General features: G+C 43.0%; 1 protein-coding gene across 3 annotated transcripts; it reads right to left on the bottom strand.

The window, feature by feature from the left end:
- Positions 1 to 3397: 3397 nt before the first annotated feature.
- CTCF (CCCTC-binding factor) lies at positions 3398 to 74770 on the bottom strand. Of its 3 annotated transcripts, none has more exons than XM_075837464.1 (11): positions 74608 to 74770; positions 45924 to 46697; positions 44369 to 44539; positions 42604 to 42737; positions 41956 to 42076; positions 35909 to 36058; positions 28799 to 28959; positions 15299 to 15481; positions 12143 to 12290; positions 7332 to 7508; positions 3398 to 4888 (listed from the first exon to the last, which is right to left on the bottom strand). In XM_075837464.1, the coding sequence occupies exons 2-11, from the start codon at positions 46690 to 46692 to the stop codon at positions 4695 to 4697; spliced, it is 2208 nt and encodes a 735-aa protein (XP_075693579.1). In that variant the 5' UTR covers positions 46693 to 46697; positions 74608 to 74770; the 3' UTR covers positions 3398 to 4694. The 3 variants fall into 3 exon arrangements, with proteins under 3 accessions (XP_075693579.1, XP_075693580.1, XP_075693581.1); XM_075837465.1 differs by lacking the exon at positions 74608 to 74770 and adding an exon at positions 56316 to 56526; XM_075837466.1 differs by lacking the exon at positions 15299 to 15481.
- Between the last annotated feature and the right edge of the window lie 69409 nt (positions 74771 to 144179).

Consider the following 144179-nt stretch of genomic DNA (forward strand, 5'->3'; position numbering starts at 1 on the left):
TCCGTAAATGCAAAAAATAGATCACGTGCTATTTTTTTGCAGCTCGTGTCTACAGCCCCGACCCACACCTGTAAATATACGATGGAAATTAGTCCGTATTTTATCCGCAATTACAGGTCCGTAATTGCAGATAAAAACTAGTCATGTGGATGGGGCCTAAGAGGCGTGTCCCAATACTTTTGTCCATATAGCGCAAACAATAAGCGCACGCCCCCTGGGATGACGTTACATCCCATGTGACCGTCGATACAGCCGGTGATTTTCTGCAGCGGTCACATCCCGGTAGGTCGGACTGCAGGAAAGGAGGACAGCGTTCTGGGTAAATGTCTTTTACCGCCCCCGTAGTTGTGACTTTTGCAGTGTTTACGCCACAAAAATCTCAACACTTGGCGGGTTTTGCATCCCCCTTTGAATTCAATAGGGAAACCCTGCAACAGAAAATAAACAAAAATGCAGCATAAATGGACATGCTGCGGAATTAAATTCCACACCGCAGGTCAATTTAACATTTACACCGTTATTTTCCCTGCAGTGCGGGCATGAGGTTTTCTAATTCTCATCCATTTTGCTGCTACTGTAAACGCTGTGGAATTTCCACACAGAATTCTATTCCTTAGAGAAGCTAGGCCATGACACGACTACAGGAAAGAGAGTACAAGTGTGGAACGCACCAAGACCTTTCACAGCGATGTTACACCTTGGCCCACTTAATGAAATTGCAGTAAACTAGGGTGGAAGAGCAGACCTTGGGAACGGAGGTTGTTTAGCAGCAGGAGGAGACCTGGAGCTTCTGTGAGTAAGAGATCGGAGTACCACGGCCAGTCTGGAGCCACCAGGATGGGTGAAATACACTTCACCTTGACCCATTTCAGTGCTCTGGGCAGTAGCAGATGGGGAGAGAAGATACATAAGAGAATGCTCCCCAATGCGTGATCAAGACAGACGTCCAGAACCCAGAGATCCCACTGCTGGCATCGGAGCTGGAGTTTGTTGTTGGAGCCAGACACAAAAAAGGTTGACGTCTCAAGTGCCCCATCTCTGACAGATCTGGAGGACAACCACCGGATCAAGAGACCATTCCCCCGGATCCAGTCTCTTTTGAATAAGTAAGTATGCAGCCCAGTTGTCCACAACCGACATGTGGACTGCTGACAGATCTGGCACAGAACACTTCACATAGTGTAGTATCCAAGAGGAATCCCACTGCTTTGTTCCTGGTTCCAGACAAAAAAAAAAAAAAGTTCAGCTAAAAGATTCTCAAAAAATACAATAGTAAAACGAAAAGAAAAAAAAAAAAAAAGTCATATAAAAAGTTTACCAAACTATGAAAACACACTTTAACAAAAAAGTACATTAAAAATGGAAAAGCTGTATAAAAAAAAAAAAAAAAAAAAAAAAAAAAAGAAGGTTTGCCTGGTTTGTGGGCACCCTCGGGGGGTTGAGAACTAGGCTTTCGATCAGGCTGACCTTGAACCTGAGGAGAAAAAAAAAGAAAAGACACAGAAGGCCTGAGAAGAAGGTCCTGTTTCCTACGGCACTAGGTTAAACCGAATTAGCTGTATACGGCAGCGCACAGCCTGCCTGGCTAGAGCACACACTTTCCTACCTAGTGTCAGCCTCCTAGTGGAAAGGACCTATACCCATGATGCGGTGTACACCAATGATAGAGAAATTATTTTAGTATGGAAGTGTTTGTGAAACCATACAAACAGAAAGGCAAACTCATGGATTTTCATGAGTACGTCATTACATAACCAAAAAGTATATTAGAAAATTGCTCAACTATATGTATATTTATTTACGTAAAACAGGAAAACTTGCGACTTTTTGATCACGTTGTATTCAATTTCTTTGGGGAGCTAAGTGACAAAAAAAAAAAAGAAATTTGGTCGTTTTAAATATTTTATTTTTTGCGACGCCCTTCACCGAGTGGGTTAAACAACGTTATGATGTAATAGTTCAGAATTTTACGGACGCAGCCATACCAGTTATATTAACATTTGTTTGTTTTTTTGTTTTTTTTTAACATTACCCTTTTACTTTATGGGAAAAGGGGTTTTTTTGGTTTTAACTTTTCATATTTTTTTTTGTAACATTGAAATACATTTTTATTTTTTAGGGGACTTGAACCAGCAGCGATCGCATACATGATACACTGCAATACTAACGTATTGCTGTATATCGTGTTTCTAACAGTCTCCTATAGGCGTACAAAGATAGCAGACCTAGAGGCCCTCATTAGGGCCCTAGACTGCCATAACGACCATCGGCACTCCGCAATCGCATCATGGGGGGAGGGGGCGCTGGTATGTCGGAGGGGTCCGCCCCCTTATTCTAACGCTTTAGATGCCATGGTTGTGATTGACTGCAGCATTGAAGGGGTTACACGGGCAGAATCAAAGTGATCTTTGATTCTGCCTGTTGCAGCGAGGTGTCGGCTGTATTCGCCCGCTAAGTACAGAGTGAGCTCAGCTCATGAACCTGCTCAATACTTCCCCTTAAAATGTGATGACATTGAGACACTTGTAGTATTGCGTTTTAGATCTGTGCGCCATTCAAATTAGAGTACAGTATGGCAAACACGTCGCCTCCAGGCCTTAATGTCCTGGGGTTATTACACAGTCGCAGCCATGACAATAGGATGCTGCGTGCCTCTCTGCCAACCATGCTGGGAAGTGTTGTAATTCGCATACTGTGTGTGCTTTTGAATGTCGTCCTGCTTAAGCACAATCTTCTAGATGCTCTCCATCAAAGAAATCTGCCTTTTGAAGGTGTCATTCACCAGACAATCTGACACAATAAGGCTGAAATCACACAAGCGGTTTGTGCCAAAAGAAAAAAAAGACTGATACTTCTCTCTATCGTATACACTTTGTTTTAAAAAAAAAATAAAAAAATACAAATTCTAAAAAAAATTATATAAACTGCATGTGTGATTCCAGCCCAAGAAAAGCTAGCTGCGGTAAAAGTGAGAAATCAAACCAAGCACAAGTCACCTATTAAAATCACCGGTCGCTACAGCGACTATTCGCCAGTGGCTCCGCCTGTCTTAGTCTACTTGTCCTGCAGTGATTGCTGCAAAACCACTGGCTTCAATGGTGATGTGACATTCTTGCTAGCATCACCGGATACCAGCGGTCACATGAAAGAGCAGCACATAAATCACCGCAGGAAAAGTATAGAAAAGACTGGCGGGGACCACCGAAGCGGCATAGGATTTAATAGGGAAGTTACGTTTCGTTTCTTATTTATTCACATTACCTGCAGCTAGTTTGTTTTCTTATCCTCTGACAACCCCTTTAAGCAACTTTCATATAAATACTTTGAGGTAATTCTGCAAGCCACAGAAAAAAAGAAAATAGAAGAGGTAAAGTAATAAAGAAACTATCACGCAAAATAATCCTACATTATTTATTAGCTGTACAGTAGTACATTTGCATTTGAAAAATCCTACTTTTTTGCCCATCACAATATTTTAACGATGAATCAATGTTGGCCTCTTAAAATAATGAAAATATCACAGGACAGGTTATAAAATAAATCAAGAAAATCCACGAACAAAAACATTCAGACTTTTCAAAATCTAAACGGATAGCTAATGAAAAGTACCCACTTGGAAAATTAAATTACAGGCAAAAGGAAATGACGTTTCTCTTAACATGATGTATGGTTTATTTTATTGTACATGAATCCTACGTGAAGGTAAAGTATATAAAGAGAATAGTCTAAAAAAAAATTGGTGTCAAAATGTATATCATACATCATTAAAGTTATGGGCAAGAACAATAGAATACAGGTGGTGGAGGGGGTTGGGAGGGGAGAAAAAAAACAAACCGTTTGAGGGTATTGGTTCCGATTTGCAAATTTCATCATCCAAGAACGTCTAAGTATATTTAATCTTCCCATGTCAGCAATTAAAATTAATCTGACTATATCGGTCCATGGTTATTCAAACTTCTTGATAGAAAAAGATTAAATGTAAAAAAGTTATTTACAGAGTCAAGTGTTACACAACAAAGCCAGAGTCTGGAAAAAAACAAAAAAAAAAAAAAAAAAATCTAAATAAACATTTAAGCATGCTATATATATTTACACATACACACTAAATTATGGACGTCCATGTTCTACAGACAGCTGTACTTCTGGGAACAATGGGTTTTAAGCCATAATTTTTAAACAATAAAAATGTAGGCCTTACCAGAATTCAATGTTCCCCAATGCAAACATACAATTTATGCAAAAGTAACAGCTAACCTTTTAGCCATTTGCATTTGACATTTATCTTTTTACATATACCTATTACCATTTAAAAATTGATAGGATTGGCTAAAAGAACAAGCTATGCATTTTTTAAATTGGGGGGAGATGCCTCAATGCCAATACATAAAACCAAGCAACTGTGAAAAGTAGTCACTCTTCCTTTAGTGAAATCTCTAAAATGCCACCGACACTACATACCACTTCTAGGAGTCCATGATTTCATGTTTGCAGATATTGAAAATTGCATCCTTAGTCAGCCAATGTGCATTACCCTTTCCCCTTACAGGTTTTGTAAAAGTCCTTAAAATTCACTGAAAGCAAAAAATGAACAAAAAATAAAAAAAAAATAGTAAAACATTTTTCATAAAATAGAAGTGAGCCATTTAAACACAGCCCGTGCCAGTTCAATCAGAAGGCAATAAATCTTTCAGTCATCACCGGTCCATCATGCTCAAGATCATCTCAGGAGTGAGATCTCCATTCGGAGCTTCAACTGCAGGAGCAGTTGGTGGAGCATCTACTACTACTTCTGCTTCTATATCCATATCCATTTCTTTCTTCACTTGTACTATGATGTTTTCAATTGCTCCTGTACTTTGATCCTCCACTTGGATAACAGCAGCAGAAGCTGTAAAGACAATATATTACCAGTCATCAACAGGTTCTAAAGCCCAGCAAAACAAAAAGGCCCCGTGAAATCTAATCTTTGACGGCGCTCACATTCAGCGTCGTGGACGGGAGGTGGCGCGCTTGCCGTCAGTAAAGGTGTATAGTCTTAATAAAAGTATCAACTGGGGAGTGTAAAATGTGTCAGCATTAACCACTATGATGGCTTCTCCATCTTCATGTGCTACACTTCGGGAAAATCTTCACTAGGAAATCATTCTTAAAAATTTCCAATCAATTTCAGACCATTGGAACAGACTCCTGGCAGTCAGAAATTACATTATGACAGAGCGTATCATAAAGTCGACAATATTCTCTTACTTTTCGGGGGGTTTTGACTACCTCCTGTACCTTGACTATTATATTCATAGCAAGTGGGAAAAAACAAAACATACAACTTTGTACGGGTAGACTCGCATGCAGTTTTGACCGCAACATAGTCTATGGTTAACCCCTTAGTGACCAGCCTATTTTAGGCCTGAGGGTATGTTCACATGCAAAGCCAAAAACGGCTGAAAATTAGAGCGGTTTTCAGAGAATACGGCCTCTGATTTTCAGCTGTTTTTGAAGCTGAAAACACTTGGGGCATTTTTTTTCTAGACATTTTGGGAGCGGTTTTTCCACTGAATGAAAAAGAGCTCAAGTAGAGACATGCTCCTGTTTACGGGGCCATTTTGTTCCGCGCCTTTTTTTTTTAAAAAAAAAAACGAAAAAAAAAAAAAACAGCAGCGTAAAAACACTGTCTGAAACGCAGCTTTAACCATCGAGTTCAATGGCCAGAGGTTTGCAGGCTACCATTTTTCTCAGGTGTATTTCTGGGAGTTTACGCCCCGAAATACGCCTGAAAACAGTGTGTGAACATACTCTTAATGACCAAGCTCTTTTTTTATGTTTTTCCATCATATTCAAAGCGCTATAACTACTTTATTTTTGCGACAGCTGTATAAATGATTTTCCATTTTTCAAGCGGGACAAGTATTTTGTAATAGCACCATTTTGGGGTACATATAATTGATTAACGTTGATTAACTTTTTTTGGGGTAAGGGGGTCAGGGAAAAGAACCAGCAATTTCGGCACTTTTTTGCGTCCTAAATTTACGCAGTTTACCGTGTAGTATTAACACAATATTTTTCCGCCGATGCAGCTGTAGGAGGGCTTTTTTTTTTCCATTTTGGGGGGCGACTTGTAGCTCTTACTGGTACCATTTTGTAGTACATGCGACTGATCACTTATCGTATTTTATTTTTAAGGGCAGGATGCACAGAAAAACAGCAATTCTTGCATTGGTTTTTATTTTATACGGTGTTCGCAGAGTGGGTTAAATAATAGAATAGCTTTATAGTTGGGGTCATTACGGACCGGGCGATACCAAATATGTGTAACTTTTTTATTCCATAAAAGTATCTCTTAAGGGGAAAAACTGGGTTTTTCCATTTATTTTTATTTATTATGAACTTTTAAACTTTTTTTTTTTTAAACTTTATTAGTCCCACTAACTTTACTATGCGATCATCTGATCCCTTTTTATAATACACTGCAATACTTCTGTGGGGTGAGAGGGAGCCCCCTTCCTCCAAAACCACTCAGATGCTGCTCTTGCCATTGAGCACCGCATCTGCGGGGTTAAACGAGCAGGATCGATACTGATTTAGATCTTGCCCGTTCGAGCAGGTCTGCTCCCAGCACTCAGCTACTTCCGGTAGCGGAGGGCAGGGAGATTTAACTGCTCCTAGCGGAGTTTATTTATTCCGATGCAGCACTCTAAAAAGGCAATTGCATCGGAATAAAGCCAGTTAGTGGCCGCCGTAAAAACCACTATGAGCGGTCACTAAAAAGTTAAGGGCAGCATTGTGTATTTTATATAAACAATATCTAAGCCGAATGTTAGATCTGCTATTCAGGAGCCTGGAAGAGTAGAAAGGATCCTTGTGAAGCAACATTTTTTTTTTTTTTGAAAGGGATGGAAATGTTGGCACTATTTTTACTCAAAGGTTTAAACCCCCCCCCCTCCCCCCCAAAAAAAACCCGAGATATAACCACAGTTGCCCTATTATATAAAGCGAATGAGTGCATACAAACAAAACCCCCATTCCAGGTGTAATTTCAGCCTGGGAAATACACTGATTCAATGTTCAGGTCCATCATTTATTGGTAGCTTTGCATTCTAGTCATTGGAGGCGAAGCCCTGCCCAGTTCCACAAAACTTTAGGTTTCAGCAGATCGGTTATGCTCGTGCACACTGCTGAAGCCAGCTAGTCCCTAGACGAAGATGGAGGAGGCTGGGACGAAAGGTCTCCACTGCGTAGTGTCTGCAGCTCACTAAAAGTCTTGCAGGGGACATTTTATGAGCCAGCAACGACACTAATTTAACACATTTGCTCAAAATAAAACTGTATAAACTTACTTTGTTTTGGCTGATTGTTTTTTCCTGGTGGTCTTCCTCTGCGTTTCTTAGCAGGAGGGGCTAGTGGAGTTAGTGGCTCTTCTGGTTCATGCTCATGTTCCGCTTCTATCTCAACTGGAAGATCATCCTCCTCTTCCTCATCATCTTCGTCATCCAAATCTGGTTCTGCATTATCCTCTATAAATTGAATAATCAAAATAATCTTCAGCACCAAGTTGTCTATAAGTGAAAATTACTGTTTTAGCACTTTTTACCCCTCCTTGACATCTGCTGTGCATGTACATGTCGGCTGAGCCCGTTTCACACTCGGTTTGTCAGCTGTATATTCCTGGACGTTTAACCACTTACATGCCATTGACTGCGGCATTTAAGCAGTTAGGGTAACAGCCCCCTACCCTTTGTCTATCAGCCACAGAGCTTAACAGGAGAATGAACAAAAGCACAATCCATTCCATCTCACAAAAAAAAAGTTAGCATCCTAGGGCAAGGTTAGGACACAAAGTAGGAAATGTCTGGGCTCCGCCAAAGCAGGCCATAATCTTCCCATATACACTGGTTAAAGAGGCTCTGTCACCAGATCGGCGCTGCAATGTAGATTACAGTAACGTTTTTATTTTTAAAAAAACGAGCATTTTTGGCCAAGTTATGACCATTTTTGTAGTTATGCAAATGAGGCTTGCAAAAGTCCAAGTGGGTGTGTTTAAAAGTAAAAGTACAACTGGGCGTGTATTATGTGCGTACATCGGGGCGTTTTTACTTCTTTTACTAGCTGGGCGTTCTGAAGAGAAGTATCATCCACTTCTCTTCAGAACGCCCAGCTTCTGCCAGATCACGCTGTGACGTCACTCACAGGTCCTGCATCGTGTCAGACGAGCGAGGACACATCGGCACCAGAGGCTACATTTGATTCTGCAGCAGCATCAGCGTTTGCAGGTAAGTAGCTACATCGACTTACCTGCTAACGCCGATGCTGATGCAGAGTCAACTGTAGCCTCTGGTGCCGATGTGTCCTCGCTCGTCTGACACGATGCAGGACCTGTGAGTGACGACACAGCGTGATCTGGCAGAAGCTGGGCGTTCTGAAGAGAAGTGGATGATACTTCTCTTCAGAACGCCCAGCTAGTAAAAGTAGTTTAAACGCCCCGATGTACGCACATAATACACGCCCATTTGGACTTTTGCAAGCCTCATTTGCATAACTACAAAAATGGTCATAACTTGGCCAAAAATGCTAGTTTTTTAAAAATAAAAACGTTACTGTAATCTACATTGCAGCGCCTATCTGCTGCAATAGCAGATAGGGGTTGCAAAATCTGGTGACAGAGCCTCTTTAAATTAGTTTGTACAGTGTAGGAAAAGACCAAAAACACACAAAAAACATGTCCATGGTCCTGGGAGAAAAGCCCAACCAAAAAAAACCAGAAGAAACAGGAAGAGGGTGGGATCTGGTAAAAATTTTGTGACGGTGAGAACCAAAGCCCCGGTAGTAGCCTAGCAGACCTGAGTGACTAAAGCTTGATGCCCTAGGAGGTACGAACAGCTCTCGTAGAAAGGGCAGTAACCTGGAGAGGAACTTTATCCTTGGACCGATAGGCTTCCGAAATCACAAATCGAATCCATTGAGCAATGGTGGCCTTAGACGATGCCAAACCCTTGCGTGGCCCTTTAAGAACTAAAAGAAAATCAAAGCACGAAAACATTTGTCGCAGCCAATTTGATGCGGAATGTTCTTATGTCAAGACAGTGCAGAGCCTGCTCCCTCATAAGACGGAGGGACACAAAAAGGAAAAGTAGTACCATATCTTGATGTGGAAAGAAAATACCACTTTTGGAAGAAAAGACAATGTGGCAGACCACCACTGCCACTCACACCACTTTTCCACAAAATGGACGGAGCCATTCACGGCCGACAGATTTACTATAGGTTTATGTTAGAATCTACACCGACTCAGATCTAGTGCACGGACGATTAGAGATGCGCCAAATTTATTAAACGGTGTACGCCTCTTAACCAGACGCATCTTAGGGCCAGATATGGACCGTAAAAACAAGTGCCGATCAACAAGAGTACTCGATCAGCACTAGTTTGCTCCCATAATGTTTGGTTGTGTATGGAGACTAGTGATGACCATGATCACTAGTCCTTTGCAGCACATCTCCCAGTGCTGATGGAATTGTAGACAACGATAATATTTAATACCGCATAAAGCAGGGGTCTCAAGCACGTGGCCCTTGAGGCGGTCATCTGCGGCCCGGGGGACACAGAGCCGCTAGTATTGGCTCTGCTCCGGGACTCTGGAATTCCCCGACATCGCTGTCCATATATGGACAGTGTTGTCAGGGTTTTCCCCAGAGTGGAGTCCCAGGCAAAGCGCTAGTACAGGCTCTGCTCTGGGACTCTGTGGAATGTACAGCGATGTCTAGGGCTTCCCCAGAGCTGGACAGTGATGTCAGGAGCACAGCTGGAGTCCCAGGCAGAGCCCTAGAAGCTGCTCTACTCCGGGACTGCAGCTCTGGGCAAGCCCCTGACATCACTGTCCAGCATCCACAGAGGACACTGCGGCAGCATCCACAGAGGACACTGCGGCAGCATCTTAAGAGGGGCTGCCCAATCTTGACATTGTGTCTCCCAAACGTTGCTAACTGAGCCGCCGGACTGCATTTAGCGACACAAACTGGAAAACTGGATTGTTGAAATACGGCCCGTCAACTTCTAATTTTTTCTATATGTGGCCCACTTACCCGGCGGAGTTTGAGACCCCTGGCATAAAGGATACAATCAGCAATGAACGTTCATCGGCTGATCGTTGCCCTGTTTACACAGGTCAATGATCTGGAACGAGCGTTCTTACGAATGCTCGTTTTCCCGATAATTGGCCCGTGTAAAAGGGCCTTTAGTCCTGCGATCTGTATATTAAGATTGGAATAAAAAAAAACAAAAAAAAAAAAACCGCTGGTCTAATTAGAAATAGAAACAGGATGGGACCGAACAAAAACTTGACCTTGGTTGCAGGAAGGACAGGATTCTAGGTTTACATTATACCATGGGATGGAAACTGCACTGTTCACAAAACAAGAAATAAGCCTTCCACGTACGGTGGTACACCTGGGCTGATTGAGGTTTCCTGGCCAGGTTCACAGCGCTTCAATGGTAATCAGCACGGTAGTTTACACGGCACTAATCTTTAAGCTTGCTGAAACTAAATCAAAAGTGCGGACAAAAAAAATAAAGCCAGCCTAAAGCGACCTATCTTGGCACAGAATCCGTGCCACAAATACCTATAAAAACAATTGAGAAAAAAAAAACAAAAAAAAACAGGACGACAAATAGCATCCAAAACATCTTGCCTTTTAAAATCTGCATCTAAACTCAGCAAGGATAACTGCTGTTAAGCAGGTTTAGGCTTGAAGGATGGGCGTCTGGAGTCACTGGTGTGGCTATTCCTCTTGTCTAACCTAGATGAGGAGAATGACCTCTGGGAGGAAGCTAGGAAAGACTCGAAAACCTTTGGCAACGTTAAGGAGGCTGTGGATGCCGCAGACGATTCTGTAGCAATAGGGAACTTTTGCCGCCAGTAGTTTTAAAACTATTTTATCCAGACATTTTACAAAAAGTTTGCCTCCAACATGAGGAGGGCCAACCAAGGCTTTTTTGGAAGTCTCATTGGCTGCCCAACATTTCAGCCAAATAAAGCGACGGACAACTACCAAGTTAGCCAATGCAAGGGCATTGACAGGTGTTGACTCAAGTCAGGCCTCAAACAAGAGTTTTGAAGCATTTATAATCAGGGAAGAGAGATCAGCTATATCGTCCTCCGGCGCCCTGTCCAGGATACCGCAGTGCTGTTATTTCACCCAAACCGAGCAGGCCTTGCTAAAAAGAGGTAAAAACTAGATGCTAGGCAGAACCTGCTGCATAAGGGCAGACTTTGCCTGTGAATCTATTTTTTGTCAATGGGATCACTAAGGGATGCCGCATCAGACAGTGGAATGGTGGTGCTTTTGGACAGTCAGTGGGATACAGTTTCAAAGTTGTTTCTCCCTCTGTGGATCAAAGTCCTACTGAATAGAAAACAGTTTTCATAAACTTTGCAAACAGCCAGTTGCCAGTCAGGATGTTTCCATTCCTTTGATAGCAGTAATTCAAATGCTCTATGGTTCGGGAAACCTAGCCTTTGGCACAGTTGATGGCGTAAAGGGGCCATGCTTTGCATTAAAGGTGTCCCTGACCGCACGTATCAACACCTGAACGGCAGCGGTGAACTAAGTCCTGTTCTGGAGAATCATTTTCAGGGAAAATAGGAAGAGCGGTGTTTATTCCTGAAAGGGAAGCACACTGTAGCCTAGTAACAAGGATTCATACATATCCTCCGGAGTAATGAAAAATGAACAAAGGCTGTGGCGGTAAGGCAATAAAGTGTAACTGTTTCCAAAACCCCCTGATATGTCAGAAGCTGTGATCAGTGGGCGGCTGGGTGCAGAGACCCTCCGATTGCTTGAATGAAGAGGCAGAAGACCAGAACTGAGCGCTGTGCTGGCTCTTAAGGTTTTTTTTAATATCTCCTGGGAGAGTCAAGAAAGGAATAAACGGTCTGTGTGAGACAATACACTGCTTATCAACGGCTATCCATGTCACAGGGCCCAAAAAAAAGCTGATCTGTCTCAGAACCCAGACCTGCACGGTTCCAAACGTGTCACTGGGACAAGTGTTTTGCGAAATGACAGCAATCTTTTAAAATCATGCAATTACGATTCAATCAAGCCAGATATATATTTGAATGTTTTTTGCCCAAATTATATATAATTCATACCACTATCAGTCGACCCTTCCTTTTTGGAGCGCATCTTTCTCTTACGTCCACGTTTCCCTTTTTTATGCACTACTTCACCTTCCCCTCCATTTTCTCCATCAGTACCATCAGGACCAGTGCAATTATCTGCATGTCTTGACATTGTATTCTGAAGAGACAGGTTTAATTATAGTTATTATTGCATCCATGTCATAGTACATTATATAAACAATGCAGCATTCAATTCATAGCGCAACAAAATAAACGTGAATAGACAATAGGAGAAAAAAAAAATCATAATTCTACAATCAAGGTATGAAGAAAAGATACAAGAGGTGAAGGAATACAAAAGGTTCAACCTTGTCACATGAAGGTAGATTTGGAGCAAGAGTTAAGGTATACTATGATGTAAGCCTTTCTAAAGGGATCATTGTTCAAAGGTTTGCTTGCAGAGTGGCAGATGGCATGAAGCAAGGAATGCTAAAGAGACAGCTCCTGGATTAGAGCGTGTGAGGTGATGGTCATGGGTATTAGTGGTGTTTGAACCTGGAGATTAGTGAGGAAAAAGACGAGATGGTGTTGGACAGCGCAACATTGGTAGTCAATGAGTACTCTGTAGTTACTGTAATGATCAAGTAGAGAGAAAGTACTATGCACACCAGAGGGGAAATTCTTTTCCAAATGAATGATTTATTTATAGCCAGTGACAGTCCACTAGGTCAGCCGCCATATGAAAGCGCCATCAAACATGATCAAGCATTGACACGGTGCCTGAAGAAGGTCATGGTATTGACTGAAACGTCGCACTGTCACTGGCTATAAATAAATCATTCATTTGGAAAAGAATTTCCCCTCTGGTGTGCATAGGACTTTCTCTCTATTGGATCGGGTTGGGCCCCTACGCATGCACCCACGCTTATACCTAGTGCTATCCGAACCATGCTACTGTAATGATCAAGTGATCCCCATGATTCTGGTATTAGGAGGCTGCTATGCAAAGTAAAAAGTAATACATTCCCCTAAATGGGAGCAGCGTATAATCTAAAAATTAGTATGTTTTTAAATTATTTAATATACATACAGATATTATGTATATTTTAGGGTTACATTAGACCTAGAAATTTTTATTTATTTTACACAACGCAGCATAATCATTGTGTACGCATCAGTATTTCACTTCATTATTTGTAAGGCCACATTCACAACTCCCAATGTACACGTTCGGCATCCATCACAGTATGTTTAACAGTGGCATCCGTCACCCACAGACAATTATGGCATCCATTGAACATAAACGTTATGATTGTTTTCAAGACGTCCATGTCAAACGGATGCCTACATAGTCTAAAAGGTGACTGATGGCAGAGTTAGGCACCTGTCACCCAAAGGCTATCATGGCATTCATTTTAAGATGACCTGTCACCTCTCCGGATATGTCGATCTTAGTAAATCCTGGAAAGTATTCATAGTACTCCTAGAAATGTATGAATAAAATTGACAACTGGGTGTTACCGTTTCTCTTGCCAAAAGGGTGTGCCCCTGCAGTCTCGTTGTCTGCATTGATTGGGCAGTTACACACACCCAACACAACCTAGTTAGCAATATAATCGTAGATTTTTAGCTGGATAGAGAAACGGCACAACATGGAGGTCTAAGCAAAGATGTTCCCGAATTGTTATTTCATGGGGAAAACAGTTATTTACTAAATAAGACATATATAGAAATGTGACAGGTCCTCTAACGTTTAAATCATAAAAAGTTATTGAAAAGCGGATGCCTGAAGTTTGTCACAGTGGCATCTGTCACTCATAGGCTCCCATGTTAAAAATTTATTTTGTGGGATTTCATACCGACAAAATAATAAAAAAAAAAAAAAAAAAAAGTAAGAAGGATACATGGCAAACGTAAGTCAACAGGACATTTTTGGCCTCCGTTGGGCTAATGGAGCCTTAGAACATTTAGCACATGCACCACCGGGAGCTTTCCTGGCATACATGCTAAACGTACATCACAAACGTGATGTGAACAGGGCCTAAGCCAAAACCTGAAGTGGAACCTTCACAGAAAAAGTATAATGGAAATATTTGTATCTCTTCCAGTTTTGTTCCCCTTCTGGCTCACGACTACTGATGCAAAATACTGTCTAAAATACTGCTGTCTGATAGTGGAATTAAAGGGTATGTACACCTTTGAAATGGTTGTTGGTTTTTTTAATAAAAATTTCTGTTTGGTGCAACTTTCTAAATACTTTTATTACATTTTTTTACTTTGAGATACAGCTGCTTTATATCATGTATACAGAGCAGCTGTATCTAGCTCTGAAACTTGTATCAGTCAGGTCAGCAGGACTGACTGGTTCAGCGACAGTGGGTCCTGTTACCGATCACATCTAACTTCAATGTGATCAATAATTGGTGGATCCTGCGTGTCAGACACGCAGGACTCGCTGACACTGTGCCCATCAGGGCCGCTGACATGACGGATTCATGTCTCCACTCAAGATACAGCCGCTTTGTATACAGAATACAATGCAACCATCTCAAAAAGTGTTTAGAAAGTCTCGAACAAGCTGAAATAAAATAAAATAAAAACAAATTATATATACTTAAATAAAAAACGCGTATGTAAGGCGTACATAGCCTTTAAAACTAGAAACTGGCTTTAAAAAAAAAAAAAAAGAAAAATAAATTTCAATTATAAATTGTGACTGGTCAAGGATACCCCGGACCTGAAATCAAATACACTTCTGCGTTTTAAACATAAAAAATAAAAAAAAAAAAGAGTTCTTGAACATCAGGCGTTGTCATTGAGTTTTTTGTGGCTTGTTATGCAACATTATGAACATGCCTTATTTCTTTCTGGCATTTCTGAAGTCCTATAGAGAAGCCTATGAGGAAAACGCTAGAGAACCCCCACCCCCATAAACTCCATACCTAAAACATGCTTTTTATTGAAAAAAAAAAAACACCACTGAGCCCACAAACAAAAAACGCTGTGTATGTATGCTCTGATTTTACTATAGACTTTAAAGTAACATCTGGCCGCAGCAATTTTAGGCCAAAAATTTTTTAAGAAATTGCTCAAATAAAGCCAAAAACAAGTCAAAATGCTGTGTGCAAATCTATCCTAAAAAGCCTTCTAGAAGTATTCATTAAGTAAAACGAACAAACACCTTACCCTTCGCGTAAAGGTTTTTCCACACTTTGAACACACAAATGCAGCAGGAACAAAGCTTGGATCATGGTATCTCTTGAAATGCATGTCCAGAAGCTGCTTCTGACGGAACGTTTTATCACAATGGCTGCATGCATATGGTTTCTCACCAGTATGGGTACGTTTATGCATTATCATGTGACGTTCCTAAATAAAACAAATAATGTAGAAAGATTCTTAAGACAGTCAGCTATGTAGATGGTAGTTTAAACACCCCTCCCCTTCCAGTCACATTTCAAAACAAAAGCTGTAGCCCTATTTGTTGACAGGACTCATTTTTACCTCTACATACCAGTCATTACATTTTGTGGGTACCAATTTAGGGCCTACATTTATAGTGGAGTATGAAAAGCTAATTTATAAAACTTTATAGTATGGTTTTTGTTTTGTTTTTTTTAAGTCACATGTATTTTGGCGTGTATTTTAGATTCTATAATTTTTTTTTTATTCCAAAAAGGGAAAACGTTTTAATGTTAAACACCACAAATGTGACCAAACAGGATTTTTTTAAATATTTTTTTTGAGTACTCACCGTAAAATCCTTTTCTCGACTAGATCATTGGGGGACACAGACCGTGGTACATGCGGTTGCCACTAGGAGGCTTGATACTTAGAAATAAAAAAAAAAGTGGCCCCTCCTACAGGATATAACCTGCCCACAGACATTGAGCTACTCAGTCTGTACGCAAGCAATAGGAGAAGCAAAAACAAGGTAAGTAAAAGGTATGTCAACACAATAGAGGAGAATCCATAAAACTGACAACCATGACAAAAAAACAACTTGAAAATACAATGGGTGGGAGCGGTGTCCCCCAATGAACTGGACAAGAAAAAGGATTTTACGGGGAGTAGTCAAATTCCTGTTTTCTCGATGGTTACATTGAGGGATGCAGACCGTGGGACGTCCTAGAGCAGTACCCAGGGGCGGGAACACAACACAGGACATTGTCACCTATTTCAGAGATGCCTGCAAGAATTTGCGACCCAAGAAAGATGTGCATCTGATAGAACTTGACAAAGGTGTGGCCACCTAGCACACCTGAAGGCACACAGCCCAAGAAGCCCTAACCACTCTGGTAGAGTGGGCTGTGATCCAAGAAGGGGGATCCTTACGCCAAACCTGATAAGCCTCGAACAACCAGTCTAATCCAGCGAGCGATAAAAGGCCTTTGAGGCCACCAATCCCTTCCTGGGAACCTCTGGGAGAATGAACAAGGAATCCGATCTCCGGAAAGAAGCAGTGACAGAAAGGCAAGTCCGCAAGGCGTGAACAACATCCATTTTGTGGAGGGAACAATACCTCGGATGACTGGGAGACTGACAAAAGGACGCCAAAACTATGTCCTCATTCAAGTGAAAATCCAAAACAACCTTTGGCAAGAAAGGAAGGCACCCTGCAGAGCACCGGCTTGTCCTGATGTGTCAGAAATGAACGGCAAGAAAGCCATCTCTTCAGAAACCCTCCAGATGGAAGTCACCGCAACCAGAATAAAAAAAAAAAAAAAACACTAAAGGGAGCAAGGGTTTGAAGGGAGCAGACTGCAAAACCTCCAAAACCAAATTGATATCCCAAGAAAGAAGCGGAGGACGATAACGGGGAACCGTGTGAGAAACCGCCTGCAGAAATGTCAGCCTTAGATGCCATAGGGTGACTGAACTAGGTGCCAACTCCTGACCCTTCAGGGAACTAAGGGCCAAACCTTGATTCACCTAAGAGGAGAACTCTGGATAGACAAAAACACAGGAGAAAGTTTGGAATCCTTACACCAACGAAAGTAAACCTTCCAGGTACGATGGTAAATACAGTCGTCGGCCTAATTCACACGAACGTGTCAGTTTTGTGCACGTAAAAAGACGCAGCGTTCTTCCTGCGTTGCAGTTTCATGTGGAATCCGGGTACAGGAGGGGTTTTAGGTTTTCCCTGATGCGCAAAAAAAAGGACAAGTATAGGACATGGTGAGTTTCACGCAGCGGACACACGCTGCATGAAAAACACTGAATGGCCCCTTATAATTGCATAGATTCGTGTGACGTCCGTTGTTTTAACGCGTGTAACATGGACGTGAAATACTCTCGTGTGAATAAGGCCTAAGGAAGGCTTCCTAGCCTTCAGCATAGTGAGAACACCGACAGACCGTGAACTCTCAGAACGGTGGCCTCAGCAACACCAATAAGTGCAGCGACATTGAAGGACATGAGATACTTAACGTTAAAGTTATCATCTTCATTATCGGCTACCGCCGGTGTTCGCATTACCCAAAATGTACCACGCGGGTAATATCCTAAATGTGTGAGAGCTTGGGAATGTCACATCAAGGTGACTTTAAATGACGTATTATTACAATCGGCCTCGGCGACACAAAATGGACCTGGTCTACGATTGTAACATGATTTCATGTGTACACATTTCGGTAGTCGCTTGTTGTGCGCCACTTGCATCAAGCGTAGATGCTCGTCACAAAAATCACTAGTCAGACCACACAAGGAATATTGTGAACAATTCTGGGCATCGGTGTATAAGAAGGACATGGCTGAACTAGAACGGGTGCAAAGAAGGGTGACCAAGGTAATTAAGGAAATGGGTGGATTGCAGTACCAAGAAAGGTTATCAAACTTGGGGCTATTCAGTTTAGAAATAAAGCCTGCTTAGGGACAGTCTAACAGCAATGTACAAATATATAATTGGACAGTACAGAGATCTTTAGAATGATCTCTTTACAACTAGGCCTGTAAGGCCCTGTTCCCACTGCGTGTATTTGTAGTTTTTCGGCGCATAAGGAAAGCGCATTGTTAGTGCATACGACGAGGTTGGTTTACGTAAGCTTATTTAAAAATATGTAGTGTAAAAAAGCAGCGTCAGGGCAATTCTTTGGCAACTAAAACTAGCCTAATTCACAGTCAATGAGAGCCCTAATTATACGCCAAGAACGTGCAGAAAGCACGCACAAAACGAGTCAAAAATACCTGCAGTTTAAAACGCTTTACAAAAACGCCAGTGTTTTTGACACGTTTACACATCCGGTTTTTTGGAGGGCAAATAACAACAACAACAACAACAACAAGAGGGCATCCTCCACATCTAAAAAGGAAAAAAAAAAAAAAAAAAGGCTTCACCATACTCACAGATGGGGATTCTTTACTGTGAGAGCAGTGAGGCTATGGAACTCTGCTACAGGATCTTGTAATGGTTTATTCTTTGAACATGCTTAAGAAGGGTCTTGATGCCTTTCCGGAAAAACATATCAAGTTGGAGTACTAGATTCTGAAGATGGGACATTTATCCAGGGATTTATTCTGATCGCCATATTTGGATTTGTGGAGAGAATTTTCCCCTAATGACGAATTGGCATACACCTCATGAGGGTTTTTGCCTTCCTCTGGATCAACATTTTAGGACTACAGGTTGGACTTGATGGACCGGTGTCTTTTTTTCAACTTGGCAACTATGATTCCACGCGGCGATCCAGAGGATCTTTGAAGGAAGTGGAGTCCCCTTTTGGTAAAGTACTAGCTTTGGCCAGACGGGAAACAGAGTGTCTACCGCCAAAGACTTAACTTACTTGGAAGAGATCTTTTCTTGAAAAGGATGGAAGACGTCCAGCCGGTTAGAGTGAGAGAACTTCTTGTCCAGGTGTAAGCACTCCTTGAAAACTAAACCTTTAAATTCAGAATGAGCTGGAAAAACCATCTGGGACCATTGAGGCTGAAGAAAGGAATAAGGCCTCATTCACACGACTGTGTTTGATCTGTGATATACTGACCGTATGTCGGCCATATTTCCCAGACAGAAAACAATTCAGGAAGCCCGAGTTCCTAGCAGTATAATTATTTATGATGCTAGGATTTCCTGGCTCTCCACGGAAATGATTACACTATGGGAAAGTAGGTTTTCAGTACGGGACAGTATTTCTAGAAAGGCAGGGAGTCCTAGCATCAAACAACTATGATGCTAGGAACTCAGTCCTCCTAAACAGTGTTCAGTCCAAGAAACGCGGCCAACATACGACCCGCATATCAGACCAAACACTGTCGTGTGCATGAGGCCTAAGTCAGGTGAAGGAGTAGAATCCATGACCTGTAAGGCGTCACAGACAGCCCTAATAAGCACCTCAACAGAAGTGGTGAAAGGGGAAGATCCCTTATCAACCAAATCCTAATCTGAAATCAGAAAGTTGCACCTCCGACAATACCGCTCTAGGTGGAAAGGAAGCACTGGACCCCATACCTCCGGTGGGGGAGGTGAGGAGACCTGGCCCGCTTTTGGGGTCTGCCACGTGAGGAAGACACGGACATAGTCCATTATGGGTATGACTATAATTTCAGACCATCCTCCCCTGGAGTCAGTGATGTTCGCTAGGTTACAAACCGTTCTGTAAAAGGGAATTAGCCCATTCTGCATCCAGACCCAACTACCAGGCGTGAGCAATACTGGGGTGGCAGGGGTGCAGGAGCTGCAGTCATTAGGCCAGAGTGCCAGTATGCATCACATAGGGAAGCAGGAAACTTGGTACTGCATTTGGAGCATGCATAATGATTTGTAATGGTTGTCTAGCAAAGGTTCTCCCTTCGGGTCAGACATTTCAGTAGACTGGGTCACATCACCACACCCTGCAAAAAAAACGGAGTAGAGAAACCAATAGAAGCAGTCACCTATTGCGTGCAGCAATAACTCCTCCCTCAGGAAGTAATGGCTGCCTTCATCTAGGTCTGCTATAACATTTGGACACACAAAGCTCAGGGACTGAGGCTAGGGCACCTGCAGGGGAAGGAGAAAAAGGCCAAGGGCCAATTCCACCCAGTTTCAGAGTGTCTAGAGCCTGTCCCGAGGCAAAGATGATGCAGCACTGGTCAGGAAGTACTGTGTACCCAGCAGCATCCGGCTGAAGGCAGGCGAGCGAGAAGCAGATAGGCCCCACCCATAAGTCATCGCGATTGGTCAGTCTTGTTCACGTGACCACCAGCAGCCAATTGGAGAAGGCCGATTCCCCCATGGGGAAATAGTAAAAAAAAAAAAAAAAGGGCGCTGAGAGATGGGGTGGCCCTACCACTCACCCAAACTAATACACCACCAGGAGAAACTGGTGCTGCCAGCACAAGACTCGCAAAAACCGGTGCTGCCCATAGTGGAGTAAAAACAAATAAGACTGATTCATAAGCAGAAGTGTCCACCTCCTATGACTGAATAGTTCAGTGTTTGTGGGCAGGGTATATTCTGTAGGAGGAGCCGCCTTTTAAATTTCTTAGTGTCAAGCCTCCTAGTGGCAACAGCAGATAACCACGGTCTGCGTCCCCAATGTAATGAATGAGAAATTGCAATTCTCTATACTTTTAGCTGCGCATGCACACCGTTCGCTTGGTCCACTTGGAACTGTGGTACCATTGGCTGCTATTTAAATAGTACTCTGGCGATCCAGCTGAAGTGGTCTTCAGTTGCACTGCTGATTTGCTTTCTATGCTCTACTGATCTTCGCAGTTTTGTTTACAGTCAGGGTGGCTTTTACATAGGCTAGACAATTTACTACTGCAGAAGCAGCAGGGAATTGTTAGAAACGTGGACCAAGCAGTGCCCATGCGCAGCCAGAAGTAACCAGAAAGAATTGTAATTTGTCACATCTGTACAGACATTACCAATAAAATTGCAACTAGCCAACATTGGGTGATATGATCTAATGCATTATGAGATACTTTACTGATATTTTCGAATAACCTGGTTGAAAACTTTAGACAAATTTGGTGCTCAGAAGTACATCCCTATATATCCTGCTTCCTATTTAGAAAATAAAGTTGCTGCTCATTGGGGGGAGTTGATAAACATTTCTATGCCAGTTTTTTGGCACACAAGAGGGTCTTTTTAATCCGCCTTTAGGACACTGAAAAGGGGGTGTGGCTTACCAATTGGTCAGGGCCAAAGCAGCCCAACAAATCATAAGTTTAGAGCAGAAATCTGGAAAACAGATATGACACTATGGGGCGTAACAAGGCCCCCACCTTGCCCCCAAGATCGCACTACCCCCCACTCCATCAGACAAAAGGAGGGGGGAGAAAAAAAAAAAACACATCTCCCCTTACCTGAGCATTTAGGACGCTAAGTGCTGCATCGCACATAAGGACCTGCCGCTGCTTGGCATCAGGACCTTGAATGAGCCGCCGCGCTGTGAGAGTAAAGGCATAACTTACACGAGCGTAATATACACGCGTGCGACGCGCATGCCTTTCACGCGTGTCGTGCGCACCTATATTAGGCTATGGGGCAGTGCGTGAATTTTGCGCAGCGCAAATGCGCTGCGTAAAACTCACGACATGTCCTTTCTTTGTGCGCTGTTCGCGCATCACGCACCCATTGAAGTCAATGGGTGCGTGAAAACCACGCAGGTCGCACGGAAGCACTTCCGTGCGAACTGCGTGGTTCGCACAACAGCTGTCAAACTGATTGTAAACAGAAAAGCACCATGTGCTTTTCTGTTTACAAACATCCAAACGGAGTGTCAAAATAATGGCGGCTGCGAGAAAATCTCGCAGCCGCGCATCATACCCTGATGACACCCGCAGCTGTTAAGTGCCTTTTGCGCAGGCAAAACGCCGCGTTTTTTGCGTGTGCAAAACGCACATGCTCGTGTAAATCAGGCCTAAGAGTACATGAAGGGGAGAAGCCAAGAGTAGCAGCGAGTATACTCTTATTTTATGACCAATTGGAGGGAGAGAATGAACGCCGCAAAGCTGCTGCTCCACAACTAGGGTGCACGGCCAGCTGAAAAATGCATTGGTCTCTTTTATTATGAACACTGGCAAAGATTTACTAATGCTCAACATTAACAGCACTAAGGCCCTGTTCAAAGTTTTTTTTTTGCAAGCACAAAAATCTGCCTCAAATTTCCTTCAGGCTGGGTTCACACGACCTATTTTCAAATGTAAACGAGGCGTATTATGCCTCGTTTTACGTCTGAAAATAGGGCTACAATATGTCGGCAAACATCTGCCCATTCATTTGAATGGGTTTGCCGATGTACTGTGCCGACGACCTGTCATTTACGCGTCGTTTGACAGCTGTCAAACGACGACGCGTAAAAATACAGCCTCTTCAAAAGAAGTGCAGGACACTTCTTTCAGACATAATTTGAGCCGTTCATTGAACTCAATGAAGCACAACTCAAAATTTACAGCTGTCAGAGAAGCCTCGCAAAATGCGAGGATGAGCATTTACGTCTGAAACGAGGCAGCTGTTTTCTCCTGAAAAGAGTGTCTTTTCAGACGTAAAAGCCTGCTACCGTGTGCACATACCCTCAGGAACTTGAGGCAGATTTTGACCTGCCTGCAAATTCTTGCTGTGATATTCGTGGCCATTGAGTGACGAACGCAGAAAACGCCATGAAAAATGCTTTCTCTGCTTCCCATTGATTTTAATGGGAGGTCAGAGACTGAAACAAAGCAATTAAGAGCATGCCGCTTTTTTTTTTTGTGGAAAAAAAAAGGCCTCTGTCTCCCATTGAAACCAATGGGAGGTGGTTTCAACCATTTTTTACGCTAATTCAGACACTGTTTCAACGTTAAAAAAAAACAGTGTGAACGGAGCTTAATAGTGGTTACATACGTCAAGCACCACAAGGGCCTTGCGGTTTGCTATATACACTATTTCAGTATTGTACATATTGCAAAAGTAATTTTTCCCGCATTAGAAATGAATCGTAACCGAGAACAGTACTCTTAAACCTTGACCCGGTAGGTCTAACAAATAGTTAAAATCCAATAGAGTGGGCGGTGGCAGCCTTAGAGGCCGCCAGGCCCTTTCGTATACCCGCCGGAACAACAAATAAGGAATCTCATCTGAGGAAGGAAGAAGTGAGTAAACCCGTAAAGCAGAATGGACAGAGCGGTTAGTTTCTTGGGACGGAGAAGGGCAGAAGGAAGAATGGGCGAAAAAGCAGAGGCGACCAGCTTGGGTGCAAAAAAAAAAAAAAAAATGGTACCAATAAAAAAAAAAATATAACAAAAAAAAAATAGCCCTCATACAGCTTTATCAGCAGAATAAAAAAACTATGGCTCTTAAAATATACAAAATTTGGTATTCGCAATCGTAACGACCCACTGAATAAAGTGATTATGTTATTTATACATGTTAAACTATGTAAACTTAAAAGCGCAAAAAAAAACAAAACACGAAATTACTGGGTTCTATCCACCCCCCAAAAAAAGTTGATCACTAAATTATATAGACCCCAAAATGGTGCTCTTAAAAAATACAACTTATACAGCTATGTCTAGTGGGAAAAAAACCAAAAAAAAAAAAACAACCCAGTTATAGCTCTTTGATGTGACTATGGAAAAACCGTAACAAATAGCTTGGTCATTAAAGCGGCTCTGTCACCACATTATAAGTGCCCCATCTCCTACATAATGTGATCGGCGCTGTAATGTAGGTAACAGCAGTTTTTGTTATTTAGAAAAACTATCTATTTTCACCAAGTTATGAGTGATTTAGGATTTTATGCTAATTACTTTCTTAATGCCCAACTGGGCGTGTTTTTACTTTTGACCAAGTGGGCGTTGTGGAGAGAAGCGTATGACGCTGACAAATCAGCGTCATACACTTCTCTCCATTCATTTACTCCGCACATAGTGATCTTGCGTTGTTCACTGTGCAGTCACACACACACACACACACATTACCGTTACTGAAGCGCCTTGACAGTAAATAGACATCGCCTCATACACTTCTCTCCACAACGCCCACTTGGTCAAAAGTAAAAACACGCCCAGTTGGGCATTAAGAAGCTAAAATCGCTCATAACTTGGTGAAAAGAGATTGTTTTTCTAAATAAAAAGCACTGCTGTCACCTACATTACAGCGCCAATCTCATTATGTAGGAGATAGGGCACTTATAATGTGGTGACAGAGCCTCTTTTAGGCAGGAGTTCAGTTTTTTTTAATTTATTTTTTAGGGAGTTTGACGCGGAAACCGCGCCAACAACGGCCGAAAATGCCTACCATTGATTTCAATGGGAGACAAATTAGTTTTTTTCCCGCGAGCGGAAAAACCGGCTCGTGGGAAAAAGGGACAAGCCCTACCTTCGGGCGTTTACACCTCTGACCTCCCATTGACATCAATGAGAGGCAGAGAAAGCGTATTTGGCGGAACTTTATGCCCGCGGCGCACAATGGCCGCGAAAATCGGCGTGCAGGCAAAGGAAAATCTGCCTCAAAATTCCAAATTGAATTTTTTTTTGTCTGCAAAAAACTCAGTGTGAACCCAGCCTAAGGCCTAAAATAGGCTGGTGACTAAAAGGTGTTAAAAAAGTGGTTGTTTTTATTTATTTATTTTTACTTGAGGATAAATGGGAAGTGGCTTTTTTGTACATGTAATATTTTTTGGTAGCTAAAAAATATTAGGCCCAGTTCTCAGTTTGACACTTTTTTTGACGCAAAAAAAGCCTTTGTTTCAATGGGAGGCGGACGCGTTTTTTCCCCGCGAGTGGTAGAAACCGCTCACGGGAAAAAGCGGCATGCCCTATCTTCAGGCGTTTACGCCTCTGACCTCCAATTGACATCAAAGGGAGGCAGAGAAAGCGTATTTGGCAGCGTTTTTGCCCGTGGCGCTCAATGGTCGCGAGCGAAAAACGCGGCAAACTATGCAGGCAGATCACAATCTGCCTTGAATTTTCTGCCTGCAAAAAACTGTGTGAACTCTGCCGTAGGCTATATTCACACAGTTTTTTTTTGCAGGCAGAAAATTCTGCCTCAAAATTCCTTCTGGAATTTTATCTGAACGGAACCGCGTTTGCAGCGTTTTTCGCCCGCGGCCATTGAGCGCCAGAGGCAAAAGACGCGGCGAAATACGCTTTCTATGCCTCCTATTGAGGTCAATGGGAGGTCACAGACGTAACCGCCCAAAGATAGGACACGCCGCTTTTTCCCGCGAGACGGTTTTTCCACTCGCTGGAAAAACACCTCCGCCTCCCATTGAAATCAATGGGAGGCATTTCCGGCCGTTTTTTGGCAAGTTTTGCGACATGGTTTCCGCATCAAAAAACTGTGAACTTGCCCTTACCATTATATATATTTTTTTTAATTAGTCCCCCCCAGCAATTGTTAGATTGCTGGTACATTAAATATCAATACTAAGGCATTACGGTACATTGTGAGTTTTACCAGCTTCTATTAAGCGTCGGGAGGGCGTTAGGCAGTCCATTGCCTCCAGCCAGGACGCGATGTCTATTCACACTCCCGACACTTCGGTAAAGTTTCTGTGGGACATACTCACGGCACAGCATGATCTCGCGAGATCACGCTGTGCTGTATGATTGAGTCCCACAGAAACTTTACCAAAGTGTCGGGAGTGTGAATAGACATAGCGTCCTGGTTGGAGTCAAGGTCTATTCACTCTCAAGACACTTCAGTAAAGTTAATGTGGGTGTATGTCACGAAATCACGCTGTGCTGTGAGTACAAATGGAAATGAATGGAGAGAAGTGTATGACGCTGATTGGACAGAGTCACACTCCTCTTTACAACGCTCACTTGGTCAAAAGTTCAAAAACGCCCAGTTGGGCATTAAGAAATGAATTAGCATAAATCTAAAATGGTTCATAACTTGCTAAAATATGATCGTTTTTCAAAATAAAAAAAACACTTCTCTACATTACAGCGCCAAACAGATTATGTAGGAGATAGGGCACTTATAATGTGGTGACAGAGCCTCTTTAAAGAGGTTTTTCCACAAGAGACATTTATGACACATCCACAGGATGTCATAAATGTCAGATCGATGCGGGTCCCACCTCTGGGACCCGCACCTATCTCCAAAACGGGCCCCCCTAAACCCCGTTCAGCTTTGAGGCTGAATGAGGTGTTTTCCGACCATGAAAAACGTTATATTGTTGTGAGTTACGTAACTCGCTTAGCTACGCTGTTTCCGTAACTCCTATAGTAGTGAATGGCAGTTACAGAAGCAGCGTAGCATGCGAGCTACGTGGTTTCCGTAACTACCATGAAGTATGAGACTTCACTACTATTGGAGTTACAGAAACAGCGTAGCTCAGCAAGTTACACTGTTTAAGTAACTCACGACCATATAACGTTTTTCATGGTCGGAAAACACCTCATTCAGCCGCAACACACATAGGCTGAATGGGGTTTAGGGGGCCCTGTTCTGGAGATAGGTGCGGGTCCCAGAGGTGGGAACCACATATATCTGACATTTATGACATATCCTGTGGACATCATAAATGTCTCTCGTGGGAATACCCCTTTAAGCCAGGATCACACATGCGATTTTCTGCAGTTTGTAGCCAAAGCCAGAAGTGAATCCAACAGGAAGGAGGTATAAAGAACTGATGTAGCGCCTGGTGTCCACTCTTCATTTTGGCTCAAGAAAAAGGAGCCAAAAACAGTGTGTTCTAGGCCTTAGAAAAAAAAAATGTGGTTTAAATTAGGTGCTTAAATAAAATGTATCAAAGTGTGAAAATCTTTCTTTATCGCTTTAGTTTTTGATTTTGTTTTTTTTTTGTTACGATTTCTGCTCATGATTATGGGGACGCAATCCTGCCTAAGCTACTTTTAACAGCATTTAGAAATATGCTTTACAGCAGCTACATGGACCATAGGAACCCATTGACTTCTATGGGAGTTTTCTAGGCATGCTCTGTGACTTATGCAAAGGTCACTGGACAGGAAGGGATAGGAAGGGAGCTGTGTCCATCTATGGTCAACGGTGGATCCTGAATTATTTTGATAGAGGTGTTACCTTTCATTGTTGTCCTGTCTAATGAGAGGATGGTGGAAAAGGGATCTCTACAGAACAGGAAGTTTCAGTCTATTGTGAAGCTCCATGGCCAGAGTAAAGATTTTAGAAGTATTTTGTAATATAGATAACAGAAAGTGTAAAAATTAGGTTTAACATAAAAACTTGATTTAAACAATAGGTCATTTCTGATTATACATTCTCTTCAAGGGGTAACACTGAGCCGCCTTTGTGCACTTTGCCCTCCCACAGTTTTACATTAGGTTAGTCTTAACCTGGAGTTTAAAAAGTTGCACTAAGTTTCTGGCTGCAATCTCCATAACCTTTGTTAATTTTCAGACTCCCTGGTATGCAGCTTGCAACCTGCTCTTAAAAGGCTATGTACACCGTTCAAACATTTTTGTGAATAAAAAATTATCAGTATGTTCCGTGTACCTTTCTAATTAAAAATGATTTTTACTTGGAGATACAGATGCTTTGTATTCTGTATATAGAGCAGCAGTATCTAGCGCTGAAACCAGCATCCGTCTGCTCAGCGGCACTGACTGGTTCCGGGTCAGCGGGTCCTGCGTGTCTGACACAAAGGATCAAGCTGTTACCCAACACATCCAGAATATTTTTTTTTAAATGTATGTTTTTAAAGTTGTACATACACGGCCCGACGTGGGCTGTAAAAACGAGCGCCGATCAACGAGGCAGCAAAAAGATCAGTAATGTATAGGGATTGCTGGTCCCCATACATTTATATAATGTTGACAGCACACCTCCCTGTTTACACAGGGTGGATTTGCTGCTGACAGCTATAATATTTCTTGCTGCATAAACGATACAATTAGCCAATGAACAAGCTGTCATGTGTCAGCACAGCTTCATTCCTTGGCAGCTTATAAAGCCCATGTGTGATGATCTCTCTCCTGTGACAGACATTGCTGCTGCCAGCGAGTGATCTCTCCCCTCTCACTACAGATTCTGCATGGTGTACTCTCCCCCTATCTATATTGTAATACACTAGAACCTGCGTGACTGCTCCCAGTAGAACCCGCCTCCCTCACAGATTCTGCAATGGGTGATCTCCCTTTCTAATACAATGTGCTCTGAGTGTACAACCTCCTTACCTTACTTATGATCTCACCTCAGTCTATTCCCTACGTTTAGCATGTATTTTGGGAAAGCACTCTTTTGAGATGAAGCAGAGTGCCCCTAAGAGTGTCTAATTTAAGATTTGTTTGTGGTTTTTTTTTTTATGTGTACGGCACCCGTTACAGGCATACGTTTAACATATAAAGTCATTGGAATTTTAATAGCTTTTCATGATGTATACATTAAATTAATACCATAAGGGTCTATAGGAGACAGATGCCTAATAGCGGCATCCGTCACCCATAGTCTATATTGGCATTAGTCTAACGGATAAGTCATGAACTCTCATGACCCCAGTTCATGACGTATCCATTTAACATAGTATACGGACAATGATTAGAGTATCCTTCACAAAATATGTTTGACGTATATGCCAGGTCAGGATACCGACCTATACATTAAACATAATGCAATGAACGTGATGTGAAGGAGGAATTATACAAAAAAAGGGAGGCTCCAAATAACGTCAGGCCTTAACCAACAGCAGCCAGGAGCAGTGCGCTATTGGATCTGTGTCAGAATCAGCAAAGATGTCCATAGCCTTTAAAAAAAAATGTTGTCACTCCATATCATCATCAAGGGAAAGTTACCTGTCTGCAGGCATATTCACACTGGTCACATTTGAATCTTTTTTCATTTTTGTGAGACTTCTGGTGCTGTATAAGGGCATAACGCTCATGGAAGACCGTATCACAATAACGGCACTTCTTGCCTTGCTCAATGAAGGAATGCTGTTTACGTAGATGAACACCTTAATCAAAAAGGAAAAGCCATTAAAAGATCTGAAACATGCCAACAGCTTAAGGCCAGGATCACATTTTTTAGGTGGTTTTATGGCTCCGTTTTTGGAGCCAAACACAGAAGTGCATCAGTCGTGCCTTAATTTTGATCTACTCCTGGATTTGGCTCAAAACTCCGCCAAAAATGGCGCCAAACTGTGTGTGATCCTGGCCTCACAAACACATTAAAAGAATGTCAGGACAGTGTTTTTTAAAGGTGTATAACATTTTGGACTTTTATGGCATACCCACAGGATATGGCATAAATGTCCGATAGATGCAGGTCCCACACCTCTCTAGAGCGTGGCCCTCTCACGCCCCAATTCTACATATTGCCGCTGTTGTCAATCAATGGCCCTGAGTTACGAGTTCCAAAACAGCGGAGTATGCGGAGCTATGCAGTTTCTTTAACTCCCATGGTATGTAGAATGAGGTTACAGAAACCGCACGTGGTTTCCTTACCTTACAAATTTCAGATTTGTGGATATGCCATACGTGTCAAAGATAGGAATACCCCTTTAAGTTGTTCAGGTAAGCAAGTGGTGGGGAAATATATACAGTGAGATTGGCAAAAGCATTAATGAAACTTACTCTAAGGCTGGGTTCACACGACCACATTAACGTCCGTAATGGACGGACGTATTTCGGCCGGAAGTCCCGGACCGAACTCAGTGCAGGGAGCCGGGCTCCTAGCATCATAGTTATGTACGATGCTAGGAGTCCCTGCCTCTCCGTGGAACTACTGTCCCGTACTGAAAACATGATTACAGTACGGGACAGTTGTTCTGCAGAGAGGCAGGGACTCCTAGCATCGTACATAACTATGATGCTAGGAGCCCGGCTCCCTGCACTGAGTTCGGTCCGGGACTTCCGGCCGAAATACGTCCGTCCATTACGGACGTTAATGTGGTCGTGTGAACCCAGCCTAACCTTTAAACCAAGATTTTTATACTGTATGCACAGGTGACAACCAAATCAATTTGAAAAACTCCCCAAAACGACGCATTAAGTGGTATCTTCTAGCTGGTGAATCATTCAAGCTTCCATCAGGCAATTGTTGCTCAAGTCTAGAAGCAAAAAAATTATTTTTTGAGTACTCTCCAAAAAAAATAAAAATAAAATAAAATGGATTGGATTGCATCTTGCATTGGGGTACACAGACCGTGGGTATAGGCTCCTGCCACTAGAAGGGGACACGGAGCACTAAAAAGGGTTAACTCCTCCTAGACAGGCTATACGCCCTCCTGCAGACAGTTTGTACAAAAGCAGTAGCCAGGAGAAGCCAACAGAAGGTAACTGTAAAACAAAAAAAAAAAAAAAAAAAAAAAAAAAAAAAAAACACCTCTTGATGGGACGGAAAGAGGAAATCGTTAAAAAAAACAAAACAGTAGATTCCCAAAAAACAGAAAAAAACAAAAACTGGGTGGGAGCAGAGTCCAACAAGCTCTCCGTAAAAGCCTTTTCTCATAGAGTACTCAAAGCTTTTTTCTTATTCGTATCATTAGGAGACACTGACTGTGGGACGTATTAAAGCAGTCCCCCAGGGAAGGCAACAAGAACATTGCACAACCAGCTGTCTAGTCCACGACTACCTGCAGAACCTAGTGACCGGGAAAAAGATCCAGGGATCCAAGTGTGTGCATCATAGAACAGAGTAAGTTGTGGAGAAATAGACAGGCAACAGCCGTACGCACCTGCCGAGAGAAGAGAGGTAAGCACTTTAGGGCGGCAACTAAAGCTTATCCACAAAAAACCCTGCTGGGAAGAAAAATGAAAAAAACGACAAGAAACCTGAGCAATAAAGAGAAAGGAGGATGGAAATATCCTTGGTCCTGTGAAAAATAGCAAAAAGGGGAAAAGTCATCTAGGCATTAGTAAGGTTGTGATGACTCGTCCCGAGAAACCACCAGATCTCAGGACTATGGTTTGACAAATTGTGGTGCCAAATGTAGTGATACGAAGAGCTACGAGACCGAACTAAGAGTGGGTAGTCTGAGAAGTAGATGTCAAGAAAAAAAAAAAAAAAAAAAGAAACTGTCTAAAAAGGATGAAATGTGAGAGACCACATTTGTTGATTGAAGACCTGTGCCACCAGGACAATCCACCTGAAAGTCCTGGGGAGAAGAGGCAGTAGAGGGAAAATATGCATTTAAGACATCTCGGACAAAAAAAATGGGGAGAAAAAAAAATAAATAAAAATAAGGTAGACAACCTGCCTGGGTCCAGACGTCTTCTGCTGAAGACTGCTGTCAAATAGACCACTACTGTAATTGGGCCCACAGATAGAGCTGGAACCTGGCTGTCAACGCACAATAGGAATTGTGGGGACTGCTGAGCTATAGGTCAACTTGATCATTCAAGAAGCGGCCATGTTAGGCTAGTCAGACAGAAAAGGACACACCTCTAGGAGGAAAGGCCATTGAGGAGGAGAAAAAGAAAAAAAGAAAAAAAAAAAAATAGCAGCCCTGGGGAATGGTTGGCGGTGAGAATCCACGAGTATAAGGATGATCCAGCGAGCCAAAATCTTCTGATGAAGCAAGCAAATTTGGCACACAGCATAGGGGAAAGGCTTTCACAGCGGAAGAACCCCTGGGAGACGATGTGGTAATAAGTCTGTAGAGCGTCTATAAAGATTAACCCCTTAATGACAAGGCCATTTTGCACGTTAATGACCAAGGATTATTTTTTGTTTTTCACGGTTGCATTCCAAGAGTCGTAATTTTTTTTTATTCCGTCGACATAGCCGTATAAGGGCTTGTTTTTTGCGGGACGAGTTGTATTTTGTAATTGTACCCTTTTTAGATGCTTATAATATATTGATTAACTTGCAACTTTATTTTAGGAGAGAATTGAAAATAAGCAGCTATTCCAGCATTAATTTTCACGTTATAAATTTACGCCATTTACTAGGCAGCGTAAATAACATGTTAACTTTATTCTATGGGTCGGCACGATTACGGGGATACCAAATATGTAAAGGTTTTATATGTTTTCCTACGTTTGCACAATAAAAAGCCTTTTAGAAAAAAAATTACTTGTTTTTCCCTCGCCGCATTCCAAGAGACGTAATTTTTTTATTTTTCCGTCAATGTGGCCGTATGTGGGCTTGATTTTTGCGGGCCAATGTGTAATTTTCATTAGTACTATTTTGGGGTACATAGGATTTATAGATTAACTTTTATTTTATTTTTTATGGGGGGGAATGGGAGAAAAGATAATTTTGCAGTTTTTTTTGGACGCCGTTCATCCGGCGGTTTAATGTGTTCATTTTATTGTTCAAGTCGTTACGATCGTGGGGATACCATATATGTGCATGTGTTATTTGTTTTGACCCTTACTAAATAAAACCACTTTTTGGGCAAAAAAAGTAGTTTTGTTTGATTTTGAATGTCATTTTATTTTTTTTCACAAACTTTATTTAACGGATTTACATTTATTTTTTTTAGTCCCACAAGGGGACTCCACTATGCGATCTGCTTATCGCATATATAATGCTTTGGTATACTTAGTATACCAAAGCATTATTGCCTGTCAGTGTAAAACAGGCATTTGCTGAAGGCAGACCTGGGGGTCTTTGTTAGGCCCCCGGCTGCCATGGTAACCCGACAGCGACCAGCGATTTCTTTGCGGGGGCGCCGATGGGGTGACAGAGGGAGCTCCCTCCCTCTGTCAAACACATTAGATGTCGCGGTCACTATCGACAGCGGCACTTAATGGGTTAAACTGCCAGAATCTTAGCGCGCTTCGATTCCGGCAGTTGCAGCAGAAGCCAGGCTGTGTATAACAACCGTGCTCCTGCCGCTGATCGCGTGGGCACAGTGGCAGTACCCGCGCCATCACAGGATGGATATATCCGTCCTCCTGCGCGTACTAGCAGCTGCAGAGGACAGATATATCCGTCCTTCGGCGTTAACAGGTTAAAGGGGTTGTCCAACAAAAAAACAAAACAAAATAAAAGAATCTTATTTTTTCCTGAAAATAAAACAAACTTTACAATGTACTTTTCCAAACCTGCACGGATTGCAGGTTGTCAGTCCCTGTTGCGTGGCCCCGGGAGTTGGGAGCGACCGTCCTTGTGATGACCTTTAAACCCCTTTAATTGCTGTACCGGTTTCAAACAGGAGTAAAAGGCCTAAAAAGCTTTCTCAGCAGCCATGAAGGGTCTACGTCAGAGCCATGCAGCTTAGATCCACAAAACCTGGAAAAAGAGAAAGCCCAGAACCTGAGCTTACCTGAGTGGAGGCTAACCATCATGTAGACTAGGGTCCTCTAAGTGTTGCATCAGGAGCCACACAATAAAATTTTGTCCAGTCTGGGACAAAGAAAAAAGGTAAGAGAAGACACCAGAGGGCATTTGGAAACCTATCAGCTGCACAGCTTGGAAGAGGAGGAAAAAAAAAAAAAAAAAAAAAAAAGGGAAGCATCTGCAGCAGCCTTTGCCTGTTCTCCAATGATACAGCCAAAAAAATAAAAATAAAATGTATGAACCAACTCCTATGCCACTTATGATGCTGCTGCTGCCTGCCACTCACGTCGAATATACTCATGCTGGCAAGCGATTAACCACTTCCTGACCAGCAGATTGACCCCCTACCCCTCTTTCTGACCAGGCAAACTTTCAAGTCTTAGCCATGTGACAATTTGAAGTGATTCTCCAGGACCTTTATATTGATGGCCTATCCTTAGGATCAATAGCAGCTTGGTGGGAATCAGACTCCAGGCATCCCCACAATCAGCTGTCTGTAGGGGCCACAACGACAATATAGTTTACCAGACAAAGCGATGTACAGTTCCGTAACAGCCGTACCTCGGATTGCAGCTCAGTTCCATTCACTTGAATTTTGGCTATTCACATTGCGTTTTGGCAATACGTTTAGTGTGTACATCTAGAGAGCGCCTGACGTACAGGCTAAACTTGTCCATAAGGTTCAGTCAGCCCAACTGAGGCCAAAAGTGTATTTTGGCTTCGGTCAAGCAGATATAATGAATTTAAAGGGATGGAATAGCATAATATAAGTCATTCATCACAGGCCTCTGTCAAAATATTCATTAGGAAGCTTCAGTGACGTAAGTGTCCATGTATGGACAGTTATCGCTGGGGCTGAACTCCCCATCGTTACGGCGGCCCTATCTTCTGCAACCACAGGACCGCTACTGCTGAAGTCCCTGGATGCCATCTGTCCAGGGAACCTACATCATGGGAGCTTCCCTAGGATAGCCCCAGTGACGTAACTCCAGCTTCTTTAAAGTTCTTGTGGTCACAGAGTATATTAGGCCGCTGTGTGAGGCTCTGACTGGGGACTCGAGCATCACAAAGCTCCTGTTGTCACGGTCCATATATGGATAGTGACGTCAGGGGCATTCCCAGGGCCGACGCTCTGGCCAGCATCTCCAGTAGTGAAAGCGGACATCACGGCCCATATATGCTGGGCATAGCACTTGAGGTAGCGATCTGTTCGAAGGATTCCGGCAACTTCTTCCACTGTATGCAACAACATTGCAGACTTCCATCGGAGGTATACGTCAATAGTCCTGATGTATACCTCAGACGGAAGGCATAAAACGCGATGTGATTAAGGCCTTATCTATAAAAACTGCAGACGTAATCAGCTGTGATCTGCAATAAAGATTGCATTTGTCACCCACATCACTGATGCACCTTTCCTTAAATTATGTGTGTATATATAATCTACATCAGAATGATTACCTTTGTTCATATAGTGGGGGGGGGGGGGGGGATTATATTTTTGGGAAGGAAAAACGTAATGTGTTGTGAATACACATACCGACCTCTCTCATCGACAGGCTGTGGGGAGAGTGAGACCTTCCTGTAAATATATGGGAAAGGGTCCATGGCCAATAGAAATGAAAGGGTCCGTACTTTGATCTGCAATTACAGTCCGTAATTGTGGATCAAAATTACGGCCGCGTGCATGGGGCCTTAAAGAGGCTCTGTCACGATATTATAAGTGGCCTATCTTGTACATAATGTGATCGGCGCTGTAATGTAGATTACAGCAGTGTTTTTTATTTAGAGAAACGATAATTTTTGACGGAGTTATGACCTATATTAGCTTTATGCTGAGTTTCTTAATGGACAACTGGGCGTGTTTTACTTTTTGACCAAGTGGGCGTCGGAGAGAAGTGTATGACGTGGACCAATCAGCGTCATACACTTCTCTCCATTCATTTACTCTGCAGATCGCGATATAGCTATATCACTATGTACACACACACGCACACGTTACTGCAGTGTCCTGACAGTGACTATACATTACCTCCAGCCAGGATGTGAGGTCTATTCAGAATCCTGACACTTCGCTAATGTTTGTGAGATTTACAGCAAGGCAAGTGTAAGCAAACACTGCTGTAATCTACATTACAGCACCGATCACATCATGTACAAGATAGGCCACTTATAATGTGGTGACAGAGCCTCTTTAAGTCTCAGGTTACCGAGTAAAAAAAAATACTCCATCACCTTTGCTTGTGGCACCAGGTCTGTGACCAACATTTGTCCCCTAATCTCAAAGTGAAAATTTATGCAAATATTTTGAAATAAACCTACCCATCCCCTCAATCTAATGTGCAGCAGTAGTTAGCCTGAATGTCTAGAATGAACCACAGGAATTACATAGCTTTGACAATACGACGGAAGGCTAAGCAATAAAATTAAGAAAAAAAGCCCAACATAAAATTGAAACCGCTATTTATCATGTAGCCAATAGGGCAAAAAAATAATTTAGGAGATAAAAATAAATAAAAATCGCACTGAAAAATAAAAAAGCCATTTCCTTCTATAATCATCTTCTGCACCCCATTACTGAAACTGATCATTGTCAGCGTTCAGCAGCCTCCAGCGTTATACATTATATATAAAAAAAACAAAACCAAAACACATTACCATGTACTTTAACTTACCCAAATCACTTTTTCTTGCAATAACTGTATCACAGTGCGGACAGTGAAATTTAGCAACATTTTCAGTATGCTTCTGTAATATGTGCATTTTCATTGTACCACTTTGGGTAAAACGTGCATGACAAATATAGCATTCATATGGCTTTTCACCTAGGAAACAAGGTATTCAAGATCAGAAAACCAGCAGAGAAAACCAAATCGCGAAACAAGAGCTACTGGTATAAAGCATACTTAGGAGAACCATCAACAACACACGTAAGAAGTGTAAAAAAGGTGGGACCGGGTAACTACCGTCCAGTAAGTTGGACGTTTGCAATACAGAAAATATTTGAAGGTATTCTATTCTTTTGGACTATTGTTTCCCGCAAAATCAGACATGCGCGCAATTGGGATTCTTATTGACTATTGGTACATTTGGCGCATCAAAGAATTGATCTAACGTTTCTTTTTGTTTTTTTTTTTTACACGACACGTTTTTGAAAACACTTTTGTAAAAAAAAAAAAAACACACGTTACATGTACTAACTGTGCGTTTTTCCATTGATTTGAATGTGAAGCTTAATGAAGCGTTTTTTTGACACGAAGGGCCAGTTCACATCAGCGTTGGCTTTCCGTTGAGGGGTTCAGTCGGAGGTTTCCGTCGTGGAACCCCGCAACGGAAAGTCAAACGTAAACCACGGCTTCCGTTTGCCTCACCATTGTTTTTAATGGTGCCTGAAACATTGCTAATGGTTTCCGTTTGTCACCGTTCTGGCAGGTTTCCGTTTTTTCTACGGAATCAATAGCGCAGTCGACAGCACTATGGATTCCGTAGAAAAAAAACAACAAATTTTTACAATGATCTTCAACCATGGTATGTCCCTAATCCATTACCCAATAGCTACCTAGTGCTGTCAGGTGTTTGTTTTCTCTCCCTTTAAACGTTAGTCTGTCAGAAGATTTTATGCTAACAAAGTCATAAATGGTAGACTCAAAATGTGTAAAATCCAGCAGTGGCGTACCACAAGTATCTGTGTTTAGCGTAATTCTTTTTACTCTTTAGAACATTGTGGATGGGATTGAAATAAACAAAAAAAAAAAAAGGGTTAGTTCTTGTGGACATAAAATTTAAGGATCTTAAATTGTAAAATATTGCCGAAAGCCCTAGATAGGCTGGCAAAATGGACTAAAACATGGCAGATTAATTTTGTGTGTTAATAAATGTCAAGTAATGCACCTAGGTCATTGTAATCATAACTGCTTTTTACATAGAATAGAACTAAAATTGAAATAAAACGAGAAGGACCTGGGTATTCTGGCTACAAGTAAGATAAGCAGCAGTACTCTATGTCAAGTAGCAGCTGCAAAAGCAAAGATTTTAGTTTGTATAAAAACCCATGACTCCAATGTAATATTAACCCACTATAAATCCCTTGTAAGACCACATCTCTAATAGGGCATTCAGTTTTGGGCTCCACATTGTAAAAAGGCTATAGGAGAGCTGGAGAGCGTCCAGAGGAGGGTGGACTAGATTAAATAGAATGGGAGGTCTGTCATAATTAGAGGCTAGGAAAAACAACAGGATTTTGTACTTACCAGTAGAATCCTTTTCTCATTGAATTCACGGAGGAGGGGGGGGGGGGGGTTGGGAAGAGACGTTGACAGTACCATGGGTATAGTCTGCTGACACTAGTAGGAGGCTGACAAGGTAAATATATGAAAAAAACAAAAACCGTGAAACTGCCCAGTGGTCTATACCCTCTGCTGAGCACTCAGCTCCTCAATTTGTACCAAGAGCAGAGAAGGTTTAACAATACAAGAAATAGGGAGGGGCCTGTGTCCCCCAGTAAATTCAACGAGAAAGGGATTTTACTGGTAAGTACAAAGATTCTACTTTCTCATAGCATTCACTGGGGGACAGTACCATGGGACAAGGGTTGAAACTATACCAGAATTTGGACTTCGATACCGATACTTCATGTAGTATTGTGATACTTTATACCAAAACGATACTTTGGCAACAGTAATAAAAAAAATAACTTTTCCCTTGAATGCTGCGGTCAGATTTTATCGCAGTGTTCAAGGTAATAGCGGCGGAGATCAGAGGTTTCTCTCATCTCCGGCATTAGTGTGGCTGCGGCTGTGTAATACAGCCATTGCCCCGCTCCTGACAAGAAGTGTGCGCGGTCAGCATGAGGTGATGCGGCCGGTTCTGCACCAATGAGCGCAGGCACTGAAGACAGAACATGGGGGTGTTTTGCAGTGCGACCGCCATGCTCTGTCTTCAGTGCCGCCACTCAGAGCTGGTCGCATAATCTCATGCTGAACGCGCGTGCACACTTGTCATGACTCAGGCGCAAGGCGATGGCTGTATTAGAAAGCCGCAGGCCGCGCTAAAATACATTCATGTGTTACAATGCTAAGTTGTGCGGCCGCACAGCTTCGTATACAAATACATGAAACAACATTATCTAACCGTTTGAGGGTGCACGGCATCGAAATAGTATCGAAGTTTCGATGCATCGTGCATCCCTACATGGGTCATCCTAAAGCAGTCCCTATGGGTGGGGAAAAAATTAATTATCGATGTTAGCCATGGCTGCTTGCAACACCATCTGACCCAAACTGGCATCGGCAAAGGCCAAATAAAATCCTTGAAGTAGTATGTAACGAGGACCAGGTAGCTGCTTCACAGACCTAAAGGACAGAAGTCTGATGCCCCACCGACCAGGAATAGGGTAGGCCCTTTTAACCACCAACTGTATCCAGTTAGAAGTGGTAGCATTTGAAGCCGGGCCACCCTTACGAGGGCCCTCTGGAACAACAAATAGGGAGTCAGACATCCGGAAGGTCTCCGTAACTGCAATGTAGACCCGAAGGGCTCTAACGACATCCAAGCAACGTAAGGAACATTCACGTGAATGAGAAGGGCTAGGACAAACCGAAGGAAGGACAATGTCCTCATTAAGATGGGAGGTTACCACCTTAGGAAGGAAGGATAGCACCGGACGTAGCACCAACTTGTCCCTATGAAAAATCGTAAACTAAGGGTTGCAGAACAAGGCTGCCAGCTCAGAAACTATGGATAGAGGTGATCGCTAAACAGAAAACTACATCAGATCCGAAGAGTTATCCCAAGATAGAATTGCCAGCTGTAGAGATCAGAAGTAAAATTGAGCAAATGGGACTGCCTTGAAAGGTTTAGACGATCATCCCCAAGATTTCATGCAGAAGCAGGTAGAGCAATCCTGCGGAGTACTGTCACTAAGTGTGGCGATTTTGTCCCTGGGTAAGAAAACCCTAGCTGCCTGTATCTCCAGGTCCATCCCTAGAAACTCCATTCTCCGAGGAGTGAGGGATAACTTGGTGCTGTCGATCAGCCATTCGAATCGGAGAAGACAATCCAGTCTAATGTTGAGGCTGTCCAAGTTGTCCTTTTTGAAAGGTGCCTTCACCAGAAGATCGTCCAAGTATGGGATAACCGCTATTCCCCCTGAATATTTGGAGCCATGGGCGTCGCCATGACCTTGAAGACTCCTGGAACCGTGGCCAGCCCGAAGGGATTGCCAGAAACTGGAAACACTCGGTACCTACTGCAAAGCGCAGGAAACGCGGATGTACTTGAGCAACGGGAACATGAAGATAAGCATCCTTGATGTCTATTGAGGACAGGAACTAGTCGACCTCCAAGGAAGCGACCACCGATCGCACAGACTCCATGCGAATCCTTCGAATCTTCACATATCAATTGAGACGTTTTATTCAAACCTTTTCGCAGTACATTTTGGACCTAAAACTGTTTGAACTGTTCTGGAGTTAGTACGGAGACAATTACTTAATGGAGGAGGCTTTGAATGGCTTGAGAAAAAGCTTGGGCATGGAGGGGCACGGAAGAGGAGTTAACAGGAAAAAGCACCCAAGAGGGCGAGAAGAAAATCATTTTGTAGCCTGTCAACACAACCTCCCGCACCCAGGCGTCTGATGTTATCGAGCCATGTCTCTTGGAAGGAGAGCAGCTGTCCTGTCCCCCCCCCCCCCCACCCAAAAGAGCAGATCGGGTGAGGCAAGTTTTCAGGCTATGGAAGGCCGCTGTGCTGAATCGGGTCTGTTGTGGGGCTGCCCGGAGTTTCTAGACCGGAAAGCAGGTCTCTGCGCTCAGAAAGGACAGGGGTCACACGAGTTCTGTCTCTGACGGGGCACAGAGTACCGAAATGTACGAAACCATCTTTGACGACGTTGTGGAAGAAAAGTGCTCCTTCCTCCTGTAGACCCAGAAATTAGTTGGACCAGGTTAGGTCCATAGAGGAGAACCTGGGCATAAGGAAGGTCGAAAAACTTCTTCCAAGAGGCACATCGATATCCCAGTTTCTATTGCAAAATCCCTGTGGACAGCTAGCTCATTAGCCATGGCCTTAGCCAACCTTTGGTCAGATTGGACGGAAACGTCAAAGATCTATTTTGACATCTGCAAAAGCTGTGCAGCGAGCAGGGAAATATTCACGAGAGTCCCCTGAATCAATTGCATCCTGTAGTCGAGTAGCCAGTTCAATAAAAAAAGCCAAGCTAACCCAATCTGCTGCAAATTGGGCCGCTAACTGCTGAGGAAGGTGTTGTAAGGAATCCACCATGGCCTGAGAGTGGCGGGCGAGATTATCTACTGCCTGGGTGAGGGAAGCCACCCATTGGGGGGGTAATATGCTCTAACTGTGGGTGCTGGGGAATCCTGTGGTGGTTTAGGCGGAGGGCATTTAACACAGACTGGGTCAGGCTGCCCGATGCAGTACAAAGCACGTTACAACGGTGTGGGGGGGTCTTAAGAGCTTTACCCCTTGAAGACATTATGAGCCTTTCACAAAAAACACTATAGCCAATGGCAATGCTACCAGACCCCCTATGTGCTGCGTCCTTCGTGAAAAAGGAAGGTTTCCAGTGCTTTATGACTTTTGTACACCGCTCAGTGTACTATGGCGTTCACTACTGGTGAAAGAGGGAAGTATCTGAACAGAATAACCCCTCCCCTGCAGCCCAAAAAATAACGCACGCCGTTTGGACAAAGCGGGCATGTGACCCAGGTCACGCCAGGAGACAAATCCGAACGCGAAAACGGTGCTGGAAAATGGCAGGGTGGCGAGGAGAGCGGTCGGGAGGTCAGCTTGCGGCCTAGCAGAGAACCAAAGCTGGGGCCTAAATTAATGGTGCCACCAGCAGAACACTGCGGCTTGTAGTAAAAAACAGAAGATAATACTGAAGTATGTCTGTCAGCACGTGTTAAAAAAAACAAAAAACATTAGCAAGAACAAAACACCTCAGAATAAAAAAAACATTATATACAATGCCGCAAAGCCCGCTGACAGTGTGAATGCTCCACAACAGCTCCCAATGGCGGGGAAAGGGGAGAAACGTACCCATCAGTCGTCTTCATGCGCAGCCTGTCACCACTTCAGAAAACACACACACACGTAGTGTGGCTGTCTGGCATCCTCAAATGCTGGGTGTCCAAGGCGGCGAACATCCACCAGAGAGGTGGGCATCCACCAAGGTAGGAAGAGCATCCACTGAAAAAGTGGAAACTCCTGCTGCCCAGTGCCCGGAGGGAAGTCACCACGTGGAACACATGAGGCACTGTCACCTGAAAACCCCCCAAAAAAACAACCATTTACCAGAATTTGCGTGCAAGACATGTATGCATCCTACGGACACACGTCTAAAACTGAGGAACTTGGAGCTCAGCAGAGTGTTTAGCCCACTGGGTGGAGCCACATTTTTTTTTTTTTTATATTTACCTAGTTTCAGCGGCATATACCCATGGTACATCGTCCCCCAGACTCTGGACCTGGACGGTCAGCTGCCGTTAAGACAGTGGGCTGTCGGAAGGGTTAAGATCTAAACCCTAGTTTTTTTGTAGGAAAGAATATAATAATATATATATATATTTATTAAAAAAAAGGGTAGTCAGGCACCTAAAGTGTACTGTTAAGTGCATAATAGGGGGGAGGGGGGGGGTCGGAGGCATACCCAAAAAAAAATAAAAAAATTAAAAAAAAATAAATAAATAAAAGAGCAGTTACCTGAATGGGTTCTCATATGTCTTTTCAGTTTGTATGTGTCTCTACTAGCATAGCTGCACAGACTGCATTGAAAAGGGCGCTCTCCGGTATGGGAACGGATATGTCTCTTCAACTTGCTTACCTAATCAAGAGAACAAAACATTTCCAATAGTCATTATAAAGACTTGTTCACACGGCAGTTTTAAGAAGTGTTTTAGATTTCTAGCCATACCCAGCAGTGGCTGCGATTAGCATAAAAGTATAAAGAAAACCTTCCAATTCTGTTTTAGCAGAATTAAAATTGGCTAAAAAAAATAAATAAATAAAAACAATTGCGCTGAACGAACAAATCCTTAGGACTTGTTTACACAGTGCAGTTTTGCTGCAGGTTTTGAATGCATTTTTGTAAGCCAAAACCAGAATTAGATCCAGACCTATAAGGCCTTCCTTTGCATATTTCATCTGTTTAGGTTCCGTTCCTGGTTTTGGCTTAAATGCATTCAAAAACTGCAGAAAATCTACACCATGAACAAGGACTTGGGTAGTTATCTACTACACACCTAAAAGCCAGTACCAGAAATTACTACTGCTGATTCAGCAAACTAAACAAAAAAAACAAAAAGAAAAAAAAGATACACCAACAACAAATCGCATGTTCCTACCACTTACCTCAACACTGGCATAATCACACATGGAACATTTAAAAGGTTTCTCATGAGTATGTTTGTAACGACGATGTCTGACTAATTCACCACTTGTCACAAAGGCCATGTCACAGTCTGGGCACTTATGAGGCCTAGTACCTAATAAAAGAGCAGATACACTACATGAAAAAGGACATCACTGAAAAGCAATATTAAAACAGGAAAGGTAAAAAAAAAATAGGAACGAGATACATATTTATTACAAACATAATCAAAGTGAAAGTATTTCCATCCAAAACTTAAAAATGAACATACAGTAAGAAAATAGAGCGGTGGCACGTTTGGTAAGAATTTGTTAGTTTTGTCTCAGCGTCCATTTTTTTTTTTTTTTTACCCAACAGGAAGTGCAGGCATATTGATTGCCACATGCAAACTTGCTCCTCAGAACAGTTGGTCATTTTTACGATTCAGGGGAGCTAAAAGGGGGTAATACAGGTTTTTAAAATGGATATTAGATCAGTGGGGGTGTGCCTCTTGGCACCGCCGCCGATCAGCGATTTAGAGGGTGAATGGGACAGTGATGCAATAACTTGCACAGCCACTACAAATGCAACGGTGCATGCAAAGCACGAAAAAGAAAACATGTAACCAATGAAGAGGCCACGCGCTCGTACAAGTATCGCGGCACCTTCAAACAGCTGGTCACCGGGGATGTCGAGAGTCGGACCCCCAACAATCTAATATGGATGCCTAGCGGTTAGAGATGACTGGGTGTTAAGGTGCCCATATACTTCCTATAGCTGTCAGCTGAACAGCTGTATCTCCCGACACCTCCATACAAATGCATGCTTGGCTAAGCGGGCTTGTGTTTACAATGGAGAGGGGAATGAAACACTTCCTAGAAGGTGCTCACGCCATTTTAGATGGAAGCCAAACCCACGGCATTTCACAGAAGCGGCTATTAGCCACACAAGTGTAGCATTACCCAGTAGCCGTTCACATAATGCATGGAGTGCTGGGTCTCCTAGAGTGGAAGCAGCTTGCCATTCTGGCTCAGAGGGGGCTCAAGCGACAGCCACCCCCTTATGGAATTCATAAGCCCTAATAGGGCATAGAGAAGAGGATTTCAATATTAGACTTAAATAGAAACCAAACTGGAAAGGAGAATGTAAATTCTGCAGCATCTACAATCGCTTTCTGAAATTATAGGGGTTATTCAGGAGTTTTAAACACTTTGCAGGAGGGCAGGGGAGGGTAAAAGCAGAAAAAGAGACTTGATCCAGCGCTGGGTTTAAAAGGAAGTAATATTCCAACTTTATTCCACATATATTAAAAAGTCCATATACAAAGGGGTGGATGCATCAGATAGCGGGCCTACGGGCTTCAGACAAATCGCTTGTCCTTACTCATGGCGTGTTGCATGAGAGGGTATAAAATAATCAACAGGCATTGAGCCTTGAAACCTCCCGCCACCCCCCTTCCTCGCTCAAGAAGCTTTGGCAGCGGTCACGTGCTACTGCAGTTTATCGCTGGCTGCAGCTTCTGGATCCGAAGAGGTGGCGAACAGGGTGTCCGCACTGGAGCAGACACCCTGTACCTCGTAATTATTTTTTTTATTCCCCTTCCATGAACCACACGGATAACCCCTTTAAGGATAGAATGTTCAAATTTGTCGTCATTTATGGAGACTTTGCAAAACACAAAACTACTTTTACCCAATTCCAGTATATTCTGCCAAAAAGTAACAAAACTGAAAAGAAATATAAAATATCCACATGATTAAATCTAACCTGTATGGGTATTGAGATGGTTCCTAAGCAAGGTGACCGTTCTAAACGCTCTACCACATAAGTGGCATTTGTGAGGTCGTTCGTCAGTATGACTTTTCATATGACGATCAAGGTTTGACCGTCTAGGACACGTATAACTACATAGTTCACACTGGAAAGTCTTCTTTACACCTGAAAAATAAAAAAGTGATTTTAGTCAAAATTTTACTGCTAAAACGACAAAGGTTAAAATTACACTGCCAGTCATTTATCTACATTAAATTATTAGCATCAGCAGCTGCCACTGGGGAATTAGGCGCTTACTGCTTTAAGCTATAGTTTTAATATTTAGATCTACAAAAGGTAAGCAGCAACCTCCCCGCCCCACAGGTTAGCCTGTTCACAGAAAATGTTATTTAACTCTGTCTCTTCTGGGGATTTAAGAATCTTTTAAAAAAAAAAAAAAAAAAAAAATGAAAAATTACACTAGACAGTAAGTTAATTTTTCCCCGTTAACTCAGACAACTTCAATAGCAAAATGTTTTCCCCACCTGCAAAACAGACATTAAACAAAGTGGAATGAAAGCTCCCGCCCCACCTTCCCCAGTGAGTACTGTAGTAAGACTTTTCACATTAGGTTTAAGGCATCGGTTTGCCAAAGAAGTCAGAAAATACTACTGAAACTGCATGCCATACAGGCACATGTGTTGCCCATAGAGTTCAATGAAGAACAGCTCAAATTACGTGGCAAAGAAGTGTCCTGCACATTCTTTGCCGAGGCAGTCCATTTACGCGTCGTCGTTTGACAGCTGTCAAACGACGACGCGTAAATTACAGGTTGTCTGCACAGTACGTCGGCAAACCCATTCAAATGAATGGGCAGATGTTTGCCGACGTATTGTAGCCCTATTTTCAGACGTAAAACGAGGCAGAATACGCCTCGTTTACGTCTGCAAATAGGTCGTGTGAACCCAGCCTGAGGGTATGTGCACACAATGTTTTCAGACGTTTTTCGGGCCGTAAACGTCCCGAAAAACGGCAGAGAAATCGGAAGCAGAACGCCTACAAACATCTGCTCATTGATTTCAAATGGGAAATACGGCGTTCTGTTCCGACGGGGCGTTTTTTACGCGGCCGTTGTTCAAAAACGGCACGAAAGAGACGCCCGCGAAAAAGAAGTGCATGTCACTTCTTGTGACATGCTTTTTGGAGCAGTTTTTCATCGACTATAGAAAAACAGCTCCAAAAACGGCCGTAAAACCGCGAGTGGCTTAAAAAACGTCTGAAAATCAGGAGCCATTTTCCTTTGAAAACAGTTCCGTATTTTCAGACGTTTTTTAGTAAGTGTGTGAACATGCCCCAAGTATGCCTGCACGGACTATAGCAATCTTTGTCAATCAGCAGTGGCTTCTGAATATAATCAGTGTGTTTGAAGCATATGTGATGTTGCGACTGCTATATGTTTTTTTTTACTAATAAAAATATTCCTTTACCTCTAAAATAGACATACATATTTTGGCCTGTAGTAGTGAAAAAAACAAAAAATACAGATGTAAAAAAAGTTACATTACAGCACCTTTCTTTTTAATTTTTGTTGGTTTGGGTGGCTTCATATTTCCAACTACTTTTTCTGCATTAACTTCAGAGAGCAATCCTTCCTGCTGTTCCTCTTCAAAATCATAAACTGAAACATCAACATCCTTCCCTTCTTCTGTGTAGCGCAGTTTACTTTTCTTGGTTTTCTTAATTTTTTTGATAGGCGGTGCATAATCTGGATCCTTCTGCCATGTTGATTCTTCTTGTGATTGAAGCTCTGCTTGTTCTAATGTTTCCACTTCACCATTTGCTCCAACCTTAACAACTTGGAAACCTTCCGGAAGGGGCAGTGTGTGACAAATCATAGGCTCGGACAGACCTCCTTTGGTAATCTCATTGTCGTAGGCTGCATGATGCGCACGCACAGAAGTAGCAGCAACAGGTACAGTTACCGGGACATGAACAAGCTGGAGTTCTCCTAAATTAATCGGCTGTTCCTCCATATTTACGACTTGCAAGGTTATAATCTGTGTATCATCCACTGTTGAATCACCTTCTTGGGGAATTACACCTTCCATGACTTCAGTTTTCATCTGTAATATTGTAGAATCAAGCTGCTCCATCATAACCATCTGAACATTGCTATTAACATCACTGGACACGTCACTCACATCTGTCTGACTCTGCACCATAACAATACTATCCTCATCCGCACCACCCTCTCTTCGTCGCTGGTAAGTCTTTGTTTCTTTTCTTTTCATGAAGGACTCCGAATCCTCAACAATGGCTTCTGCCATCTCTCCTTCCATTTTAACTAAAAAGAAACAAAAAGAAAATTAAGAATGCAGATAAAAAAATATTACAAAGGGAAAGTGCTTGTCCATTTTTTAAAATGTTCCCTCTTTAGGTTTCATTCACACTTACATAATTGGTCAGAAATTTGCATCATATTTCATGCAGAAAAATGAAATAAAAATTAGGCATGGGTGGGGGGGGGGGGGGGGGAAATGAGGCCTTAATTGTAGTTAAACACCATAAACCTCTGAAGCCTTTTTTTTATTAAATCTATGCATTTTTCGGTTAGAGTAAATTAGAAAATCGTAATCTACTTTTTTGCAAAGTAACTTCTATGTACGCACTACACATACAAGCTGCATAGCACTGCTGTAATCTGAATCTGTCAGTCTGCTGGACACTTGGCTCGGCTAACAACTCCTGTGTGCCTCTAACACACAGGATAACCATAATTCAAGAGCTTTGCTATGATTGGTAATAGGGTTATCCCGTGTGAATATAATAGTCAGAATGGGTCCAGCAGGTAAGGAGCTGTTCACATCTGTGTTGTGGTTTTCTGTTTTGCTGTCAGAGGAGTAGAACAAGGGAATACCAGAAGCAACTGTTCCGTTGCACAACGGATACCGCTGACTGAACCCATAGACTTCAATGGGTTCTGTCCCGGTGTCCGTGAGTTTACCAGAGACCATAGCACAGCATACTGCGCTATTGTTTCCTCTAATCCCTGCCGGATCTGCACACGTGAACAGCCCCTGGGGGAGGGGGGACACCGTCCACTTCCTTAATGACGGGGCGTCTCCGTGCCTTAACGCTACATGACCTACTATTAGGTCATGCTAACTAGAGCGTTCGCGCTCAGTGACCTAATAGTAGGTCATAGAGTATACACGGCGCCGTTCGCGCGGGGCGCGTTCATGAGCTGTGACAGCTGCCGTTTCAGACAGCAGACTGTCACAGCTCAATGTGCAGGGACCGATCGCGGAGGTCCCCCGTCGATTAACCCCTTAGAAGCCGCGTTCAATAGTGACCGCGGCTTCTTAAGGGTTAAGCCACAATCGACGGCCCGATCCATGATAGCGGGCCGCGATGGCTACTATGGCAACCAGAATCCTAACAATGGACTCTGGCTACGCCATCGACGGAAACCTAGCGGGTCCTGACGAAGTCAGGACCCACTATGCTTGCTGTCAGTGAGTAGCTGACAGCTCTAATATACTGCACTACGCATGTAGTGCAGTGTATTAGAATAGCGATCAGGGCCTCCTGCCCTTAAGTCCCCTAGTGGGACAAAGTAAAAAAGTTTAAAAAAAGTGGTGTAAAAATAAGAAAAAAAAAAGTTTTAAAAGTGATAAATGTAAAAATCCCCCTTTTTCCCTTATCAGTCCTTTATTATTAATAAACAAATAAAAGTATATATAATTGGTATCGCCGCGATCGTAACGGCCTGAACTACAAAATTATTTTGTTATTTAATCCGCGCGGTGAACGCCGTAAAAGAAAATAATAATAAACCGTACCAAAATCACAATTGATTGGTCACTTCACCTCCCAAAAAATGGAATAAAAAAAAGAGATCAAAAAGTCGCATGTACCGTATATATCGGCGTACAAGACGACTTTTTACACCCTTAAAAAAAATGTCAAAAGTGTGGGGTCGTCTTATATGCCGGATATTGTCTACATTAGGGATGCACGTTGCAGCCGCACAGCTCAGTATAGTAACACATGAATGTATGGGAGCGCGGCTGCGGCTGTGTAATTCAGCCACAGCCCCGCTCCTGAGTCATGATAAGTTCGCGGGGTCAGGATGATGCAATGCGGCCAGCGCTGCACTAATGAGCGGCGGCACTGGAGACAGAACATGGCGGGCGCGCTACAAAACACCCCCATGTTCTGTCTTCAGTGCCTGAACTGCCGCTCATTAGTGCAGCGCCGGCCGCATCACCTCATGCTGACCGCGTGCGCACTTCCTGTCAGGAGCGGGGCAATGGCTGTATTACACAGCCGCAGCCCCGCTCTAACGGCGGAGATCAGAGAAACCGCTCATCTCCGCCGTTATTCCCCTGAATGCTGCGATCACAGCTGACTGCAGCATTCAGGGGAAAGTGAGAAGGGGGGGGGATGCCCCTGGATCGCGTCACAGGGAATTCCTGTGACGCGATCGAGGGCCATACCATATATGGGCAGACAGCCCAGGGTCTATTGACGGACCCCAGGGCTGTCTTACCATATTTCATGTTGTTAGGACATACCCAAGTATGTCCTAACAACTGCCTGTGTATTATCCGTCCACAGGCTAATGTACTGGCACATATCTGATATATGTCAGTACATTAAAGTTTAAAAATAAAGTAAAAACAAAGTATTGTTAAATTTTTAAAAAAAATACACCTTCACCTTTTTTACAATAAACATTAAAATAAGTCTCAATACATAAAATACACACATTCAGTATTGGCGCGTACAACGTTTTTGCATCATTTATGATGTGTACGCTGTAAAAAAATGAAATAAACACGGCTTTCATTCACTTATTAACGTGAGGCGCGAGGTGCGATGAATTTACCCTCCATGTTCCTCACATTAATAGTAATTAACCCCATCATGTACCTCGCACATTAACCCAATATGACTGAGAAACATGATGGGATTAATTACTATTAATGTGAGGCTCGTTCAAAATTCATCACAAGTCGCGCCTCACATCAGAAAACGGAAGAATTTTTTTTTTATTACTGTTGGCAAAAGTATCGAAATCGCAATACTAAACGAAGTATCGGTATCGAAGTCCAAATTCTGGTATCGTGACATCCCTAGTCTACATATTGTCTACACACAAGTTGTGTGTTACCTTGTGAGCCTGCAGTCCGGTACACAGGCTCCCGGGATGCACGGAATCCGCCACGGATCTGAGGGAAGCCGGTATTAGCCGCCAGGGAACATCTCTGTAAGATCCTCTGTCCCGCCCTTTCCTCTCATTCCCTGCCTCTCAGATCTTGCGCGATGAAGCAGCCTATCTGCGCATGCGCGAGTTCAAAGAGACAGAGAGTCCTGGGTCCTGCCGCCGATGGCCATAGTGAAGCGCTCTTGCACGAAATGGTGAGTATATCTTAAATTCTATATTTTAAGGGTAAAAGTTGGGGGTCGTCTTATACGCCCAGTCGTCTTATACGCCGACATATACGGTACCTAAAAATGGTGCAGATCGAAACGACCATTCGTTACGCAAAAAAAAATAAGTCCTCGCACGGCTTTATTGATGGAAAATAAAAAAAGTTCTGGCTCTTAGAATAAGGCAACACAAAAAGTCAATGATTTTTTACAAAAAGTATTTTATCGTGCAAACACCATAAGACATAAAAAAAAAAAAACTATAAACATCTGGTATCGCCGTAATCGTATCACCCCGCAGAATATAGTGAATATGTCATATATAGCGCACGGTGAACGTGGTAATAAATAAATGAAAAACAATAGTAGAATTGCTGTGTTTTAGTCACCACGCCACTTAAAAATAGTATAAAAACTGATCAAAAAGTCGCATGCACCCCATGAAAACTACAATGAATTCCTCAAGGGGTCTAGTTTCCAAAATAGGGTCACTTTTGGGGGGTTTCCACTGTTTTGGCACCACAAGACCTCTTCAAACCGGACATGGTGCCTAATAAATTAAATTTCACCTCTACTTTGCTCTAAATTCCTGCGAAATACCTAAAGGGTTAATAAACTTTCTAAATGCTGTTGTGAATACTTTGAGGGGTCTAGTTTCTAAAATGGGGTTTTTTATGGGGTTTTCTAATATATGGGCCCCTCAAAGCCACTTCAGAACTGAGCTGGAACCTAAAAAATTCTTCGCTTCTTACATTATACTGATAATGAGCAGTGCCCACCCCGAGATGACCCCAGTTTTGACCGTTTGTATAACTGGAGACCCCTATTAGACCGTTTCAGTGCCCGGTTTTCCCAAGCATACACCCCCAAGAAGTGTATTTCTATTGATGAGTCCTTGGAACATTTTAAAGGGAGGCTTCAATTCCGCCAGTACCTGCCGAGTAAGAGGACAAGGTATGGCGTGAAGATGAGCTGTGCGAGAGTGCATCTGGGTATACCTACACATTTAGGATATATGAAGGGAAGGACAGCAGTATTCAGCCCCCAGAATGCCCCCCCCTTTACTGGGAGTTAATGCAAAAATTGTGTGTGATTTGGTGCTGCTGGACCAGGATCACCACCTCGACCTGGATAATTTTTATACCAGCGTCCTGCTCTTCAACTACCTCGCTTCCAGAAGTCCTGCGGCATGCGGCACTGCTAGAAGAAATGTGAGAGGCTTCCCTAAGACTCTGCTTGGGCAAACACTCAGAAGGGGTGCAACATATTGCGTGTAAAGTACAAGTACAAGAGGGATGTCACACCAGTACCCATGTACCAGTACAGAGACCCCCAAACCAGACTGCATCCTGGACTACAATAGGTACATGGGAGGGGTGGACTTGTCAGATCAAGTCCTGAAGCCCTACAGCGCCATGCGGTGTGGTATAAGAAGCTGGCCGTGCACATCATACAGATGGCTTTGTACAATATGTACATGCTAGGTCGATGTGCAGGCCAGACGGGAACTTTCCTGGAATTTCAAGAGGTGATCATCAAGAACCTAATCTTTAGGGGCCAGGAAGGGGGAGCACCCAGTACTTCTGGAAGCGGGGCCACATGCATCGTACCAGGGCAACACTTTCCAGGAGAAGTTCCCCAAACTGGCAAGAAGGGAAAAAGTCAAAAGAGGTGCAAAGTCTGCTATAAGAGGGCGATAAGGAAGGACACAATATATCAATGTGACACGTGTCCCGAAAAACCAGAGCTCTGTATGAAAGTGTTTTAAAATTTATCATACAGCCCTTGATTTTTAATCTACCCCAATTTTACTTACCGTGATGCACTCCGCACATCTTATCCCCCTCATCTTTCCCTTCTGAGCCCTGCTGCGTGCCCAGGCAGCTGATAACAGCCACATGGAGGGTATTGCCGTACCCATGAGAACCCACATTACAGTTTATGGGGTGTATGTCTCCGGTCAAAATGCTCACTACACCTCTAGATAAATGCCTTAAGGGGTGTAGTTTTTAAAAAACGGGGTCACTTCTTGGGGGTTTCAACTGTACTGGTACCTCAGGGGCTTCTGCATACATGACTTCGCACTAGAAAATCCCCAGTAGGCCAAATGGTGGTCCTTTCCTTCTCAGCACTCCCATGGGCCCAGACGACAGTTTATCACCACAAATGGGGTATTGCTGCACGCAGGACAAATTGGGCAACAAAATGGGGTATTTTATTTCTTGTCAAAATAAGAAATTTTTAGCTAAAACTACATCTTATTGGAAAAAAATTACATTTTTTTTAATTCACTGCCCAATTCAAAGAAATTCTGTGAAAAAACTGTGGGATCTAAATGGTCCCAACACCCATAAATTAATTCATTGAGGGGTGTAGTTTCCAAAATGCGGTCACTTCTGGTGGGTTTCCAATTGCTTTGATTCCTCTGGGGCTCTGCAAATGCGACATGGCACCCGAAAACCAATCCCGCAAATTCCGGACTCCGAAGAACACATAGCGCTCCTTTCCTTCTGATCCCTCCCATGGGCCCAAACAGCAGTATATCACCACAAATGAGGTATTGCCGCACTCAGGACAAATTGGGCAACAAAATGGGGTATTTTATTCCTTGTGAAAATAAGAAATTTTGAGCCAAAACTACATCTTATTGGAAACAATTAAAAAATGGTTTAATTCCCAGCCCAATTCAATCAAATTCTGTGAAAAAACTGTGGGGTCTAAATGGTCACAACAACGATAAATGAATTCCTTGAGGGGTGTAGTTTCCAAAATGGGGTCACTTCTGGTGGGTTTCCATCGCTTTGATACCTCTGGGGCTCTGCAAATGCGACATGGCACCCGAAAACCAATCCAGCAAAATCTGCACGCCACAGACTACAAAGCGCTCCTTCCCTTCTGAGGCCTCCCATGGGCCCAAACGGCAGTTTATCACCACAAATGGGATATTGCCGCACTCAGGACAAATTGGGCAACAAAATTTGGTATTTTGTTCCCTGTGAAAATAAGAAATTTTGATAAAAAAATGACATCTTTTTTGAAAATTTTTTATTTTTTTAATTTCACAGCCCAATTCAAATACGTGCTGTGAAAAAACGGAGGTCAAAATGGTAACAACAACCATAAATTAATTCCTTGAGGGGTGTAGTTTCCAAAATGGGGTAACTTCTGGAGGTTTCCTACTGTTTTGGTACCTCAACACCTCTCCAAACCTAGCATGGTGCCTATAATATATTCTAATAAAAAATAAAAATAAAAAAGTGGCCCCAAAATGCACTAGGTGCTTCTTTGCTTCTGAGGCTTGTGTTTTGGTCCACGAGCACAGTAGAGCCACATGTGGGACATTTCTAAAAACTGCAGAATCTGGACAATACATATTTAGTAGTATTTCTCTGGTAAAACCTTCTGTGTTACAGAAAATGTTTTTATAAAATTGAAATTCAGCAAGAAAAATGAAATTTGCAAATTTCACCTCCACTTTGCTTTAATTCCTGTGAAATGCCTAAAGGGTTAAAAAACGTTCTAAATGCTGTTTTGAATACTTTCAGGGGTCTAGTTTTTAAAATGGTGTTTTATGGGGGTTTCTAATACATAGGCCGCTCAAAGCCACTTCAGAACTGAACTGGTACCTTAAAAAAAAGGCTTTTGGAATTTTCTTAAAAATATGAGAAATTGCTGTTTATGTTCTAAGCCTTGTGACGTCCAAGAAAAATAAGAGAATGTTCAAAAAACGATGCCAATCTAAAGTAGACATATGGGAAATGTGAACTAGTAACTAATTTGGGTGGTATAACCGTCTGTTTTACAAGCAGATGCATTTAAATTCAGAAAAATTCTATTTTTTCTAAATTTTCTCAAAATTTTGCAATTTTTCACAAATAAACACTGAATATATCGACCAAATTTTACCACTAACATAAAGCCCAATGTGTCACGAGAAAACAATCTCAGAATCGCTTGGATAGGTTTAAGCATTCCCAAGTTATTACCACATAAAGTGAAATATGTCAGATTTGGAAAAGGCTGCGTCCTTAAGGGGTTAAAGGGATAATCCCATCTCGGACATTTATGACATATGTACATCTCTGAAACAGCCATGTCTAGAACGAGGCCCCATGACCCCTGTCCTCTGCTGCTAGGCATCGGTCACTTAGTTAGGAAATGCCTGGGGTTTTCAAGAAACAGCTGAAAATATTTTTTTTGTTACGCTGTTGCCATAACTTTTTAGTTTCAAAAAAGAAGAGTTGGCAGATCATAGATTCCTGCAAACTACAAATTCTCTAGGAAAAAAGAGCCACCTAGCAACAGCCAAGTGCCTCCTTAACTCCTTCCCGCAAAATCACGTAAAGTTAAGTGATGGAAATTGGTGTTTTAACGCATTTCCACGTAACTGTACGTGAAGGAGATAGAGCTAGCTCAGGAGCTGAGCCAGCGCCATCACCGCCGGGTGCCAGCTGTATGTTACAGCTGGCATCCTGAGTTATCGGCCAGGACTGGAACAAGCATCCGATCCAGCTGATTTACCCCTCACATGCTGTATTCAATAGAGTTCGCAGCATGTGAGGAGTTTTTAGCTACCGGCAACACAGCAACGTGATCGCTAGGTTGCCGGTGGCTGCAAAGGAGATTGGAGGGCTAATACTTACCTCTCGGTCTGCCAGCAACCAAAGCCTCCTATGCCCCGCTCGTTGGCGGGGCCTAAAAGGCTTCCGGTACCATTGGCAAGATGGCAGCGGCTCAGCTTCCGGCTCAGAAGCTGAGCCGGCGTCATCAGCAGTGGGTGTCCGCTGTATGTTACAGCGGACACACCAGTGTATCGGCAGGAACCGGAGCTAGCTCAGATTCCTGCCATTAACCCCTTCGAGGCAGCCATCCAATGCGATCGCTGCATCTTTGCGGTATGTAGCAAATTGGCAGCCTGCCATGCGATGGCAAGGCTAGCGACTGCTACTATGGCAACAGGAGACCTAACAATGGCTGTCTGCCATTACGGAAGCCGATTAGGCCCCATCCAGAGGCAGAGCCTGATCGGCTTGCTGTTCGTGAACTCACAGTTCTAATACATTGCACTACATAGGTAGTGCAATGTATTAGAACAGTTGGAGCTTCAAGTCCCCTAGTGGGACTAAAGAAAAAAGTATAAAAAAAAAGTGTAAAAAATGTAAAAATAAAAAAAAGTTGTAAAAAATACAATAAAAGTTTCAAGTAATAACATAACACAATCGCCCTTTTCCCCCTTATCAAATGATTATAGAAAAATAAAAAATAAAAAAAAAAAATGAATAAAGCCATACATATTTGGTATCGCTGCGACCGTAACGACCTGAACTATAAAAAATATTTTTAATTTGTCCCGCACAGTGAACGCCGTAAAAAAAACCATTAAAAATACTGACATAACTGCGGTTTTTTTTGGTCACTGTCTTCCAAAAATGTAAATAAAGTGATTAAAAAGTCGAATGTGTCCAAAAATGGTACCTATAAAAATAACTCTTCTCACAAAAAACAAGCTTTCATACAGCTCCGTCGACGTAAAAATTAAAACGTTATGGCTCTCAAAACTTGGCGACAGAAAAAACACACTCTTTACAAAAGAAATTTTATTGTGCAAAAAGTTGTAAAACATAAAAAAGTGCCATAAATTAGGTATCGCCAGAATCTGACTGACCAGCAGAATAAAGTTAACATGTAATTTATGATGCGTGGTGAAGGCTGTCTAAAAATAAAAAAAAGTATGCCAGAATTGCTGTTGTTTTTTTTTTACACCTGGCATCCCAAAAAAAAAGGATAACAAGGGATCAAAAAGTCGCATGTACCCCAAAATAGTACCAATAAAAAAAAATAAAAAAATACAGCTCGTCCCGCAAAAAAACAGACCTCATGCCACTACATAAAATAAAATTAGTTAAGGCTCCAATAAGTCAGGAGAGAAAAAAATATGCAACTGTACAGGACCACATTTCTTCTGTTTCTAGTGGTGAATTATCAAGGCCCCTAAAATTAGGGAACCAAACATAACTGCTGGAAGAGAGGGTGCCCGTATTCTACCAGGACAACACTTCCCAGCAGAATTCCCCAAACTGCAAAGGTGCGGAGTGTGGACCAAAAGGGGGAGAAGAAAGGACATATATCAGCACGACACTGGCCTGTGCAGAAAGGATTGTGTCACAGCGTAACACACATCTATGGATTTTTTTTTTTACCCCATTATACCACCTGTCTATGCCCCTGATGTACTCTACCTAGTTTACATGTATCCCTACATTATAAATGGAAACACCAGTAAAACGCCAAACAAAACAGCCAAGCAAAATCTGCGCTCCAAAAGCCAAATGGCGCTACCTCCCTTCTGAACTCTACAGCGTGCCCAAACAGCAGTTTACTTCCACATATATGTCGTCGCCATACCCGGGAGAACCCTTTAACAATTTTTGGGGTGTGTATTTCCAGTGGCACAAGCTGGGCACCACATATTTGCCACTGAAATGGCATATCTAGGGAACATTTTTTATTTTTACTTTGCACCTACCGCAGCGCAATCATTCATGGAAAAGACCTGTGGGGTGAAGAGGCTCACTACACCTTAATAAATGACTTGAGGGGTGCAGCTTCCAAAATAGGGTCACTTCCCAGGGGTTTCTTTTATTTCTTCACATCAGAGCCCTGCAATTGCGAACCAATACTTTGTAAATTGTGAAATTAGGCCTCAATTTCGCATGGTACTCTTTCACTCCTGAGCCTGGTCGAATGTCTAGGAAAAAAAGAAGATTAGGGACACATGTAGGGCGTTTCTAAAACGGGGAAACACAGCACAAAAATTAGAGAGCTGTCTTGTTATGGTGGCACAAGCTATATGTAATTGGCAGCCTCCTGACAACAAATTTGCTTGGGCCTTACTATCAAGGATGGTACATAAGTTTGTGGGGAAACAATCTTTGTTATGTTCCCAAGAGGGTACACTTCCACGTGTTAGTGTGAAGTTGTTCCTAAAACAGACCTATTTTTCCCAGATATCAAATCTTTGCCATCCACCTAGTCAATAGGATGAGGATCTAGGATCACACAAATGTGTCAGATTGAAGCCATCCCATGCAAAACCATCAGTATTTGATTTTTATTATAGTCTGTTAGATAAAGTAAAACTGGACACAGGATTAGGAATTGGCAGAGGTGTAGTCTACCAGGATAAATTGTAAACCCAATACAGCGTTCCATGTGCAACTGTGGAAATCCCTGGCTAGAGCACTCTGATCGTGGATTCCACTCCTAGAGGAAGCTTGGGTGGCACTATCTACATGGGCACTGTGGCACTACCTGCAGGGGACACTGGCACTATCTACAATAGGCAATGTGGCACCATCCACATGGGCATTGTGGTGTTTGCAGGGGGTTGGGACAAAAAAAAACCTAACGAATAAAATTTTTTTTTAATGCCCATGAAAAACAGATGGCAAATGGCAATTAAAATCGGTCAGACGGTTGGGAAATGGATTACAATTTTTAGACACTTAAGACTGATATAAACCATTATTCAGAAGAGAAGTCCCTCAGTCAGTTACACAGGAAAGCCTCAGCAATTCTAGGACCGGTCTGACTAGAAATACAGTGTTCCCAGGATCTTGTTGCTAGGTGGCTGTCTCCCGAAGAGAAAAACACAATAACTCGCTGTGCTATGCAGTATTCCGTAACTTCCACCTTCGCATTCAAAGAGCCACCATTTTATTTTATTTTTTTGTTCATTGACAAAGCCGTAGAAGTAGTATTTTTCATTCGCACCATTTTGGGGTACATATAATGCATTACCTTTTATTAACTTATGATACAGTTATTGTTTGGGTCCTTACGATCGCGCCAATACCATGTATGTGTATTTTTATTTCACTTTCAAATGAAAACCACTTTTTAATGGAAATTTTTTATTTTTTGCTGTGAACTTATTTAATAAAAACTTTTTGACTTAACTTAAGGGAATTTTTCAAGTTAATGAAAAGTGTGGCAGAGGGTGGGGCGCCTGACTGATTCCCCGGCATTCCAGTGCAGCAGCTCCGGTGCTCCCCTCTGCTGTTTGTTGGTATTGCTGCCACAGTTACATGCCCATGTACCCACGTATTCGATGCAGCCAATCACTGCCCTCAGTGGGTATACAATGAGCATACGGAAAGGAATAACCCCTTCAAGGCCCCGATCACAGGGGCTGGTAATGTGTGGATTTGCAAACTGAAAACCTGCAGTGGTTTACAGTCCCAGCAATGTGGATGAGAATTAAGGCGAAGGTCTCATGCACACAACCGTAGCCATGTGCACGGCTGCAAATTGCGGGCCATTATTTGCTATGAGCCTGGACCTCAGAACACGGCCGTAATAAGGCTTGCCCGTTCTTTCTGCTGTTCAGGCTCCTGGGCCATGCACGGACCGTGGAAACCATGGTCGTGTGCATGGCCCCATAGGAATGAATGGGGCCGCAATTGTCCCGTGGATTTTTCGGGGGAATTTCGGCCGCAAAAGCACGTTCTTGTGCACGGAGCCTATGAATGTAACATTGTCTGTTACACACTTATGCTAAACAGCAGCATGGCCGCATTGTAGAGTACTTGCTGTAAACGGTTCATAGATCAGCTGTATGAGACCGTCTCCTGTGCTCCTATTTGCTGTAAGGAAGACAGCCCTGTATCAGTGCAGGCTTCTGTATACTTCAGCATACAGCGGATTTATGAACAGCTTACAGCAAGTACCCTACAATGCTGCCATATATTTAGCAGACCAGAGCCAATGAAAGCAAGAAGCTCTGCAGGAACAGGGACACTGAAAATCCCAATGCTGCTAAAATTACTGTGCAGCAGCATCGGGAGCGTGCACCAACATCAGGCTGGCCTTGCACTGTGACATGAGGGAGGGATTTGTACTACCCACAAATTAGTATTCTAGGGAGCAGAGCAGCAGATAACGAAGAAATAGGGTAGGATAGTCAAACAGAGGGATACAGTAGGTATCGTTTGGATCTGTTACATCAGTGAGAAAGAAAAAAAAGTTGAGATGGGAATAACCCTTTAATGACAGAGGCTGTTTGGCCCTTTTAACCCCTGTGTGCATCAGGATGCAACTGTACGTCCCGGTGGGAAGTTACTTCCCGCTCAAGACATACAGTTACTGAACAGTTCCTGGTGCTCACTGTCCTAAATGACAGGGTCCGGGAACTGGGAGGTTAGCTGTCCCCGACAGGTGACACTCCACTGTTGCCGGCCAGCAGTCATTGGCCGCTAATTTTGACAATTAACCACTTAAAGGCGGCAAATAGCCACATTTAAGCTGTTTGATTAGCACCGACCCCGACGCCAGTACAGCTGAAACGCCCGAGAAGTAACCGCATTTTAAAAACTACACGCCCTAAGGCATTCATCTAGAGCTGTAGTGAGCATTTTGACCCCACGGGTACTGTGCAAAAGGTAATGGTGCAGAGTGAGAATTGTGATTTTCTATACATATTTGATATTTCAATGCCCGATTGTCCCAGCATGTGCCACCGCAGGCATACGCCCCATAAATTGTAATGTGGGTTCTCCAGAGAACAGCAATACCCTATACATGAGGCTGCTATCTGCTACCTGGGCACACGGCAAGGCTCAGAAGGTAAAAAGGCAGCACATGGCAGGGGGATATGCTGTGCGGAGTGCATCAGGATAAATAAAAGGGGGTAAATTAAAAATCAAGGGATAAATCATAAATCCTAAAACACACGGCATTAACGTTCCCCCTCCAGAACTGGACTGTATGGCTGCCTGAAGTGCAGTGCCCTTGTTATTTGAGCTCAGTCAGTCACAGCAGCTGGAGACTGGATGCTGTAGAGGAGGTGCGCACCGTATATAAGCCCCTGCACATCAATCCTGTAAATAACCCTCCCCCTCAGCCCTGTATATTACCGTTGGGGTAGGAAATGTCCACTTGCCATGGCACGTGGGCATCGAGACTAAACAAGAAGTAAATTGGGTGGGCAGTGAAGACACTGAACCAATAGGATGCCTGAAACGCCGGTATATACCAGTAGGGCAGTAGAACCTTCAATTTATGCACGGCCACACAGACCGAAGGAGCAGAGGGATCTTCTCCACTTGTCGTTGGAATGGGGTTAGGAGTGTATGTATTTTATTGGGCACTATTGGGGCATTATACTGCGTGGTGGCATTATATGGCATGGAGGGCAGCTATAGGGACATCATACTGTGTGAGGGGCAGTGTCAGGGGTACATTATATAGAAAAGCTTGTATGAAAGCTCCTATACCTATGTTCTATTTTCAATAATTTGTTATATTTATTAGATTGTTCTTATTCTATAGACGTCAACATAACTCCAAACATTTCGATGAATATCACCATGTACATCATCTTTGTTACTATATGTACGTTGTACTGATGCTTAATTTTTTTTTCTTCCTCACAGCGAGTGACAAAGGCTGTGGATTAGCCTAGATGTCAAAATTAGTTGCCTCCACACATGTTTAAGATTGTCTTTTCTATATGAAATAAAGCTACAAAAGAAATAAAAATCTCTTTGAAATAAAGAAACCCTTAAATGTGTGTGTGCAGGGGTAATCCAGACTAATTCAGGGAACCAATCACATCATACTCACAGGAGTGCATTTTTTTATACATTTACTAGTCTTGGATGTTTGCAAAAGACGTCAGACCTTTGCATCCAACTCTAGCTATTGTAGAAACACACAAAAAATTACTTCACCCAACAGATATGACTACAAACTCCAAAGATCTCTGCTTGTAGATTTTTCAACTTATATTGCACAAAAAATTTTCTTTGGAAATTATACAAACAAATTTGCTGCACAGCTACGGACACGGATGTAGATGTCAATGCTTATGTGGCAGCATTTGAAGACCAATACGTCTACCCCAATTCCAAATTTACGAAACATGCACTATGCTGGTTACGCTACATTGACGACATCGCCTGCATTTGGAGAGGTCCTAAACACTCCCTCATTGAATTCCTTACAGAAATCAATAGTATAGGAGAGGAACTACAGTTCACACTCAACACTAATCTACATGAAATTAGACACTTTAGTGAAAAAACGAAATGGGCCTTCTGTCCACAGATCTTTACTCTAAGCCTACCGATAGAAACGAACTGCTGCACTTTGATAGTAATCATTCAAGAAATACCAACTTATCACTACCTCAATCACAATACAAAACGAGTCACTAGAATAGTGACAGTGAGATGAGACACTAGACTAAAGGCCCTTTTACACCGGCCGAAACTCGGCCAAGTGCAGCGATCAACGAGACAACGAGTCACACGGAGCTATGGATGGGGACAAGCGGTCGTTACTCAGAGTTTACCCTACATCAATACTCCGACACAAACTCATCAAAACCCTGCAGGAGGATACCACACAGAGTAACAGCTAAATTAAAACAAAGTCCACTAGAATTCCATTCATTCACACATACCACTAATTTGCACCGAAACTCCAGGATGTAATTCGGAGACATTGGTACACTCTAAACAGCTTATCCCAATAAGAATCTGCTCTCCCAGTTATGTTGTGTCAAAAACAACCCCCTCCAATTTTCGAGGCCGACTAATTAGAGTGAATGTAGTTCGCATTAGCAAGTCACCATTACAATCCTTCTTACAAACTAAACGCAATGGAGGTGCGTTTAGTTTGACATTAGAGGTGACAGGTTCCAACACCCTCACACCAACAGATCCTTTCCAATCAAAGTTTTTTATAGCGGTGAATCAAATTTCGTGATCTACTTAAATGCCCACGTGAACTGGTTTACATTGGAGAGACCACACAACACATAAGAGACCGCATAGCTAGTTAGAAGTCAAACATCAGATGCAATAAAGTTTGGCTACCCATACCAGATCATTTTCAAAAATCAGGTCAGTCTGTCCCAGTTCAAATTTCAAAATTATTGAACACACACAAAGACCAAGAAGGGGCGGTAGTCTAAAGACAGACCTTGGCCCCCAAAGGACTCAACAGGGAAGTTGATTTATTAACAATCATTTTTTTGAAAATCACATTCAGAAAACTCATCCTATCAAATGGAATATATCACTAATACGCATATACCATCTGCGATTGTTTTATTTATTTATTTGCAACAGCTATTGTTTCCTCTCTCTTCTAGACACGCTAGAATACATTCCCATCTCTGGACCAGGTAATACCATCAAACCGGCTGAATGTCCTGTTCACCTAATGCTCCCATCACCACCTTTCCCAACTTCTCCTGCCTCTTTACACATACTGTGATATATTTATAACTATGCCAGCCAGACCATACACTATTCCCCGCCCTTTTTGCTTTACTACTCATATGTGGAGCCCTGATGTCACCCTCGTATAGACAAACAGACCGAAAGCGCTACTAAAACACTGCGAAATACTATCTTCCCTTGCTGATTCGTCATCCTGCCTCATCCCCGTGACAACCACACTTGGCGTCTATGCGCCGCATCATTAGTTATACAAACTATCAGTCTACTTGATGACGATTCAGTGTCGTCGCACCAACATGGAAGTTAAACTTTCGCCATCTTACTGCCACACACGTGTTGAGAGCACACCACTCCTTCTGGTGACGTCACTTCCACTTATCGGAACAGACGTAGGTCCTGCCCTTGCACACATCAGAGTGAACTTAATCAGAGAGAGAACATTGCTTGAGTACCCAGCAGACTCCCATATACAATTACTCCTCATCCACAGGTAATCTCCACCTCATATTCCTTATACATTTCTCCGTTATTTTATGGTATGGTCTTCTCTGGGGGGGGGGGTATCTATGTTCATCCTCCTGTAAATGCGAATGACACCACCGAGTTACGATGACTACACTTATATCTATGTTCACACATGTCTCTTTAGACCTTATGCGTGTATCCCTTAAACTACTTGACTAGACACACTGGTTCTACACAGTAATCCCTTACCTTGTACGAAAGCTCCTATACCCATGTTCTATTTTCAATTATTTGTTATATTTATTCAATTAGGTAGTGACTATTTAAGGGATATATTACATACAATAGTATACAGCAGGCTCAGGGGATCTATATTAATTAAATGGTGTGGCAAGCAAATAGCTGGCGTGGCATGCAAAACGTGTAGTAGCCTAAAAAAAATAAATGTATTAATCGTAATCGAGCTTACATGTTCAATCATGATTCTGGTTTAGGTAATAATCACCCAGCCCTACTGTGAGCCCTACTGTGAGCCCTGCCTTAGCCAAAAGTGGGCCCCCACAAGTAGCCCACTGCAGAGTGCGCGAGATAGCACCACTTTTTTTTAATTTATTTATGTTTGAGAAAAATAATTGTACACGTAGATGTCACCATTTACGGCAAAATCACCTCAAGAGAACATACCGTCAAAAAGCAGGAGGCAACTAAAAATAAAAAAAACTGCCAGAATTGCTGTTTTTTGGTCACTTTGCCTTCCAAAAACTGAAATAAAAAGTGATTCAAAGCTCACATTGATCCAAAAATGGTACCTATACAAACTAGCTTGTCTTGCAAAAAACAAGCCCTTATACAGCTCAGTCGACGAAAAAAAACTTACAAAAGTTATGGCTCTTCAATGTGACAGAAAAAAAAAATGCATTCTTTTTACAAAAGTAATTTTATTGTGCAAAAAGTTGTAAAACATCAAAAAGTGCTATAAATTTGGTGCAGCTGGAATGGTACGGACCCGCAGAATAAAGTTAACATGTACTTTATAACACGTAGTGAACTCTGTATAAAAAAAAAAAAAGCCTCCCAAAAAAATAGACCTTGCCTCCCAAAAGAATAGGATAAAAAGTGATCAAAAAGTCACGTACTCCAAAATGGTACCAATAAATAAAAAAATTTAAAAAAATACAGCTCGTCCCACAAAAAAACATAGAAAAAAACCACAGCTCATACTACTGTGTCTATAAAAAATAAAAGTTAAGGCTCCTATTCAGGAAAGAAAAATATGCAGTTGTGCCGGCCCGTGTGGAACATTTCTTCTGTTTCAAGCGGCAATATAGCAAGGCCCTAAAAGGGAACCAGGAAGGGGAGGGCCCCAACATATCTGCTGGAAGTAGGGATGCACGGTGCATCGAAACTTCGATACTGTTTCGATACTGTGCATCCCTAAACGGTTCGATACCGCTATTTCCTGTATTTCGATACTGAGCTGCGCAGCCGCACAGCTCAGTATAGTAACACATGAATGTATGGGAGCGCGGCTGCGGCTGTGTAATACATGTGTAATTCATTAACAGCCCCGCTCCTGAGTCCTGATAACAAGTGCGCGCTGTCAGGATGATGCGATGCGGCCAGCGCTGCACTAATGAGCGGCGGCACTGAAGACAGAACATGGCGGGCGCTCTACAAAACACCCCCATGTTCTGTCTCCAGTGCCTGAACCGCCGCTCATTAGTGCAGCGCCGGCCGCACCTCCTCATGCTGACCGCGCGCGCACTTCCTGTCAGGAGCGGGGCAATGGCTGTATTACACAGCCTCAGCCCCGCTCTATAACGGCGGAGATCAGAGAAACCGCTCATCTCCGCCGTTATTCCCCTGAATGCTGCGATCACAGCTGACTGCAGCATTCAGGAGAAAATGAGAAGGGGGGATGACCCTGGATTGCGTCACAGGGAATTCCTGTGACGCGATCGAGGGACATGCCATATATGGGCATACAGCCCAGGGTCTATTGACGGACCCCAGGGCTGTCTTACCATATTTCATGTTGTTAGGACATACTTGGGTATGTCCTAACAACTGCCTGTGTGCTATCCGTCCACAGGCTAATGTACTGGCATATATCTGATATATGTCAGTACATTAAAGTTTAAAAATAAAGTAAAAACAAAGTATTGTTAAAATTAAAAAAAAATACACCTTCACCTTTTTTACAATAAACATTAAAATAAGTCTCAATACATAAAATACACACATTCAGTATTGGCGCGGACAACAATGTTTTTGCATCATTTATGATGTGTACGCTGTAAAAAAATGAAATAAAAACTGCTTTCTATCACTTAATGTGAGGCACGAGGTGCGACGATGAATTTAACCCCATCATGTACCTCGCACATTAACCCATTATGACTGAGAAACATGATGGGGTTAATTACTATTAATGTGAGGCGCGTTCAAAATTCATTACACGTCGCGCCTCACATCAGAAAACGGAAGAATTTTTATTTTTTTTATTACTGTTGGCAAAGTATCGAAATTGGTATCGAAATCGCAATACTAAACGAAGTATCGGTATCGAAGTCCAAATTCTGGTATCGTGACATCCCTAGCTGGAAGCGAGGGTGCCCGTATTATACCAGAACACTTTCCCAGCAAAATTCCCCAAAGGTGCAGCGTATGTAACAAGAGGGGGATAAGAAACCACTATTTATCAGTGCGACACTGGCCTGTGCAGAAAGGAGAGCTTCACAGCGTAACAAAGTCCTGTTTTCGTTGAATCGATTTTGTAGTGGCACGGTCTTGCTGTACTGCAGGTGGAAGCTCCGCTAGCAAACTCGCATGACCTAAACCCCATAGAGAATCTATGGGGTATTGTCAAGAGGAAGATGAGAGACACCAGACCCAACACTGCAGACAAGCTGAAAGCCGCTAACAAAGCAACCTGGGCTTCCATAACAGCTCAGCAGTGCCACAGGCTGATCGCCTCCATGCCACATTGATGCAGTAATTCATGCAGAGTCGGGGCCCCGACCAAGTATTGAGGTAATACTGTACATACTTTTCAGTAGGCCAACATTTTCGGTATTTAAGGTAATTTTTGAGGTTGGGCATATTCTAATTTTCGGAGACACAAAATTTTGGGTGTTCATTACCTGTTAGCCATAATCATCAACATTAAAAGAAAAAAAATGCTGGAAATAGATCACTGTGTAATGAATCTATATATACACACGAGTTTCACATTTGAATTGAATTACCGAAATAAATTACATTTTTGATGATATTCTCACTACACCCCTTAACCCATTCAGGACACAGCCTGTTTTGACCTTGTGGGCGCAGGCGATTTTTTCAAATCTGACATGTGTCACTTTATGTGGCAATAACTTGGGAATGCTTTTACCTATCCAAGCGATTCTGAGAATGTTTTCTCGTGACATATTGTACCAAATGTAGAGAAAATTTGCATTTTATAAATTTGAATGTATCTGCTTGCAAAACAGATAGTTATACCACACGCAATAGTTACTAGTTAACATTCCCCATATGTCTACTTTATGTTTGCATCGTTTTTTGAACGTCCTTTTATTTTTCTAGGATGTTACGAGGCTTAGATCTTTAGCAGCAATTTCTCACATGTTCAAGAAATTTCCAAAACCTATTTTTTCATGGACCAGTTCAGTTCTGAAGTGGCTTTGAGGGCCTTCTATATTAGAAACTCCCCATAAATCACCCCATTTTAAAAACTGCACCCCTCAAAGTATTCAAAACAGCATTCAGAAAGTTTCTTAACCCTTTAGGCCTTTTACAGGAATTAAAGCAAAGTAGAGGTGAAATTTACAAATGTAATTTTTTTTGCAGAAATTCATTTGTAATACAAAAATTTCTGTAATACAGAAGGTTTTACATGAGAAACGCAACTCAATATTTATTGCCCAGGTTCTGCAGTTTTTAGAAATATCCCACATGTGGCTCTAGTGTCCTAATGGACTGAAACACAGACCTCCGAAGCAAAGGAGCACCTAGTGGATTTTGAAGCCTCCTTTTTATTACAATATATTTTAGGCTTCATGTCTGGTTTGAAGAGGTCTTGTGGTACCTAAACAGTGGAAACCCCCAAAAAGTGACCCCATTTTGGAAACTACACCCCTCAAGGAATTTATCTAGTTGTATAGTTAGCATTTTAACCCCACAGGTTTTTTGCTGAATTTATTGTCGTTAGTCTGTGAAAATGAAAATCTACATTTCTTCTGAAGAAACAGACATTTCTAATTTTTGCAAGGAATAAAGGAGAAAAAGCGCCCCAACATTTGTAGAGAAATTTATCCTGATTACGGCAATACCCCATATGTGGTCATAAACTTATGTTTGAACACATTAAAGCCCTCAGAAGGGAAGGAGCGCCATTTGGGTTTTGGAGCTCAAATTTTGCTATAATGGTTTTCGGTGCCATGTCCCATTTGCAACACCCTGGAGGGACCAAAACAGCAGAAACCCCCCAAAAGTGACCCCATTCACTATCAGAATCCAAGAGCGCAAATGCCTCTTCAGCGGTATAACTTGCGTGCCATTTTTTATGTTTTTGTTTTTTTTACTTATTTTTTGTAACAGTTTTAATAAAAGTAAAGAAAAAGTCCACTAATCCATTGATCAATAAATTTATGAACAACCCTAAGGCCCTGTTCACACGGAGCTTTTTTACGAGTTTTTCGGCGCGGAAACCGCTCCGCAAAACTTGGCAAAAACCGCCCAAAAATGTCTCCCATTGATGTCAATGGGAGTTGGACGAGCTTTTTTACCGTGTGTAAAAAACATCTGGAGCAGTTTTTGCAGGAGGAATTTTCCTCCTGCTAAAAACTCTGTGTGAACACAGCCTAACAATGAATCAATATATTTAGAATTTACAGACGTGTAAAATATATGAAGAGATTTATATAAGTATGTGTGTATACGTATATATTACATGTACGTATATATCTATATGATGTTATAGATATATAACATCCCTAATTATTAATTTTTAGTATTAACAAATTTCGTGTGTGTGTGTGTGTGTGTGTGTGTGTGTGTGTGTGTGTGTGTGTGTGTGTGTGTGTGTGTGTGTGTGTGTGTGTGTGTGTGTGTGTGTGTGTGTGTGTGTGTGTGTACACACACACACATACACATTATAAGCCCTAATTGATTACCAACTAATTAGTTGTCCTAGTCTGAGTACTATCTACCTAAGCTATAACTAGCTGTCTACACTAAACTCTCTATGTGGAGGTGTTATTTGTGTGTTTCACAGTCATTGTGTCTTTATAGGAGACACACAGTAGCTGCTCGGCACAGCTTCTTCTCCCCCACTGTCTCAGAAGATCTGACAGGGAGGGGGGAGAAACATTGTAACAAACAGCACGAAAGTTTGTTGCTGCAACAAACTTTGCTGTGAACACCATGATAGGTTTATCATGGTGATCACGTCATCAGGACCGACACCAATCCAGTCCTGTGTCTTCTCTCAACACTTAGGCTGCTAGTAGCAGCGTGTGCTGAGAGATTCAGAGCACAGGGAGAGCGCTGTGCACTCTGTTCTGACACCACGGAGATTAACGGGCTGCAGGAGAAAAGCCCAGCACGGCAGCCTGTTAATCTACATGGGCTGGTCGTGAAGGGGTTAAAGAGACTGTCACCACATTATTACAAGTGTCCTATCTCCTACATAAGGAGATCAGTGCTGTAATGTAGGTGACAGCAGTGCTTTTCATTTAGAAAAACGATCTATTTTCACCACTTGAATAGTTTCTTAATGCCCAACTGGGCGTGTTTTCACTTTTGACGAAGTGGGCGTTGTACAGAGGAGTGTATGACGCTGACCAATCAGCGTCATACAATTCATTCATTTAGTCAGCGCATAGTGACACTGCGTTGTTCGCTATGTGCGGTCTTATACTGACATATTAACGTTACTTAAGTGTTTAGACAGTGAATAGACATTCCTTCCAGCCAGGACGGGATGTTTATTCACAATCCCGGCACTTCACTGACGCGAGATCACTATGTAAATGACAGGTTACAGCGAGATTACGCTTGCTCGTTCGTGAAGTGCCGGGATTGTGAATATAACATCCCTAATTATTAATTTTTAGTATTAACACTATATGGAAATAAATGGGAAATTCGTTATATGTAATTATATATATGTATACATATACAAAGTTCCTCAACAAGTGGTAAAGATCGTATCGAAAGAAATAATCTGTTTGACACTAAAAATCAAAACCACCAAACTTTGATCATTTGTGAGTAACACCAAGACCAGTACAATGATAAAACTGGCACTATTATCACTTTTGACGAAAATAGTATAGTTATGCGCACATCATTTATAAAAATATATATACATATATGTACCCATATAGAATCTGCACAAAAACTCTCAGTTTGGTATTTACGAATTTGTATAGCAAAATAGACAAACTGAATAAAATGAGCAAAAGGAGAATCTATCTTTAATATCACGTCCAGAAATAACGATTACCAGAATGATACTCCATCTGTAGGCTAAGTTTTCATTAGGACAATTATATTCAGGAAATGAACTGACATAGACTAAAATAGTCAGAAAGGAAGCTATGTTTTAAGCTTTCCCCTTTTTAAATTATTCTTCTTTTTATTAATATCTTCTTAACCCCAAAAAAAATGTTAAAATTTTTTTAAACTTATTTATAATATATACATTTTTAAAATAATATAATTATGTATGTGCATTTTTTGGTATATATGTATACGTTCAATCCCGTATAATACAGGATGTTTTCAATAGCTAGACATATTCCAAGCATAACACATAGAAATGAATCATCTTTCATTGGACATTTGTACATAGCTCATATATATCATATATTTTGTATTTTTTATTGACTGTAATCATATGTATACTTTGATATGTAATTTGAGTTGGTGTTTTATTTTTGCATCCGACCCGGTAGTTCTTGTTTTTAATTGACCTTTCACTCGGTTATTTAACCGACACCCCACCCTTTCATTTACATACTACCTGAGGAAGAAACCGATCCGGTTTCGAAACTGTTCATTGTTAAACAGTTGTGTTTTTATATCATCCTGTATCAATAAATCCTTTCAATATCGACCATACCGTTATCCTTGAGGAATTTGGAATACACGTCCTTTGGAAGATTCTATTGATCAATAGCGCATAGAAGACACCCGTTTTTTGGTTTTTTTGCTTTTATTCCTTCACTCATTATTGAGACTTTGTACTTCAAGTTCTCAAACCGGGTCCTATGCTGCAAGCTGATCCTGCCACTAACCTACCGTGGAGGCTACCTAAGTGGAATTTGTTACACTGGATGTTATGCTCCCAGCATAACCCCACCAGGTGAGCGTATTCAGAACCTTGTTCACACGTGTAAAATCACAGTGTCACGCACTATTGTGCGCTTTGTGTTTTTTCTACCTTTCTCCGGGATTGTGAATAGACATCCCGTCCTGGCTGGAAGGAATGTCTATTCACTGTCTAAACAATTCAGTAACGTTAATATGTCAGTATAAGACCGCACATAGTGAATAACGCAGTGTCACTATGCGCTGACTAAATTAATGGGGAGAAGTGTATGATGCTGATTGGTCAGCGTCATACACTTCTCTTTACAATGCCCACTTGGTCAAAAGTAAAAACTCGCCCACCTGGGCATTAAGAAAGTCATTAGCATAAAGATAAAATCGCTCCTAACGTGGTAAAAATAGATAGTTTTTCTAAATAAAAAGCACTGCTGTCACCTACATTACAGCGCCTGTAGGAGATAAGACACTTATGTGGTGAAAGAGCCTCTTTTAAGGCTTCATGCCCACTTCAGTCTTTTTCTTCAGGGTGCTAGCCGTTTTTCAGACGGCTAGCACCCGGACCCATTCATTTCAATGGGGCCATGCACACTTCAGTACAACCTCCTTGGACTGACTCCTTGGATGACGCGGCAGCCTGTGATTGGCTGCAGCGCTCACATGGTCTGAAACGTCTTCTCAGGAGGCCTGACTAGAAGAAGCAGGCAAGCAGGGAGTTCTGGGTAAGTAGTTACTATTTTTTTGTTGCAGGTTTCTTTTTTTAAATGAACCATTAATCTATATTGTGAGCGCCACGCATGGTATTCCCTGTCCAGCAGTAGTCTCTGTCCAGGGTGCTGAAAGAGTTAAAGGGCTGCACTGATCAGCAGTAACTCTTTGAGCACCCTGGACAGTGCGTACCGCTGGACAGGGAATAGCATGTGCGTGAATCTGGTCCGTGTGTTGCGTTATGCATCAGTGTGCCTTGAGAGTCGACTACGCTATTGCTTCCGGCAAAACGAGGGGTCCGGTGCACAACAGAGACAAACGGAAGTCATGGGCACCGGCTCAGTCACCATTAAAATCAATGGTGATGAAAACTGTTTGGGTCTGTTCGGGGTTCCGTTCGGATGGAAAGCTCCGACGGAACTTCAGAACGGGACCCCAACGCAGATGTGAACGAAGCCTAATATATTAACTTTGTAATTTGCATGGATAAAACAACAAATGTTTGTGTTTAGATCCTGACACAAGGTGTCTCCCATCTTGTAATTACTATTGACCCGCTATCAAGCAAATTCCACCCCTACCGTGTTTCCCCGAAAGTAAGACAGTGTCTTACTTTCTTTTTATCCCCAAAAGCCCCACTATGTCTTACTTTCGGGGTATGTCTTATATTGGGAAAAAATTGTCGAATTATTTTTTTTTTTTTTTTCACAAACTTTATTTAACTGTTTTACATTTTTTTTTTTAGTCCCACCAGGGGACTTCACTATGCGATGTGCCGATCGCATATATAATGCTTTGGTATACTTAGTATACCGAAGCATTATTGCCTGTCAGTGTAAAACTGACAGGCAACCTATTAGGTCATGCCTCCGGCATCGCCTAACAGGCAGATGCTGAAGGCAGTCCTGGGGGTCTTTGTTAGACCCCCGGCTGTCATGGAAACCCGACGGCGACCCGCGATTTGTTTGCGGGGGCGCCGATCGGGTGACAGAGGGAGCTCCCCCCTCTGTCAAACACATTAAATGCCGCTGTCACTATTGACAGCGGCATTTAATGGGTTAAACTGCCGGAATCGGCGCGCGCTTCGATTCCGGCAGTTGCAGCAGGAGCCAGGCTGTGTATAACAGCCGTGCTCCTGCCGCTGATCGCGTGGGTACAGTCTCAGTACCCGCGCCATCACAGGACGGCGCGGTGACGTATGGAGAGGGGGGCGGCGCGGAAGTGGGCAGGAGGCGGCAATACCCCCGTGTTTCCCCGAAAGTAAGACATATGTCTTACTTTCGGGGTACGGCTTATATTAGCCGACCCCCCTGAAACCCCCGATACGTCTTACAATCGGGGGTGTCTTACTATCGGGGAAACATGGTAGTTACAGAGCAGAAACGATGGACTGGAGAAAGTGCGGGTATGTGTCTTCACTGCCTGACCATACATTTATTTTCTATGTGAAGGAAAGGTGAGCAGAAACAAAGTGAGTTAGACAGGAGCCGAGTGAGAAAGACATGTGATGAGGCTTCCTGGTAAGGGTATGTTCACACGAGGTCATTACGTCCGTAATTAACGGACGTATTTCGGCCGCAAGTACCAAACCGAACACAGTGCAGGGAACCGGGCTCCTAGAATCATACTTATGTACGACGCTAGGAGTCCCTGCCTCGCTGCCGGACAACTGTCCCGTACTGAAAACATGATTACAGTACAAGACAGTTGTCAGGCAGCGAGGCAGGGACTCCTAGCGTCGTACATAACTATGATGCTAGGAGCCCGGCTCCCTGCACTGTGTTCGGTCCGGTACTTGCGGCCGAAATACGTCCGTCAATTACGGACGTAATGACCTCGTGTGAACATACCCTAAGTGTTCCCATTACGTTTTTTGACACAGAAAATCTGCTTCCAAATTTCCTTCAAGACTTGAGGCGGTTTCTAAAATGCAGGTGGAAGCAATAAAAAAAAAAAAGAAGATATATGTGTGGAGCCGCACAGCTTTGTTACTCTGCCTCCAACTGATTTGAATGGAGGTTCAAGAGCAGAATCAATCCAAAGATAGAGCAGGACTCTTTTTCAGCGAGCAGAAAAAACAAAAGCTAAATTCACATCTCATTTTTACTCCACGTCTGACATGAGAAAACAGTGTACCACAACGTGCACATTGATTACTACGGTCAGGACGGACACCCTAAGGCGCGGTTCAGTTTTTTTTGCAGGCAGAAAAATATGCCTCGAAATTCCGTCTGGAACATTGAGGCAGATTTTGATCTGCCTGCACGCCGTTTACCGCGATTTTTTGCTGCGTTTTTCACCCGTGACGAGGGCAAAATACACAGCGAAAAATGCTCTCTCTCAATGGGAGGTCAGAGAAGTAATCGCCCGAAGATTGGGCATGCCGCTCATGGGGGAAAAACGCCTCCGCCTCCCATTGAAATCAATAAGGAGGTGAATTCTGACATTTTATGCCGCGGTTTCCGTAGTCCACTACACTTTAGTACTTTTCCAAAACATATACGTTTTTATTTGCATTGAAGTCAATGGCGACGTGTGCAATATTAAACGTTTGCGTATGTAAAACTTATACGTTTTTGTAGCCTTGAATGAGAAATCTTGACTTTACGAGGTTTGATTTAGCTAAAAAAAAACCTTATTAGTTTTTATAAGAACAAACTTATACCGCAAGAAAAAACGTAAAGCTTATGTTACAAATGCATACGTTTTTGTAACTTTAAAAACGTATACGTCGCCGTTTACCACAAATAACGAAATGTGAACGTAGCCTAAATTCTTATTAAAATCAATGGGAGGCAAATTTGGGGTTTTTTTGGGCCGGTTTCCCGCGCGTCGGATACGCTGCGTTAAAATCACACAGCGTATCAGACCTAGAACCCACAGCACCTTCCATCCGAAAAATCGTAACACATGTATACTGCAGGTTTTTTTAAGCCACAAATAGATAGTTGTGGATTCAAAATCTGCAACAAAAAACTGTACTGTGTGAAAAAGGCCTTACTCAAAAAGTCGAATAATTTCCCATGACAAGTCGAGGAGGTAGAATCTGCAATACAAGAACACCAGCTAGACTTTATGAATAGAGCCGAAGCTCAGCCTGGATACAAGAGGGAGCTCTCCCGCGATATTCAATCCCTTGTGTAAACCTTCCTTCTGCCCAACTAAGAGCAGCAAGTTCCAGTCACAGACCGCTGGCTGCTTTATACAGGGCTGCCACTAGTGTCATTCAGGAGGCACACGGAAACGCTCTTCAACCAGTGACCCGAGGCTGGCAAACTATTCAGCCGATTACGGTGTTCCGTGCTGCGTTACCGCCAAAATTAGGCCGCAAAATTTAACGCGTCCAAACGATATTCGAACGCAGTTACAGCCTGAACTAAGGCGGCTTTCTGAAATCCCAGCAACCGCATTCGATTTACCACAACGAAGCTTCCCCCCACCTCCCGCCCTAAAGACATCTTCATCCAGAGGTAGGAGTATGCATTGTGTACGGTTTTAAGAACACGGCCGTTTTTTGTTTTCTTTTAATGTATCGTATACTACGAAAAAACGCAGAAGAGAAAAAAAATGGTAACATTAGTGCGTAGGTGAGGTGTACATGGCGACCATAAGAGAAGACGCGGGAATATCTGTCGCGTACACATCACAGCCCGCCCGATAAAGGTTAAAATTCAGTGCCCAAGCGGTGTATAAAAAAGGAATATCTATTGGCCCTCTATTGCATTATTAGAGCAATGCGTCTAAACCTGAATCCACAAACGACACGGGAGAAAAAAAAACCTAAAGACAGCGGAGGGGAAAATGGAGGTCAGGCCTAGGACCTCGAAAGAGTACGCGATACATCTCTCAACCCAATCTAGTCCTAGCGCCAGCCTGAGTGCATAGCAAGTCACGTTCCAGCTGGAATTATACTCTGAGGCCCGGGCTACAGACATATTGGCAAAACACAGATAACGATAGAGGGAGACAAACACCCCCATCAGCCGCCCGAACCGGAGCCCCATCGTGACACCTAGAGGCCGGATAAAGCTCCTGCAAAATCGCGTTTTTAACTCTCCTTACCTCCCTAGAGCAGCTTTTTCTCTGTTTTTTTCTGCTTTTCAGACAGATTCGAATGATCCAGACTGGACAACCAGCGAGAGACAATAACGGAGGCGCCAGACGATAACCAGCTCACCGTTTAATCTCTCCAAACCCCTACTTCACAAAATGGCGGAATAAGCGTTAGAGAGCATGCGTACTTGAGGCGGGGCCAGAGGGCTTCTGGGAGTTGTAGTTTCTACAATCACAGAACTGAACTACATAACCGCTCAGAGACTAGGGCTATGAGTTTCTGGTATGGCTGGATGAGATGCGCAGGAGAGCGGAATTGTAATTTGAGCGCCAAATTTGAAAGGTGACGTTGGGACTGTACGTGTAGACACAGGACGTAGAAGTTTATTTTAGCAGGTGTTTTGTGGGCGCTTTGAAAAGAGACGTTGATTTTACTATCTGACTATGTTAGAGCTAAAAGGTTATTAATAGAAAGAAAGCTACATGTTATAATTGTTGGTGTGTGGATTTTTACACATTGACTACTTTTGCATACAACACACCCAACCTCGTTATTTAACCCCTTCCTGCTGCAGGCATTCTATTTTCCTCCCTGAATTTCAGGAGTCATAATTTTTTTTTTTGGGGGGGGGGGGGCAAAATATACATAAGGCCAGGTTCACACATCGTGTAAACACTGCGGATTTCATTGTGGAGAATCTGCAGCGTATTACAGTAGCAGCAAAGTGGATTAGGCTCTGTTCACATTGCGTTGGGGCCCTGTTCTGACCTTCCGTTAGAACGGGACCCTGAACGGACACAAACTGACAGGAACGGAAACCAGAGGTTTCTGTTTCCATCACCATTGTTTTAAATGGTGACGGATCCGGTGCCCGTGGTTTCCGTTTGTCTCTGTTGTGTACCGAACCCGTTGTTTTGCCGGAAGCTTTTCTGTTGTGGGTTTTTTCCATTGAATTCAAAAGGGAGGTAAAACCCGTAACAAATAGATGTTGGGATTATTGCGGCGGAAAAGCTGTGATTCCACCGCAAAAATCACAACTCGCTGCTAACCCAGAACTCCTACATCCTGCCTGGCCTCCAGGGATGACGTTTTAGCTCATGTGACTGCTACAGCCAATGACAGGCTGCCGCGGTCACATGGAATGAAACGTCATCCCGGGCTTCAGGACATAAGAGGGTCTCGTCTCCAGGGTTACAGCCTTTTTCTCGTGCTGCACCAGTCCTCTGAAATGCAATCCATTGCGATCGCTGCATCCTAGAGGTTTGTAGCAAATCGGCAGCATGCGATGGCAAGGCTGGCGACTGCTACTATGGCAACAGGAGCCGTAACAATGGCCTCCTGTCTGCCATTACGGAAGCTGATTAGGCCACGCCCAGAGGTGGAGCCTGATCGGCTTGCTGTCCGTGAACAACTGACAGTTCCAATACATTTCTCTACATAGGTAGTGCAATGTATTAGAACATCAAACAAACAGTTGGACCTTCAAGTCCCCTATTGGGACTAAAGAAAAGTGTAAAAATAAAAGTTGTAAAACCTACAATAAAAGTTTCAAGTAATAAAATAAAACACAATCTCCCCCTTTTTTCCCTTATCAAGTAATTTATTATTGAAAAAAATAAACCATACATATTTGATATCGCTGCGACCGTAACGACCTAAACTATAAAAATGTTGTTATTTATCCAGCGCAGTGAATGCCGTAAAAAAAAAACAACTAAAAAACACTGCCATAATTGCTGTTTTTTTTTGTAATTTTTGTCTTCCAAAAATTAAAATAAAAAATGATCAAAAAGTCGCATGTATCCAAAAATGGTGCCTATAAAAAATCTATACCTCGTCTCGCAAAAAACAAGCCCTCATACAGCTCCGTCGACAAAAAAATTAAAAAGTTATGGCTCTCACAACATGGCGACAGAAAAAATACATTCTCTTTCCAAAAGTAATTTTATTATAAAAAAAGTGCTATAAATTAGGTATGGCCGGAATCGTACTGACCCGCAGAATAAAGGTAACATGTAGTTTATAACGCATGGTGAATGCTGTATAAAAAAACTATGCCAGAATTGCTGTTTTTTTTGTCACCTGGCCTCCCAAAAAAAGGATAACAAGTGATCAAAAAGTCGCATTTACCCCAATATGGTACCAATAAAAACTGCAGCTCGTCCCACAAAAAAAAATACCACTACGTCTATGAAAAAATAAAATGAGTTAAGGCTCCAATAAGTCAGGAAAGAAAAATATCCAGTTTTGCAGCCAGAGGGGAACATTTCTTCTCTTTCAAAAGACGATTTATCAAGGCACTAAAATTAGGGAACCATGAAGGGGGGGGCCCAAACATATCTGCTGGAAGTGAGGGTGCCTGTATTATACCAGGACAACACTTTCCCGGCAAAATTCCCCAAACTGCAAAGGTGCGACGTGTGGGCCAAAAGGGGGATAAGGAAGGACATTTATCAGTGCGACGACGGCCTGTGCAGAAAGGATCGATCACAGCGTAACACACATCTATGGATTATTTTATAATATTTTTTTTACCTTCTTATTATACCACCTGACTTTGCCACTGATGTACTCTGCCCAGCTCACATATGCCACACATTATAAACGGAAACACCAGTAAGACTCCAAACAAAACTACTTACCAAGCAAATTCCACGCTCCAAAAGCCGAATGGCGCTCCCACCCATCTGAGCCCTACAGTGTGCCCAAACAGCTGTTTACTTCCACATATATGGCATCACCATAACCGGGAGAACCCTTTTAACAATTTTTGGGTGTGTCCCCAGTGGCACAAGCTGGGCACGACATATTTGCCACTGAATTGGCATATCTAGGGAAAAATTTTAATTTGCACCTTCCGCAGCGCAATCATTTATGGAAAAGACACGTGGGGTGAAAATGCTCACTACACCCCTTAATAAATGCCTTGAGGGGTGCAGTTTCCAAAATGGGGTCACTTGTCAGGGGTCTCTTTTATTATTTCACATCAAAGCCTCTGCAATTGTGAACCAATACTTTATATGTCGCCCAATTAGGCCTCAATTTTACATGGTACTCTTTCACGCCTGAGCCCTGTCGAATGTCCAGGCAAAATATTAGGGCCACATGTAGGGTGATTCTAAAACCGGGAAACACCGCATAATAATTGGGAGCTGTCTTGTTATGGTGGCACAAGCCGGGCACCTCATATTGGCGTATCTAAGGAAAAATTCCCATTTTCACTCTCCCACATCGTGGGAATTTCTGCAAAACACCTGTGGGGTTAACATGCTCACTACACCCCTAGGTGAATACCTTGAGGGTGTTGTTTCCAAAATGGGGTCACTTCTTGGAGGGATCCACTGTTTTGGTCCCACAGGGACTTTGCAAATGCGACATAGCGACCAGAAACCAAATGCAGCAAAATCTGTACTCCAAAAGCAAATGGCGCTCTTTCCCTTCTGAGCCCTGCCGTGTGCCCAAACAGCAGTTTATGACCACGTATGGGGTATTGCCGTACTCCAGAGAAGTTGCTTTACAAATGTTGGGGTTCTTTTTTTTTTTTTTCTTTCTTTGTTGAGAAAATGAAAAATTTGGAGCTAAAGCTACGTCTTATTGAAGAAAAAGGATTTTTTTTATTTTCACTGCCCAATTCTAATAAAATCTATGAAACACCTGTGGGGTCAAAATGCTCACTACACCCCTAGATGGATTCCTCAAGGGGTGTAGTTTTCTCAATGGAGTCACTTTTTTGTCGTTTTTCACTGTTCTGGTCCCTTAGGGGCTTTGTAAATGTGACATGGCCTCCGCAAACCATTCCTGCTAAATTTGAGCTCCAAAAGCCAAATGGCGCTCTTTACCTTCTAAACTCCGCCGTGTGTCCAAACATCCGTTTATAACCACATGTGGGGTATTGTTTTACTCGGGAGAAATTGCTTTACAAATGTTGCTGTGCTTTTTCTCCTTTAGTCCTTGCGGAAATTAGAAAAAAATTAGCTAAACCTTCATTTTCTCTGAAAGAATGTAGATTTTCATTTTCACGGCCTACTTCCAATAATTTCTGCCAAAAACCTGTGGGGTCAAAATGCTCACTATACCCCTAGATAATTTCCTCAAGGGGTGTAGTTTCCCAAATGGGATCACTTTTGGTGGATTTCCACTGTTTTGGCACCGCAAGAGCCCTTCAAACCTGACATGGTGCCTAAAATATTTTCTAATAAAAAGGAGGCCCAAACTCCACTATGTGCTCCTTTTGCCTCGGAGGCCGGTGCTTCAGTCCATTACCACACTAGGGCCACATGTGGGATTTTTCTAAAAACTGCAGAATCTGGGCAATAAATATTGAGTTGCATTTCTCTGGTAAAACCTCCTGTGTTACAAAAAAAATAGATTAAAAATTAATTTCTGCAAAAAAAAATGAAATTTGAAAATTTCACCTCCTAAGGGTATGTGCACACACACTAATTACGTCCGTAATTGACGGACGTATTTCGGCCGCAAGTCCCGGACCGAACACAGTGCAGGGAGCCGGGCTCCTAGCATCATACTTATGTACGATGCTAGGAGTCCCTGCCTCGCTGCAGGACCACTGTCACGTACTGAAAACATGATTACAGTACGGGACAGTTGTCCTGCAGCGAGGCAGGGACTCCTAGCATCGTACATATGTATGATGCTAGGAGCCCGGCTCCATGCACGGTGTTCGGTCCGGGACTTGCGGCCGAAATACGTCCGTCAATTACGGACGTAATTAGTGTGTGTGCACATACCCTAAACGTTTCATAGGAATTAAAGAAACATAAAGGGTTAAGAAACTTTCTAAATGCTGTTTTGAATACTTTGAGGGGTGAAGATTTTAAAATGGGGTGACTTTTTTGCAGTTTCTAATATATAAAGCCCTAAAAGCCGCTTCACAACTGAACTGGCCCCTGTAAAAGTAGCCTTTTGAAATTTTCTTGAAAATGTGAGAAATTGCTGCTAAAGTTCCAAGGCTTGTAACGTCCTAGAAAAAGAAAAGGACGTTCAAAAAACGATGCCAATCTAAAGTAGACATATGGGGGATGTTAGTTAGCAACAATAGTGTGTGGTATAACTGCCTGTCTTATAAGCAGATACATTTAAATTAAGAAAAATGCAAATTTTTGCAATTTTTCACAAAATGTTGGTGCTTTTCACTAATACATATTGAATTTATCGACCAAATTTTTCCACTATCATAAAGTACAATAAGTCACGAGAAAACAATCTCAGAATCGCTTTGATAGGTAAAAGCATTCCCAAGTCATTACCACATAAAGTGACACGTCAGATTTGAAAAAATGGGTCTGGTCCTGAAGGCCAAAATGAGCTTGGTCCTCAAGGGGTTAAAGGGCCTGGTTGTTGCTGGGTGGATGATTTCAAATTCAACCAGTAACAGAAGTATTGTTCATGAGAAATTATTAAGGAACTTGAAGCTGGCAGGATTGCAGCTCCTTTTAATGAGGCTCTGTCACCAGTTTATAACTTCCCTATCTCCTACCTAAGGCTCCATGCATATGACCGTATTTTCATCTATCCCGAAATACTGTCCGTAAATACGGTCCGTATTGTATCCTTATTCCATCCGTATTTACGGATCCGTTAAAAAAAAAAAAAAAGGGAGGATGCAAATTGTCATTGGCATGTTGCATAGCAACACTTCCGTAAATACGGACAATATACGGATGCACATCCGTAGGCGTCCGTATTTACGGAAACTCCCATAGGCTTCTATGGGAGAGTCCTTGCCGTAATTACTGACAAGAATAGGACCGGTTCTATAATTTTTTCAGCACGGACATCCATCACTAAAAATATGTGGCGACTAGAAATAAATGGGTCCGTAATTACTGTCAGCAATTACAGTCCGTAATTACTGATGAAAAATACTGTTGTGTGCATGAGGCCTTATCTGATAGGTGCATAACACAGTCGTTTTTTGTTGTTTTTTTAAAAAAACTTATCTTTGACCAAGTTAAGATCATTTTTAGTTTTATGCTAATTTGTTCTAAATGCCCAACTGGGCGTTTTTTTTACTTTTCACCAAGTGGGCGTTGTAAAGAAAAGTATATGATGCTGACCAATCCGCGTCATACACTTCTCTTGATTCATACCCAGCTTATGTCACAGCACAGCGTGATCACGCTGTGACGGGACTTCCTCCCACAGGTCCTTCACCGGAGCCATGGAAGACTGTACAGACATCTCCTACTATTGCAGATTCAGATAAAAGTCCTGGCACAGCTGGAGGTGGTGTCTGTTGACACTTCCGTCGCTCCGTTGAATAACCTTAAGGAGGAAGTCTCGTCACAACGTGATTTCGCGAGATCACGCTGTGCTGTGAAACAAGCTGGGCATGAATCAAGAGAAGTATATGACGCTGATTTATCCTTCTAACCAGTTTCAGTTTGATCTCAATCGTCACTGTTACTCTTTTGGTTTGTTTACATCCCTTGTTTCTGTTCCTGGCGGTTTCCTGTCTTGTATCCCACTATACCCAAGATCCCTTGCTGCATCTGAGGAGACAGCTTGCACACCCCCTTCCTCCACAGCATCTAAGCTATTTGAATACTGCCACGCCTCTCTATGTTTACAGGGTCATTCCCTGCTGTAATTACAGGCACCCAGCTCCCTCCCTGCGCTGTCCTAAACAGCCACTAATATTCATCATTATCCTTTGTGCCTCCATCTATCCCTGATCTAATTACAGGTATCCATCTCCCTCCCCCACCCCTTTCACAGCCTGATAAATGTAAGTCTGCCCACTCCACCTATGTAAGACATCTTGTTACACTCCATCCAGTCAGCACGTCTTCCTCACCTGCTGGATTTGTTCCAAGAGATCCTGTATTAGGCGGTGTTCACACACGGCGCACATATGCTGCGTAAAAGCATGCAGCGTATCCGCCCTGTGCGGGATTTACCTCCCAATTGAATTCAATGGGGAAAACCCACAACACATAAGCAGCGTTTACGCAAATACTATTGACATGCTGCGGAATAAAACTCTGCATCGCAGGTCAATTGCTGAGCATTTTTTTCCGCTCCGTATTTACGCAGCGTGTGGATGAGATTTGTTTTAACTCATCCACTTTGCTGCTACTGTAATTGCTGCGGAGTTTCCTCAACAAATTCCGTTGCTGAAAAACCGCAGTATGTATGCAATGTGTGAACTGACCCCCACAGTGAACCAAACACTACTCCAAACAATGGTAACAAATTTATTTTTATTTTATTTTTTTACAGATAGATCGTATTGGTAGATAATGCCACAGAGCCCTCTGCAGATAATGCCACAGAGCCGTCTAGCATTATCTACAGAGGGCTCTGTGGCATTATCTACATAGTGCCCTCTGTAAATACTGCCACCCATAGATACTGCCACAGTGCCCTCTGCAGATACTGCTGCACACCCACCTGTAGATAATGCCACAGTGCCCTCTGTAGATAATGGCACACCCCCCGAGATAATTCCACAGTGCCCTTTGCAGATGTCCGAGGCTTCCCTAGAGTCCCGGAACAGAGCCTATACTAGCGGGATGCTCTGGGGAAGCCCTTGGCATCACTCTCCATATATGGACAGGGATGTCAAGGGTTCCCCCAGAGTCGCAGTCCCAGAGCAGAGTGCCCATATAGGCTCTGCTCTGGGACTCAGGAGAAGCCTATGACATCACTGTCCATACTGCATATGGACAGTGATATCAGGGGATACCCCACGTGTTTGAGACACCTGGGCTAATAGATAAAAAAAAAAAAAAAAGGGACAGTAGCGAGAGGAGGTGGGGTTCGGATGCAGAAAGAGGAGGCTTATGCGGTGTACATATAGAAGAAGGAGGCGGGGGCCTGGTGGTCGAGATAAGCGGAGGAGAGGGCGTTTTAGTGGAGAGACAAGGTGGCCAGGCAGTGCGGGAATTACAACTGTGATAGAGGAGGGGGCGTGGACGACGAGCTAATAGGAGGGGGCGTGTACTAGCAGAGAAGACGCTCTGTGCCTTTGCTCAGCCAGCACATCCGGTTATTCAGACACGGCGCGTCATCAAGTACATTTACAGGCAGTGGAACCAGAGGCGGAGCTCATGAAACATCTGCCTGCCCCCTGCCTATAAACGTAGTTGATGACGCGCCGTGCCTCTGAATAGACGGAAGTGCTGGCTGAGCAAAGACACGGAGCGTCACAGGAAATGAAAAATTTACTCTGGGTGCGGTCACATGACCGCTAATCAGAACTAAGTAACACTTCCACAGGTAAATAGACATATACTCCAAAGTTAATAATATATGTCCCATTAAGTTAAAATATAAATACAATTTATTCCTGGACAACCCCTTTAAGTCGCCTAGGGCTCATATTAAATTAACGGTACAGTTTAAAGAGGCTCTGTCACTAGTTTAGTAATGCCCAATCTCATAGCTAATCTAATAGGTGCTGTCACACTGATAATGCTAGTGGAAAATGTGTCCCGAAACGTTTATTATTTTAAAGGTTATGAGCTTTTTTCTAAATATGCAAATGAGGCTATACTTAAATAAATGGGCATCAACACCAGCGATTCTGCTGAGGAGCGACCTCACAGCCCATGACGCTGTCCTATCCGCATGAAGCTGCTTCACGCAGTGTGAGGAACTCCGGCCACAAGGTGGAAAGTATTAAAAATTACAGCAAGGTGAATCAGACCTATAGTAGCGGCTGTAATTGTGGGAAGGAGACTCGCCCCCACCCCCTCCCTATTTTTGGCTACAAGCCAGGAAAAGTGGTCTTGAAATTGCTAAGCAGTGTCCAGCTCCCATTTTGGCAGTGTTTCTGGCAAAAGCTACAGGACACATGTAAAAGCTAAGGGTATGTGGACACACAAAATAAAAAACGTCTGAAAATACGGAGCTGTTTTCAAGGGAAAACCGCTCCTGATTTTCAGACGTTTTTTAATCCGTCGCATTTTTTGCTGCATTTTTGAGGGTATGTTCACACGCAGAGTCAAAAACGTCTCAAAATACGGAGCTGTTTTCAAGAGAAAACAGCTTCTGATTTTCAGATGTTTTTTGTGCCACTTACGATTTTCTCTGCGTTTTTACGGCTGTTTTTGGAGTTTTTTTCAATAGTCTATGGAAAACGGCTCCAAAAACGTCCCAAGAAGTGTTTGCACTTCTTTTTCGCGGCCGTTTTTTTACGGAACAGAACGCCATTTTCCCATTGAAATCAATGCGTAGATGTTTGGAGGCGTTCTGCTTCCGATTTTTCGGCCGGTTTACAGCCCGAAAAACGTCAGAAAATAGGACGTGTGAACATACCCTAATGGCTCCAAAAACGGCTGAAGAAGTGACATGCACTTTTTCGTGGCGGTTTTGAAAAAATCTGCTTCCGACTTCTCTGCAGTTTATGGCCCGTAAAACGTCCGAAAACACTCCGTGTGAACATACCCTTAGAATGATGAAAGTCAACAGGGGAGACCCTGTGATGAACGACTTTTCAGTTGACAGGTTCACGCGGCGTGTATTTGACTGTTTTTGACACATTTTACGCGCCGAAAAATGCATCAAACTACTGATTAAGATTTCCTTTTACATCAATGTAATACAACATACAATTTGTACATACAACACTATTTTTTACGCAAGCGTTTTTAAAAAAAACGCTTCTGCGTAAAAAAAGCGTCTTGTTAATTCTTTGGCACAAAGTGCGCCAAATTTTCCCATTCCTAATGACGCAAAATGCGTCAAACATGTCAAAAATGACTATTTTAAAAGGCGCTTCACAAGAAACGCTGGTGTATTTTACACGTGGGTTTTTTTTGTAGCGTCGTGTGAACATGCCCTGAGGGAATAATTTTTCATTGGCGTCTAGTTTTTATTGCGGTGCAGGAAGAAGACAGAAGTTGCTGTAGGTGAGAGAGTTTTTATATTGCTAACTTTATTTTTTTATTTCGCAGGTTCTCCTCGACTGTTTGGACTATGTCGTAGATACGCTGGACTACTTCGATGATCTACGTTTTTGTTAAAAAATAAAATGGTTAACGAGGGTTGTTTATTTGAATAAAATAATATTTTCTTAGGGTGTATTCAAACAGTGCATTTTTGCAGCGTTTTCACCACGCAGCCAGAAAGCTCATCAAAAAAATAGTGCTAAAAAACGCATACGCTATTCGATGTGGTTTTCAGTGCCGGGATAGACACGGGAAAACTGCACTGTGTGAATACACCCTTAGGCCCTGTTCACTGAGTTTTTTTGCAGGCAGAAAAAAAATGTGCCTCCAGAATTCCTTCAGAAATTCTGAAGACTATTTTAAACTGCCTGCACTTTTTTTCCGCTGTTTTCGAGGAAGTTTTCATCTGCGACCATTGAAGCTAATGCAAGAACCATGGGCAAAAACGCAACGAGAAACACCTCCGAAAAGATTTCAATGGGAGGTCAGAGGCGGAAGCAGCAAGAAAGGAAACACTGCTTTTTTCTCCCCGTGAGCGGTCAAAAGCCACCTGGGGAAAAAACACGCCTCTGCCTCCCATTGACATCAATACAGGGAGATTTCGGGGGTTTTATGGCGCTGATTCCGATGTGATTTCCGGATCAAAGTCGGCGCCAGCAAGCTCCGTGTGAACAGGAAGTTTTGGGACTTCTATTTTAAAATGTTGTTTATTATAAAAAAAAGTGTGTTTCTGTGTATTTTTTTTACTTTTTTTATTTACTTAGTTATCGTGATTTTTTTTTATTTTTATTTTTTACATTCATTTAACTTTTTTTTTTTTTTTTTTTTTTTTTTTTTTTAATCCCATAAAGGGATTTTTGAACTGTAATGTACTGGCATAGATCTATATGTTAGTACATTAGCCTGTGTACTGATTGTACACAGGCAGTTGTTAGGGCATACCTCAGTATGCCCTAACAGGAAATATGTTCAGACAGCCCTAGGGTCCTTCAATGGACCCTGGGCTGTCTGGCCATACAAGTTATGGGCTTTGATCGTGTCACAGTTCTTTTCTGTGACGCGATCAAAGTGCAGTCCCCACTCCTTGAACGCCGCAATCAGCTTTTATCACGGCATTCAAGGGGTTTTAAGCCGCGGAGGGGATGTTTCTCTTCTCTCCGCTGTTAGGCTGGGTTCACACGACCTATTTTCAGACGTAAACGAGGCGTATTATGCCTCGTTTTACGTATGAAAATACGGCTACAATACGTTGGCAAATATCTGCCCATTCATTTGAATGGGTTTGCCGACGTACTGTGCCGACGACCTGTCATTTACGCGTCGTCGTTTGACAGCTGTCAAACAACGACGCGTAAATTGACTGCCTAGGCAAAGAAGTGCAGGACACTTCTTTGCAACGTAATTTGAGCCGTTCTTCATTGAAGTCAATGAAGAGCAGCTGAAGATTACGGGCGTCAAAGACGCCTCGCATAATGCGAGGAGGAGCTTTTACGTCTGAAACGACGCAGCTGTTTTCTCCTGAAAACAGTCTGTCTTTTCAGACGTAAAAGACAGTTCTCGTGTGCACATACCTTTAGAGTGGGGCCGTGGCTGTGTATTACAGCCGTTGCCCCGCTCTCAATCGCGCGTAGAGACGGCTGTTACTCAGGATGAGCATTCTCGTCCTGTCTCGGCAACCAGTTAAGGAAGATTTGCCTTTGTGGTTAGATTTTTTTTTTTAGGCAAATTTAACGGTCACAACTGTTGGCAATTCGATTTTCTGGATTAAGATTCTTTAGCCCGTTTTACTGACTTGGCTGTGCGTATCTTAATGGTCAATGATTTATGGCCTGATGTAACAAAGTTGCTAAGAACATTGTGTTATTAGAGCTATTTCTGGTCTTCGTAACTATTGTGATATGGGGTCATCAGTTCAGAAATAAGAGGATTTTATTGTTCACTGATGGTAAAGGCTTTGTTTTAGCCGTTAACACATTGTCTTCAAAATGTGACTTGGTCGTTAAGTTATTAAGGCGTTTAACTCTGTTGTCTTAAGTTGAATATGTGGTTGAAAGCTAGTTATATAGAAGGTAAATGCAACGCTATAGCAGATTCTTTATCTCATTGTCAGTGGCAGAGGTTCACAATGCTGGCACCAGAAGCAGGGATTTGTTGAATTCCTTGTCTTCCTCATTTATGGAATCTGATTTGGGATTAATCTCCGTTAACATTCAGAGGTCTTTAGCTCCAAGAACATGGGCTGATTATTTAGCCGCTCGGAAGGAGTGGATTTCATTTTGCAATGCTAGGAGTACAGTATTTATTTTCACAATGCGGTAGGTTTAGTGTTACAATGTGTTTGCTGTCTTGTACAAAAGAAGCTTTTGTTTGCTTCAATTTCTAAGATCCTTGCAGGTATCTCTATCTATTAAATGGATGTCAAGCCATTTCTTCTCTTTTTCCAGTAAAGCAGATGTTAAAGGGTTATCATAGATCATCCCCGTTTGTGGAGAGAAGACGTCCTATTTCTGTAGATTTGTTATTGAAGCTATATAATGTTTTGCTGTTTGGTATATTTCAATGAGTTTGAGGTTTGTTTGTTTGTTTGTTTGTTTGTTTGTTTGTTTAGGATCGCATTTGTTCTGTTGTTTTTTTGCAACTAAGGGGGGATTCACACGAACGTGTATTCGGTCCGTGCGGGCCGTGTGGTTTTCACGCGCCATGCACAGACCAATACAAGTCTATGGGGCAGTACAGACAGTCCGTGCTTTTTGCGCAGCGTTTGTCAGCTGCGCAAAAAACGCGACATGTTCAATATCTCCGCGTATTTCGCGCATCACGCACCCATTGAAGTCAATGGGTGCGTGAAAAGCACGCAGGTCGCACGGAAGCACTTCCGTGCGAACCGACTGAAACAGCGCACCAGCTGTCAAAAGGATGAATGTAAACAGAAAAGCACCACGTGTCTTTTTAGATGAGCGAACCCGGACAACCGAACCGAACTTCACCGGGTTCGGCCGAACTCGTTTTGGCCGAACCCGGCAAAAAAATTTCCGGTACGCGACGTCAGAAGATAGTCACTGTCCAGGGTGCTGAAAGAGTTAAACTGTTTCAGCACCATGGACAGTGACTTCCGATCCCAATATACATGAACCTGTAAAAAAAAAACGAAGTTCTGACTTACCGATAACTCCCGGCTTCTTCCTCCAGTCTGACCTCCCGGGATGACAATTCAGTCCAAGTGACAGCTCCAGCCAATCACAGGCCAAGCACAGGCTGCAGCGGTCACATGGACTGCCGCGTCATCCAGGGAGGTGGAGCCCGATGTCAAGAGAGGCGCGTCACCAAGGCAACGACCGGGAGGGAAGTTCTCGGTAAGTACAAACTTTTTCTTTTTTTTTAACAGGTTGCTGTATATTGTGTTCGGCATTCACTGTCGAGGGTGCTGAAAGAGTTACTGCCGATCAGTTAGCTCTTTCAGCACCTTGGACAGTGACGGGCGTCGACTAGCCTCATCTCTATGATGGCGGCTGCGCGAAAATCACGCAGCCGCGCATCATACACGGATGACACACGCAGCTGTCAAATGTTTTTTGCGCGCGCAAAACGCCGCGTTGTTTGCGCGCGCAAAAACTCAACGTTCGTCTGAATCTTCCCTAAGACCGATCAATTATTAGGTAGAGGTTGTTTTTAATAGGATTAATAGTTTTTCTGGTTCAGTTTTATGCCCCGGCTTCAAATGTTATGTAGGCCGAGTTTTGATTGTTTTGTAAGCCTAGTTTTGGTTGTTCTTTTTTTGATCCATCAGAATGTTTAACCCGTTAGTGACCGCCAATACGCCTTTTCACGGCGGCCACTAACAGGCTTTATTCTGATGCATATGCCTTTTTACGGCACTGCATCAGGATAAGTAAATAGAGCAGGGAGCCGTCAAATCTCCCTGCTCTCAGCTGCCAGAGGTAGCTGAGGGCTGGGGGCGTCCCTGCTCTGCAGTGTGAGATCGATATTAGTATCGAGCTCACCCGTTTAACCCCTTATATGCGGTGCACAATAAAGGCCCCCAGGTCTGCCTGGAGCGAATGCCTGCTAGATCATGCCGGAGGCATGACCTAGCAGATGCCTGTCCGTTTTAAACGGACAGGCAGTAATACACTGCAATACAAAAGTATTGCAGTGTATTATAATAGCGATCGGAGAATCGCATATTAAAGTCCCCTAGTAGGACTAGTAAAAAAGTAAAAAAAAAAGTTTAATAAAGTTAATTTAAAAAAAAATTTTGAAAAAAAATGAAAAACCCACCTTTTCCCCTTACAAAATGCTTTACTATTAAAAAACCAAAATAAAGTAAAAAAGTTACACATATTTGGTATCGCCGAGTCCGTAACGACCCCCACTATAAATCTATTACATTATTTAACCGGCACGGTGAACGCCGTAAAAATTGAATAAAAAAAACTATGGAAAAATTGCTGTTTTCTGTGAATCCTGACTTAAAAAAAAAGTGATCAAAAAGTCGCATCTACTCCAAAATGGTATCAATAAAAACTACAAGTCTTCCCGCAAAAAAAAAGCCCTCATACAACCGCATCGGTGAAAAAATAAAAACGTTATGGCTCTTCAAATATGGAGACACAAAAACAAATAATTTTGAAATAAAAGCGTTTTTACTGTGTAAAAGTAGTAAAACATACAAAAACTATACAAATTTGGTATCGTTGCAATCGTAACAACCCGCTGAATAAAGTTATTGTGTTATTTATATCACACGGTAAACGGCCTAGATTTAAGACGCGAAAAAGAGTGGCGAAATTTCAGGTTTTTTTCTATTCCCCCCCCCAAAAAAAAGTTAATAAAAGTTAATCAATAAATATGTCCCCCAAAATGTTGCTATTAAAAAATACAACTTGTCCCGCAAAAAACAAGACCTTATACAGCTATGTTGACGCAAAAATAAAAAGGTTATAGCTCTTGGAATGCGACGATGGAAAAACGTAAAAAATGGCTTGGTCATTAAGGTTTAAAATAGGCTGGTCATTAAGGGGCTAAAGGGATTTTTTTTTTTTTTTTTTTTTTAGTTAAACAGTTAGTATATAAATGATATCACATTGTTCTAATTTATTCAATTTTTTCACAAGTCAGGAAATATTATATGGTCACTAGAGGGAGAAATTCACAAAATTGCAGCATTGGCATGTGGTAAAGCTTTATGCTGCAAAATTGGAGAAGACACACTCGCTCTAGTGTCCTCAAACAATCCCCCCTCCTTTATCCTGGCTAGTGCCAGGAGAAAGGAATGGGTTGAATGTTCAAAACTCCTACACTGTGTGCCGCCATTTTTTGAGCGAATGCACAGTGTAGGAGGATTAGATACAGTGGTAATCACACAGTATAACACGAACATACATACACAAACATAACTTACCTGCTCCTGCCGCCGCTGCCTCCGCTCCTAGTCCTTGCTTCTGAACATATGGATGGAAGCCGCGACCGGAAGTAGTCGTCTTACTGTCCGGCCGCGGCTTCTTAGGGTATGTTCACACGCACTAATTACGGACGTAATTCGGGCGTTTTTGCCCCGAATTACGTCCGAAAATAGCGCCTCAATAGCGCTGACAAACATCTGCCCATTGAAAGCAATGGGCAGACGTTTGTATGTTCACACGAGGCGTAATTTACGCGCCGCTGTCAAAGAAGTGACCTGTCACTTCTTTGGCCGTAATTGGAGCCGTTATTCATTGACTCCAATGAATAGCAGCGCCAATTACGTCCGTAATGGACGCGGCGTTCAAGCGCCTGCACATGCCGTTACGGCTGAAATTACGGGGATGTTTTCAGGCTGAAACATCCCCGTAATTTCAGCCGTTACGGACGCCCTCGTGTGAACATACCCTTATTGTCCGGGTCCAAATTTATTTATCATTCACTCTGGAGGGCATGACTAAGGGCTCATTTAGACCAGCGGGTATCTCGTCCGTGTGACGGCCGTTAAAACAATGGCTATCGCACGGACTCATGTATTTCAATGGGGCCGTTCACACGACCGTTGTTTCAAAGGCGCATGTGAAGGGTCCGTGAAAAAATAGGGCCTGTACTATTTTCCTGCGTGTCACGCATCCCTCCATAGACTCCAATCTATGGGAGATCCGTGACAACGCGTCCGGGACGGGTGTTCCTCGGACGTGAAAAACTGCGGTTACGCTACGCTTGTCTGAATGTAGCCTTAGGCAAAACTAAAACCTTGGAACTATAATGGGAAATTAGAAGAGATCTAGCATTGATTAAATGCTTGTTCTCTGATGCTACTGTTTCTTTTTCAGAAATTGTTCCAAGGTTATTGTGGTCCACCGGTAATAATTTTTTTTTGAATAGAATCCGAAGAGGATTAATAGAGCAATGCAGAAAACATTCCAGTTCTCTGTGGTTTGTCTTTGATTTTACTGAAGCCATTTATAGGAATGATTTGGTGCATCTTTCTGATGTCGGTATTGACATTTTTAATTTGGGTTTGCAAAACTTGTGCCGTGGATTAAGCTAGACATGAATGAAGAGAAGTGTATGACGCAATCCCGACACTTCAGTAACGTTTGTGTGAGACTTACTCACACAGCACATCGAGATCACGCTGGGCTGTCATTTACAGCGAGATCTCGCGAGATTACGCTTGCTGTGCTGTAAGTCCCACACAAACGTTACCGAAGTGTCGGGATTGTGAATAGACATCCCGTGAAAAACGCAGGATCACTATATGCAGAGTAAATGAATGGAGAGAAGTGTATGACGCTGATTGGTCAGCGTTATACACTTCTCTCTACAACGCCCACTTGGTCAAAAGTAAAAACACACCCAGTTGTCTATTAAGAAAGTCATTAGCATAAAGCTAAAATAGGTCATAACTTGGTGAAAATAGATCGTTTTTCTAAATAAAACCACTGCTGTAATCTACATTACAGCGCCAATCACATTATGTACAAGATAGGCCACTTATAATGTGGTGACAGAGCCTCTTTAACAGAAGCCAGTAAAAATGACTATACATTGTAATACATTATTATTGCAGTGTATTGTACCAGTGATCGAACGATTGCTAGTTCAAGTCTCCTAGAGGGACTAATACAAAGTGTAAAAACTTTAACGTTTTTAGTAGTGAAAAATATAAAGTAAAAGTTAAAAAAAACATTTCCCATTCTTTCCTCTGAAGTAATGTAAAAAATAAACAAAATTGGTATTGCTGCATCCGTAAAAGTTTGAACTATTACAATATAGCATTATTTAACGCGCACGGTGAATGCCGTAAAAAGAAAAAATATAAAACGCCAAAATCGCTGTATTTTGGTCAACTTGGCGATGAAATTTTTTTTATAAGTGATCAACAAGTCGTACATACCAATGGAACCAATAAAAACCACAGCTCGTGCCACAAAAAAAAAGCCCTCACACCGCTCAATCGCAGAAAAATATAATATGGGGTAAAAAAATTGTAGCTAATTTTTTCCTTGTAAAAAGAATAAAACCTTATATAAATTTGGTATCGACATAATCGTATTGACCAGCAGAATAAAGTTAAATTGTAATTTTTTTTTTATTGCACGATGAAAGACTTAAAAACGAAACACAAAAGAAAATGGAGGAATCAGTTTTTTCCAATTCCGCCCCACATAGAATTTTTTTTTAAGTTTCCTAGTACATTATATGGTACTGTAAATAGTGTCAATAGAAACTACAACTCCTCCTGCAAAAAAATAAGCCCTCACCCCACTCCACTGAAGGAAAAATAAAAAAAGTTATGGCTTATAGAAGGCAGGGAGTATAAAATGAAAAATAAAAAAAATGCCTTGGACTTTAAAGGGAATGTGTTGCCAGAAAAACATGTTTTTTGTTTTTTTAATTAAACATTTAGTGTGTAGGTGATTAAACATTGTTCAAATTTTTTTTATTTTTTTCACGAGTCAGGAAATATTATAAATTAGATTCGAATTTATAATATTTCCCATTGCTGGTCACTAGATGGAGCTATTCCCAAAATTGCAGCATTGCAAAATTGGGTAAAAAGCCCTCGCTCTAGTGAGCTCTCAGCATCCCCCCTCCTTTATCCTGGCTAGTGCCGGGATAAACGAGGGGTTTGAACGGTCTATCCTCCTACACTGTGTGTCGCCATTTTTTGAGCTAACACACAGTGTAGTAGGTTTACATACAGTAGTAAACGTACACAAACACGAACATACATTGAAATCTCTCACCTGCTCCTGCCGCCGCGGCTCCCTCCGGCCCGTCCGCTCCGTCTGCTGCCGCTGGTCCAAGTGCGGAAGCCGCGACCGGAAGTAGTAATCTTACTGTCCGGCCGCGACTTCCGGTCCACAGGAAAATGGCGCCGGACGGCGCCAATTTCAAATTGGACTGTGTGGGAGCGGCGCATGCGCAGTTCCCACACAGACGGCGTACACAGAAGTGGATGGGACGGGAGCCGTTCGCAGTCCCTATGGGACTGTGGCTGCCGTATTCCATGTCTGTATGTGTCGTTAATCGACACATACAGAAATGGAACAAAAAATGGCAGCCCCCATAGGGAAGAAAAAGTGTAAAAATAAGAAAAAGTAAAACACAAACACACAAATAAATGTAAACGTTTTTAATAAAGCACTAACATCTTTAACATATGATTTTTTTTTTTGTGATGACACTGTTCCTTTAAGAGGTTAATCTGCTGTCCGCCCCCTGTTGTCAAGCACTGGCGACCCTGGTTATAGAGCAGAAGTGAGGGGCTACAGAAGGTGGGGGTATGTCTTTTCACTGCCTGGCTATAACTTTCTAAGGGGAGGAGGGAGCAGTGAGAGTGAGTCAGCAACACATGCTGCATGTGAGTCTATGTAGGGGGAGGAAGTAGGAGCAGATAGAAGCACACAGACATGGTGCTGCTGGTAGGAAATATTATGTGATCTGCACAGGTAGGAGAGCAGGATTCTGTTCTATCTCTGCAGTGTATAGAAGACCTCATAGGAGTTAGGGTATGTCCACATGGCTTATTTTCAGCCATGTTTCGGGCCATAAACGGAAGCTGAACGCCTCCAAACATCTGCCCATTGATTTCAATGGGAAAAACGGTGTTTCGTTCCGACAGGGCATTCTTTTACGCGGCCGATTGAAGAAACAGAGCGTAAAAACACGCCCCGTAAAAAGATGTGCATGTCACTTCTTGAGCCATTTTTGGAGCTGTTTTTCATTGTGTTAGTAGAAAAATGGCAAAAAAAACGCTCGATGCTGAAAATCGGGGGCTGTCTTCCCTTGAAAACATCTCCGTATTTTACGGCCGTTTTTTGTTTGCCGTGTGAACATACCCTTAGGTTCCGCTTACTAGCTCGGAGACCACTGAGAATTGAAGATATGTTCCCAGACACAGGATACGCTGCAGATTTTCTGCAACAGAATCTCGAGAAAAAACGCTGGTAAATCTGTCACAAAAATCTGCACCAAATAGTAAATTTTTTCCTGCTCATATTGCTGCAGCAACACAGCGGTTTTACCTGTGGATTTTCCCACGGGACATATACGCTGCGTAAAAATCACGCAGTGTGTCCGATCTGGAATCCGCAGGTAAATTGCACCACAATGGGGTGCGATTTTTCAGGCGGAAATTCCGCTGCGGAAGAAAGCCGTTCATACTTACCCTCTCCCTTCTCTGACGTCTGCTCCGGCCTCCCTGGATGACGTTGCACGCCATGAGACGCTTCAGCCTGTGATTGGCTGCAGAATGATGCTTTCGTTTTCTAGATTAGTTGAATTAATTCCATGGCGTTAATTTTTATTATGAGCAGACAACTTACTAAAAATGTGAATTCTTTTTATATATATATATATATATTCTCTATATTATACGTGTGTGTGTGGATATATATATATATATTGCAGCAGTTGCGCTACTAAGGGGGCAGGATTTTGGCCCAGAATTATATATTTAAAAGGTCTGGGTTGCTGGAGTGGAGGAGAATAGTTAAAGTTCCACTCCGTCTTCAGGACAGTCCAGGGTTTGGGCTGCCTTATGAGTCTTATTAGCTGCCAGCTGTGAGGACTCCTTTAACCCCTTTGCGCTCAGCGACGTACTATTCTGTCGCGCTAACCAATACGTTCGCACTCAGCGACGGAATAGTACGTCGCAGGGAAAATGCATCGCCATTTTCCCCCGGCGCGTGCACGAGCTGTGACAGCTGCTGTTTCCGACAGCAGGCTATCACAGCTCAATACGCCGGGACCTGTCGAGATAGTCCCGTCTCCACGATCGCCACTATTGGTCAATTAGTGAGTAACTGTCCAATAGTGGCGATCGGTCTCTTCACTTCCTCTCCCTGACATCACATCCTGCCGCACCCGCCCTGAACACCTCTGTTGGAGATAGCGAGGCGTTCAGAGCGGTTGTGAGAAAGAGAGAGACAAGAGAAAGTTTAAAAAAAAAGTCTAAAAAACAACTTTTTTCTGCATCCCACCTCTCCCATCCACTACCCATTCCTGTACCCTTCCTCCTTGTCTTCCCCCCATGTTTTTGGTCAGTGATCACTTATCACTGACCACTTCTTAGTCTTCAGGACCAATTTTTTGGTCCCTGGGGATTATTTTTTTTTCTTTATGAAAAACATATAAAATAAAAAAAAAAAAAATAATTTAGACAATTTAACTGGTTAGTTTAGTATTAGGGTTAGTTAGTGTCGGGGAACCGTCAAAAAGCATAGTTAGGTATAGCGTCAGTGAATTTAGCGTCAGGAATCCGTCACTGCCTCTCGGTGGAACTACTGTCTCGTACTGAAAACATGATTACAGTACGGGACAGTTGTCCTGCAGAGAGGCAGGGACTTCCTAGCATCGTACATAACTATGATGCTAGGAGCCCGGCTCCCTGCACTGAGTTCGGTCCGGGACTTCCGGCCGAAATACGTTCGTCCGTTACGGACGTTAATGTGCTCGTGTGAAACCAGCCTTAGGGGTCCATCACCGTAGTTAGGTTTAGCGTCAGGGAAGCTCGGAATAATCTAGATAGGTTTAGTGTCAGGCACCCGTCACCGTAGTTAGGTTTAGTGTTAGGGAAGCTCGGAATAATCTAGTTAGGTTTAGTGTCAGGGAATAGTCGCCGTAATTAGATTTAGTCTCAGGGAAGTTCAAATAAAATCTAGTTAGGTTTAGTGTTAGGAACCCTCGCCCTAGTTAGGTTTAGTCTCAGGGAAGCCCACTCGTTCTATAAAAACACCAATTTTTTGGGCTGGTTTAGGTAGCAGCCTATTGCTCCTTGTTAGGGAAGCAAACAAACGTGTCCCAACGGACATTTAGTGCCGAAGAGGCATATTCATTTCTTGCCTCCGACACAGAGTCGGAGGCTCTGTTTTATTTATCCACCTCCTCATCCAGTGATGAAGAAGAGGAACCCTCTAGGAGACGCCCCAGGACCACCACCACAGTTGAAGCCCCCGAGCGAGATGACCCCGCCACAGTTCAAGCCCCCGAGCGAAGTGACCCCATTTGGACCCCCACACCAGACATTTATGAGCCCCAAATCCCAGAGTACACGGGCAGCTCAGGGATAAAATTTAATACGGCAGGGCTCATTGAAATTGACTTTTTCAAGTTTTTCTTCACTGATGACTTTATAGATGTTATGGTCTCCCAGACTAATTTATATTACTAAGAACCCCACATCATTTTATGCCCAATCCCACAGGTGGACCCCTGTAGATGCAGCAGAGTTGGGCAAGTTCTGGGGACTTCACTTGAACATGGGGCTTCTGAAAAAGCCGTCCATTAGGACCTATTGGATCATGGACATCTTATACCACACCCCGCTGTACCGTATGGCCATGTCCAGGATGCGTTATGAAGCAATACTTCGCTTCTTACATTATACGGATAATAAGCAGTGCCCACCCCGAGATGATCCCAGTTTTGACCGTTTGTACAAACTGAGACCCCTATTAGACCATTTCAGTGCCCGGTTTGCCCAAGCATACACCCCCGAGAAGTGTATTTCTATTGAGGAGTCCCTGGTACATTTTAAAGGGTGGCTTCAATTCCGCCAGTACCTGCTGAGTAAGAGGGCAAAGTATGGCGTGAAGATGTATAAGCTGTGCGAGAGTGCCTCAGGGTATACAAATTTAGGATATATGAAGTGAAGGACAACAGTATTCAGCCCCCAGAATGCCCCCCCCCCTTACTGGGAATTAATGCAAAAATTGTGTGGGATTTGGTGCACCCACTGCTGGACCAGGGTTACCACCTCTACCTGGATAATTTTTAAACCAGCGTCCCACTCTTCAAGTGCCTCGCTTCCAGAAGTCCTGTGGCATGCGGCACTGCTAGAAAAAATCTGAGAGGCTTCCCTAAGACTCTGCTTGGGCAAACACTCAGAAGGGGTGAGAGCAGGGCACATATTGTGTGTCAAGGACAAGAGAGATGTCCTTGTATTGACAACAATAAATGGCCACACCAGTACCCATGTACCTGTACCAGTACAAAGACCCCCAAACCAGACTGCATCCTGGACTACAATAGGTACATGGGAGGGGTGGACTTGTCAGATCAAGTCCTGAAACCCTACAGCGCAATGCGGAAAACGAGGGTGTGGTATAAGAAGCTGGCCGTGCACATCATACAGATGGCATTGCACAATGCGTACATGCTACGTCGATGTGCAGGCCAGAGGGGAACTTTCCTGGAATATCAAGAAGTGGTTATCACGAACCTAATCTTTAGGGACCAAGAAGGGGGGGCACCCAGTACTTCTGGAAGCGAGGCCACACGAATCGTACCAGGGCAACACTTTTCAGGAGAATTTCCCCAAACTGGGAAAAAGGTCAAGAGGTGCAGAGTCTGCTCAAAGGGGGATAAGGAAGGACACAGCATACCAATGCGACATGTGTCCCGAAATCCAGGGCTCTGTATGAAAGATTTTTTCGAATTTATCATACATCCCTTAATTTTTAATTTACCCTGATGCACTCCGCACAGCTTATCCCCCTCATCTTTCCCTTCTGAGCCCTGCCGTTTGCCCAGGCAGCTGATAACAGCCAAATGTAGGGTATTGCCGTACCCGGGAGAACCCACATTAGAGCTTATGGGGTGTTTATCTCTGGTGGCACATGCTGGGCACACTATATCGGACACTGACATGGCATAATATATATTGAAAATCTCACTCTGCACCATCTGCTGCTCATTATCTTTTACACAGTACCTGTGGGGTCAAAATGCTCACTACACCTCTAGATGAATGTCTTAAGGGGTGTAGTTTTTAAAATGGGGTCACTTCTCGGGGGTTTCAACTGTACTGGTACCTCAGGGGCTTCTGCATACATGACTTAGCACCAGAAAAGCTCCAGTAGGCCAAATGGTGGTCCTTTCCTTCTGAGCCCTGCCGTGTGCCCAGTCAGCTAATAACAGCCACATGTAGGGTATTGCCATACCCGGGAGAACCCACATTACAGCTTATGGGGTGTATATCTCCGGTGGCACATGCTGGGCACACTATATCGGACACTGACATGGCATATATATATATTGAAAATTGCAAATCTCACTCTGCACCATCTGCTGCGCATTATCTTTTACACATTACCTGTGGGGTCAAAATGCTCACTACACCTCTAGATGAATGTCTTAAGGGGTGTCGTTTTTAAAATGGGGTCACTTCTCGGGGGTTTCAATTGTACTGGTACCTCAGGGGCTTCTGCATACATGACTTAGCACCAGAAAAGCTTCAGTAGACCAAATGGTGGTCCTTTCCTTGTGAGCCCTGCCATGGGCCCAAACGGCAGTTTATCACCACAAATGGGGTATTACCGCACTAAGGACAAATTGGGCAACAAAATGGAGTATTTTTTTCCCTGTGAAAATAAGAAATTTTGATAAAAAATGACATCTTATTGGAAAAAATTACATTTTTTTTCATTTCACAGCTCAATTCAAATAGGTGCTGTGAAAAAACTGTGCTGTCAAATTGGTAACAACAACCATAAATGAATTCCTTGAGGGGTGTAGTTTCCAAAATGGGGTCACTTCTGGTGGGTTTCCATTGCTTTGATACCTCTGGGGCTCTGCAAATGCGACATGGCACCCGAAAACCAATCCACAAAAATCTGCACTCCAAAGAACACACAGCGCTCCTTCCCTTCTGAGGCCTCCCATGGGCCCAAACGCCAGTTTATCGCCACAAATGGGGTATTGCTGCACTCAGGAGAAATTGGGCAACAAAATTGGGTATTTTGTTCCCTGTGAAAATAAGAAATTTTGATCACAAATGACATCTTATTGGAAAAAATTAAATTTTTTTTAAATTTCACAGCCCAATTCAAATAGGTGCTGTGAAAAAACTGTGCGGTAAAAATGATAACCACAAACATAAATGAATTCCTTGAGGGGTGTAGTTTCCAAAATGGGGTCACTATTGGGGGATTCCTACTGTTTTGGCACCTTCAAACCTGGCATGCTGCCTAAAATATATCATAATAAAAAAGAGGCCTCAAAATGCACTAGGTGATTCTTTGCTTCTAGGGCTTGTGTTTTAGTCCACGAGCGCACTAGAGACACATGTGGGACATTTATAAAAACTGCAGAATCTGGACAATACATATTTAGTAGTATTTCTCTGGTAAAACCTTCTGTGTTACAGAAAATGTTTTAATAATGTTGAAATTCAGCAAGAAAAATGAAATTTGCAAATTTCACCTCCACTTTGCTTAAATTCCTGTGAAATGCCTGAAGGGTTAAAAAACGTTCTAAATGCTGTTTTGAATACGTTGAGGGGGTCTAGTTTTTAAAATGGGGTGTTTTATCAGGGTTTCTAATACATAGGCCCCTCAAAGCCACTTCAGAACTGAACAGGTACCTTAAAAAAAAAAGGCTTTTGAAATTTTCTTAAAAATATGAGAAATTGCTGTTTGTGTTCTAAGCCTTGTAACGTCCAAGAAAAAAAAGAATGTTCAAAAAACAATGCCAATCTAAATTAGACCTATGGGAAATGTGAACTAGTAACTATTTTGGGTGGTATAACCGTCTGTTTTACAAGCAGATGCATTTAAATTCTGAAAAATGCCATTTTTTTTTTTCTAAATTTTGCAAATTTTCACCAATAAATACTGAATATATCGACCAAATTTTACCACGAACGTGAAGCCCAATGTGTCTCGAGAAAACAGTCTCAGAATCGCTTGGATAGGTTTAAGCATTCCGACGTTATTACCACATAAAGTGAAATATGTCAGATAATAAAAATGGGCTCTGAGCCTTAACCCCTTCCCGACATTTGACATAAATGTACGTCATGGAAAGCATTGACTTCCCGCAAAATGCCGTACATTTACGTCAAATGTTTGGCACCGGCTCAGAAGCTGAGTCGGTGCCATCATCGTCGGATCTCAGCTGTATCTTACAGCTGACATCCGACTGTAACGGCAGGGACCGAAATTAGCTTCGATCCCCGCCATTAACCCCTTAAGTGCAGCGCTCAAACGCGATCGCTGCACTTAAGGTGTTTGCAGCTCATCGGAGCCCCAGCAATGAAATTGCCGGGGTTCCGGTGGCTGCAATGGCAACCGGAGGCCTAATACTGGCCTCCCGGTCTGCCTAGCACCGAAGCCGGTCAAGATCCACCCGGCGGCGGAGCCTGATCGGCTTCCGTAGCTGCCGGCAAGATGGCGCCGGGTCAGGAGCTGATCCGGCGTCATCAGCGGTGGAAGTCAGCTGTACTGTACAGCTGACATCCACCTGTAACGGCAGGAACCGGAGCTAGCTCCGATCCCTGCCATTAACCCCTTCGATGCAGCAATCGAAAGCGATTGCTGCATCGTAGCGGTTACTAGCAGATCGCCAGCCCTGAGAGGCAATCGGGACTGGCGACTGCTGTTATGGCAACAGGAGACACAATGGTCTCCTGCTCTGCCATTACGGAAGCCGATTCAGGCCCCGCCGGGAGGCGAAGTCTAATCGGCTTGCTGTTAGTGAATGACTGACAGATCTAATACATTGCACTACATAGGTAGTGCAATGTATTAGAAAAAAAAAATCTGACCGTTGGACCTTCAAGTCCCCTAGTGGGACTTGAAGAAAAGTGTAAAAATGTGTAAAAAAAAGTGCAAAAAATAAAAGTTTGAAAACAATAAAAGTTTCAAGTAATCAAATAAAACACAATCCCCCTTTTACTCTTATCAAGTCCTTTATTATTGAAAAATAATAATAAACCATATGTATTTGGTATCGCCACAACCGTAACGACCTGAGGTATCAAAATATTATATTATTTATTGCACGCGGTGAACAGCGTAAAAAAAAAACGTAAAAAACTTTACCAGAGTTTCTGTTTTTTGGTCACTTTGCCCTACAAATATTAGAATAAAAAGTGATCAAAAAGTCGCACGTATCCAAAAATGGTACCTATAAAAACTATAGCTCGTCCTGCAAAAAACAAGCCCTCATACACCTCCGTCGACAAAAAAATTAAAAAGTTATGGTTCTCACAACTTGGCGACAGAAAAAATACATTCTTTTTACAAAAGTAATTTTATTGTGCAAAAAGTTGTAAAACATAAAAAAGTGCTATAAATTAGGTATCGCCAGAATCGTACTGACCCACAGAATAAAGTTAACATGTAATTTATAACGCATGGTGAACGCTGTATAAAAAAAAAAACGAAAAAAGCTGTGCCAGAATTGCGTTTTTTTGTTTACCTGGCATCCCAAAAAATAGGATAAAAGGTGATCAAAAAGTCACATGTACCCCAAAATGGTACCAATAATAACTACAGCTCGTCCTGCAACAAACCAGCCCTCATACCGCTACGTCTATGAAAAATAAAATTAGTTATGGCTCCAATAAGTCAGGAAATAAAAAAATATGCAGTTGTGCCCGAGGGGAACATTTCTTCTGTTTCAAGAGGCGATTTATCAAGGACCTAAAATTAGCGAACCAGGAAGGGGAGAGCCCAAACATATCCGCTGGAAGTGACGGTGCCCGTATTATACCAGGACAACACTTTCCCAGCAAAATTCCCCAAACTACAAAAGGCGCGGTGTGTGGACCAAAAGGGGGATAAGAAATGACACCATTTATCAGTGCAACACTGGCCTGTGCGGAAAGGATTGCTTCACAGCGTAACACACATCTATGGATTATATATATTTTTTTATACCACCTGACTATGCCCCTTATATACTCCACCCCGCTTACATGTACCCCCACATTATAAAACACCAGCAATACTCAAACAAATATAGTACCAAGCAAAATCCGCTCTCCAAAAGCCAAATGGTGCTCCCTCGGCTCTGAACCCTACAGCGTCCCCAAACAGCAGTTTCCTTCAACATATATGGCATCGTCATACCCGGGAGAACCCTTTTAACAATTTTTGGGGTGTGTGTCTCCAGCGTCATAAGCTGGGCATGACATATTTGCCACTGAATGGCATATCTAGGGAAAAATATAAATTTTTAATTTGCACCGTCCGCAGCGCATTCATTTATGAAAAAGACCTGTGGGGTGAAAATGCTCACTACACCCCTTAATAAATGCCTTGAGGGGTGCAGTTTCCATAGTGGGGGTCACTTATCAGTGGTTTCTTTTTATTATTTCACATCTGAGCCTCTGCAGTTGTGAACCAATACTTTGTAAATCGCCAAACTAGGCCTCCACTCCGCATGGTACTCTTCACTTCTGAGCCCTGTCATATGTCCAGACAAAAGATTAGGGCCACATGTAGGGTGTTTCTAAAACCGGGAAACACTGCATAATAATTAGAGAGCTGTCTTGTTATGGTGGCACAAGCCGGGCACCACATATTGGCATATCTATGGAAAAAAATCCCATTTTCACTCTGCAACATCGAGTGAACACTAATTTTTACAAAACACCTGCAGGGTTAAGATGCTTACTACACCCCTTGGTAAATGCATTGAGGGGTGTAGTTTCCAAAATGGGGTCACTTCTGGGGGTTTCCACTGTTTTGGGCCCGCTGATGCCCAGAAACCAATCCAGCAACATCTGCACTCCAAATGGTGGTCCTTCCCTTCTGAGCCCTGCCGTTTGCCCAAACAGCAGTTTATGACCACATATGGGGTATTGCCGTACTCGGGAGAAATTGCTTTACAAATGTTGGGTTCTTTTTTTCCTTTATTTGTTGAGAAAATGAAAAAATTTGCGCTAAAGCTACGTCTTATTGAAGAAAAAAGACTGTTTTTATTTTCACTGCCTAATTCTAATAAATTCTATGAAACATCTGTTGGGTCAAAATGCTCACTACACCCCTAGATGAATTCCTCAAGAGGTGTAGTTTCCTAAATGGAGTCCCTTTTTGGGCATTTTCATTGTTTTGTCCCCTCAGGGGCTTTGCAAATGTGACCTGGCCTCCGCAAATCATTCCTGCTAAATGTGATCTCAAAAAGCCAAATAGTGCTCTTTCCCTTCTAAGCCCTGCCGTGTGTCCAAACAGCCGTTTATTACCACATGTGGGGTATTGTTTTACTCGGGAGAAATTGCTTTACAAATTTTGTGGTGCTTTTTCTCCTTCAGTCCTTCTGGAAATGAGAAAAAATTAGCTAGACCTAGATTTTTTTTGAAAAAATGTCGATTATTATTTTCAGGGCCTACTTCCAATAATTTCTGCAAAAAAACTGTGGGGTCAAATCGCTCACTATACCCCTAGATAATTTCCTCAATGGGTGTAGTCTCCAAAATGGGGTCACTTGTGGGGGGTTTCCACTGTTTTGTCCCCTCAGGGGCTTTGTAAATGTGACATGGCCTCTCAAACCATTCCTGCTAAATGTGAACTCCAAAAGCCAAATAGCGCTCTTTTCCTTCTCAGCCTCGCCGTGTGTCCAAACAGCCGTTTATTACCACATGTGGGGTATTCTTTTACTCGGGAGAAATTTCTTTACAAATTTTATGGTGCTTTTTCTCCTTTAGTCCTTGTGGAAATGAAAAAAAAATAGCTAAACCTACGTTTTATTTGAAAAAATGTAGATTTTCATTTTCACAGCCTACTTGCAAAAATTTCTGCAAAAAACCTGTGGGGTCAAAATGCTCACTATACCCCTAGATAATTTCCTCAAGGGGTATAGTTTTGAAAATGGGGTCACTTGTTGGGGGTTTCCACTGTTTTATCCCTTCAGGGGCTTTGTAAATGTGACATGGCCTCCGCAAACCATTCCTGCTAAATGTGAACTCCAAAAGCCAAATAGCGCTCTTTCCCTTCTCAGCCACGCCGTGTCTCCAAACAACCGTTTATTACCACATGTGAGGTATTGTTTTACTCTGGAGAAATTGCTTTACAAATTTTGCGGTGCTTTTTCTCCTTTAGTCCTTGTGGAAATGAGAAAAAAAATCGCTAAACCTACATTTTCTTTGAAGAAATGTTGATTTTAATTTTCACGGCCTACTTCCAATAATTTCTGTAAAAAACCTGTGCGGTCAAAATGCTCACTACACCCCTAGATAATTTCCTTGAGGTGTCTAGTTTCCCAGATGGGGTCACTTTTGGGGGATTTTTACTGTTTTGTCACTGCAAGAGCCCTTCAAACCTGACATGGTGCCGAAAATATATTCTAACAAAAATAAGGCCCCAAAATCCACCAGGTGCTCCTTTGCTTCTGAGGCCGGTGCTTCATTCCAGTAACACGCTACGGCCACATGTGGGATATTTCCTAAAACTGCAGAAACTGGGCAACAAATATTGAGTTGCATTTCTCTGGTAAAACCTTCTGTGTTATAAAAAAAATTGTATTAAAAATTTATTTCTGCAGAAAAATATGACATTTTTAAATTTCACCTCTACTTTGCTTTAATTCCTGTGAAATGTGTAAAGGGTTAAGACATTTTCTAAATGCTGTTTTGAATACTTTGAGGGGTGAAGTTTTTAAAATGGGGTGACTTTTTGGGGGTTTCTAATATATAAGGCCCTCAAAACCACTTCACAACTGAACTGGCCCCTGTAAAAATAGCCTTTTGAAATTTTCTTGAAAATGTGAGAAATTGCTGCTAAAGTTCTAAGCCTTGTGATGTCATAGAAAAATAAAAGGATGTTCAAAAAACGATGCCAATCTAAAGTAGACATATGGGTGATGTTAATTAGCAACAATTTTGTGTGGTATAACTGCCTGTCTTACAAGCAGATACATTTAAATTGAAAAAAATGCTAATTTTTGCAATTTTTCGCTAATTTTTGGTGTTTTTCACAATTAAATACTGAACATATCGAGCAAATTTCCAGTAACATAAAGTCCAATGTGTCACGAGAAAACAATCTCAGAATCGTTTGGATAAGTGAAAGCATTCCGGAGTTATTACCACATAAAGTGACACATGTCAGATTTGAAAAATGAAGCTCTGTCAGGAAGGTCAAAAGTGGCTAAAGAGGGAAGGGGTTAAAGGGAATGAGTTGCTAGAAGAAAATTTTTTTTTTTAGTTAAACAATTAGTGTATAGGTGATTAAACATTGTTCTAATTTTTTTTATTTTTTTCACGAGTCAGGAAATATTATAAATTAGATTCTAATTTATAATATTTCCCAGTGCTGGTCACTAGATGGTGCAATTACCAAAATTGCAGCATTGCATGTGGTAAAGCAACCACATTGCTTTATGCTGCAAAATTTGGGAAAACTCACTCGCTCTAGTGAGCTCTCAGAATCCCCCCCTCCTTTATCCTGGCTAGTGCCGGGAGAAACGAGGGGATTGAACGGTCAAACCTCCTACACTGTGTGTCGCCATTTTTTGAGCTAACACACAGTGTAGTAGGTTTACATACACTAGTAAACACACAGTAAAACACTTACATACACAGAAATCACTTACCTGCTCCAGTCGCCGCCGCTCCCTCCGCTCCGTCTGCTACCGCCGCTCCAAGTGCACAAGTCCGGAAGCCGCGACCGGAAGTAGTAATCTTACTGTCCGGCCGCGACTTCCGGTCTACAGGAAAATGGCGCCGGACGGCGCACAGTTCAACTTGGACTGTTTGGGAGCGGCGCATGCGCCGTTCCCACACAGACGGCGTACACCATAGTGGATGGAACGGGCCCCGTTCGCATTCACTATGGGACTGTAGCTGCCGTATTCCATGTCTGTATGTGTCGTTAATCGACACATACAGAAATTGAAAAAAAAATGGCAGCCCCCATAGGGAAGAAAAAGTTAAAAAATAAAAAAAAAGTGAAACACAAACACACAAATAAATATAAAAGTTTTTAATAAAGCACTAAAATCAGACTGATGTAAAAAAAAAATTTTTCGTGACACTGTTCCTTTTAGGCCCAAACTAGGCTGCATCCTTAAAGGGTTAAGAAAGGTGTGATCTATTCACACAGGGCTCCCGGTCTGAGGAAGACCGGTATTGCCAGCCTGTGGGAGTCAGAAGATCTGGTAAGAACATATGTTTGTTGTGAGGTGCTGGGCAGAAGGCCTTTCCCCCGGATAGCTGGGGAAGCTGTATGTTTAGTTGGAGGCTGGACGGCCTAGGGTTTATTTTTGAACTGTTTTGTAAAACTGCTTTTCCTGTATGAAGAAAATAAAGCTGGTTGTGGCCAGTTTCATACCGAATCCACTGTGTTGGAGTGAAAATTCTTAAGTGTGCCAACCATCTTACCCTGGAGATGGCGATCCTGTGCGCTAACTTACCCCAAGTTGTCACATATGGTGGAGAATACGGGCACAAAAAGGGCACCTGGACTTTAAAAAGGTTTGCAAGCAAGAGCAAGTTGCTTGGATGCTAAAGATACAAGCTGTGAGTGCCGTTGCTGAAGGCAACCAAACTGAGCCGGGCTGGAAATGTCTGAGAGCGAATTGCTGCATGGTCGGATGTCCTGTTGCTGAGTGGCCAAGTGTTAAAAAGTAAATTCGTCTGTGGAGCCATGATGCAGTTGCTAGGGGCAACAAAGTTCAACAGCAGGTGGCTGTTGCTCAGCTGAAGGAGCTGTGCGGGAAGTGCCATCAAGCAGAGAAATATACACTTAGTTGTCTTTCGGTCAAGATGGCAGATCAAGACCTTGGAGTTGGTGGTGGGTGGAGTCCCACTACTTGATGGATGATATGGATCCTACCCAGGCGGTTTTGAGGGTGCATACGGACACTTTGCTATTCGTTTAGAACAATTCTGAGAGTGGTGAGACTGTTCCTTTTTTACTTTTGGGACTGCACAGCACAAACTCAAAATGTGAGGGACTTGATGTGGAATTTGTGCTTGGCAGAGACTTTCCTAATTTCTGGCAGCTATGGGAGAAAGACCGTATCCCAAATAACCATGATGGCTATTCCTGGGAGAAGCCTTCTTCAGAGTATGCTGCTACTAATTCTAAAGAGGGACATGCACCTGTTGTAACTGTGATAAAAATGTGACTCCTGTAATAATGCTTATAGCAAATGTCCAGTTTTGCGCTTAAAGACGCTCTGTCACCACATAAGTGGCCTTGTTTCTACATAATCTGATCGGCGCTGTAATGTAGATACCAGCAGTGGTTTTTATTTTGAAAAAACGATCATTTTTGAGCAAGTTCTGAGCAATTTTAGATTTATGCTAATTAGTTTCTTAATGACCAACTGGGCGCGTTTTTTATACTTTTTACCAAGTGGGCGTTGTGAAGAGAAGTGTATGACGCTGACCAATCAGCGTTCTACACTTCTCATTGTTCCAGCCCAGCGTGATCCACAGCACAATCACACTGTGCTGTGGATCATGCTGGGCTGGAACAATGAGAAGTGTATGATGCTGATTGTTCAGTGTCAAACACTGCTGTTACCTACATTACAGCGCCGATCAGATTATGTATTAGATAGGGCACTTATGTGGTGACAGAGCCTCTTTAAAGGGAATGTGTCGCTAGATTACGAGGTAAAGGAGATTTCGTTTCCCTTGCTGGAAATCTCACAGAAAAGATTCAGAAGTGTCAGGATTCTGAATACACATGACGTCCAGGCTGGAGGTCATGTATATTCTAGATCAGGACACTTGATTAACGTTAATGTCTGTGTATGTGGCTGCACATCGCGTTCTAGTAAGAACGAGATGCTGCTGTGTAAATGAATGGAGAGGAGTGCATGACTCTGATTGGTCAGCGACATACACTCCTCTGTACAACGCCCACTTGGTCGAAAGTAAAAACACGCCCACTTGGGCAATAAGAAACCAAAATCGCTAATAAAGTGGTAAAAATAGATCGTTTTTTTTTAAATAAAAAGCATTACTGTCATCTACATTATAGCGCCGATCTCCCTATATAGGAGATAGGGCACTTATAATGTGGTGACAGAGCCTTTTTAACATGTCTAACACATGAACAGGTCACACAGTCTGAACAGGTGAATTCAGCATGTGAACAGGCTGGTAAAGAAATAGAAGCAGAGACCGAAGAGATGAGCTCAAGTGCGCCCCTGGAGGCCCAAGTTGAGAATGTTACATGTGATGTGTGTGCTGTTGCTAATAGTAACCCAGAGAATAATGTTGCTATGTCAGTTTTGGCTGAAACTAATGTGGTTGCTACTGGCAACCAGCTGCTTCCTGCATCTGCGATTGACTATGATCAAATGCGTTTTATTGAAGGAGTGGGTGAATTTGATAAAAATGCAAGCTGTAGGGGTGACCCCGAGTAAAACTGAAAGTTCTCTCATAGTGGTTGATACCGGAGAGGCCGAGAACACATTTCCACATTTTACAGCAGAGAGGGAGCTCTTAAATAGAGCCAGTGAGGTGTATGCGATGGTGGATGTGTCCTTGGACACAGACGTACCATGTAATAAACCAGGTGCATCGGAGGAGATTTCCCTAGAGGTTGGGATTGTTGATTGTAACTTGGAGTACAGCCCGGCCATACACTAATGATTGTGATGAAAATGTGCATGGTGCAATAGATGTGACTGCAGCACCTTTAGAAATGTTGCCCCCTAACACTCATTCCAAAGAGATGGGGGGAGCACAGGAGTTAGACTTCAAACCTTGTTCAGTGGATGCTACTATAGTGTAAGCTTCACCATTGACATTGTATTTGATATGGAACAGGTTACTAATGGCAACAAGCCGTGTTCAGTGGATGCTACTATAGTGTATGCTTCACCATTGACATTGTATGTGATATAGAACAGGTTACTAATGGCAACAAGCCGTGTTCAGTGGATGCTACTACAGTGTATGCTTCACCACTGACATTGTATGTGATATAGAACAGGTTACTAATGGCAACAAGCCGTGTTCAGTGGATGCTACTACAGTGTATGCTTCTCTATATATTTGGATGGGTATTACCCCCGTACAATTTATATATAATATATGTCGGAGTAACTCACACTAGGTGTACACCACCGATTGTCAATATATGATTGAAGGAACAGGGGGAGTAGGAAAAGTAGTGTGTTTGGGCAGAGTATTTGCTGATATATCATTTACAGGTCACTATTTAGGCAATTTAACAGTGCTATCACTTGTTGTGGCTTGTTCCTTTCCTACTCCTGTGTAGTTGCTGGCACACAGCAGTTTAGACTCTGCTGTGTCGTGTCTGCTCACACAGGATATTTGTGCATGCAATCCATGCAGTTACATGCATGCACATGGAACCCATTGCAGCAATATTGATGTAGGGGTTTCCCCATCGCTGGGCTTTATTTACAGCCCGTTGGAGGAACCTTTACTTTTTGCTTGCAATTGACTGTTTCCTCACCAACACTGAGAGGTTAGTCGTCTATATAAATCAACATACTTCCATAGAATCGGAGCAATTTAATTTAGACATAATTTGTCATATTGTGCCAATCTAGGGGATTTTTGGCGCAACGTAAATTACATCCAACATTATTTTTAATAACAATTTAACAATAAAGTGTTTTTTTTATTTTATTTTGTACATCGATCAAACACACTACTTTTCCTACTCCCCCCTGTTCCTTCAATAATATAGTGTATGCTTCTCCACTGACATTGTATGTGATATAGAACAGGTTACTAATGGCAACAAGCCGTGTTCAGTGGATGCTACTACAGTGTATGCTTCACCACTGACCTTGTATGTGATATAGAACAGGTTACTAATGGCAACAAGCAGTGTTCAGTGGATGCTACTACAGTGTATGCTTCACCACTGACCTTGTATGTAAGGTAAAAAAAAGGTTCCTAATGGCAACAAGTCGTGTTCTGCCACTGAGCAGGGTCCTAACACTGTTGTGGAGATGACCACTCTTTAGTCTAATAATCTTAAACCTGGAGTGTCTGAACAGTGTCATGGGAATTTCTCCCTGGCAAGCCAGTCTGAGCATGTAAGTGCTGAGACACATGTTTTAGACTTCAAGATGGAAGGGAGTAAAGATACTGAAAGTGGTGTTGTAGCTGATAATACATTGCGTACCACATCCAATAGGTGTATATGTTATGACGCTCAGGTTCCAGGGCTCAGAGCGAGTCAGGCAGATTGTAGTGAGCCGAGTCCATGTACGTGCTCACCCGTGCCTGCACACAAAGTTAGGCCTCATGCACATGACCGTAGCCATGTGCACGGCCATGTTTTTCGGGTCAGCCGGGGGCGGAGTGTCACCCGCAAGCCGCCCGCAAATCGCGGACCGTGCACATGGCCGCCGCCATTATTTGCTATGAGCCTGGACCATGCACAGACTGTGGAAACCACATAGGAATGAATGGGGCCGCAATTCTCCCATGGATTTTCGGGGGAATTGCGGCCGCAAAAGCACGTTCGTGTGCATGGGGCCTTAACTCCTGACCGTTTATGTGCAGTAACAATGTCACATGAAAGTGGAATGCGGAGTGATTGAGAATCATATGCTAATACTCCAAAGCAAATAGATTATGCACCTTCCATAGAGAAAGGTCTACAACCTCATCTTGAGGAGATGGTCGCAGAAGATGGCGTGTGTGATAGAGAAGTGCCCCATTGTTCTGATCGGCACAGTGACCTGCAGTATATATGTATGTATATGTACTCTGGATGAGATTAATATTATCATGCCCCAGTGTTGGGTAGGTGAGAAAGAGGCAAATATGGAGGATGTAAATTATTCCCATGCTGTTAATGTTGAATTAAACAAGATGTGATTTTGAGGTGTGTTCAACAGAAAGGAACAAAATGTGTCCAACAATTACTGCGAGAATTAGCGGTAATGTATACACATCTGTCGCTGAAGTTTATCTTGATCCTATTGAGTTGTCAGAGTACAAAATAGATCTGGTGGATCACACGGAGTCACATGACTGGGATGCATACTCCTCTTTACCACTGCAGGAGCAATTGGTTGAAACCTCTGGTAAAGTAACACTTGACATGGTTCACTAAACTGTATCTTACAAACATGAATCAAAATATTGTAAAGTATTTGATATTGCAGAGAGAGTGTGTTGTGTCCCCCTCCTAGTGGAAAGTACACGTATTGCTAAGGTAATGGCAGACCCGAGTCAAATATCTGATGTAGGACAGTTCCTCCAATTAGATCATATATCATGTGGTTTATGGGAGATGGTACCCCAATGCAGGATCTTTGACCCCGGGGATTGTATGCAAGTGATCCTACCCACGGTTGGAATTATATATTTAAAAGGTCGGGATTGCTGAAGTGGAAGAGAATTGTAAGGGCATGACCACACGTGGCGGATTTCCTCCGCAACTGTCCGCATCAATGCCGCACAGAATCTGCGTTGCAGATTCTGCTGCGGATCTGCACAAAATGTGCAGTACATTGATGCGGACTAGCTGCTGCGGACTGCGGGAAAAGTGCTTCCCTTCTCCCTATCAGTGCAGGATAGAGAGAAGGGACAGCACTTTCCCTAGTGAAAGTAAACGATTTTCATACTTACCGGCCGTTGTCTTGGTGACGCGTCCCTCTTTCGGCATCCAGCCCGACCTCCCTGGATGACGCGCCAGTCCATGTGACCGCTGCAGCCTGTGCTTGGCCTGTGATTGGCTGCAGCCGTCACTTACACTGAAACGTCATCCTGGGAGGCCGGACTGGAGACAGACGCAGGGAGTTCTCGGTAAGTATGAACTTATATGTTTTTTTACAGATACATGTATATTGGGATCGGTAGTCACTGTCCCGGGTGCAGAAACAGTTACTGCCGATCGCTTAACTCTTTCAGCACCCTGGACAGTGACTATTTACAGACGTCTCCTAGCAACGCTCCCGTCATTACGGGAGCCCCATTGACTTCCTCAGTCTGGCTGTAGACCTAGAAATACATAGGTCCAGCCAGAATGAAGAAATGTCATGGTAGTAAAACCAATACGCTCCGCAGCACACATAATATCTGCGGACTTCATTGCGGAATTTTGACTCTCCATTGAAGTCAATGGAGAAATTCCGCCATGAGTCCGCCACTGCTCCGCAACAGACAGAGCATGCTGCGGACACCAAATTCCGCTCCGCAGCCTATGCTCCGCAGCGGAATTTTACGCCTCGTCTAAACGAACACTGCTAAATTAAAGTGTAAGTCAATGGACAAACGGCACCGCTGTGGATTAACGCTGCGGAGTGTCCGCAGCGGAATTTAAGTGAAATTCCGCCACGTGTGAACCCGCCCTAAAAGTTCCACTCCGTCTCCAAGACAGTCCAGGGACTGGGCTGCCTTAGGAATCTCATTAGCTGCCAGCTGTGAGGACTCCTTTTAAGGGCTTAGTCAGACGAACGTGATATATGTCCGTTGCACGGACCTATATTAGTCTATGGGGCCGTGCAGACAGTTGCGTGATTTTTACGCAGCGTGAGTCCGTTGCGGAAAAGTCACGACATGTCCGTTCTTTGAGCGTTTTTCGTGCATCACGCACCCATTGAAGTCAATGGGTGCATGAAAATCACACACACCACACGGAAGCACTTCCGTGGGACAAGCGTGATTTGCGCAACAGCAGTGAAAAGCATGAATGAAAACAGAAAAGCACCACGTGCTTTTCTGTTTACAAACATCCAAACAGAGTGTCATAATGATGGCGGCTGCGCGAAAAGCACGCAGCCGCGCATCATACAGGGCTGACACACGGAGCTGTTAAGTGCCTTTTGCGCACGCAAAAGTCAGCGTTTTTTGCGTGCGCAAAACTCACATGCTCGTGTGAATCCAGCCTAAGAAAGGTGTGATCTATTCACACAATGCTCCCAGTCTGAGGAAGACCGGTATTGCCAGCCTGTGGGAGTCAGAAGATCTGGTAAGAACATGTTTGTTGTGAGGTGCTGGGCAGAAGGCCTTTCACCCTGATAGCTGGGGAAGCTGTATGTTTAGTGGGAGGCTGGACGGTCTAGGATTTATTTTGTACTGTTTTATAAAACCGCTTTTCCTGTATGAAGACAATAAAGCTGGTTGCGGCCAGTTTCATACCGAATCCACTATGTTGGAGTGAAACTTCTTAAAGAGGCTCTGTCACCAGATTATAAGTGCCCTATCTCCTACATAATCTGATTGGCGCTGTAATGTAGATGACAGCAGTGGTTTTTATTTTGAAAAACGATCATTTTTGAGCAAGTTATGAGCTAGTTTAGATTTATGCTGATGACTCTCATTGGACAACTGGGCGTGTTTTTACTTTTTACCAACTGGGCGTTGTACGTTGTTGAGTGTATGACGCTGACTAATCAGTGTCCTGCACTTCTCATTGTTCCAGCCCAGCATTATCCACAGCACAGTGTGATTGTGCAGTGAAAGAAGTAAACACGCCCAGTTGCTTAAAACACAATACACGCCCAGTTGGAAATAAGAGAAAACACGCCCAGTTGTCCATTGGAAAGGCTCATTTGCATAAATATAAAATTGCTCATAACTTAGCCAAAAATGATCGTTTTTAAAAAAACAAAACGTTACTGTTATCTACATTGCAGCGCCGATCACATGCAATAGGAGATAGGGTTTTGATAATCTGGTGACAGAGCCTCTTTAAGTGTGCCAACCATCTTACCCTGGAGATGGCGATCCTGTGAGCTAACTTACCCCAAGTTGTCACAAAATATATATATATATATATATATATATATGTGTGTGTATACACACACACTCTGTCCCCCTGGATCGCTGTGAGTGGATATAAGGGCTATATTCACACGACGTGAAAAAAAGGGCAGTTAGCAACGGATCAAGTGTCCATTTTTCATGGCTGTTTTGCATCAATGTCCCTCAAAATTTGAATCAATTTCCCGGCCGTCTGACCGTTATTCACCAACATTTGCCATCCAATTTTCATGGACGTTAAAAAAACAAACAAAAAAACAAATGGATACATTTTATTCGTTGTGATTTTTTGGGTCTCAGTCACCTGAAAACACCACAGTGCCCATGTAGATAGTGACGCAATTCCACTGTAGATAGTGCCAGTGTCCACTTAGTGCCACAGTTCCCACTGTAGATAGTGCCACACTCAGTGCCCATGTAGATAGCGCCACAGTGTCCCCTGTAGGTAGTGCCCATATGGTGCCTCACCCCTGTAGATAGCACCATCCCCTCTGTAGATAACGCCACTTCCCCTGTAGATAACGCCACTTCCCCTGTAGATACTCCCCCTGTATGTACCAGCACCCCCCTGTAATTGACACCCCCTTCCTGTAAACCGCACCACTGTAGCTCCCTGTAGGAGCGGAATCCATCTGGCCGGGGTTTCCGCACCTAGGGGGGATCCACTGATGTCTATGTCCATATATGGACAGTGATGTTAGGTCTAACTCTAAAAGCAGAGTCCCCTGCCTCAGCAGCGCTGTGGCTGGGGATTCCGCACCAGGAGTAACCCCTGACGTCACTGTCCATATATGGATAGTGATGCCAGCGGCTTCTACAGTAGCGAAATCCCCGACACAGAGCGATCTGACACCGGGGATTCCACTCCTAGAGAGAGCCACCGGCTTCACTCCACATATGGATAATGAGGCCAGGGGCTTCTCCAGTGGTGGAATCCCCAGTCAGAGTGTCGGCCGGGGATTCCGCTCCTAGAGAGAGTCCCTGATGTCCCTGTTCAAATGGACAGTGATGTCAGGGGCTTTCTCTAGAAGCGGAATACCCGCCACAGAGCGATCTGACATTGGGGATTCTGCTCCTAGTGGGAGTTTAGGTGGCGCTATCTACAGGGGGGCATTTACAGCGGGGATGGATAGACGTTGGGGCTCCCCCCAGGAGGGGAATCCCCGGCCAGAGAGCTGGCCGGGGATTCCGCTCCTAGAGGGAGCTTAGTTGGCTCTATCTGCAGGGGGTTTTGCGCTATCTACAGGGGGTTGTATGTGGTGTGATCTACAGTGGGAGGGGGGGTGTAGTTCGGGATTCTTAAAGCCCCGGCAGACATGAGAGTGCAGTGCTGCTCACACTGAAGCAGCACTGCACTCATTAAACCTCGTTCAAGACTGTCAACGTTTATACACGTGACAACTGCACGGGGCATCGGCAGTTGGAACGTATATAGCCGTATGGCAGTCGTGAAGGGGTTAATTAACATATTTTTTTTGGGGGGGGTTAAACTGCTATCCCAGAATTAGTTTTTTTGTGTTTTAAATTTACACAGTTCACTATGTGGCATAAATAACATGTTACCTTTATTCTATGGGTCGGCACTGGGCGTGTATTATGTGCGTACATCGGGGCGTTTTTACTACTTTTACTAGCTGGGCGTTCTGACGAGAAGTATCATCCACTTCTCTTCAGAACGCCCAGCTTCTGGCAGTGCAGACAGCGTGTTCTCGAGAGATCACGCTGTCGTCACTCACAGGTCCTGCATGGTGTCGGACGAGCGAGGACACATCGGCACCAGAGGCTACAGTTGATTCTGCAGCAGCATCGGCGTTTGCAGGTAAGTAGCTACATCGTTCTGAAGAGAAGTGGATGATACTTCTCGTCAGAACGCCCAGCTAGTAAAAGTAGTAAAAACGCCCCGATGTACGCACATAATACACGCCCAGTTGGACTTTTACTTTAAACACGCCCACTTGGACTTTTGCAAGCCTCATTTGCATAAATACAAAAATGGTCATAACTTGGCCAAAAATGCTCGTTTTTTTAAAATAAAAACGTTACTGTAATCTACATTGCAGCGCCTATCTGCTGCAATAGCAGATAGGGGTTGCAAAATCTGGTGATAGAACCTCTTTTTTTTTTTTTTTTTAAATATCCTTTTTATTGTCAGTTTTCACATTTTCTTACAAACATTTCACGTAAGAGTTACATCATGAGTGCGCAGCACTCAACTGTCATGGGATTAACTTTTAAATTAAATTCAACATAACATATAAACACACCAACATAGAAACATGGCATAATTGTCGATCTTCAGATGGACCAAACAAACATGACTCCCCCAACTCCAACACCACCTAGATCATCAATGAGTTTCCACTCATCCTTTCTCCCCCAGCTGGCTCACAGTTGCATCCTCCCTAAAACGCCTGCCAAGAGCTGCGTGCAGTACCACTTTGTGTACTGGAAAGGCCTAACAATTTCCGCTATTTCGGCTGTTGTACATTGCGTTTCTATAAATACTTGCCACTTATCAAATAGCTTCTTGGTTCCCGTTTCCTTCCGCCTTTCCACCTCCACCCTCTCAAGAACCAATAACTGTTTCAGCCGTGACACAATCAATTCTAACCCCGGCATGTCTGCCTCTAACCAGTGACTCAAGAGGCATCTCAAAGCTACCAGTAGAATCGTGTGCACCAACACGGGAGGTGATCTTACTCCTCGAGCACCCTCTTCCTCTGGCGGCCGCGCTTGATGGAATAGTAGCGCTTGAGGCGTCATTGGGAGATTCGTTTTCCAATGGTCCTTAATATATTTCTGTACCATCCCCCAAAATCGTTTCGTATGTACACACCCCCACACTCCATGCCACAAATTCGTCAGTGGTGTATTGCACTTGGGACAACTTGTAATGCGATCAGGGAAAGATTGTGAGGGCAAGATATTAAAGCCATATATAGCTGCATGCATCAACTTGAAATAGGTTTCCCTCCAGCTCTCATTTATCACACTCTTCCGTACCGTCTCCCAACCTCCCAGTATGGTCTCTCCTATATCTGGATCCTGAGTCCACCGTTCCGAGCTTTTAAAACTAATCCTTAATTGCGGACGAACAAAACCCTCTCTCAATGCTCTATACATTCCTGAAATGGTCGCCCGCCCAGTTGTTGGACCTATGACCTCATCCAGAGTGTGCGTAGTAGCTTCCTTACTCAAATCCCTGAGCCTGGAGGTACAAAATGTTCGTACCTGAAGTACTTGCAAAAAATTTACTCTATCTACTATGGGTCTGAGTTTAGCGGTGATTTCCTCCCCAGTTAACCACCTCTTTTCCTCTGTATGCATAAGATCCCCTGCGCTACCAATGCCTACCCTCCCCCATGAGGCAATTCCGTCCCCCTTGTCCATTCCCGGTAAAAACTCCGGATGACCGCTCAACGGCATATACTTCGATAACAGGTGGGGTAACCCAAACTGCTTACGTACCACTTTCCAAGCTAGAACTGTATCTCTCAATACAATGGAGGTTTTGAGACGGCACGGAAGAGAAGCGATTCTACAATGTAACAAAGCTTTCAGGTTCCAAGGTGAAGCATACTCCCCTTCCAGATCTAAATTGGAATAATTACTTGTTTCATGAAGCCAATCTACTACATGACGCATAAGACAGACCACGTTATAACCCCTGACATTCGGAAAGTTCACACCCCCTTCTTGTTTGCCCATCATGAACTTGGTGAGTGCTATGCGCGGCCTTTTTCCTGCCCATATAAATTTAGTGAATGAAGCCGTCAATTTCGAGACATCCACATGCTTCAATAAGAGAGGTAGCGTTTGAAAGGGGTATAGCAATCTAGGAAAACTAACCATCTTGATCAGATGACATCTTCCCAAGAGGGACAACGGCAATTGGCCCCATCTAGTGAGTTCCGCTTGTATTTTTTTAATTAACGGGGGATAATTTAAGCCATACAGAGTGTCTGGTACCCTCCCTATTTTGATACCCAGATAGGTAATGCAGTGTTCCACCGGTGATATCCCGCAACCCAGGGATTGCCAAAAGGTCTTTGGCAATGGCCTGCCCAACTCCAGCAGTTCGCTCTTAGCTATATTGACTTTGTATCCCGAGCATTGCCCAAATTCCTGCAAAAATTGAAAAACCTTCCCTAAATGCTCCTGAGGGTTTGACATAAAAAGTATGACATCATCAGCGAACAGGGCTAATTTCACTGCACAAGATCCCACTTGAATGCCTCTGAACATATCCGATTCCTCCAAGAATCTGGCCATAGGTTCCAGTGCTAGATTGAATAGCAGGGGCGACAAGGGGCAACCCTGTCGTGTTCCTTTATGTAATTGGAAGGGATCTGATAGGAACCCCGAGGAATGAACGCGTGCTTGCGGGCTAGTGTAGACTCCCTTCAGGAAGACCCGGAAATCTCCCTGAATGTTCATTTTGTCTAGCACCATCCCCAGCCATTCCCATTGTATGTTATCAAAGGCTTTCTCTGCGTCTAGCGCTAAAAGTGCCGGCCTGGTACCTGGCTGGGGATCGTGCCTGACTGTTTCTAGCACCGTCAATACCTTGCGTAAATTTGTCACTGCAGCCCTGCCCTTTACAAAGCCTACCTGAGATTTTCCCACCAGTATGGGTAGATACATAGCCAGTCGATTGGCCAAAATTTTTGTGAGCAATTTCTGATCTTGATCTATCAGCGAGATGGGGCGGTACGACCCCGGGTCAAGAGGATTCTTCCCCTTCTTGGGTAACACCTTTATATGCGCTACCTTGGCCTCTGCTGGTAAAGCTCCCGTTCCTAGTAAAGTATTATAATATGCCACCAAGGTAGGGCTGATTTCTTCTCTCAGAGATTTGAAAAACTCCCCTGTGAATCCATCCGGACCCGGGGCCTTTCCGTTAGATAATGTTTTAATGGCGCTCCAAACTTCCTCTAGTGTAATCTCCGCGCTCAAATGGCCATTCTGCTCCTGGGTAAGCCCTGGCAACTTCACCTTCTCCAAAAATTCCCTCCCTTTTTGGAGATCTATGGGTGTTTCTGAGTAAAGGGCTTGGTAATATTGACTTAATATGGTATTGATTTTTTTTGGGTCCGAGGTAGGAGTTCCGTTTGATTCTTTAAGTGTTGAAATATGTGCCGGTGCATACCTCCCCTTTGCTAACCGCGCTAATAATTTGCCCGCCTTATTGCCGAAACGCATTAAATCAGCATCAAATTGGGACCGGTAAATACTCTCTCTTTTGTCTAACCATTGATCAAACTGTCGCTTGGCTTCCTTCCATTCCTCCCCCAATAGCATTGATGGCGAATGTAGGAATGCTGTGTACGCACGCCGTAATCTGTCGCTCGCTGCCTTGTATCCTTCGGTCGTCTTACGTTTAAGATTAGACATATACTGCATGATTTTCCCTCTTATTACCGCCTTGGCTGTACGCCAATACAATGACGGTTCCGAACGATGCGCTACATTATCCCCATCGAATTCCATCCACCACCCCTTAAGCTTCTGTGTAAAGCCCTCATCCTTTGCCAGAAAAGCGGGAAACCTCCAGATAAAATCCGTTCCTCTAGCTACTGTGTCAGCCAATGTAATGGTAACCGGAGCATGGTCCGAAATAACTAAATCTTCAATTGCCGCTTCACGTAAACGTCGCGCCATTGCGTCACTAACTAACAAATAATCAATACGCGACCATGACTGATGAACATGAGAGAAATGTGTATATTCCCGCGCATCTAGGTGTAGACTCCTCCACGCATCTATTAGTGCCGTGTGTCTTAAAAAGTCGGGCAAGATCTTATCTCTATTTCTCTGCGAACTAGTCCCTGCGCTCCTATCCTCCTTTGAAGACCTTACAGTGTTAAGGTCTCCCCCTAAAATCAAAAACCTAGTGCGATCCTGCTGGAGTTGGGTTTCCAAATGACCAAAAAAACCAGTGTTAACCGTATTTGGGCCATACACATTATGAATACTGATGGTTTCCCCTGCATGCTCCATCACTAGATGGATCCAACGGCCCTCGTCATCCCGCTCCTGGGACACCAGCGTAAGCGCAAAGTTTTTATGTACCAGAATTATAACTCCCGCCTTACCCTCCCTTGCCGACGAGCCAAAAACCTGACCCACCCAGAACTTTTGCAAATACTTAAACTCCGGCTCGGTTAGGTGAGTTTCCTGCAATAGGGCCACATCAGGATGCAATCGTTTCATGTGCCTTAAAAGTTTGGTCCGTTTCTGTGGGGATCTCAGCCCTTTAACGTTCCAAGAAACTATTTTCATGTTATTGGACCGTGTTTAAGATGAGCTAAAGTGCCTAAAAGTCGTGTGGAGTCCAGGGAGTCAGATCCGTCTTTTCCCAAGAGCCATGTACAAACATTAACATTATCATTAACATCATAACCAAACCCTGGCTTGTAAGCCAGAACCAACAAGGCCAACCATCCCTTACCTAACAAAATCATAAAATCACCTGCGGCAAGGGTTAGCAGTCCCTTAATACCCACTGGTGTATGTGACTTCACTTTTTTCTGTTATGCCAGAACGCGCCCCTCCCTCCCCCTCCCCCCCCAGCCTGCCTATGTCTCCTTCCATGAGGAAGTAACACCTGCCCTTGCCCCCTCAGTACCTCTTTGTCGCCTGCGCACCCTTATGTACCTTCCCTTATCATTACTTTAACAGCCTAGAGTCCGTTAGGATTGCATCCTCACATTTCCCTATGAACCTTGCTTCGCTTCAAGGTTTCCCTACCTCCGTGCCCCCTATCTCCTACCACAATTTCCCTCAGTCTGCCATTGTAACAGATAACACTAATCCCTTGCGTGGGGGAGGCATTGTATAACTCCCGTTCAATCCCGCCCACCAGGGACAATCTCAGATCCTGATCTAACTCCCTCACAAATATCTTGCATTGAAAAAGCAGGGAAATATCAGAATGCATATACTTCAACCTTGATAACATTGTAGCATTGTAACAATAGGTCAACTATTGACCGGTACATAGTGCTGTATAAGACCGCAAAATATCCCCCTCAATAACTTTCAGATTATCTGTAAACTTATCTGTATCTGGTCGGAATCTGCAATTGGTCTACAGCGTCCACAAAATCACATCAGCTTAAATAAAATGCGCCAAAAAGGACTTCGTCCGTCAATCAGGAGACGTGGATCGGGTGCGGTCCCGTGTTCGCCTCTGCGGCTTCGGAGAGTCCCCTCTATTTCCGGCTCGACCCCCCCGGGATCTTCCAGGTGTGGGCATTAAGGCTTCTGCCCAGGTACGCTCCATATTTAGCCGGTTCCTTTTGTCTTCTCTTGACTTGCGCTGCGGACTATGTACTGGACTGTGACGCTCCTCTTGCTGTGATCTGTTCCCACAAAGCTCCGCAAGTGCGTCCTCCGCTTCCTGTGGAGTGGTGAAAACCTTGTTCCGCCCGTTCTCTTGAAACACCCGCAGGGTGGCTGGGTACTGCAGGCTAAAGCGTATTCTCGCTTGGAACAGCGCGGTGCAGATCTTGCTGAAAGCCCGCCTTCGTTTTGCAACCTCCGCCGAGAAATCCTCAAATAGTAGCACTTTCATGCCCATTATTTCCAAAGGACGCGATCTGCTGCGGAAAGCTTTCATGAGTGCCACCTTGTCATTGTAATCCAACAGTTTGAAGATCACTTGTCTGGGACGATGTGAATTATGGTCAGCTGTTGCTGGGAGGTTTCTGGGGTCCGGCCGCACTCTATGCGCCCTCTCCACCCGGCAGGGACGGGGGAGACCTAAGGCTTCCGGCAATGTCCTCTCACACACTCGCTGCAAATCAGCAGATATCACCGCTTCTTTCAGCCCCACCAGTCGCAGGTTGCTCCTCCTGGAGCGGTTTTCCAGATCCTCCACCTTGTCCCCCAACTGCGCAGTAACAGACAGCACCCCTTTGAGTTTGGATTGCAGGCGTTCATTTTCATCCTCCAGCAGCGGCATACGCTGTTCTAACTCATCAGCTCTGATAGTGACTTGTGCCAGCTCCGCATGCACGCGGTTTAGAGAATCTTGCATCGTTTTTTCCAGCGCCTTTTGCAGGTCTGGCGCTATCTGTTTGGCTACTTCACGGGCCAGGGTTACATAGTCAATGGCTACTGGAAGAGCGGACAGTACATGCTCTGCCGGGCTTGAAAGCTGGGACTGATGGTGCTGCAGCTCATCTTCCTGTGTGTATAGCAGGGTCGCAGTGGCGGGAAGCGCCGCCATCTTACCTCCCTTTACCACGGCCGCGGCTGATTCCTCCATGGCTGGCTTCTGCGCGCTTCTGAGGAGGTACCTGTCCATACAGGCACCACCGATGATGTTGCCGTGTGCAAGGCTGGTGACTTCCCCGCTGATTATCGTCGCCGTAGCGACTATTGTGAGCTTACAGGCTGGACGGGAGCGGGAGCTCAGTCACTCGCGTCCTGCATCCCCAGCGCCGGAACCGGAAGTCGATAGAGCCTCTTTAAGACAGCTGTCTTTAATGCAGGCACAAATTTGGAGCGTGTAACTGGTCTGGAGGAGGCTGAACTCTTAATGGTTGGTAGGGGATCAAATACTTATTTCTCTGTGCACAATGCAAATAAATATATATAATTTTGAATATGTGTTTTTTTTTTTGTTTTTTTTTATATATATATAATCTATCTCTCACTGGTAAAATTAACCTAGCCTAAAAATTCTAGATTGTTCATGACTTTGACAGTGGGCAAACGTACAAAATCAGCAAGGGTTCAAATACTTATTTCCTTCACTGTATGTGTTCACCGTTGTATGGACATCCCACTCTGATCAAAACTTACACAAGCCCTATATGTGATATGTTGTTGACCATTATGCTTACTTATGGTTACTTCCATATGGAGGTGTGGATTGTATACCTTTAGTTACATGGAGCTTGCTTTATATGCTACATGATACATGTAGATAATATGGCAATGACCCGGTTTCAAATATATCGGCGTTTATTACAAATATATTTCTTGTAGTATAATCTGACTTATTCTATGATATTAGTGGGTTTGGTCTCTATTTTGAAGTCGGCATACACTTCGTTTTGAAGCATGTGGTGCGCAAGCGCCGCTACAATGACTGACAACATTGCCTTGACGCCGGCCTGTACTAGGCTGTGATTGGCCGATATGTGCTAACACCATAGCAACGTGTGACGCTCTAGCAGGAGCGCTGCTGACTCTGGTAGACGCTGTGGAACTAGTTGATCATCAGGGATATTATTCCCAATGTGTGTCCAAGACTGTGGGATTGGTGAGTGGCTCGTATCTCCTCCTCCTTATGAATATGCATGGCTTTTGACAATTGACTATTTTTGAATGTTTATAACTATTTATATAGTGTATCTTCACTCTGCACTTTATTGGATCTATGTACAACATGTATATACAATAATTAATATATTTTTATTATATGTAAAATACACATATTTTTTTAAAATGTTTTTTGTATTAACCACTGATGATGTAATTACAAATGAAGGGTATAAAACCCTGGCTGACACATATCACTATTGTAAAGGATCTGCCAGGCACAGCTTCGGGGTTAACGCCCATAGATAATCAGTCTGCACCTGCTTCTATGTCTGTGAGACTGACTCCATCTTCCACCACTCAGGGTGGCAAGCTTAGGAGTGGGAGAACCTATCACAGCCTGGCCAGACGGAGCTAGCTCCCGCCCTCTGTCTATTTATACCTGCCTTTCCTGTTCCTCCTTTGCTTGTGATTCTTCTCGTTTGGTTTCCTGGCCCTGCTGCAGCTTCTTATACTATTGTCCTTGCTTCATATTGACCCCGGCTTGCTGACTACTCTCCTGCTCTGCGTTTGGTACCTCGTACACTCCTGGTTTGACTCGGCTTGTTTACTACTCTTCTGCTCTGCGTTTGGCACCTCGTACTCTCCTGGTTTGACTCGGCTTGTTTACTTCTCTTGTTGCTCACGGTGTTGCCGTGGGCAACTGCCCCTTTCTCCCCCTAGCTCTGTGTACCCTTGTCTGTTTGTCTGTCGTGCACTTATTGAGCGTAGGGACCGTCGCCCAGTTGTACCCCGTCGCCTAGGGCGGGTCGTTGCAAGTAGGCAGGGACTGAGTGGCGGGTAGATTATGGCTCACTTGTCTGTCTCCCCACCCCCGTCATTACAACTATTGCTTGAGAAAGGTCCTGTTGAGCGGATTGAAACATAGCAATCTCTTCATGGGTTAAATAAACCACATACTTTTTGCAACTACTTCTGGAGTGCTGCGATCATTTCTTTGTTGCGCGCTATAATATATATATATATATATATATATATATATATACTAGTCCATCTCAATGAATTATTATCAAAAAGTTTATTTCAGTAACTCCATTCAAAAAGTGAAACTCATATATTCTATAGATTCATTACACACAGAGGGATCTATTTCCAGCATTTTTTTCTTTTAATGTTGATGATTATGGCTAGCAGTTAATGAAAACCCAAAATTTAGTGTCTCAGAAAATTAGAATATAAAATAAGCCCAATTTCAAAAATTATTTTTAATACCAAACTGTTGTCCTACTGAAAAGTATGTACAATATTCCCTCAATACTTGCTCGGGGCTCCGACTCTGCATGAATTACTGCATCAATGCGGCATGGCATGGAGGGGATCAGCCTGTGGCACTGCTGAGATGTTATGGAAGTCCAGGTTGCTTTGTTAGCGGCTTTCAGCTCGTCTGCCTTCTTGGGTCTGGTGTCTTCCATCTTCCTCTTAACAATACCCCATAGATTCTCTATGGGGTTTAGGTCAGGCGAGTTTGCTGGCCAATCAAGCGCAGTGATACTGTGGTTATTAAACCAGGTATTGGTACTTTTGGCAGTGCGGGCAGGTGCCAAGTCCTGCTGGAAAATGAAATCAGCATCTCCATAAAGCTTGTCAGAAGAGGGAAGCATGAAGTGCTCGAAAATGTCCTGGTAGACACTAGCGTTGACTCTGGACTTGATATAACACAGTGAACCAACACTGTTGCTCAGTGGTCCAAAGTCCTGTTTATAGGTGAAAGTAAATTTTGCATTTCATTGGGAAATCAAGGTCCCAGAGTCTGGAGGAAGAGTGGAGAGGCATCAATCCAAGTTGCTTGCGGTCCTGTGTGAAGTTTCCAGTCCGTGATGGTTTGGAGAGCCATGTCATCTGCTGGTGTTGGTCCACTGTGTTATATCAAGTCCAGAGTCAACGCAGCCGTCTACCAGGAACTTTTAGAGCACCTCATGCTTCCCTCTGCTGACAAGCTTTATGGAGATGCTGATTTCATTTTCCAGCAGGACCTGGCATATGGCTACATTGCCAAAAGTACTAATACCTTGTGTAATAACCACAGTATCACTGTGCTTGATTGGCCAGCAAACTCGCTTGACCTAAACCCCATAGAAAATCTATGGTATATTGTCAAGAGGAAGATGAGACACCAGACCCAACAATGCAGACGAGCTGAAGGCCGCTATCAAAGCAACCTGGGCTTCCATAACACCTCAGCAGTGCCACAGGATGATCGCCTCCATGCCACGCCGCATTGATGCAGTAATTCATGCAAAAGGAGCCCCGACCAAGTATTGGGGGTATATACTGTACATTTCAGTAGGCCAACATTTCGGTATTAAAAATCATTTTTGAAATTGGGCTTATTTCATATTCTAATTTTCTGAAACACAAAATGTTGGGTTTTTATTAACTGTTACCATAATCCTCAACATTAAAAGAAAACCATGCTAGAAATAGATCGCTCTGTGTGTAATGAATCTATTTAATATGAGTTTCACTTTTTGAATTGAGTTACTGAAATAAACTTTTTGATATTATAATTCATTGAGATGGGCTAGTATGTGTTTAGCATTAGGTAGCGTAAGTTAGGTGTAGGGCGTTAGGGGGGCAATTAGTTAGACATAGTGCTAGGGAACATTTATCAGCGTTCGGTTTATAGGGTTAGTGTAGTAGGGACGTTTTAGCGTTATATATATATATATACAAGTTTAGTATTTAGTAGGGTTTTAGTATGGTTCATTATTATTGCTTAGTGTTAGGCCTGATTTACACGAGCGTGTGCGTTTTGCGCGCGCAAAAAACGCTGCGTGTGTCATCCGTGTATGATGCGCGGCTGCGTGATTTTCGCGGAGCCGCCATCATAGAGATGAGGCTAGTCGACGCCCGTCACTGTCCAAGGTGCTGAAAGAGCTAACTGATCGGCAGTAACTCTTTCAGCACCCTCGACAGTGAATGCCGAACACAATATACACCAACCTGTGAATAAAAAAAGACGTTCAAACTTACCATGAACCGCCTGCTTCCTCCAGTCCGGTCTCCCGGCCGTTGCCATGGTGACGCGTCCCTCTCTTGTCATCCGACCCCACCTCCCAGGATGACGCGGCAGTCCATGAGACCGCTGCAGCCTGTGATTGGCTGCAGCCTGTGCTTGGCCTGTGATTGGCTGCAGCTGTCACTTGGACTGAATTGTCATCCCGGGAGGTCGGACTGGAGGAAGGAGCCGGGACTTATCGGTAAGTTCGAACTTCTGTTTTTTTTTACACGTATATGTATGTTGTGATCGAAAGTCACTGTCCATGGTGCTGAAACAGTTTAAGTCTTTCAGCACCATGGGCAGTGACTGTCTCCTGACGTCGCGTACCCGAACATTTTTTGCCGGGTTCGGTCAAAACGAGTTCGGCCGAACCCGGTGAAGTTCGGTGTGCGCTCATCTCTAATTTGACACTCCGTTTGGATGTTTGTAAACAAAAGCACGTGGTGCTTTTCGGTTTACATTCATCCTTTTGACAGCTCTTGCGCGAATCACGCAGTTCGCATGGAAGTGCTTCCGTGCGGCATGCGTGGTTTTCACGCACCCATTGACTTCAATGGGTGCGTGGATGCGCGAAAAACGCACGATTATAGAACATGTCGTGAGTTTTACGCAACGCACTCACGCTGCGCAAAATTCACGCATCGTCTAAACTGCCCCATAGAGTAATATAGGTGCGTACGACACGCGTGAAAAGCACGCGCGTATATTACGCTCGTGTAAATGAGGCCTTAGGCGTAGGGTATTAGATAGCGTGAGTTAGGTGTAGGGCGTTAGTTACGAGGGCAATTAGTTAGAAATAGTTAGGGCTAGCATTAGGTTTATAGTAATAAAATGTCTTAGCGTTTGTATTCGGCAGAAGAGGCCTACGCCATGATCTGCTCGAATACAGAAAGTGCAAGGAAGACTAAAGAGCAATTGTTAATTTTGTCATCGTCCACTAGCCCTAGTGATGAGGTGCCACAGGCAAGATTGTCCGCCTAGCACTAGTGCCATTGACCACGTTTGGGTGCCCACGGAGTCGTACACCCCGTGTCTTCCAGAATTTAGTTCTGTGACGGGCATCCAAATCGACACCGAGGGGTTTAGGGAGGAGGACTTTTTTAAAATCTTTTCAGAGGAATTATTACTCCTGATGGTTGAGCAGACCAATTTATATGCTGCTCAATTTATCGCCAGTCACCCCACATCTTATTACGCCAAAAATAGCGTGTGGCGTCCAGTAGTTGTGGCAGACATTTTAACATTGTAGGGCCTCCTATTGAACACTGGTTTGGTTAAGAAACCCACGATTAGGTCTTATTGGATATCTGATGTCCTGTACGACACCCCTATGTACAGAGAGGTAATGACGAGGCAGCGCTTTGAGACCATACTGCGCTTCCTTCATTTTGTTGATAACACACTTTGCCCACCCCGCAGTGATCCCAGCCATGACTGGCTTTTTAAAAATTATGCCACTTTTAAAAAATTTTTAAATGGGAAGTTTGCGGAGACTTATACCCCATAAAAAAATAATCGCTGTGGATGAGTGTCTGGTCCTTTTCAAAGGCCGCATACAATTCGGGCAATATTTGCCAAACAAGAGGGCCCGTTTCGGTGGGGAATCTTTCCCTAATGGTATTCATCTAGGGGCGTAGTGAGATTTTGTATTTTTTTATGTTATTTGCGAGTTTTTCTTGCATTCCAATTTATATGTGGGCTATAGTTACCTGGACATTATAAATAATCCCAATATGTAATACAGCTGTACTCCTACAGTATATATGAAAACCGATCTTTAAGCTCAATAAAAATAAACATTTTTTTCATATATTTAAAATATTTTTTTGACAATATATATAAAAAATGTATCCACATTGATGAGAAAAATAGGACTACCACAACAGGGATATTGTATACCATTACTGTACCAACTTATCAAATACATATGATATAAAAACCATATAAATTAAAGTGCAGTGTGTACAGGTAGTATGGTCAAGAAAGGCTGAATTGCTATTAGCTAGCAGATGGGCATACAGTCATAACACAGAACGTTGTACCATTGATTGTGATATGCAAGGAACGTGCCATCTAGGAAATATCCCTGCACTACTAAATCCACTTTCTAAGCCTCAGAATACCAAATATTGTTATATTAATTTCATTAATATTTGTTTTGAATTTTATTATTGGTTATGGATAATATTTTATTATGCATTGATTTTTTCTTTACTGTTGAGTTTTTCACTGCTGTGTGGATTTGTCTGCAATTTTATATATTCATTTTTTTTTATTTTTTTTGTACTTCGACACACTATTGTGAGGATATGGTGTTTATATTATGCGATGCTTATATAACACATAGTTTGCCATAGTTCACACAACACAAGTGTATATTGTCACATATACTTAGTATATATAATATTTTATATACACTTGAACAAAAAATGTACCAATTTATAATATGCACATTCACAGTCTTAATTTTTTGGGTCATAATTTGTAATGCACATTTTTCCCCTTCACTCCTCTTTTTCACCAATATACGGTACATAAAATATGTGACATAGCTATTGGGAATCTAAGTATTTATTGAATGAAGACACTAAGGGTATGTTCACACGCTGAGCCAAAAACGTCTGAAAATACGGAGCTGTTTTCAAGGGAAAACAGCACCTGATTTTCAGAAGTTTTTTGAGCAACTCGCATTTTTCGTGCTGTTTTTTCGGCCGTTTTTGGAGCGGTTTTCATTAGAGACTATGAGAAAACGGCTCCAAAAACGTCCCAAGAAGTGTCCAGCACTTCTTTTGACGAGGCGCTGTAATTTTACACGTCATCTTTTGACAGCGACGCGTAAAATGACAGGTCGTCGGCACAGAACATCGTAAGACCCATTGAAAGCAATGGGCAGATGTTTGCCGACGTATTGGAGCCGTCTTTTCAGGCGTAAAACGCCTCTATTACGCCTAAAAATAGGTCGTGTGAACCCAGCCTAACTGTTTGATTAGTTATAAAAGGTGTCGGGATATATGGTTATATATGAGACACTAGTTTCCTTTGGAAATACTTCTAAATTGTTGTTTCCCCTATGTAAAAATAAGTTGAAACGAATATGGCATTTATGGGGTTAACGTAATAGGTTGGACACGTCTCTGCCTCATTCAGATGTCTCTGTTCCGGGTTCTGTGCACATACTCAGGCATCCATGGTAACCTCTAATGATGGTTGAGCAGACCAATTTATATGCTGCTCAATTTATTGCCAGTCACCCTTGTGGTAGTCCTATTTTTCTCATCAATGTGGATTCATTTTTTGAAATAGTAAAAATTTTTTAAAAATATTTTAATAAATTCACTATGTAGTCCTTAGATGTTGCTCTCCAATTTTTGGACACTAAAGTGGGTCAAAAACTGTTTGTAAAACCGACCCATCACAATAATCTATTACGTTTTGAGTTATCATCCAGGACCTATGGTGCAATCATTACCATTCAGCCAAATGTTAATCTAGTTGTACAAGATCCCATGACCCTAAACAGTAGGTTAAGCGATATGCCCTAAAAATGTATTGATAGAGGAAGGCTGGGTAATAAACAGTGGGAAAAAGTCTTACAGTTTCATAGATACTCGATTACAAAAAATTTAAGTCACTGATAGTATCCTCAGTGTAGCGTCTGTGTCAACATTTTCAAAAATAAGTGACAAACTTGCCAATATTATACACAGGGAATGATATAAATCGTAGAGTGTCTTTGGTGATTTTCCAGATTTTATTCTCTCTCCATGAACAGAATACAGATGACCACTGCCGTTACATAGAAAGACCTGCATATAAAAGCCTGCATGCTATGAGAAAAGACAGCCTTACTCTCCCCGATGAACTGTAATTACAGGGAAACTCGTTGTAGAGGCTGTGCTGCAGGCATATAGAATCTAGCAGGAAGAATCTAGGGACATACTGCGAAGTTCAGGCGCACCCTTTTCTGGGTAGTACCCCTGTCTCAAGCTGTAGTGAGGCACAGGAATAGGGATATAAAGCCAATCCTGTTTGCATGCCACAATGACTAGGGTCGTGCAGAGAAAGTCAATTCCATTGTATCAAAATATTTAATGTTTGTCTTTTTGGTTATTAAAGCATTGAATTGCTATTTTTAATACGTAATAAAGGTTATTTATTAGTGGGTTCTGCCATTCCAGTCACGCATACATATGACCCCATATTTTTAGGGACTGTCTAGTTAGAGCAGATATAGGCCCGTTGCCAAAGCTCCGCAAACCTATTTTGGTCAAAGAAAGGTAGAACGTTATCCCTGCCTAAATTATGGTAATTGTAGAAATTTGATAAGATATACGAATATTTTACACACCCAAGAACTGGAAAACTGTTTCAGATTACATGTTGCTTGACCTGCCAGTCCAATTTTGTAATTTATATGATACAATGTCCATGTAAATTATTATATGTAGTGGACTCCTCACTAGACTGTCTCATTAGGATCAATAAGCAAAAATCAATATGAAATGTTTGAACTTGCCTGTGTCAATGCATGTTGTAGAATATAATCAATGCTAATATACTTAAAAATGTCTATCATAGATCATATCCTGAGACCTAGAGGTGGATTTTAGAATGCTCATTTAAAGAAGCTCTGTCACCAGATTATAAGTGCCCTATCGCCTAGATAATGTGATCGGCACTGTAATGTAGATAACAACAGTGTTTTTTATTTTGAAAAACAATCATTTGAGCAAGTTATGCACAATTTTAGATTTATTCTAAATAGTTTCTTAATGCCCAACTGGGTGTTTTTTACCTTTTGACCAAGTGGGCGTTGTAAAGAGAAGTGTATGACTCTGATCAATCAGCGTCATACACTTCTCTCCAATTCATGTCCATTTGTATTCACTGCACAGCGTGATCTCGCAAGATCACTCTGTGCTGTCACATACACCCACATTAACTTTACTGAAGGGTCTTGAGTGAATAGAAATTGCCTCCAGCCAAGACGCGATGTCTATTCACATTCCTGACACTTCGGTAAAGTTTTTGTGGGATTTAATCACGCGAGATCACTCAGTGCTGTGATTAAGTCCCACACAAATTTTACCGAAGTGTCGGGAGTGTGAATAGACCTCACGTCCTGGCTGGAGGTGATGTCTATTCACTCTCAAGACACTTCAGTAAAGTTAATGTGGGTGTATGTGACAGCACAGCGAGATCACGCTGTGCTGAGTACAAATGGACATGAATGGAGCGAAGTGTATGATGCTGATTGGTCAGCGTCATACACGTCTCTTTACAACGCCCACTTGGTCAAAAGGTAAAAAATGCCCAGTTGGGCATTAAGAAACGAACTAGAATACATCTAAAATTGCTCATAACTTGCTCAAAAATGATAGTTTTTCAAAATAAAAAACACTGTTGTTATCTACATTACATCACAGATCAGATTATGTAGGAGATAGGGCACTTATAAGGTGGTGACAGAGCCTCTTTAAAACTAACAGCATTTCAGTGCATTTTTTAATTATGTACATTGACCCCTGATGGTTTCAACATTGACTTTAAAATTAGACCTACCATTAATTTGTAGTCCGAAAAGGAGAGGTTGCAGATGTTTGCCTTGTTCTTGTGCTATTCTCTTTGTATCGACAAATTTGCAGTTCTAAGAAAACTAACATTGTAACTTTTTTATATATTTCCTAATACTTTTGTTTTTTAATGTTTTGTGTTCCCTGATTTTCTACACTCCACTCAAGGTTGTGAATCATATATGTTGAGAATGATTGATGACTAGACATTGCAAATATTGGCATCAACCTAGAATTTGCACATTTTCTTTTTTTCCTTACAGAACTGTCGGTTTAATTAATATATAATTCATTTTAATTGATGCCTGTGGAATTTGCACCTAATGTAATATATGTTTTTGCATCCCCAGGTTACCGGTATGACCCTGTGTAACCCCAGGAGACTTCCACCAACACATATACCGACATTAAAATCGATCTAATGTATGATATATGTGAGGAATTAAGGATAAGATGGGTGATCGAATACTAGGGTTGGTCATACATACTTAGTATATGACCCATTGGTGACGGGTGATTGATTTGAGAGTAAGATACTCTTATTATGGAGCTTGATTTGTATTCCCAGTAAGTATCGCGCCATTATGGATGTGGCCACAGCTCAGAGACTCACTGTTGGTGTTTCTTTATAGTGATAATTCTGGATTAGAGGAACTGACAGTACTGATGAATTGTCCTTATTAATGATGTCTATCATGCATGAGCTATATTAATTGCACAGACGTGGATGTTATCCTGCCACTTTTGCCCAAATCATAAGCCAGTAGGCTGTGTTATTTGCTGGTCTGCTTAAAAACGGCTTCTGCAGTCAGACTTTGCACTGGCCACTCTGGTAAGAAAAGACTTTGAAACTCCCAGGGCTTCACCCTTTAACTTCTATACAGGTATCTGCACTTGGCTTTTGAGGCTCCAGGTTGCATCCAGTGGCGTAACCACTGTAGCAGCCGTAGCGGCTGCTACGGGGCACGCGGCATGAGGGGGCCTGTGTCGCCCGGCCAGGTACATTACATAATGTGCCGCGCCTGGCGGTATGGGCCTCCTCATGACTAGTAATATCACCAACACCGGGCATCTGGGGGGGGTTTGGATGCTGGCCGGTGCTAACTGCTGCACAGCCGCCCACAATTGAAAACTATGTCGGGGAGAGGACGGCGATGCTCAGAGACTGAGCAGGGAACTGAAAGTAACAAGTCCTTGGTAGGGGGAGGAGCTGATGATCAGGCGGTAGCAGCGCTCGGGCCGTAAGGGGATGGAATGCGGAGCTAAGGGGAACGACGCAAGAGAGTCATAGTTCGTGCGGAGGACACTCCGGACGGGCGGAAGACAGTCACAGGACGGGTGGAGGATGTGCGGAGGACAGGTAGATCAAGTTAAAAAGTTCAAGGGAGGAGGGAGAAGTTTTTAGGCAGAAAAATCTGCCTCAAAATTCCAGGAATTCCGTTTTTGAGCACCGTGGACAAAAAAACGCAGTGAAAAACGCATTTTCAGCCCCTTCCAAGGGGAAGTATGGAACGGGCTGAGCGCGCCCCATACTCAGAAGGTGTCTGCTGTATAATACATCCCAGTGGCATAGCTATACGGGTCGTAGAGGTCGCAATTGCGACCGGGCCCTGGAGCCAGGGGTAACATGGCCCAACGCGCCAAGTCTATTAAAAATTACTATAGTAACTGTGGCCTATGTAATAAACTACACGGGCTCCTGTTACTATAGTAACAATATACTTACCCTCCTCGTTCCCCAGAGCAGCTTAGGTCCTGACGTCTTTTCGCATCTTGACGTCACGACGCTCTGCACCTCACACAACGCCCAGAGCCAAAGAGTAGGATAAGTAAAATATTACTGTCTGCCTGGGCCCTGTATCTAAGCCTACCATATAGTAAGCTTCGATACAGGGCCCCAGCAGACAGTAAACTTATACTGTATAAGATTACTGTCGGCTGGGTCCCTGTATCTAAGCCTAATAGTTGGTAGGCTTAGATACAGGGTCAAATAGGACTCTGTATCTAAGCCCACCACATGTTACTAATGTTTTTTTTTGTGTTTGTTTTTTTACGGGTTCGGTCGTTGGACTACGTCGGATTCGAGGATTATTCTCAATAAAATGGTTAAGTGTTGAGTGTTGTGTGGGGGTTTTTATTTCAATAAAATATTTTTTCTATCTCTTTGTGTTTTTTTTAAACTTTATTACTACCGCCCTAGTAATAGCTGCTGGCTGATTGACAGGGCCATTACTGAGGCGGGGCTTAGTGTTAACACTAACCCCCATTATTACCACAGTACCCACCGCCTCGAATCATGAGGTTCATGATCTCTGTATAGACTGTAGTTGTTATAGGGAGGTTCATGGTCTCAGCATAGACTGTGGTTTTTAAAGGGGGGTTCATGTTCTCAGTATAGACTGTAGTTATAGGGAGGTTCATGATCTCAGTATAGACTGTGGTTGTTATATGTAGGTTCATGTTCCCAGTATAGACTGTGGTTGTTATATGGAGGTTCATATTCTCAGTATAGACTGTGGTTGTTATATGGAGGTTTCTTGATCTCAGTATAGACTGTGGTTGTTATAGGGAGGTTCATAGACTGTAAAAAAACAAACACACATTGGGCCTTCCCACCCTGGTAATGCTAGGCTACGGCTGCTTTATTTTATCTGGCTGCTTATGAAAAATGGGGGGAGTCCATGCTGCTTTTTTAAATTTTATTTAAAAAAAAAAAAAAGGACGACATAGGGTCCCCTCCATTTTTCATAACCATCCAGATACAACACAGCAGCCACAGCCTAGCATTAGCAGGGTGGGAAGGCCCATTGTTTTTAGGCTTTCCCAGCCCAATAATACCAGCCTGCACGACCATTACTACAGATGGTCGGGTACTGGATTGTACCTGGCTCTTCCCAGCACTCATAGTGGCAGTGAATACCGGGGTAATAAATTGGGGTTAGTGCTAGCCTCTTCACCAGCTAACATTAAGCCCCGCCTTAGAAACAGACACTGTCAATCAGCCAGCCACCATCACAAAGGCAGTTGTAAAAAAAAGTTTAAAAAAAAAACCACACACAGACAAAATATTTTATTGAAATAAAAACACACACACACACCCACCCCAATTGTTTTATAATATCAGTGCTTAACTGTTTGTTACATTATTTGTAACCCTGTAACTAACGGTTAATAAGAGTATACTTGGCAGCCTAGCTGTATTTTTACATTGCAAACAGAACTGATAAATGTTCATTGTAGGGAAGGTGGGGGTTGTGGCGCCGTTGGTTACCGGGGAGGGGGAGGCACAGTCAAAACTTTGCTATGGGGCCCAGCCTTTCCTAGTTACGCCCCTAGGGGCAGAGTAGTCGCCGACTGGTGGAGCGAGCAGGAGCTAGTAGAGGTCAGAAACGGATACAATAACTGTGGACTACAACACAGGGCATAAGGCAGAAGCAGGTTAGGAGAAAGCTAAAGGTCAACATTCAGCCATAGTACAATAAGGCCTTATTCACACGAACGTGTCCGTTTTGCGCATGCAAAAGCTCCGTTTGGCATCAGTATGTGGTGCGTGCCTGCGTGATTTCCACGCATATGGCAGCGTGAAGACTCTGTTTTTATGTTTACAAACATAAAAGTAGGAGGTGCTTTTCTTGTTTCATTCATTGTTTTTATTACTGTAGCGCGAATCACGCGCGGCGCACGGAAGTGCTTCCATGTGCCGTACGGGATTTTCACGCACCCATTGACTTCAATGGGTGCGTGATGCGCGAAAAACGGCCAAGTACAGGACATGTCGTGAGTTTTACGCAGCGCACAAACGCTGCGGGAAAATCGCGGACTGTCTGAACGGCCCCATTCACTTACATAGGTCCGTGCGACGCGCGTGATATTCACGTGCGTAGCACGGACGTAATATAGGTTTGTGTGAATAAGGCCTGAGTCGGAGAACAGCAGGAAAAGGGTAGTCAAACAGCGGCAGGTATACAGGCGACGAATCCATAAGCAAGGTCAGATAACAAGCCAAAGTCAATAATCGAGCAGCAGTACCACCCAAATTGTATCAGAACAGAACCAGGTAGCCTAAACTAATAACTGACAGACATGTGCACCTGGGAGTTTAAATAGAGCTCTCTGTTATGCCAGAAGACCGGACCTCTTAATTGGTCAACTAGCTGAATGCTCTGATTGGCTGAGTACACAGACAAACTGGGCGACCGTGCGTAATGCGCACGCATCAAGCAGCATCTCCACCAGTGACTTTATTACAGCTGGGATGAAGAGACAGCGCAGAAAGGTAAGCACAGAACAGGCTTGTACATACTGCCCGTGCGGTTTTTTCTCAGACAGGCGAAGATGGAGGTGCCAAGAATGTTATCGGGTCACAATGATCGTTTTTTTTTTATTCTAAAAAGCACTTTGTCATATATTAACTATGTACACATGAGCACAATTAAGGTATATTTACATTTTCATTTCCAATAATTTAATAGATAACCCTTCTCTCCCAATTCAGTGGGAAGCATTTAAAAGTGTCCTGAGAGGGGTACTTATTCAACAGGGCTCTCATCTCAAAGGCGAAAGATCCTTTGCCATAAATAAATGACTATTCCGCATCCAAGAATTTGAATAGACACATAAACGAGACCAGCGTACTCAGATATTAGACAACCTTTTTTTAAACAAAGGACCATTCATCCAAGGACCGGCAGGGGGGATTTTTCGGGGTTTAGGGTCAGTTCACACATTGCATAAATACTGTGGATGTTCCAAATTCATTGTGGAAAATCTGCAGCATAATACAGTAGCAGCAACATGGATGAGATAGAACAAATTTCATCAACACTGCATGAATAGTGAGTGGAAAAAACACTCGGATATTGACTTGCGATGCAGAGTTTTATTCCACAGCATGTCAATTCTATTTGCGTAAACGCTGCTTATTTATTGCAGGTTTTCCCCATTGAATTCAATGGGGAGGTAAGACCCACACCAAATAGCAGTTGTTGCATTTATTGCGATGGAATCACAGCGAATCCACCGCAAAAAAAGCAACTCAGAAAAAAAATCTTATACTTACTCAGAAGTCTGTTTCTTCCTCCAGGCCGGACTCTTGGGATGACGATTCATCCCATGTGACCGCTGCAGCCAAACAAAGGATGTAGCGGCGGTCACATGGAATGAAACGTCATCCCAGGAGACCAGCCTGGATGATGTCAGCGGGCCAGCCTCCTGGGATGACGCTTCATCCCATGTGACCGCCGCTTCAGCCAATCACAGGCAGCGGTCTCCTTGGATAAACCGTCATCCCAGGAGGCCGGCCAGCTAGCAGTTTGCAATTTGGTGCGGTTTTTCGCCCAGAATTCCCTCTGACCCAGATACCGAGGGCCGTTACCAAATGGTCCGCAGCCGGTGGTTGGGGATCACTGCCTTAGAGAACGTATCCAACATTTCTTTTACAAATTCTCCAACAAGTGCGGTAGCGCCTTATAATTATTCCTACACCCTCGTACTGTTTATACTTTTATCCCCATGATCAAAACAACATTGGATGAATCCAGAGGAAATTGTAGAGATCTTTATGATCAATCCCTCTACAATCTGAAGTGGCTTTTGGCATATATGCCTAATATAAAGTTCCAGCGGAAAGTCGATGCCTATATCTCGGACACTGCCCTTTCTACCTCGTCTGAAGATAAAACCTCCTCTTTGGAGGGAGCTTGTTTGGAACATGAAGTAGATGCGGTCACGGGCCTCTGGATAATGAAACTGTCATGGGGCCCACAGAGGATGGTGTGAAACCACTGTTTCATCAAGGGATTTGATGTAGGTCTAAACCGGAGAGCGGAGTCTAAGGGGACCCCAGGTATTTACCTTTTAAGTCCTATAAAGGGATTTAGACCACACTGCTGAGGAACCCCTGGTCACTACTGCTAGATACTTCTATCTTGAAAATGGCTGATGTTAACAGGCGTACTACAGAATCAGCAGACAGAATGAAAGGTCAGGTATAAGCCGGCAGAGGTTCCTTATGGGTAACAAGCAAAAGGACAGGCGGCAGGCAAAGAGTCAAAGGTGCAAGCAGGGTCAAAACACAGGAAATCCAACAAACAATAAGGCAGGGTAGTTCTAGCAAGCTTGAAGGAAATTGTTCAGGCAATGGTAGACAGGGGAGGTCCATTCTATACTCTGGGGTAGAATTTGGCGTGCACTGGCCCTTTAGGAGAGGAAGGGTTAGTGCACGCATACTAAGATGTGTACCAGATGCAAAAGCAGAGCGACTGCGAGGGAGGCCATGATCAGAGGAGAGTGATGGAGGAGTGCTGCGCCGGCCAGGAGCCAGAGGATGCCGTGAAGAGAAGTATACGGCGGCTGCGGCCGCTACAAAAACCCCTCTTCTTAAGCCCCCTGTTTTTACGTTTGTGAGGGAACTGTTGATGAAATTTCCTGTGGAGAGATAGAGCGTAAATATTCTCCTCAGTATTATTCTTTCCTCAGGACCACACTTTTTCCAGTAGAATAGGTAGAACAGCTTTCCCCTAGATCTATTGGCGTTGTAATAGTATATTTAGTTGCACTGCTTGTATCTTTACAGGAATAAGGGGCAAAAGAGCAAGATCTTTGGCCACATCATCTGCCCTTCTGTTACCTTTTTGACACTTGCCTGAAGAAGTCACCTGTTTAGTGTTGATACGCGTAGCCATATGAAATGAAAAAAACTCTTGTAAACGGATTCTTATTGCGTAGGCTTTTATGCACAACTGGCCAAGGAGGAGCTGCAGCTGGTCTTAAACGACTCAAAGCTGCTGTAGAAAGTTGTGCCTGGTATTAGCACATCTCGCTCAGGTGAGCACATATATCTCCCTCTGTCCATTCTCAGCATACCAAAAGGTTTCTTCACTATGGAGCACTGTATTGTTATTTCTTAAACTTTTCCAGGCATACAGACAATTCTCTCCTAGTCTTTGAATGACCAGTTGCACTTGCTTGCAGTAGGTATAGAGATCTGAAGAGAAAACAAGGATGTCATCCACATATACCACAAAACAACTGTAAAGGAGGTCTCAAAAAATGTAATTTACAAGTTCTTAAAACATAGCTGGTGCATCACTGAGACCAAAGGGCATAACCAGTTATTTAAAGTGCCCATCTTTAGTATTGAAATTAAATTATATACTCCATGTTAATAGAGATTGGTGAAGATTTTAGCACCCTGCAGTCGGTCAAAGAGCTCAGAAATCAGAGGCAGCGGATACTTTTTTTAAAATAATTATTTATTTTTTAATATAGTGATCTCATTGAGTCCACGGTAGTCAATACTGGGGCGAGAAGCACCATCTTTTTTTCTCGATAAAGAAGAAGCCTGCTCCAACAGGAAATGATGGCTTCCAAACAAACCCCTTCTCCAGCTTTTCTTTGATGTACTGAGACATACACTATATGGACAAAAGTATTGGGGGACACTTTTTATCCTTGAATTCAGTTGTTACATTCAATCCCATTGCCACAGGTGTATAAGATCAAGTACCTAGCCCAGCAGTCTGCCACTAGACTCTGGAGAAGTGGAAAAGTGTTCTGTGGAGTGACTAATCACTCTTCTCTGGCAGTCTGTTGGACGAGTCTGGGACTGGTGAATGCCAGAAGAATGTTATCTGCTTGACTGCATTGTGCCAACTGTAAAGTTTGGTAGAGGAGGGATAATGCTATGGGGTTATTTTCAGGGGTTGGCCCGAGGTGCCTTAGTTCCAGTGAAATTACAATTTAATGCTTTAGAATACCAAGAAATTTTGGACAATTGTTTGCTACAAACTTTGTGGGAGCAGTTTGGGGAATGTCATTTTCTTTTCCAGCATGACTGTGCCCCAGTGCATAAAGCAAGGTCCATAAAGGCACGTTTGGTGTGGAAGAACTTGATTGGCCTGCACTGAGCCCTGACCTCAACCCCATCGAACAACTTTGGGATGAACTAGAATGGAGATTGTGAGCCAGCCCTCTAGTTCAACATTAATGTCTAACCTGTTTTTACACTTTTATAAAACATTATTACTTTTTTTTTTACTTGAAGACCTGCAGCACTGATGGCTGCTATAATACATTACACTACCTAGGTAGTGTAACGTATTATAAACTGTCAGTGTGACGTTGACAGTCACACTGACAGGAAGCCTATGAGGACCAGCTGGTCCTCATAGGCTTCCGTGAATGGCAGACCGGAGGCTGTTGTATGGCCTCCGGTTTTGCCATGCAACCGACGGCAGCACCCGCAATCGGTCCCTGGGAAAGTTTGTTGTAGCAACAAACTCTCCAGTTTGTTGCTACAACAAACTTTCCCTGGGATCACATGATCGGGACCTGAACCAATCCGGTCCGGGTCATGTCTCCGGGACCAGAGGGAGGGGTTAACAGCGCGATCCGGGTGTCTGCACTACTCTGAGACACCCGGATCGCGCTTTTAACACCCACTGTGAATTCACATCGGCGCTGCACAGAACCTAGCAAGCGCCGACGTGAGTTTACTGTGGGCGGTCAGGAAGCAGTTAATAACGGTGATGATATTCTCTGTAGCCGAACCAATCGGTTCGGCTTTTAGAGAACAGGTTGCTGGGGAGCCGGGGACACTGACAAAGCCGGCGTCCGAGCGCTTTTCACAGCGCTATGCCGGCTGGATCAGAGAGCTGTATATTCACGCCCTGGCTGCACGGGATATGTGCGAAAAGGACGTGAATATACAGATTGTCGGCATGAAAGGGTTAATAGCAGTGAGGAGTTAAATTGGTGAAATCATTCATTCTGTGGAACAGGTGTCAATTTTGGCCCTTATTTAAGGTAGGAGGGCCGCAAATGTTGCATATGGGTCATTCCAGACATTGTTCTGATGAAAAACGTACTTTGATTAAAAAGTTGATTGGCAAGGGAAAAACATAGAGAAGTGCAGCAAATAATAGACTGCTCACCTAAAATGATCTCAAATGCTTTGACGTGGCAACCAAAACCTGAAAGACGTGGAAAGAAACGGGGAACTACTGTTCGAGTGGATCGAAAAATAGCCAAAATGGCAAAGACTCAGCCAATGATCAAAGAAGATGTGAAGTTACCAGCAAGAACTCCCTGCAAAGTCCCGTTGTTGAAAAAAGAAATGTCCTGAATAGGTTCAAATTTGCCAAGGAACACATTGACTGGCCCAAAGAGAAATGGCACAACATTGTGTGGACTGATGAAAGCAAAATTGCTCTTTTTGGGTCTAGTGGCCACAGACAGTATGTCAGATGACCCCCGAGCACTGAATTAAAGCCACAGTACACTGTGAAGACAGTAAAGCATGGTGGTGCAAAAATTATGATATGGGGATGTTTCTCATACCAAGGTGTTGGGCCTATTTATCGCTTACAAGGGATCATGGATCAGTTTGAATATATGAAAATACTTGAGATCATGTTGCCCTACGCCGAAGAAGAAATGCCCATGAAATGGGTGTTTCAAAACAACAATTACCCAAAACACCCCTGTAAAGCGAACAACATCTTGGTTACAGACCAACGGGATTGAGGTAATGGAGTGACTTCAATCCCATAGAGAACTTGTGGGGTGACACCAACAATGCAGTTTATGAGGCAAAACCCAAAAATGCAGAAGAACTGCATTAATTTTTCCCTTCCCTTTTCCCATCCCTTGGTTGGGCTTGATGGACAGGTGTCTTTTTTCAACCGTACTACGTAACTGTGGAATGTCGTCCAATCTTCCTGGACTGGATACCTGTTCAGAGGTGCCAGAATTTGGTTGACTCCATGCAACACAGATGTCAAGCAGTTCTCAGAAACAAGGGTTATGCCACTAAATATTAGTTCAGTAAAGTGAAATGTTTTTTTTTTTCCATTTATACAATAAATATTTGCATCTTCAAAAAATAGCAGTGCCAGCATTTTTCTTTAAACAGCCAAATATTCCTTTTTATATACTTTCTTTACACAAACTGGATACATTTTGTTATTGTTTTGATTTGGAATTGAAAGTGTAGTATGATTTTGCTCTTTGTTAGCTTTTTTAAATTCACTTTTTTTTTTCTTAACACTACTGTATATATAATATACATATATATAGTGGCATAGATATAGGATTCGCAGCGTTCGCACTTGCGACCAGGCCCATAAGACTGGGGGGCCACGTGGACAGCGCGCTAATGCTAATTTTTATGTGCCGTGACGCCGGAACTTCCTGGTTACAGGCAGGGCTCCTTTAGATGGTCACATGGTACACTTAGGGGTGTTTCAGACAGTAGAAGAGCATGAAAGGCTGTAGGTGAGCTGCAGAGGGGGGCCATAATGTATGTGTGTTGTATTGTGCGGTCTGTGTTTGCGGTGGAGAGAGGAGAGGGGGGCTTTAAATGACAGCCCCCCCCCTCTCCTCCCTCCACTGCAAACAAACTTCACAATACATTACAAACTGTGGGTCGCGACCCCCTGAGGGGGTTGTGTGAAGACCTCCAGGGGGGGGGGGTCGCAAGCCACTCTCCGAGGTCCTGGTTCTCGGGACGCAGATACAGTTGCATTTAATGTTGGAGCAAGGAGCTGACAGCTCCAGCCTTCACTGTGCTGTGAGCCATTAGCGGCTCGGCGCAGACATACGTGATTTACTGACGTCATCGTGCCTGTCTGCGCCGAGTCAACTCAGCACTGGGCAAAGGAGAAGGATCTCCCCCACCCGTTGTGGGAACGGGGATTGGTAAGTAATATTATTAAAATACGGAGAGAGAGGAGAGAGGATAAATAAAATATAGGTATAGATAGGAGAGCAGGATTCTCCTCTTTCATGTGCGCAGTGTATAGAAGACATGATAGCCACCAGGCTCCGTCCACTAACCCAGAGACAACTGAGAATTAAAGATAGAGCCTGCCGAGGGAAAAACTGCTAATAAAAAAAAAAAAAGCCATATAATGGCCAGAAATACTGTCGTTCCTTATGTACACACATGTGTCAACTTAATCTGAAAACTCCTTGAAAAGTTAGGTACGCTTTAAATTCTTTATAGGGTTTAGGAAGTTTTTCTGTGTTGTAATGGAATCTCTAAAAACTCCCATCTGAGAAAGAATAGGAATCTTCAGCTGACAATTTAGTTGAGAGTATTCTGAAGTAAAAGTTTGAACTCTTAACTTCCAATCTATTAAGGGATTATGGATGCCAAGCCAAGGAATGCCCAAAATTACTGGAAATTTTGGGAAGGACATTTAGTGATAACATAACTTCTCACAATGATCAGGATAGATTATAAAACTCCAGTTCAATAGTTTCATGAGTAACTGGACCAGAGCTCAAAGATCATCTGTCACCATTTAAACCAGAGATCTTGGACTGTGATCAATATAATTATCAAAGGCAAACTTAATGTCCATTGAAATTTCTTGCTGACCGAGAATCCAACATTGCTGTAGTAGCTAACTTGCCAGATCCATTTTCGCATCTTCAGCTGTCTGCATGCCACAAACTGAATTCTGCGCCAGCTGGCGTAGATTTAGGCTATAATTTACACCAATTTCTGACAAATTATAGTAAATTTGTCAAGCCACTAATGGCCCCGTCCTTCAACTAAGCCCCACCCACCTTTTTAAACCTGTGGTTAAAGTGACATAAAAGTGCGCAAAGTCATACGTTTTTGCGCAAAACTGATGTGTGCAACTAAAGTGGCATAAACCGGTTGATGAATTACCGCCATAGTCTATCTGCAAGGCATCAATGCTCCTCTGCAGCAGAAAGCGGTCCCCAATAACATCTACCTGCATTAGTTCCTGAACAGGTTCGGTTTGAGAGAATACCAGAGTTCTATAAAGCAAGAGATGATTGGTGAATAAGAGAGGATACCCGACATATTGTATCTCTGCTTTGCTCGCTTCTCTTCCAAGAGTCCTCAGTCAATTTGAATGCATAGCAGAATATAATCCTCAAGGTCTCCTGGGAGGTCTACGAAGGCAAGCTCATCTTCAACTTGTTCAGAAAGGCCTTCATGAAAAAGCCATTTCAGTGCGGAAGAGTTCCATAATATATCAGAAGCCCAGCGTTGAAACTCTGCTGTGTATTCAGCAACTGAGCACCTTACCTGGCGACATCCGTTACGTAAGGCCCCCTTCAGCAGTAGTACAGTGGTTTCGGTCCTCAACATCTAGGGCAATGATAAACACTACCTTGAAACAAACTATCAGTAGGAAACTGGGAGGCATGAGTAGAAAAAAAAATCATCCTGCTATAGTAAAGAAACACACGATACAAGCGTCTCTTCCCCCAAAAGCTTCAGGCAGAGGAATCTGATATATCTGACTAGCACAGATAACAGTAGAATTAGAATGCAACTACTGTACATCTACTTTCAATTCCATGGATTGACTCTTTACTTCACTCGATTATCCACGGAGGTTGAAAAACAATGTTATGAAATTCAGAGATCTAAAAAGTGTACGGCGTCAAAGCAGATTCTGCCCCGCCGGACTCCATAATGGGCCTGATAATTTCATAAAGTTGGTTCCCAGATCTGGAATTTAATAGGAGAGGCAAACGACTCAGTGCTGATGTCACTTTCAGTGGCAGTTTGGTACTCTATAGTGATGCCACATAGGATATAATTTCATGCCACATGTGGTCTACTACTCATTTGCTGCGATGTTGTTACTCCTAAATGTCTCCACTTCACAATAAATCGCACTTACAATTTTATTGTACAAAGTCATAAAACATAAAAAAAAAAGCGCTATAAAATTTGGTATCGACGGAAATCGTACTGACCCACAGAATAAAGTTAACATGTAATTTATAATGCAAGGTGAACACTGTATAAAAAGAAACCAAAAAACACAGCAATTCTGGCATAGTTTTTTAGGTCACC

Source organism: Rhinoderma darwinii, chromosome 9 (assembly GCF_050947455.1).
Source record: "Rhinoderma darwinii isolate aRhiDar2 chromosome 9, aRhiDar2.hap1, whole genome shotgun sequence".
Taxonomy (NCBI): domain Eukaryota; kingdom Metazoa; phylum Chordata; class Amphibia; order Anura; family Rhinodermatidae; genus Rhinoderma; species Rhinoderma darwinii.

Coding starts and splice junctions, on each gene's coding strand:
- CTCF (XM_075837464.1), bottom strand. CDS start 46,692: ATGGAAGGAGAGATGGCAGAAGCCATTGTTGAGGATTCGGAGTCCTTC. Junction 44,540..45,923: donor AACAAAAATTAAAAAGAAAG/GTGCTGTAATGT, acceptor TTTATTTTTCAG/GTGTAAAGAAGACTTTCCAG. Junction 4,889..7,331: donor AAACAATCAGCCAAAACAAA/GTAAGTTTATAC, acceptor TTGTCTTTACAG/CTTCTGCTGCTGTTATCCAA.